This window comes from Glandiceps talaboti, chromosome 21 (assembly GCF_964340395.1).
Source record: "Glandiceps talaboti chromosome 21, keGlaTala1.1, whole genome shotgun sequence".
NCBI classification, from domain to species: Eukaryota; Metazoa; Hemichordata; class Enteropneusta; family Spengelidae; genus Glandiceps; species Glandiceps talaboti.
The window spans coordinates 7088476-7208322 of NC_135569.1; the positions used below are offsets into that span (position 1 = coordinate 7088476).

At 35.3% G+C, this 119847-nt stretch overlaps 7 protein-coding genes and 2 non-coding genes across 9 annotated transcripts in view; 3 read left to right on the forward strand and 6 right to left on the reverse strand.

The window, feature by feature from the left end:
- Positions 1-7216, reverse strand: part of LOC144451427 (uncharacterized) — a 19381-nt gene extending 12165 nt beyond the window's left edge. The window contains exons 1-5 of the mRNA XM_078142263.1: positions 6883-7216; positions 5558-5752; positions 3666-3853; positions 1088-1296; positions 427-523 (exon numbers count right to left, since the gene is read on the reverse strand). Coding sequence (XP_077998389.1) covers positions 427-523; positions 1088-1296; positions 3666-3853; positions 5558-5752; positions 6883-7121 — 928 coding nt within the window. The 5' untranslated portion in view covers positions 7122-7216. The remainder of the gene's footprint in view (positions 1-426; positions 524-1087; positions 1297-3665; positions 3854-5557; positions 5753-6882) is intronic.
- A 3171-nt stretch (positions 7217-10387) lies between these two features.
- Positions 10388-17074, reverse strand: LOC144451782 (uncharacterized). Its single transcript, XM_078142686.1, has 6 exons — positions 16306-17074; positions 14810-15008; positions 13812-13932; positions 13219-13382; positions 12322-12427; positions 10388-11763 (listed from the first exon to the last, which is right to left on the reverse strand). Exons 1-6 carry the CDS (start codon positions 17072-17074, stop codon positions 11434-11436), a joined length of 1689 nt encoding a protein of 562 aa, XP_077998812.1. The 3' UTR covers positions 10388-11433.
- Positions 17075-18869: 1795 nt separating this feature from the next.
- LOC144451559 (uncharacterized) lies at positions 18870-26382 on the forward strand. Its single transcript, XM_078142437.1, has 8 exons — positions 18870-19730; positions 20096-20291; positions 20931-21009; positions 21411-21497; positions 21741-21901; positions 23491-23596; positions 24337-24451; positions 25087-26382. Exons 1-8 carry the CDS (start codon positions 18935-18937, stop codon positions 25194-25196), a joined length of 1650 nt encoding a protein of 549 aa, XP_077998563.1. The 5' UTR covers positions 18870-18934; the 3' UTR covers positions 25197-26382.
- An 8421-nt stretch (positions 26383-34803) lies between these two features.
- On the reverse strand, positions 34804-34877 carry Trnan-guu (transfer RNA asparagine (anticodon GUU)). Its single transcript has one exon. It is a non-coding gene; the product is annotated as a tRNA-Asn (tRNA).
- A 660-nt stretch (positions 34878-35537) lies between these two features.
- On the reverse strand, positions 35538-35611 carry Trnan-guu (transfer RNA asparagine (anticodon GUU)). Its single transcript has one exon. It is a non-coding gene; the product is annotated as a tRNA-Asn (tRNA).
- A 2513-nt stretch (positions 35612-38124) lies between these two features.
- Positions 38125-39477, forward strand: LOC144451783 (uncharacterized). The gene is made up of 4 exons (XM_078142687.1): positions 38125-38149; positions 38330-38432; positions 38781-38873; positions 39342-39477. Exons 1-4 carry the CDS (start codon positions 38125-38127, stop codon positions 39439-39441), a joined length of 321 nt encoding a protein of 106 aa, XP_077998813.1. The 3' UTR covers positions 39442-39477.
- Positions 39478-40335: 858 nt separating this feature from the next.
- Positions 40336-45021, reverse strand: LOC144451784 (2-Hydroxyacid oxidase 2-like). Its single transcript, XM_078142688.1, has 9 exons — positions 44927-45021; positions 44468-44602; positions 43647-43792; positions 42952-43125; positions 41996-42144; positions 41472-41651; positions 40960-41118; positions 40717-40786; positions 40336-40406 (listed from the first exon to the last, which is right to left on the reverse strand). The coding sequence occupies exons 1-9, from the start codon at positions 45019-45021 to the stop codon at positions 40336-40338; spliced, it is 1179 nt and encodes a 392-aa protein (XP_077998814.1).
- A 16487-nt stretch (positions 45022-61508) lies between these two features.
- On the forward strand, positions 61509-78733 carry LOC144451416 (uncharacterized). Its single transcript, XM_078142248.1, has 10 exons — positions 61509-62010; positions 62547-62840; positions 63476-63764; positions 64474-64573; positions 65282-66405; positions 67099-67227; positions 72931-73164; positions 74215-74427; positions 74706-74867; positions 76353-78733. The coding sequence occupies exons 1-10, from the start codon at positions 61516-61518 to the stop codon at positions 76601-76603; spliced, it is 3291 nt and encodes a 1096-aa protein (XP_077998374.1). The 5' UTR covers positions 61509-61515; the 3' UTR covers positions 76604-78733.
- A 15675-nt stretch (positions 78734-94408) lies between these two features.
- LOC144451104 (6-phosphogluconate dehydrogenase, decarboxylating-like) lies at positions 94409-111706 on the reverse strand. Its single transcript, XM_078141877.1, has 15 exons — positions 111607-111706; positions 109232-109265; positions 108480-108521; positions 107221-107400; positions 106246-106311; positions 105706-105824; positions 105230-105296; positions 104102-104236; positions 103269-103394; positions 102435-102498; positions 101637-101767; positions 100779-100912; positions 100291-100390; positions 97081-97203; positions 94409-96687 (listed from the first exon to the last, which is right to left on the reverse strand). The coding sequence occupies exons 1-15, from the start codon at positions 111612-111614 to the stop codon at positions 96568-96570; spliced, it is 1449 nt and encodes a 482-aa protein (XP_077998003.1). The 5' UTR covers positions 111615-111706; the 3' UTR covers positions 94409-96567.
- Positions 111707-119847: the final 8141 nt, after the last annotated feature.

The window sequence follows — 119847 nt, forward strand, 5'->3', positions numbered from 1 at the left end:
CCAAAGACGAGCTTCTTGAGATAGTAACACCAAAGACATGCAAGTCTCTAAGATAGAGAGCTTCTTGAGATAGTAACACCAAAGACAAGTCTCTAGGTAGAGAGCTTCTTGAGATTGTAACATCAGACTGGGCTAAAACCATAGTCTAGACAGTAGAGGGGGAGAAGGACTGGCAAGTCGGCTGTTTCCTTTGAAGCCAAGTTAGCTGGAATACATTATCACATTTTAATCCAATTGCAGAAAAAAAGATTAACTTCGATATCTTAAACTTCCCGTCCAGCTGTTGGTAACGCATAATCTCGTGTTTAATACCTTCGAGTAATCGGTACTATGTAAATTAGCTCAAAATCTTGTACCCCCTCTACTGTCTATGCTAAAACAAAGTGAATGGCTTTAAGAAGTATAAATTAAAATCAATAAACTTACCGTATTTCATTGTATACTTTCTCAGTTCATCCAAGTCATTTTTATTGAATAAGTTATCAAGAACAACTATTCTTTTCCCTTCTAATGACTTGTATTCCTGAAAAAAAAAAATCAGATGAAAAACACTTAGAATGGAACGCCACTCAAGGAAATACATGAAATAAGGGTATTTCCATTAGCTTTAGGTTCTGGAAATATCTTGATTTCCTGGAGTGGGCAGTCCACTTTAAGCCATTTTAGAATCCAGTATGGCTGCCAATTACAGTAACTGCATTAATTAACTGTTTGGGAAAATAAAGAACAACACTGTGAACCCCAAAATTTCTCTTATTATTTCAAAAGCATCAGGAATAACTTTTCATATAGTAGAGTCTTGAGAAATATGAAGAACTTTCATTTTCATTCGGAAATAGGTCCCAGAGGCAGGTTCTACCTTAAACTTGACAGTAATTTTGATGTATGGTGATTTACAAGGGGATTAAAATTATCACCGGTACTGTGTAGCATCATTGGTCCTAGCAGACATGAATATGCATGAGATGAACAATGTATATTCATGACTATAATGAAGGTGGGGGGGGGGGCAATAGGGAAATTAAAAAAAAATAAAAATTGTAATAATTACATATCAAATGAAGTAAGAATGTCAATATCTACTTACTTTGATCAAGTGTTTCTTGACATCGACTTTATGTTCAATAGGTTTGTCTCTGTGATCAAATATTTTCTTTGTTGTATCTTCTATTTCTTTGTCCATTTCTATCCTCCTAGCCATACTGTCTTTAACTTTTGTACTATTGGTGGTGTAACGTATGTGTAGGAATCTTTGACCTTGAGAATAACTTATACTAGGTGGTCTGAACAAGTAATCTGGTCATTCACAAAGAGAATAGGGGGGAAAAAGTATGTAAGTTTTTATCTTGGAGTAAGGTATATATATTTCAATTTCTGATTATCGTTTATGCTCAGGTGTGGTACCAGTGGCCAGCTTGGGTAAAGGTTTGCAGCCAGTACTGCCAACCCCAGACCCCATTTTAAACCCAAAATCAGTACCCCATTTTAGACCAGACCCTATAGGCCATTCCAGACTGCAAACAGGAATTTGAGAATATAGCGCCCTCACTAAAATTGGGGGTATCATCACCTCATAGTATTGTTTCTTTAGAGCTTTACTTTGTCCCTTGGTATTCTGTAGAAGTGTAAATCAGGGATGTTTTTGTATTGTTCAGACATCAAAGAAAGCAGCAGTGCTCTATGATTAACTAACAAACCTATACCATGTATACCCCCAAGGTACATACAGACAGGAAGTAGAGCACCATGACAGCTTTTGGAAAGGTCTATTGACATGTTACAGACCTCATTTTGCATACAACGTCCACTATATCATACTCAAGTCAAGTTATTGTCTTTGAACAAAAAATATGAAATATATCCCTGGTCATTCTACATCACAACAACCCGTGCCTATGTCACTGGTTTTGCCGTGCTTGAAATATTGAAATATCAAATTGCCATGGATTATTTTTCCTGATTTTTCCTGAAATATGCTTGAGGAGGTATAATTATGTGTAATTTATTCCCCAATATTTGTCTTCATTCAGCTATGGATGTATTATACATCCATGATTCTGCTGAAAAATATTTGTGACTTAAGGGTTTGTCACTATGACTGAGTGTAGTGACTCGTAATGATAAGTCCCCCTTAAGTCACTCGCTATTTTCCTCAGCTGAATGAACTTAGAAAGACTAAGACACTAGGGAATAATTTTATTACTGGTCCCAGTGCTCCAATAAATCCTGCGTTACAAATAACAAATGAGCTGGAGACACTACAGGTCCCTGTGTTGTAACAATCATGACCCTTTTGTTACAGACCTCTCCTTCATTTGCTTACAACATTTCCATTTACCTATAATCTAACAATTACCAGTCGTCTCATTGTTAACATTCAGTTCTTCAGGCTTGCCTAGGAAACCAAACTCATTTCCACAAACACAAACACAAACACAAACACAAACAAAAACTTCATTCATGTCAGATTACAATGAACGTACGCCTTCTGAATATAATACAAAAACATTCTAAAAAATTCTTAACTATGGGTCTGTTTTTGGATTATACATTGGGTAGATGTTTTGAACTTGGCCTGCAAACCCTGCGTATATATATGCCTAGCTTATTCATGCATTTAGTTAGACAGTCAAGTCATTTTGGCTGCATATAGACAAAGGAACCATGAAACAATCACAAATCACACTCACAACAACCCAGTCTATTGTGGTCAGTGGAGTGCCTGATAATGTGATATGTAACCATAGACCCTCCACCGTTTATGATGTAACATACACATTCATGGTATACAAAACATGTTCATTTACATATAAAGATGGTAATACTTGATAGGTATTAACTGACCTAAATGAGCGTTGTACCCCATACTTAATCACGTAGTCTAGAAACAGTGCATGTGGGCTCGTTTTTTTAAGATCTCTCTCTCTCTCTCCACCATATAGTCAAATAGATTTCTCTAGCATGATATTCCATTCTTACCACTGACAACAATAATTTAATGCTATTGAAGCATTGATATGAACATGCTGATATTATTGTGTTCTCATGATTTATTTTCAAACTGGAGGCTGAGCTTGTAGTAAACTGAACGAAGTACCCTCGCCTAGTACAACTGCCTGTCCATGCTGTCATTGTGAGGTGGATTACTACTGACATACACTGGTCATGTACCCTTTCCCCAGCAGGAGATGTAGTTAGATATTTGGTACAATTTGTCCATTTGACTATACATGGAGAGAGAGATCATAGAAAATGAGCCCAGGAGTATAGTTTCTATACCCTCTAGTAGTAGATGAAAGTTGTGGCCCCGCCAAACCCGGAATAACAGTGCATAACATGAATTGTTCGCTAGCATACTGATTATCTCATGTGTATGACTGCTACTTTGTGCTAAGGTTGACAAAATCTCTTCGATTTCTCAAGGCATATCCATTAGGTTCCCCATCAAAATTATGGTAAAAGGTTTCAAAACAAATTCAAGATGTACAAGATCTTCATGTGAGGGTAATGAAACCAGATACATTTTGGCTGATGCTGTAAAGTGGCCTTTGGTTTACAACGTTGTTGAAAATACATCTGAAAAGTAATCTGACAATGTATTCTGTAAAAACAAATTTTGAAAAATAGTCTATGAAAATATTAGTTGAATGACGTTAATTTCTTACCGATGGAGCTATCCCAAACTACAATACGTCCAAATTTTGGTTTAACCACAGCCATAATCTCTTCATCTTCATCATAAAACATAGTTTCTCCGTAGTAATTTTTCTTCCAAATCTCATTTAAATAAATGACAGCAGAGAATTCATCATCTTCTTTACTAGAGTCATGATATAAACTAACTAAGTCACCCCTGAAACAAGTAGATAAGAAAGTGAATTAATACTTTAAAAATGTCTTTAAAATTACTCTGCAAATTATCACTGTTCAGTTTCAATGATGAAACTTGTCATAAGAGCCACACTCAACCAAGAACTAATCACGATAAGGCAAGACAATCATGATAAGGCAAAAAAAAATTGTTTGGTTCCAGTTACCCGACCCCACCTAGTTTTTCACTACTACTCTAATCTTTTTGGTATGTATTTGAGAAAAAAAATAATGAAATTGCACAAATTGTGAGGTCTCGCCGGAAATAGCGAATGCGGAAAGTGACATCAGTTTAAAGAACGAGCAACAAATTAGCATGTCCAGGCATGATTGTGTCATGTGTTGATTGTGCATGTCAAGACAGTTTTTATGTATTCATATCTGCATCTCTATTCATCTCAATAAGCATTTGGTTAGTAGGACTTTAAAAGTGTACACAATTTACGTATTAAAGGAATCTAAAAATATATCATAATTTATATCAACAATAAAACACGATACGTTAGGCAACTTGTGAAATTTTCATTAGATTCTCTGCAGGTGAACCAATTTTATGACACTTCATAATTAAAGTTAATTCACCGTTACGCCAAAAAAAAATTGTTTCTGGTCAGTGCACACATCACTTACATACTCCACAACAGGTTTTTGTGTGTGTTTTTCCAGCCCATGCAGTCTGCAAATTCGTGGGGAGACACAAAAATAACCCTCCCTACTTCAGTGAAGATAACTGTAGAGCCAATCATGAACAAGCAAATGATATCTACCCCACATACACACTTGCTCTAAAGTACTAAATAAAAAGAACAGTAACTGCCATAAATAGTAGATTGAGAGACATGTTTATTGAGAATTAAAAAAAGAAATTGCGTCAAACCAACTCTGTCCTGACCAGAAACAATCCTTTTTTTGTTTTGGCCTTATACATCTATAGGCCCACTTCAGATTAGGATTAAAAATATAATCCCATGTAATAAATAATAATTAAGATAACACTAATGTGATGACCTGGGATTGAAGTATGTCCCTTTAATTTATTGAGAAGGATGTCATTAATTTTCAGTGCAGCTGTGTGTTTATAAGAAGTCAAGAATTTAATATTGATTTAAAATTTATGAGCTAATTAAGATTTTCAAATATAATTCATTATTTCTGTATTTATCTATAAAGTAGTCATGACAAGTTTCCGTGTTTGTTTTTTCTGGTACATTGCATTATGCAGAAATATATATTTTCGCTACTACTTATTTTCGCGTTTTTGTTTTGTAGCGAAATTAGCGAAAATAAATCTTACGCGAACATTTCCAGGTTTACAGTATATATATATATATATATATATATATATATACATATATATATATATATATATATATATATATATATATATATATATATATATATATATATATATATATATATATATATATATATATATATATATATATATATGTATATGTATAATGTATATGTTTTGTAGTTGTGTACATGTGAATGTGGAATGTGTGCAAATGGAATTGTGTAAGAGTATACATCATGTGTTTTTCTTAGTTTGCAATTGTTTGTGTAAAGTAAACTTATGGGTGGGTGTGTGTGTGTGTGTGTGTGTGTGTGTGTGTGTGTGTGTGTGTGTGTGTGTGTGTGTGTGTGTGTGTGTGTGTGTGTGTGGTGTAAGATCATGAAGACCTACCTCCTCACAACATTGTCTGTGACAGCAAATGTCTGATACTCCTTTTCACCACCACTCATCTGCATGACAAGTTTTTGAATTGTTTTTCCTGTAGCACTATTACTAAATTTCTGCACATCTTGATGCGATTTCCACGGCACATTATTTGAATTGGTGGCATCGTTTTCACTGTATGGGTCATTTGTTGAACCATATCTACGGAAAAATTACAATAATTTAGAATAATTTACAACTATAGAATTTAATAGAAAGGAACAAAAAAATACAGTATGGTTGATGATTCATCTCCTGAAATTTAAACTAAATGTTCACTAAAAAAATTTAACATTAGAAAACATTAATTTTATTCAAAATTTCACACAAAAGACCAGATGTTTTAATATACCTGCATAGGATTAAAGCATTGAACACATTATGTTTGCAACCTCTATCCTACCAGGTCCCAATTACACAGCTGGGTTGACTGGGGCATAATTGTGGTTCAAATCTTGTCTCAGGACTTTAGTCATTCAGAAACAAATGGCAGTAGCAGGACTCGAACCTGCAAACTGCATTTGTCATCCCTTTTTAGCCCCAAAATAATAGTTTGGTTCTGGTTACCTGACCCCACCTAGCTTTTCACTGCCGACCCTCAGCTTGTACCCTTTAAACCACCTGATTCATCTTTCGTCATTTTATTATATAATATAACAGAAACAACAAAACTTACAACAATATAAAATATTTTACTTTTAAAGTGGCCATATGGTTGACAAATTGGTTTTTTATTTTGGATTTTTAATCTATAAAACATTTTTAAAAACTATATTTTTTAATCTCGAAATACAATGCAAAAGAACATACATAAACTCCAGGTTTGTAACTCAATAAATTGCAAAAAAGTAAAAAAAAATGTCTAAAAAGTTTGTTATTGTACATACAATAACAAAAAGCTTGCAGTGTTTCAATGTTTTGCAATTTATTGAGTTACAAACAAGGACTTGATACCGCATATGTTCCTTGACGTTGACGTTGAGTTGTTTTATCAATTAAAAATTCAGATAAATACATTTTAATCCATAATTAATCGCAAAAGACTAAACAATATTAATTAATATTAATTTTTATGGCCACGTTAATTACGATGAAGTATAGCTTTCAAAACAGTGTGTCATTCTTCAAAACGTAAGCACCAACATTTATGCATTGGCGACGAAACCCTTTTTTGTCACTATGTTGTGGCGTATCCGAGGCCTTGGATTGGCATCACTGTACTGGAAATGCTCAAGTGGATAATTATCACAAGCCCGCACAAAACATCTCAAATAACTGATACATTAGCTTACCTCCAATAATTAGTAAGGTACTGATATATGGTCAGAGCGAACACTGTTTTGTAGGGAACGGCGTTTTCAAAGACAGCTACACGTCGACCATTCGGTGTATCATACAGCCATTTTGGTTCGAGAAACTCATCGTCTGCAACACCAAACTTGTTGGGGTTTTCGAACGGCCAAGATTGTGGGTCTCCCTCGGCTAGACATGCCAGAGTCAAACAACAGAAAATTAAGCTCAACGTTGTCATCTCTTCTGTGACAACTTTCTGTGAGGTTTATGGATTGTTATGACCGCTTTCAAACTTCACGGATACAAGACACAGTTCACTGTAAACACATTCAGTTCCTGGTTTGTAACCTTTGACCTCACTAACTTCTCACCCCTGACGTCACTGGTTACAACAAAGTTAGGTTTGGAAAGACTAAACTTCGTATTTCTGATCTATCTGAGCCACGGAAGATGATACGAATAAACGAATGAATAGACCTTCGATCAAATCTGATCATTTAAAAATCTGATGGAGTGAAATACGGCTAGATTTCTTAATTTACCTCTGTTTCATTGTTTATTGTCGTTTTTTTTTCGATGTTGTTCCGGGAATGATCGCGGAACTTGAAGGCGGCGATCACTCCCGGAACAACAACATCGAAAACAAACGACAATAAACGAATGAAAGAAAAAACCGAGCCGTATTCACCACAACTGATTTTAATCAGTTTGCCTTCGATCAAGAATAGGCGACTAACTTTTTTTGTGAATGATATTTTTTTTGGTGTATAAGCTTAATGTTCCCATCATATTTTCGTGGGAGGGAATTTGCTCATTCCCGTCAAGGAATATTCAGAACTTATAATTCAGAAAAAAACGGGATGAGGGGCACTCACCCACTGTATATGCATATTTAATGATAAGGGAACAACATTTTTTTGTCAATGTCCAGTTTTTACTTCAGGATTATTTTGCAGCTTATAGTTAATTATACCATAGATGATAGTGCAAATACACAGTCATTTCGGTATGCATTGAATAGATGAAATAACAAATCTCTTAAATATTTTTTGAATATTCGTTTTTTTTTATATACACATAATTATAAGTGTGAGGTAGAAATTTGCCAACATTTAGATGTACTCTCACCCACTTCTTTTAACTTCAATTGTAGTTGGACTGAGCCTATTTCTTGAACCAACATAATTATATGGTTATATGTTACAGGGAAAAAAAGAACAAACACACTGCAACTACTGTCAAACTAAAATGATATAATACTATTTTAACACATATATCGTTCCCCATCGTAGTGAACCCTACAACTCGTGGACACTCGATCTTTCAAGTTGAAGAAACCAAAAACACCATCACTAGATATCCGCCGGTACTTTTCACTTACAGAGTCTTTCAACCTTGGAACAATTTGTCTGAAGATGTTGTGAATGCGTCGACCATTGACTGTTTCAAATCAAGACTAGATAATTACTGGAAATCAGCACCATTTTTGTATGATTTTACCATGACCCTTACTTCAGAAACTACCGCCGTGGAAACTTCGCACTGGATTGACACTTGCATTTCACCAATTGGAATTTTGAACAGGTCGCTGACCTTTATCAATAGTAAAAAATGATGATGATGATGATGATGATAGATTAATTGGATATTAACAGAAATAGTGTCTGTTTGTTTATTATGAAGCTGAAATGAACGTGAAAATAAGTCAAACATCATCATAGCACCATGGAAGTTTATACTTCCATGGTAGCACAGAGTAGACTAGCATGTCTATTAAATTCAGTATTCATTATTTCTTATCGAAATCTTATAAGCACGTTTCAAATGAAAGTATATTAATATGATAATCAGAAAACCCAATTGAATATAAAAGTAGATATTTATTGTTTAAATGTTTTCTTTCTGTGGCCATTTTAATTTTATCCGAATAACGCTAAACGATACATTGCTTTTTGCACATAGGTACAAATTGCCCCACCACCCACCACCACCACCACCACCACCACCACCATGCTGAGTTAGAAGTCTAAAGTTTTATTATATTTGCTTTGTGCAAATCCTAGGCATAAAATGGCTTTTCATTAAACTCATTGTTTTTGAGAACATGTACATACTAGTTAATGAATAAATGTAGAACTACAGGGGAGAGTTTTCAATGACTTTATAAGTAACGATGTCATGTTGACACATGTCTACTGGACAATAAACTGAAGGCTACCCAATTAATCATGTGAAACACACCGCAATGTTTTTTCTCAGCCACAGTGTTTCTATGCAGCCTCAAGGCCAGGCATGTTTCTTTTGCCGAGTGATTGTTTTCATAAGAAAATTATAGTAAAAATAGAAAATGACAAAAAAAACATGGCGACAGAGATCAAGGGCTATCTTATCAGTTAATGCATAGACCCTACACCAACCTGGTGTAGGGTCTATGGTTAATATTACTAAGAAACTGTGGTTTATGCTGGGAATAAACGTGGCTTGTTGCTTGAATATCAGTTTCATGCATACAAAGAAAAGCCACAAACCCCAATATACCACATATCCCAGCCTAGAATCCAGGCGAATGGGAATTCTGGATTTTGATTTCCCCAAAATATGATGGGAAATAACGAATTCAAAATCCCCATGATTTGAATGGACTCTAGACTACACATAACCCCTCTGGAAAAAAGAATCTGGCAAAGAAACTCAGGTAGAGAAAAGACCTAGCTGACTGGGGGGACGCCGCCAGAGCAAAATCCCCATGATTTGAATGGACTCTAGACTACACAAAAAGAATCTGGCAAAGAAACCCAGGTAGAGAAAAGACCTAGTTGACTGGGGTGAACCATCATGGGAATAAAATAAAGAATAGGGACTCCACCAGAGCAAAATCACCATGTGAATGGATTCTTTTATATACGGTACACATACACAAACATACTGTAAACCTAGATATTTTCACCACTAGAAAATTTTGCGATTTTAGTCTTCAGCTAGTTTCCATAGACCATTTTTACTACCGGTAATTACCAAACTGGTACATTGTGTTCATGTACAAGAAGGCATTTTAGTCACTACTAATTTTTACTAATTACCAGACTGGTACATTGTGTTTAAACGTACAAGAAGGCATTTTAGTCACTACTAATTTTTACTAATTACCAGACTGGTACATTGTGTTCATGCACAAGAAGGCATTTTAGTCACTACTAATTTTTACTAATTACAAGACTGGTACATTGTGTTCATGCACAAGAAGGCATTTTAGTCACTACTAATTTTTACTAATTACAAGACTGGTACATTGTGTTCATGCACAAGAAGGCATTTTAGTCACTACTAATTTTTACTAATTACCAGAGTGGTACATTGTGTTCATGTGCAAGAAGGCATTTTAGTCACTACTTATTTTTTAGCGTATTTGTTGTCCTGCGAAATTAGCGAAAATAAGTCTCTAGCAAAAATTTCCAGGTTTTAACAATAATAATAATCTTTATTTATACTGAATAGTTCTTTAAAGCATATAAACACTTGTCTCCCAAGAAGTCCAGTGAGGGCCATCCCTCATGGGTTCAGTGTTAACAGTATATTTCATGACACAAAATGAAATCAAAGGTCTGAAACAAACAATCATTTAGTCAAAAGTTTTTATTAACCTCAGAGTCCAAAACCTGTAAGGTTTTCTCTCATTTCATTGATTAACTATTAGTCATACTATATACCAAAGTACCATAAGATATAATACATCAAGTAACATCAATATATTATCCAATTTTACCAGAATTAAATTTAAGTTCAAAATCATAAGTTATTTACCTCGTTATTTTTTAGTTACAAACATGGACTTTGTCCATTTTGTTTAACATTGTTTTTTTTATTAGAAAAAAATAGTAAAGTTGATTCATGAATTCAAAGTCCATAATAAATACCTATTTCTTAACCATTTTTACCACTGTAAACCACTATACCAGTACTTCTTAGCAACGTGCTGACAATTTAGTGCAAAGTTGTTAAAATATACAAGGTATATTTTTAAAAATAGCTTAAAGGTAGATTAAGCAAAATACAGAAATTGTGAAATGTGAAATATGACTCATACAATATATAACTTTTTGAAATTCTCACAAACAAGAGCAATGTTTCTGCTGAGAGGGAAAGCGTAGGTTTTACACACATTTGCCGGAATGAGGCCAGGATATTTAATGATAATAACATTTAGTTACGCTTGTAGCTACCAGAATTCAACAGTATGAATTTACAGCTGATGATTTCATTCATTCAAATTTCCAAGACATATTGTCTTCTGGCATTGTTAAAACAGCTAATTGCAGTGTAGCGATTACTTGAACTTTTTTGATACATATAGTAAATTATTTCATCGGATTGTTTGTTAATTATATCTTGATACCATGTTTGAGTTCAGTTAATTGCAAGTGGTGGTCAAGTGTGCTTCAGTATGCACAATACTATGAGTACCTTATAAATATGCAGCATAAACTACGCTCAACCTGGTGTAAACTCAGCTTGTGCCCCTTTAACAACAATTACACACCCACATTGACATTTTACAGCTCATCTCTACCCATATCCTCATGAATATTGTCAAAACTTGATTCTAAAGTTTCAATCAGTAGGGTCTTCATTTTGTCATCTGTCTCTTCTGCGATTAGTTCATTCATTAACTCTTGTTGTTTCTGCTTCAATTCATACTGTACGTCATCACGAAAGAGAAGAAGTTGTTCTCTCTGAGGCAACACTGTCTCGTGAATCTCTGGGTCTTCGTCTTGTGGATCAACAACATCCCATAGCCGCCAATTTTCAGTAGCAGTTTCGAAACGCTCATCAAAGTCAGCCAGGGTGAAATGATCCTTGCCATCGCATAACTTGGTAAACAACTACAGACAAAATAAATGTATAGAGAGGTGGGTGGTGTGATAGTTGAAGATAGAGAGGATAAATCGGCTGACTGACCCATAGTTGCTATCATATAATACACAAACTAGTGTGTGTGTGTGTGTAGGGGGGGGGGGGGGTGTATGTGTATATGAATGTCTGTGTGGGTTTGTCTGGGCAAGTCTGAGAGTGTTTGTGGCACAAGTGTGTGTGTGTGTGTGTGTGTGTGCATGTGTGTGCATCTGATGACTTGACTATAGAGTCTTGTGTGTGTGAGGGTGTGTGTGTTGTGTGTGAGAGAAAAGAGAGAGTGTGTGTGTGTATATGTGTGTGTGTGTGTGTGTGTGTGTGTGTGTGTGTGTGAATGAATAAATGTATATGTGTGTATCTGTCAGTATGCACACCTAAAAACTTTTGCATGCAGTTTTCTTATCTCTGTAATCATGATACATCACAATTTATCTGAAAACAATACCTATACTTTATCTTCAAGGCCTATCATTTTCACAGAAAACAAATGATAAAAATGTGTTAGAAATAACATTTGTAGTATACCATACCTCAAGGGCTTTCTCCTCACTACCATAAAAGGTGTCCATGTAACTTTTGATAAACGTGTTTTTGGTTACTTTTTCCTTTTTTGATAATAACAATATAGTCAATTCTCTGTGAAAACATACAGACATAATTATTCATTACATGCACACATAGTCCATCCTCCTGGTAAAAATTAAGTACACAATTATTACTTTAGTCCAGTGAACACTGCATTGTGTATATTTCACTGGTTTCTGGGTCCCAGTGAACACTGCATTGTGTATATTTCACTGGTTTCTGGGTCCCAGTGAACACTGAATTGTGCATATTTCACTGGTTTCTGGGTCCCAGTGAACACTGCATTGTGTATATTTCACTGGTTTCTGGCTCCCAGTGAACACTGACTTGTGTGCATTTCACTATGGTTTCTGGCTCCCAGTGAACACTGACTTGTGTATATTTCACTATGGTTTCTGGATCCCAGTGAACACTGAATTGTGCATATTTCACTGGTTTCTGGGTCTCAGTGAACACTGACTTGTGTGCATTTCACTATGGTTTCAGGGTTCCGGTGAAAATTATATTGTGTACACATTTCACGATGGTTTCTGGCTCCCAGTGAAAATGATATTGTGTACATTTCACGATGGTTTCTGGGTCACAGTGAAAATTATATTGTGTACATTTCACGATGGTTTCTGGGTCCCAGTGAACATTATATTGTGTACATTTCACTGGATTCTGGGTCCCAGTGAACACTATATTGTGTACATTTCACAATGGTTTCTGAGTCGCAGTGAATCTTGCATTGTGTAAATTTCATTGTCATTTACTATAGTCCAGTAAACACTGTATTTAGCATATTTCATCATGAAACATAATTGTACTGTGTATATTTAATTGCAATAACTAGTACTTACTCGATGGCTTCAAGAGGGATGTGGTAGTACTCGAAGTATTCAGTGTTAGATGGTTCAACATCCTCAATAGTTAAAATAAACTTTCGTAAAGTTTCAACATCAAGCGCCTTTGTATCTTCCTCGGTTAGATAGCCCTTCTTATCTTTATCCAATACGGCAAAAGTCTGTAAACAACAGAGACAATTCTGAGAATCTGTATACTTGAGAAGACAAGCGTTTTGTGGTCAATATAGTTATTAATTACCATCTTGAATTGAAAACGTTGTCATCTAATAACGCTAGACTCTCTGACAGTCCTCGGAGCTTCGCATCGATAAAATGGTTGTTTTGTATGTAGCGATATGTACTGCATAATTGTACTTGAGTATCCTTTTACTGTGCACCCTCATCGACCACATAGGGCTAACCATTTTACGACGAGTTACTGCGATAACACAGAACGTCGCATTAAAACGTCAATGAATGGTTAGCCCTATGTGATCGATGAACTGATTGGATGAACAACTTTTTGTGCTGATTGAGGGACTTTGACTAGACATGGTTTAGTTAGAGACCACGTTGACATCCAGACTAGGCAACATATGATATCTCACCTCTTCTGTTAATTTTCTTATTTTATCGATAGATCCCTCTGGTTCATTTATGATAATCTCATCCATGATCTGTTGAGCTGTGACTTTCCCCAAAATTTGAGCCGTCTTCTGCAGATTGTCTCTAAAATTTTGTAAAGAAAGTAAAAAACGTAAATTATTTTCTCCAAACTTTTGGCTGTCTTTTGTAGATAATTATCGTGACTGTTTCTAAAGTTTTGTTGAGTACTCTTCTAGAGTTTTGTGCCAAAAACATAAATTGGCACCAGTCCCTTGGGAGAAATGTCTTTGAATTAATATCAATTCCTTGGGAGATTTTTTTTAAGTCTCAAATTCTTCATATATTTTGAATTTGTTATTCACTTTAGTTTTTCAAAAGTAAATGTTTTGTCTTATTTTTCTCAGTTACTAGTAGTCCCCCAGTCATTTTTAGAAGTTCAAGGCTTATGCATTCACCTGATTTTTTCAAAATCCCTCACTCAGGTTACCAACAGACCCTATACACAAAAGAATGCAGTTGTGTTTTAAAATAAGCTTAAAATAAAGAATGATGATGCGATGAGCAAGTCTAACGAAAACACAAAAGTAACATCAACATACACTCAAAACACAAAATATGAAAGTGAGGAAATCATAAAAACTATGAAACAAATATGGACCAAACCCGATTTTTTCAATTATTAAAATTTTCAGTTAATAATAACAATCTTTATTCATCCAAATAAATTCGGAAATTTGTTGAATGGTCGTCGCAAGAGCAGCGCCCTAGTGCCCTAGTGTTGAAGAAGCAGGAGGAAACTAGAGTACCCAGGGAAAACCTGTGTTGTTCGGCAGGGTCAAACTGAGCATCACCCTTCTTACATACAGACCTGGTTAAATTTTAAATCAAACCTAGCCGACACCAGGCGGGTTCGAACCCAGACTGCAGAGGTAAGAGGCGTATGAGCTAACTGCTCGGCCACCGACAACCCATGTTTGGGTGCAATGTTTGTATGCCTTACCTGACGCCTACATGATCCATATGTCCCATTGTCATGTTGCCATGCCCAGCCCAATTCCAAGTCACCAACATTTCACTGAGTGGTGTATACTTCAGATCAGCAGCATCACACCCTGTATCATTAAACTTGGTCATTCGTGAAAACAGCAACGCCACGGCGATATTTGGATCACCAAAGGATGTAACTTGATGATAATAACCTGTATGTTGTAACACAATGATAAATTTCAGCATTTCAAATTGGCCACATGGATGAGATTTAGGTATTAGTTTCGGCTTTTTAATTCATAAAACAACTTTACTATATGTTTTGCTGCTTGGAAAAACAATGTTAAATAATATATACGACACTGGTAATCCAGCCTTCAGTTTACTAAGATAGATGCATACTAAATCTATTGTTCTTCAGTGTGGTAGATTACACAAGTAGGGGACAGCGGTTCCTCTGTTGTGTGATTCTAATCACCCTGTGATTAAGATAGTGTAAACATTGGAAGTCCCAAAACAGCACTGTAAGTTCATGTAACTCTAAAAAATCTATTTCAGAGACACCTCTCTACTGAGTCTATAATTAAACCAACCTCCATTCAATAGCTCATCACTGTTGTATCAACATGTTATGACAATAGTTTTAGTTTATGTCTATCTTAGAAAACCGAAGGCTCGATTACCAGGGTAATACCAAATCCTTGTTTGTAACTCAATAATCACATCTCGGCAAGTAGAGATGTTTAAGGTTATTTGGGTACTAATGCACAGTATGGCAATTCTGCAAATAGAGACAGTTGTGGTTATTTGGACATGTTTTGGCAAATAGGGACAATTGTGGTTATTCAGGTACTAAAACACATTTAGACAGATAAGGACAATTGACTGTTATTTGGGTACATCACATCTGGGGACAATTGTGGTTATCTGGGTACTAACACACATTTGATTTATGCAAATAGGGACAATTGACTGTTATTTGGGTACATCACATCTGGGGACAATTGTGGTTATCTGGGTACTAACACACATTTGATTTATGCAAATAGGGACAATTGACTGTTATTTGGGTACATCACATCTGGGGACAATTGTGGTTATCTGGGTACTAACACATTTGATTTATGCAAATAGGGGCAATTGACTGTTATTTGGGTACATCACATCTAGGGACAATTGTGGTTATCTGAGTACTAACACACATTTGATTTATGCAAATAGGGACAATTGACTGTTATTTGGGTACATCACATCTGGGGACAATTGTGGTTATTTGGGTACTAACACACATTTGATTTATGCAAATAGGGACAATTGACTGTTATTTGGGTACATCACATCTACGGACAATTGTGGTTATCTGGGTACTAACACATTTGATTTATGCAAATAGGGACAATTTACTGTTATTTGGGTACATCACATCTATGGACAATTGTGGTTATCTGGGTACTAACACATTTGATTTATGCAAATAGGGACAATTTACTGTTATTTGGTTATACTCACTTCTTGGCAAATATAGACAATCTCCAGCATTAATTGTCAGATTAGACCATCTAACTTTCTGCACCATGGGATGTGACAACAGATCCACCTTAGTTGTATTTATTGTTGAGTATCCACCAATAGCCTTTTCAGGTTCCCAAGCTTTGTAGATCAGTCTCTCATACTTATTATCAACCATCTTCCAAATCTTCGTACCACTAAGGAGACAATTCCAAGTATTAAAAGCATCCTTATGAAGAATACTTTTACTATTCCCAGAACTCATCCACAGGTCAATTTCTACAAGACTTTCTTTAAAGCTTCCACACTGCATACTTGGCACCACCATCACATCTTTATACATGGGTTCTGGTAATTGCGATACAATGTATTTATTTGTTTCTTTGTACGTATCAATGAAGTTACTTATTGTGTCTCTTCCCAGTCCTTTTTCGCCAACTGGAATAGGTGATCCGAACCCCTTTTCCACTTTTCCCTCAAGTCGAACCTCCAGTTCTCCATAGTTTTCTTTTAAGTATTTTCCATTCCAAAGATGGAATGCAGGACTGTGTTTTAGGGCACCCCTAACAATTAATGGTTTGCCCTGACTGACATAGTCTGTCCAGAATGTTTTGGGGTCTGGCGCTAGTTCGGTTTCATCTATTGGTACATCAGGTGGTCGATGTCCACCTAAGGGTTCGTTATGACCAATAGGTGTGTCTATTTCTGATGTGGTGAGTATGAACATACCACACAGGAACAACCACGTGGCAAGATTAGCTGTGATCATCATTAATTCAACAAACTGGATTCAATTACTGTAACATGAAAAAAGAGAGTAAAGAACAGGTTAACGTTATTAAAGGGGAACACCACTCCAGAAAATAGAGACATGTTCATAAACTATGGGCTCTGGAGAGTCTTTTCTTGATTTCACATCCCCTACAATTATTTGCGATTTCAGAGAAACATCAAGTTGATCGTACATTTACAGGGTTCGCTATGGGCTATTGCATCATGGGAGATAGTAGAAATACAAGATTCATGAGTTCAAATCGCTATACATTTCATTGTGAAACAGCTGTCATGAATATTCAGTGTTCAACCATTGATTAATTGTAGGTGATGTAAAATAATGAAATGACTCTCCAGAACCCATAGTTTATGAAAATGTCTTTATTTTGTGGAGTGGTGTTCCCCTTTGATTATACTGACAAAAGTATAACTAGTACATTGTTCACACAAACCTGGAGTGAATAATAATAATACTGTTGTTTTTATATAGCACGTTGTGTTCAAAGCGCTTACAATCATTACACCTGGCACGGATCTGAAGCGACATGATTGCCCTTAATACTTCCTCAACTCCCTGGGAGCATTGTAGCCTCTATAAGCACATATGATTAAAGCATTCATATTGCAACTTCTATCCTACCAGGTCCCCAATTATAGAGCTGGGTTGACAGAGGCACAATCATGGTTCAAATCTTGTCCAAGGACTTTATACATTCAGAAATGAATTGGCAGCAATGGGGCTTGCAAGCTACAGATGCCAAACCAGACACTCTAACCATTCAAACATTATAACTCCACATGACAAAAGTAAACACTAATACTTTGTTCACACAAAACTGGATGAGGAACAATATATCATATGAAATATCATTACTTAAAGTAAACTAATAATACAAGTTTATTGTACCCATTTATAGAAAATATAATATTCTATACATTTATGAAGCAATAACTTGTTTTTTTAACCAAGTCATTAAAGGGGAACAACACTCCACCAAATAAAGGCATTTTCATAAACTATGAGTTCTGAATTGTCATTTCACAGACAGTTCGACAGGTGTGTTTGCGGTCGGTCCTACGCTGTTAGGGCTTACAAACAATACTAACAATCTATGGCAGCGCTTCATCGTTTACAATTTCACTATACTTAGCATGTATACACTTATACAGTATAGTACGAATATACACTACACACCCTGTGTGTGACACACTGGTACATGCAGAAGGGCATGGGTATTACTATTATTAGTACGCATATTAGTAGGACAGCAGTAATATCAATGCACCAAAACTGCAGTAAGTTCAAGTAAACAAACAAAGTTGGCAGCGGGCAATACGTACCTTAGTCGAGTTTGAACCCGGAACAATGATTGCCGTGTTGTATATTTTGGCGTCCCCAAGTTGGTGAATTTGATACTGGGTTCATTGAAAAAAACTTTGACTCCGCACCGCGCCATTCAAGTTCACAAAACGACTACTAGTATTCTACCCTCCGTTCCTAACAAGTTATGGATTTATGAAGATTGTACGCCTTTATGCTCAATGGACTTGGCAAAAGTTTAACTTGACACCTTTGTTCATATATTACCAAAACTGTCAATAGTTTGGAGGTCGATCGTGCAGAAAGTGGTATGACATTCTTACGATAAGATAAGGGGCCTTCCCAGAGTCCACCACTGAAACTTGAAAGGACAACTTCGGCAACAAACACGGAAGTTATTGATGTGTATCGCAAATCAGCACGTACGTATGTGTGTGTATGTGTCCGGGTTGTTCTGGGGTCATCTTTGGCAAACTGTGTTTGCATCATTACCTGTGCAGTGAGTGAACATTTAAAACTTTTCCGTGAATTGAAATGGCCAGGTATGATTTCAGGCAGGGTAGTTTTTGCGTCAGAACGTTAACTTCATTAGTTACACTGTTCTGTTGTCAATTAGCAGTGTACGGCGATGAAACCCTACAGTTTCCTCGGGGGCATCGAGAACCCCTTGGTAATCACCGCGACCCCGACGGACACATTGATATCATAGAAAATATGATCTCCCCACAGGAGTTTTGGGATAAATATGCCAGTCAGCGACGACCAGCCCTATTTAAGGGGGCAGCTAAAAATTTCCCTGCGTTTAATTTATGGACCGATGACTATTTAATGAAAAATTACGGTAACATGAAAGTTAAACTTGAGGGGAAAGTGGAAAAAGAAGAAGTTCCGGTCGGAGAGAAGGGCCTCGGTCAGGACACTATTAGCAGTTTCTTAAATACGTATATTGTGAAAGACTCGTATGTTGTCAGTCAGTTACCAGACCCGATGTCTCACGAAGTTCTAGTCTTGCCGTGTGTGTTATGTGGGACTTTCAAAGACCGCATCCTGGAAGCCAATTTTTGGCTCAGTTCTGGCGGCACAAAGAGTTTGTTGCACAGGGACGCTGATAATGCTTTCAATTGTCTTCTTAATGGCACCAAAGACTGGATACTCATCGACCCCAAACATGAAGACAATATTCCTATCGCGATAGAAGCCGCATCAGCCGGTGGAGGGTTTGCATTACTAGATCCAGACAGTGTGAACTTACTGAAATATCCTAAGTTCATTGATGTACCATGGCAATATGCTAATATCACACCAGGAGATTGTCTGTTTCTTCCATATGGTAAATATGAATTGTAATTGAATCTTGTTTCATAACATTTTACTGAACTCAAATTATTTTAAACTCAAAATTCAACTAACATGTACTTGATGATATAATTTAATATATGTATGTATGTATGTATGTATGTATGTATGTATGTATGTATGTATGTATGTATGTATGTATGTGTGTATGTATGTATGTATGTATGCCTGCCTGCCTGCGTGCGTGCGTGCGTGCGTGCGTGTGTGTGTGAATTTCACTTACCTATCAATTGACATCTCCATCATCTCTTTTTTGTAAAATTTATATTTTGTCCTAAACTTTTAACCCAAACTCTTTTTTCCTCCAACTTAAAAAAAAAAATATTCTGTGATTTAAAGGATACTGGCACAGAGTATTGTCATATGGATCCAAGAACATGGCTGTATCAGTGTTATTCTCTAGACTGAAAACCTTTGAACCATACGACTGTAACCAGAAACTAGATTATATGCCACTACGAGATGTCAACATGGTGTGGGGTTATGATGGTTTTGGGGATCAAACCATGGGCAACCCAGATCCTTATGATGCAGTGTAAGTCATGGGTAATTAACCAGGGTAACAGTGTGGGTTCCAACTAAGCTAGTTTTCTATTTTAACCAGGGTTCATGCCATTTACCCAGGGTTCCAATTTTACTGGCGTTCTATTTTAATCAGGTTTCTATTTTAATCATTGTTCTAGTTTAACCAGGATTCCAGTTTAAGCTGGGTTCCAATTTTACCATGGTTCCTATTTAACCCGAGTTCAATTTTACCAGGCTCAAGCTAAGCTACCTGTTTCTATTTTAACCAGGGGTCTATTTAAACCCGGGTTCTGTTTTAAGTAGGGTTCCTGTTCTTGGTAACCAGGGTGCCTGTTTATCCAGGGTTCAATTTTACCAGGTTCAAATTAAGCTTGGCTTCTATTTTAACCAGGGCTTGAGTTTAATCAGTGTAGTAATTTAGCAAGGGTTCCTGTTTAACCAGGGTTCTATTTTAGTCAGTTTTCCAGTTTATCCAGCATTCCAGTCTCATCAGGGATCCAATTATGCAAGGATTTGAGTTTAAAGAGGGTTCCATGTTACCATGGTTACAAATTATGCAAGGATTTAAGTTTATCCAACAGTCCCCAGCGTTCTTCTAGTTTAACTCTCTGTCATTACAATACATTTGATCATTTATCTTTCTTCACAGGGAGGCATTTTCAAATGAGTGTACAATAAACAAAGACTTCAAACAGGATGCTGAAACAGTGTTCAGAATCATTGGAGAGGTTAGTGGAACTTAAGTTAGCATCAGAATCAGAATTAGTTAAAGATGATGAAAATGACCTTAGAGACTGAATTTGATGTTAGCGTTAGATTCCTCATAAGAACCAAAACACTTTGGGTAACCTCTGACGGTAATCAGACAAGAGAGAAAAATAATAGTGCCAATTGTTCATCACTCGGGGAACATGCAATCCCTGCTGCCCACGTAAAACTAAAAGCTGTTCTCTGTCCTACCAAGTTGGTCCAGAAAAAGAGAAAGATCCTATGTAATTATATCTGTATAGTACCACTGATAAAATGATGTTTAGTACCTAGGACTGAATCCTTTGCCATTAAGCCTGTCTGTATAAACCATCAAATTTCTCCCATTCCTTTTAAAATGTGAATTTTATTTTTTGGTCAGATACAGAGACCAATAGACCAGGATGAGGAGACATTTGACCCGGAAGACTTAGAACAAGCAGATCTTTTGCATTTGATTGCAAGAAATGTAAGTACAGGCTATCAATGGAAAAGGAGCGCAACTTCAGGAAATAAAGTAATATCAGCTCTGGTTTGTGCGAATTCTTTCCTTCATACTGCTATTAATTGTGCTACATACTTAACTATCTAGTGGCAGTTAGTGATCAAACTTGGAGGTTCTAGATAAAATATCTCAACATTTCAATTCATAATTCACCGAAATTGGTTTAACTTTTTCTCAGTTTATTATTGTATTATTCTTTGTTTTTAGATTGTAAACATATTGGATCGGAATAATGATGGCATATTGGTATGCTCTGAACTCGTCAACCGTTCACTTGATGTCTGGAAAGATGTGGGTGATGTAATGGATGCTGATCCAGCTAACACAGAGCAACTGGAATATGCCTTGTACACTCCAGAAGATATTAGGTATAACTAATGACATTATTAGCCCCCCCCCCCCCACCACCACCACCACTGCCACCACCACCACCACCACCTTGTATTAGCATCCCCAGTCTTGTATTAACATCCCCAATCTTGTATTAACCCCACAGTATTGTACTATAGCCCCCACTGTCTTGTGTTAGCCACCCCAGTCTTGTATTAGCCCCACAGAATTGTATTAGCCCCCCACTGTCTTGTGTTAGCCTTCCCAGTCTTGTATTAGCCCCCACTATATATACAGTAACACACTTTGGACTCGCCTTTGAATGACATACCAATACCACTTTTGGACAATTTTGTGCCAGGGCGAATACAGAAAATTATTGCACGGGTTTGATGCATGGGCTTACCATTGAATGACATAGCCCTGTGGGCTCTCCATTGAATGACATACCACTTACCACATTTGGACAAAGTGTCCCAGGGCATATACCTTGACCTATTTTAAAACAGAGTATCGACCAATGACATGTACGTCACGGTTGATAACACTTGTCAGTTTATCTCAAGGATGCCGTCATGTTGTCCACCTACCTTCTTTGTTAAGAGGATAATGTCTTGTATTCAATTGTACAGGTGTCTTTTAAATTTGTTGTGCTGTTTGAAAGTTGTCAACCACAGTTGTATTGAGTTTATCTACAAGTACATGCAGTGTCTTATTTGACCTCGTACTGTCAGCCATTTTAAACTGTGCCTGCAAACACGCCCTAAATTGGCATTTTGGCAAATTTTTTCATATGCCAAAATGAATACAAGTTAGTAAATGCTTAACACTATCCATGGCATGTTGTACCGAATATTTTTGAATTTTATGCATCATATATTAATGAAAGTCTAACACTGTGGCTATATGTCTGCTGTCTATAATGAATTAACATACATTAAATATTGATACAAGTTTAACATAAAGTTCACCTCCGAAATAAATTCTTTAAACTTTTGCTGTTACTTTGTTCAAGAAAAGTCAAAGTTCACCTCCGAAATAAATTCTTTAAACTTTTGCTGTTACTTTGTTCAAGAAAAGTCCAACCAATTTTCAGTTAAAATCATTTTTTTTTAAATAATCTAGGGTCACTTGCAAATTTTTGTTATAGAGGTCAAAATGATATCAAAATTTAGTCAATTTAAAATCCAATATGGCCACCATCCAATATGGCCGCCGAATACTGTGTTAATGTAATGGGAAAATAAAAGGTTGACAATTTTCTTGAAAACAAGATGGTGAACCACCATATTTCTTTTATTATTTCAAAAGCAGGAACAAGCTTTCGTACGGCAAAGATTTTAGACATTTTCAGGGAATTTTGTTTCTGAGAGGTACATTCTACCTTTAAGGGTCATTGCTGCAAATTGTATCACCTACCGGTATGCTCTGCCATTTTCCTTTCTTAGGACTTGCAGTATGTAATTTTAATAAAACTCATAAAAAACTTAACAGAAACTTTCTTAAGTTTTCAATAGGTATTCTGTATTTTTTGTGTATATTTTTATACATTATATCTTTTGCTTTTTATTTTTTCCAATGTATGAAATGATGAAATTAAACAAATTCTGTGTCTTATTTCTTACAGAATTGTCGTTCAACAAGCCTTTGATGAACAAGATAAAGTCTTAAGATTTTCAGATTTTACTGAGGTGTACACAGGAAAAGGGGGATCTACGAAAATAGCAGAAGAGGTAACTTATAAATTATTGAAATTTTCAAAAGTATTCGAAAGTCTGTGTCTTGTAGAACATCAAAATGAGAGAAATACAGATTTGAAGATGATGTATGTCTGTAATGAAACAATTCTTTTCTTTAGTGATAGCCTGTTTGTAAATGTTTGTATTGCTAGATTACCAGAACATTTCATATCATCAATGGTTTTGGAAAATAATTGTCATCTAGTGATCTGAACGGTGTGCTCATATCTTAGACACTAATATGATTGATTGATTGATTGGTTGGTTGGTTGGTTGGTTGGTTGGTTGATTGATTGATTGATTGATTGGTAGGTAGGTTGTTGGTTGGTTGGTTGGTTGGTTGGTTGGTTGGTTGAATGATTGATTGATTGATTGATTGATTGATTGACAGTTGAATGGTTGGTTGGTTGGTTGGTTGGTTGGTTGGTTGGTTGGTTGATTGACTGATTGCGTGACTGATTGATGGATGGATGATTGATTGATTGATTGATTGATTGATCAATCGATCAATAAATTGATTGATTGAATGATCGATTGTTGCATGATTTGGTTTGTTAGTTAACATTTTAGTTGGTTGGTCAGTTGGTTGGATACTTGGTTGGTACGTTGGTTGGTACTGTGTTTGGTCATTTGATACCTCATGAAAACTATTTTAATGAAAATGCAGCTTCACTGCTTCACTTTTTTTCTTTCGTCCAAACGTGTATCTTATGATGCCTCTATATCCTTTACAGGCATTTGCAGAATTAGATCCCGGAAATAACGACTTTGTCACCGAAGAGCAACTAAACCAGAATCTTGACAGACTGCTATTATTATTCACCAAGCCTGACAAACATGACCCCTCAGGTAATTAAAAAATAATTATGATGACCCCTTTAAGATATTTGAAAATGTGTACCAGTGAGACCCTCTATCAAACCAAAGCTAAGTAAAAGATTGTTACTTCCAAGACAGAGAAGTACATAGTTGAAGATTTCTCAGATGTATTTTAAAGTGGCCATATGGATGAGAAATGGGTAGTTATTTTGGATTGTTAACCCCTTCAATACTGAAAACATTCCCGCCAAAATTGTTTGGACAAAATTCTTGTTTTATGTAAGTTTTTAGCATATATCAACTTCATTTTAGACTGGAATTAAAGAAATGTTACTTCCTAATAAAGTAATATTGTTGTAATTATGAAAATATTCATATAAATTGGGTCCCCATATTATTTAAAACTCGTCTCTAGTCATGAAAGGGTCAATTGATAAAAGAACTTACTATGCTTTTCTCATTAAAAAATCAAGTGAAATAACATGTAAAGAAATGTTTGTGACTGACTTCATTTAATTAAAAAAATTTGTAGTTTCTAAAAAAGAATGTCAAGGAAGAGATTTGTAAACAAAATAGGCAAAAATATAACTAACCACTTTCAATCACAAATAATCAAATTATTTGTCAAGAATTCTCTGACTATGGTATTATTTTTCAACCATTAGGAGCCGAGTTCAGAGATGCTTTGCTTCATGATAAAACAATGGATGACATTGAAGAGTTGAAAAAGATTCAAGGATCTGCTGCCAGTCAACCTAAACATGATGAATTCTAGAAGAACATGTATAAACATGCATATCACATGCACATCACATGTATAATACATGTGCAACACATGTACATTACTGGTACATGTACAGTACATGTGCAATACATGTACATCACATATACAATACATGCACATCACATGTACATCACATGTACAATAAATGCACATCACATCACATACGCATCACATATACATCACATACAATACATACACATCACATGTACAGCACATGCACATCACACATCACATCACATACAATAAATGCACATCACATGTACAGTACATGCACATCACATACACACATCACATACAATAAATGCACATCACATGTACAGTACATGCACATCACATGTACAGTACATACGATACGTGCACATCACATACACATCACATGTACAGTACATACAATACGTGCACATCACATGTACAGTACATGCACATCACATGCACATCACATATACATCACACACAATACGTGCACATCACATGTACAGTACATACACATCACATATACAGCACATTTACATTGCATGAATATCACATGCACCACATATAAACATCATGTGTACATCAGAAAAGTAACCGCATTACAGTAATTTCACTTGTGATGACTCTTTTCCTTCAAACTTTACTTTAAAGAATATAGAATTATATAATTGATAGCAATTTTAATTTTATAACTCTCCATAGGTTTTGTTTTATTTTATGCCTCAGCATACTTGTGCCATACCTTGCCATTGTCACGATTGTTTCAGATAGCAAAGTAATATCCAGGACAGTTACCGGCCAAGTGACACTTATATTGCAAATAGGTAGCAAACGTTAAAAAGTAATAGTTTGTCAAAACTGAACGATGTATAGTCTATGATCTAACTAGATGGATTTTACAATCTTGAATATATACTTTCTGTATAATGTAAAACTCTATGCTGCATGTGATAAAATTATATGCATGTTTCTGCCTTTGTTTTGAGGGTCATCGTACCCCATCTCAAGGCTAGTAGATTACAAAATTTCTGTTTCTCGTGCATGAATGTGTTGTGATATTTTGAGGCTGTGATAATTTTACTTTCTCATGTCAGACCTTTTATTAAATATATGGTGCAATTCTATGAGTAAAAAAAAATCATGCATTTTATTTGCATAAATGCATACTAATGAGCACTATGTTAATAAGTTGGTGTATTACAGTTACTGTGATTAATTAACAAATACATGTATAAAGAACACAAAATTGATCTTAAAATATTTTTTATGTGTCCGTTTTGTCACTGTATGTTTGGTATAAAGAATGGCCCGGGGTTCCAGATGTCTTTTGTTGTGTAAGCTGTTCAGTTACCATCTCAGTATGTTTGTATTTAAATATTGGTACATGTTAGTGCTAGTGTTGCCTACCTGGGTAATTTCACGAATAATTACAGTGGCCGAGACCAGCGTTCTCTTTGGCAGTTCTTTCTTAAGTATTGCGACTGACAATGCAGCAGAAAACACTGCAACTGTACAAATACCCTGAGTATACCTACATTGGAATTTGTGCATGATGGGGTTCTGTTATCATTGCCTATATATATTTGAAACATCAACATTCGTAAAAAAAACAAAAACAAACAAAAAAAACCTGTATATTCATGTTACATGAAATGATTGAGTGTTCATTTGCATAGTGCATTACCACTAAGTCTACACACACTACTAATGTAAGTAATCACTGGTACATTACATAATAATATATATATATATATATATATATATATATATATATATATATATATATATATATATATATATATATATATATATATATATATGTCAAGATCTCTTTGTCTAACTAATACAACTCTAGTTCTCTTACATTGTCTTGTACTGCTATTATAATAAACTTATTCTTTAGTTAAATATTCTGTACTTAAAAATTTTTCCTGAATAAATTTAACAGTAATGAGTCAACTCAACATGTACATACATGATATTTCATATATAGATATATTTATATAATTATGTATATATTCAGTGGCTTACAAAGGGAGATAAAATATCCATAAGTTTACTGACCTGTTTGTATAGATAATCAAATTTGTGAGCTTCTTTGTGTCAATGGTAAAGTCCTGGTACTGCTCTGTTGTGTTTTGTTATGTTCGTCATCATCATCACCATCATCATTATCATCGTCTTTTAACATTTGTTCTTGTTACATTAAAAACTAAAAACTTACATGCAAGGATAGCAGGGAAAAGCATAAGTGAAAGACATGCATAGGACACACACACACACACACACACACACACACACACATACATACATACATACATACATACATACATACATACATACACACACACATACATACATACATACATACATACATACATACATACATACATACATACACACACATGTATACATACATACATACATACATACATACATACATACATACATACACACACATGTATACATACATACATACATCATACATACATACACACACATGTATACATACATACATACATACACACATGTACACATACATACATACATATATATACATACATACATACACACATATGTATACATACATACATACATACATACATACATACATACATACATACATACAGACAGACACAGACATACATACATACATACATACATACATACATACATACATACATACATACATACATACATACATACATACATACAGAAAAAGTACATATATCCTGGCAGATCATTGTACACCCCTTCATTTTGTTTGTCGATGAGAGAGGGCGCACTGACCGAGCAGAATGTGGAAAAAGCATAGTCGTCAATAAGACAGCATGTACTCAAACATATACAATACGTATATACTTGTGTAAACAGTAGTGGTCGGAACAGGAAGACCAAGTGGTACAAGGTATTGACAACATATTGATGCGTGTGGTATGCTGTGGAATGGAAACAATGATAATATTTGCACGTAATTGTCAAGAAGTTCAAAAATGGTGAAAAAAAACCTGGTTACTCTTTTAAATGTTAATTACTTGTTGAACGATTTGCTGAGTAACTTTTTCGCGAAGGCAACAGACGAGAAAGCCGAGAGCCCTCCACATTGGTTAAAGCATGGAGGTATAAAAATAGATGGATAAAGGAAGTCGGCAAGTTTATTTTTAACTCAGACCACTATCTCGAAAGTGGTCTGAGTTTTTACTAAGGAAGTCGTGTCTATAGAGTACTGTTGTTACAGCATTAGATACCCTGGAATCAATGTGCGAACAAGTTTACTAATCGTCAAGTTTGGTTGTAACCGAGGACAAAATGCGAGGTAAGGTTTGTTTTTTATTTCAAAATTGTATAGATCGGCCGTAACGATGGAAACAGAATGGTTGTATTTCTACTGCTTTCTGTAGCACATATCTCAAAAAGTAGAAGCTAAGCTTCGCAAGACAAGAAATTTATACACAACTTCCACTATGATACGTTACAAGCGTAGATTACTTGGAAATATACGATCGTTTTGTCTACCTTCAGTGGGACGGGGGGGGGGGGATTGGCGAATTCGCTTTCAGAAATACATCCAAGTTTGCTCAGTGTATGTATGTATGTATGTATGTATGTATGTATGTATGTATGTACGCACGCACGCACGCATGTATGTGTGTATGTATGTATGTATGTATGTATGTATGTATATGTGTGTATGCATGCCCCCATATATATATATATATATATATATATATATATATATATATATATATATCATATACCTCTATGTGCATGTAAGTCTGAATGAATTATCAATATAAGTGTGTTGATTGATCGAGGAAAGATTATCACATGGCAGCTGAGTTGTTATATATCTTACAGTTTCTAATTACATTCAGAAGTTGTTCCAGGATACGCTGTACGTAACAGATAAGGATATTTTAAGGAAGTGGTGTGGGAAAACGAGAAAATTATATTTCCGTTTCATACGTGTGGTTACTGGGAGTTTATAGAGCCAAAAATACAAATCTCGGTGCTATTATCGTAATTAATCCTGAGCTCACACTCTGTCCATCATTTTATTGTCACTCTAGATAACTCGTTACTGGTTGGGTCTCACCTTCGGCCAAATCATGTACGCCTATACACAAACCCATAAGCAAACAAACAAACACACACACAGACACACACACACACACACACACACACACACACACACACACACACACGATTAAATTGCTAAATAAATAAACATTCAAACATAAATCATTCTGTCAGTCATTGGCTAAATATGTCACAGAATTCTAAATTCCAAACAAAAGATATTCATTGACCTATAAATGTGTACTTTTCGTTTGTTCCAGTTAAACTTCGTCCCAGTTCCTGCGTGCTTGTGTTCCTCGTCTTAGTAGTTCTGTGTCTTCAAGTTTTACTGCAGCAGGTGAGCTGATAATTATGAAGTACAGCTAATGAAGCTATTACAGCATAAATCATTTATATACATATTCTGTACTGAAAGCCCCACTAAAGTAGCACAAACTGAGTTTATAAACTCTGTTCTCAAGATCGTTCGCGAATGTAGTTTCCATACATATGTTGCCGATTTTCACATTTTTCAGAGACTTTTGACTCCTGTTTTCAAGGAGAATATGTGTATTTTATCATTGAGTTTGCTTCTGGTGGAAATGTAGACTTTTAAATTTGACCCCTAGTTTTTGAAGTTTTGTAGCGTTTGTACTTGTAATTTCAATATGCCAGGGTATGCACCTGTATCCATTATCCTGCCAAGTCCTCCCCCGTGGGAGGGGATCAAAGCTTATTAATTAGACAAGCGTCCTCATAAACAAAACAACAACAACAACAACAACAACAACAGCAACAACAGCAGCAGCAGCAGCAGCAACAGCAGCAACAGCAAGTGTCGTCATAGTAAGCAAGTCGCGCTCAGAGTATGTTTGTCTAATTAACTCGACTTTATTCTACAGCGACCCTCCATTGTGGTTAGTGTGGTTGACACAACCATGTATGGTGGAAGTCGTGATGACAGGGTACCTAGTTATCCGATGAGAAACCGGAGACCCTCCACGAATAGGAATGTTGTACACACCACAATATCAGTCAGCGATTCTACGTCTGTTGTTGTTGCGTCGTCGAGTGTTGAATTACGTGCCGCAAGACTCCAAGACTTAAACTCAACGAAAAACGAATTAAAATGGAATTTTAGCAGACAAGGTGTAAACAGAACAGTAGATGTGAGATTGAGTTTCTTTCAGGAAAAGATTACACCATTTACCAGTGTACGTGATGATGTCAACGTGAAAAGGAGTCATTTTCAAACAGTTTCAAATTTGTCGTTAGATAAAGGAAATACCACATATAAACAACCGTACACTAGTTTCTCAACTCCATCGGAACCAGACAATCGTCGAACGGGATACACTGACATGACATCACACACAAGAAGGAACCTCTCCATCAACAAACCTCCGACATCGACGAATTTGAACGTGAACGTGAACGGGAACGTGAACGTGAACGGGAACGTCGATGGATTACAACATGTGCCCTTGCATGTACTTGAAGACGTTGGAAATAAAAATGCTACCAAAGAAAAATTTCAAAACTTTTCAACAAGTACATCAAGCCATCAATATTTAGACTCAAATATACAACATTATCATTTAAGTCGTAATCAGTCGGGTGGAACTGTTTTTTATAACTCCAAGACAGATTCAACCAGGTCAAAACCCTTGCCTGATATGGAGTATGCCCAGGGAGCTTTTAGTTGCTATCCTGCATCCAGTCTAGCTGATTATAATATCGAACAAGTAAGAAAGTTTGGCTTAGTTTTTGATTTGTGGTGATTCTGCACAGGCCTCCTCTATGTACCACCACCACCACCACCATCACCACCACCACCACCACCACCACCACCACCACCACCATCATCATCATCATCATCATCATCATCATCATCATCATCATCATCATCATCATCATCACCATCATCATCATCATCATCATCACCATCATCATCATCATCATCATCATCATTGTAAAGTTTCTAGGAGAAGAGTTTTCATAAAAAAACTTTCATGTAACCGTGACCAAAATTACACATTGAAAATTTATAAAGCAGAATGAAAAATAGTCTATAGGCTATCCGTGGCTTTGAATCCTTCTTCACGTCTAGAGGAATGAGAAATCATGAACCAAAAGTTGTTCATGCAAATAATTAAACCCCTAACTAGTAGAATGACGTAATTGAAAAATATACCATGAATATTATGTCACTACCTACAATGAACACAAATTTATCATTGGGCAGAATTCTGTGATTAATTAACATAAGCATGAAGTTGTGGCTTTCTTGGAATTTGAAATTTCATCTCAGCACCTCATTCCTCTAGACGTCGACAAGGATTCAAAGCCACGGATAGTCTCTAGACTTACATATAAGTTAAGAAGAAAGAAGGAAGGTTAGAAAGAGGGAAAGGAAGTTAAAAAGACTGAAAGATGTTGACAAGTGAGACCAGTGTTTAGTTTCACTTCTTCTATTTTCCTTGTGACGTTTCGAATGAGGTCCATTACTCACATTACACCAGATATGTTTGGCATGTAGAAACCACTCAACACCGCGCTTCTGAAATTCTTTCACTGTGTAACACCAACACCGTGACTTCGGTGACTTTCACCATATTACACGGGTTTTTATCACTGTGTAATTAACATACCATGCAGTAAACAAGTGTCAGTGATCTCCATTTAAAGCATTCTCGCAAACCAGAGCTGTTGGGTCTTGGACGGTGCCGTAAAAGAGGCTGTGGTTTACGACGATGCATTTAAAGCTACACTAGCTGTGACCGGGGAATTATTTTTTCAAAAATAAACTATATATTCACTGAAAATTTACTAGTAATTAGACTTTGTATATAACAGACTTTATAATAATAAACTTATTATTTCTGATGAATTTTCTATCTGCAGACTTCTCTTCCTGGATTTACACTGGATATGTCGTTGTATATTGTTAATACAATGCTTAGCCTCAAGTAAGTGTTATACGTTGATGTTAGTTCAGATAATTTCTATTTTTGTGGGGAGTCAAAATTCAAACAAATTATATATCAGTTGAGACCATATGATATGTATGATATGGTACTTCTCTCTCTCTCTCTCTCTCTCTCTCTCTCTCTCTCTCTCTCTCTCTCTCTCTCTCTCTCTCTCTCGCTCGCTCTCTCTCTCCCTCTCTCTCATATCTCTTCCCACTTCATCCTCTCCGTAAGATTACAAAATTAACACCAATTTATCATTTCACACCAGAGACTCCAAGATGTTTATAATGACACTCGACAGAAAAGACATAAATGAAGATATCACGCTGCTTGACACACCTAGTAAGTTAGGTTTTTACATTGTAATCATTCGTAGACGCAATGATGCTGATCACGTGACACGCCATGTTCGAAAGTGTCGTTGAGATACTACAAAAGTTCGATTCTTCGATGATATGTATTTACAAACGACGAATATGTGAATTAATTGATAGATTACTTCGTTGTCATTCCAGTTGATACACATAGATTATCATGTTTATACCCAGACGGCAGAGAATGGAAGATGTCACAGACTACAGAAATAAACGGGTGAGTAAAATTAACGAATTTTAGTATTCCACTCGTTGCATTAAAAACCCATTCCTTGTTAAACCGCACTGTATGGGGAATGTCTATCTATCTATCTATCTATCTATCTATCTATCTATCTATCTATCTATCTATCTATCTATCTATCTATCTATCTATCTATCTATCTATCTATCTATCTATCTATCTGTCTGTCTATCTATCTATCTATCTATATATCTATCTATCTATCTATCTATCTATCGATCTATCTATCTATCTATCTATCTATCTATCTATCTCTGTGGGGGTGTATGCTTGAGCGAGCGCGCGTGCGTGCGTATGTATGTATGTCTGCCTGTGTGTCTGTTTTTTCTGGGGAGAACAGTGCTCAATGCAAAATTAGCAACATAGTATAATAGGTACATGTACACACATGCACACGCACGCACACACATATACACTCATCAGTATGTACATACACACAAAGAGACACGCCAACAACTTTACCTTCCATGCATCTACACAGAAACATAGTTGGTACCATTAAAGGTGATTCAAAATACATTCACTGTTATAAGGTAAGCTTTTATATATCAATAAATACAGACGAAATGTAGGTAAAAATAACAGTCTCCTCTCTCTTCCCTTGATTTCATTTAGAGCAGTAAGGATGCTGTCTTGTCATCTTCCTCGCTATATGCATGATTGTTTTCGATCAGAATACGGTAAGTTAAAACATGCATGCGTACAGTAAATATGGATATTTGCAGAGGATATTTGTTACTTCAATGAAGTGCGCCCTCTAACTAATAACGATTCGAAGTAGATTTTTCATTTCCTTCCTCAATCATGTGTCACTTCATCCTCGATTTCTCGTTGTTCTGGCTGCGAGAATAGAAATTTCAATATTCGACTTATATTGAATGATTAACCCTGTAAATTAAAAGTACACATGTTCACTGTCACTGCTTTGTTTACTCTCAGCGTACGTGAAACCATTTGCCCCTTCCGTAAACTGTACCTGTGTTTTCACCATTTAGGTAACGAATCATACATTTTTATTCTCATTGATTGGATTATGTTTCTCGATCCTAGAGACGTATTTTTGATTTTGGATATTAAATCAGTTTTTCCCAGATTACTTTCATTTTTTTTTAAATGTTTACATCGTGTACGGTTAATTTTGTTTTTCAGGAGGAAGTGATATGACTATTCCATTGTGTGTAAATTTCTGGTTGATAAAATATTCGGCGCTGACTACAAAGAGAAGGTAATTTGTTATATTGGTCTGTTTAGTTTAGAACTTAAAGCCAGTATCAAATACAAATTTCTGTTATAGTATAAATGTATAAGTACGCAGTATGACTCTAAAGAAAATCACGACATTCCGGCTTGTGTCCCTTTAATACAAGTGTTATTACTTCATTAGGGTGACTCCTATTGATTTCTAGGTTTTACATCGTTAAACCTTACAAAGGATGGGTCGGTCAGTCGATTAAAAAAAATTCGAATTTTTCGCACAGATATTTGTGGAGTCCGCGGCCATGTTACCATCAGTGATGTTGTGATCGTTTTTTCAAACCTGCCGTAGAGGTCGTCGATTTTTTTTCTTTATTCCGCTAGATTGAAGAAATTAAGCTTAGGGTCAGTCGGGTCAAGTGAAACAGAAATAAAAACGGGTTTTTATTAAAACTAGAGGTCTTGGCTTCGACAGCCACAACAGTTTAGTGTATTTTGCGACAGTGACAAATTAAAATGTTCAATCTTTCATACATTTATGAAAAATACTTTTTTGATTTCTCCACCATACTATTTGCAAATTAAATTCCCCCACCCCCGAACATTTTCGAATAAATTAAATTAGCAATTGATCTGAGTCAAGTCGATGCTGAAATAAAAATAATAAAAACTCTCCAAAATTGTTTATTTCTACATTAATTCATATAAATAGCTATCACGTGGCCGTGTTCACATACATATACAACAACCGTGATATTATGTAGCGAAGCAAAAGTATTGACCGTCCCTGGATGGGCTTGAACCATCAACCTTTCGGTTAACAGCCGAACGCGCTAACCGATTGCGCCACAGAGACAAGATGTATGCAGTCATTGCGTTAGTATCTAAAACGCCGACACAAAGGACCGACCTTTGGCCTTGAGGCATGCCGACGCGGATAGATACGAACGAAGATTTGATATATTTTCTGTACATATGTGTTGTTGACACTTCTGTATTTTGTGATAAGTGTACAAGTTATCAATTATTTGAAGAAAAAAAAATACTTTCAAAATTCATACCATATCGCGAACTTTGACGGGAGAAATGTTTGCGATTTGATCGGCAGAGTCGGGAAAAGTGACGATATTGATGACAAATGGGTATTAATTTTAGACTTTTAATTTATAAAACAACTTAGCCATGCTTTCACAACTTTAAAAAAAATTAAATGCAAATTTACTGTGTTTTTATTGCCGCGCAAAACAAGAAATTTCGGACACCCAATTTCAACAATCAAAATATTGGCAAATTGAGAACCTTTAAGCTTACTCATACATGAAAGAGAATTTCCGCGTACCCATTCAAATCGTCATCGAACTATTTAAAAAGACATGCCATGTAAACAAATAATCGAAAATCGACAATACATAATAAAATCCTGTCAAAAATACTTTAAATTCTTTCATAAAAATAGCTATAACGGAAACGTGGTCGACATGAACAAAATATTGTTAAGCAAAGCAAAAGAACTGATCGTCCCTGGATGGGCTTGAACCATCAACCTTTCGGTTAACAGCCGAACGCGCTAACCGATTGCGCCACAGAGACAAGCTGCATTAAGTTTGTGTGCCAGTATTTTTAAAACGCCAACACAAAGGACCTTTGACCTTGAAGCACAAACAACGGTAGATTGACACAATAGACAGAGACTAACGTTAACTATATTATTGAACAATGTGTATTGTTGGTAACACGTCTGTATTTTATATAGTTCGCATATAAAGTGTATTCGAAAAAATCCTCGGGTACCACATTTATACCATATGGCATATTGTGAACTAAACGCTAGTAATCCGGCGTGAAATGTTTGCGATTTACAAATGAAAAAAATGGTTTGCGATATTGTCGATCAGTAGTACCGTTGAAGTATCTCAATGAATGTGTTTATTTATTCATTAACGGCGACCTACTTTTGTACGTACGTAGGGATTTTAAAACTATCGCGTCGTTGAAGGCGTGCATTCCTGCTCGACAACGATACGACCAGCTGGCTGTATGTGCTCCACCAGTGAAACAACAGGTGCGTATTGACCATTGTCATCACTATAATGTTACCGTACTACACTGCGCTATATCAAAAATATCAGCTGAAGTGATAACTTGACATTTACACACACTACCCAAATCACCGGATAATGAGTATGGTCTGATCTGATTTAATCTCATCTATTATTGTCATTGTAATGCTCGTATTAAGAGTTTATAAACACGACATTGAATCATCGAGATAATACTGATTAATTGATCAAGTTAAAAATCTCTCTGTAGCTGTATGTATGTATGTATGTATGTATGTATGTATGTATGTATGTATGTATGTATGTATGTATGTATGTACGTACGTACGTATGTGCGTATGCCTGACTTTCTGCCTGCCACACAGATACACACACGTGTACACAGGCAGACAGACAGACAGACAGACAGACAGACAGACAGACAGACATATACATAAACACACGCACACTCTCTCTCCTCCCCTCTCTCTCTCGAGCTACCAATCTCCCACCCACCCCTCTCTCTCTCTCTCTCTTACAATATATATTCAAAACGGCAATTTGAATATTCTTATATATTTCTTGATAGGAGTGGTCAATATTACCTGAATGGATAGAGTACCATTTATTGATTGGTTTCAATCATTTCTATCTATACACCGTCAATGGAAGTAGAGATGAACTTTCCAAACTGTTGAAGTAAGTTTAAAAACAGATACGTTGTACGATTGCAAGCAGTTTTCCACGACGTGAGTCGTCCCTCAAATTTAAAGTTTACCATGAGATTTGTTTTTGTAAAATGAGATGATGTGTATAATGTTATATTATGTCGTATGTATACCTCTCCTTCCTCTAACGTCAAGTATCTCTCAGCCATTGGCGAACAATTGCTATTATGTTAAGTTGTAGTCTCGGTTACCCAGACTCCCTTACTTCAGCCCCTCAGCAGTTCTCCCTTGGCCGCCATGAAGTGAGCCATCAGCGGTGAGGCTGGGTAACATTAAGTTTGTGTCTGTCAGCGGTGCTATCAAGATTTCTACGTGTTCACCAACGTAACGATTTCTTCCAACCCTTTCTAGGAAATATATAGAACTAGGAGCAGTCAGTCTACGATCATGGATGTCTCAGCCGTGGATTAATGTTAGTGACAAAGTTCAAACAATAACGGCCAGAAATGATTGCCTCTACAGAAATAAGGTATGTTTTGAATAAAATATAATTATTGAAATTCAGAAGCTGAATTTACAACAAATTTACTGAAATGAAAATACGAAATCGGGGTCACACTAAATACGCAACAGGCTGGGCTTGATCTCCCTCCCAGCAATTACTGAACCCCGATGATTAAACTTAAGTATGTACGTAGTGCGTGTTGATCATTATCACACACGCTCGCAAATATATATTTATTTTCTTTTGATTTATTTTTTTGTTTTGCAGGACAACTCAAAATGGTTAGCCTTTCTAGATGTGAATGAGTACATATACCCAGGTCAATCGGATGATTTATTAGCAGTATTGGAAAGTTATAAGAATACCAGCAAAACAGATATCATAAAGATTAAGAAATTTTATTTCCACAGACCCGTAAAAGGTGTGTACAATGTAAAAATACTGTTTACTTCTCTGTTGACTTGCACTCATGGTTTGCATATGTTTATATACATATATACATAGTGCCATTTCTCATTTTCCAAAGTTTGCTGGTCGAGCACATGTGATATTATAACGTGCGTTGGCTCTGCCGTAAAGAGGTACGGTCTTGGTAGTTTACGACGATTGGACATTTTCATACGTACGTTATCTCCACATCAGTTCACGTGCCTTACTGCAAAGTATGTAAATATATATTTGTATGTTTGATATATTTTATCACAAGTAAGCGGTGTGATTTTATCGTATATTTTGACCTTGCTTGCTTTTCTTCAGTAATGTTTCATCGTTCACTGTTAGACAGCAAACTTCAAAGTCATAGACAGAACGTTTTTGGTTTTGGACAGGAGGGTAGACATCAAGGTATTGTTTTAAAGGGTGAGGATATTTTGTGAATGCACTGTGATTAATATGTTTCGTCCACTTTCACTTATCGGTAAGGAGTGGACGTCTCAACATAGCCGGAAGTGACATATTAGGCTCGAGATAACTGGCTGCAAAGGCAGGAAGTGACGTAGTATCCTATTAGAAGTGCTTGTACATGATCAATTCTGTTAGCAACTGTTGCGTTTCTCCTGTCATGCATCATTATTATACCCTCTCTCTTCTTAAACAGGTTCAAATGATAAAGACAAGCTTCTCATAGAAAGTTACAGAAGAGCACACTTTGACAGTTACAGTGGCAGGGAGAGATTTGTTGTCAACCCACAGAATATAAGGTATCATGGCAAATAAGTCATTCCCGAGAGAGAGAGAGAGAGAGAGAGAGAGAGAGAGAGAGAGAGAGAGAGAGAGAGAGAGCTATAAACTGATAAAGGTTGTTGACATATCTATTGTAATGATTCATTTGCATAATTAATAATTTTCAGTAGGCAGTATCTTAGGTATACGTATGCAAGCTTCGAAATTCACATAATTCATATGTTTTATTACAAGATCAATGTGCCAATTTAAAGGGTACATCATGTATCTCAGATTTTTTGCATTCCAACATTTAAGGTGTGTATGAACAATAATCCAAAGACTTGACGGAAGGCATTCAATTTACATTTGGTTTTACTCTGTAGTTTAATTTCCATGAAGTACGGTGACCTTGCTGTGGTGACAGATAATGACCACTTAATGGCCAACAGGTCTATTGTCAGGGTGAACCACTACAAGTAAGTATGTACATGCTATTTTTATCTTTCAAGCAGTTTTTAAGGGATGTGCATATAAAGTCACACCGGGTTGGGATAACTGCTTTTGCTATAAAGTTTTTTATGCTCTCGGTGTTATATCCACAACGCTGAGGGCGATGATGTCGATGATGATGATGATGATGACGATGACGATGATGATGATGATGATGATGATGATGATGATGATGATGATGATGATGATGATGATGATGATGATGATGATGATGATGATGATGATGATGATGATGATGACGACGACGACGACGACGACGACCTGTTTCAAGTTTTGGTAGTGGCCAAAACAGTCTTGACACTTCCCCAAACAGAGGCATGAAAAATTGTGATCTTCCTCAATCTTCAACCCCAGTTACATCTTATTAGATATATACTAGTAACACTCACGTGAAAATTCGTACCGTCATCATACATTTGACTTTTCAATTTCAGAACTGGATATTCGGCGGGAACTGAGCTTGATGCAGGAATGAGAAGATTTATACCACAAGTCAAGGCTTATCTTTGTCGTAGATTGGGACATTGCACGTGAATATTTGTCATTTTGATAATAATGTATTTTTTTGAAGACAGAGATATATTTTAAAGAAGAAGAAGATAACTTTGCACAAATCTGAGGAATGAAAAACTGCAAAAATGTGTGGTGTGTGTATGTGTGTGTGACACACTTGAGGTCACTTGGTAATTTGGAATTTGCTGGCTGTGTTGAGAGAGAATGCTTGCCATGTCGACCACATCCAGCCTGTAGCGGCTAAGTTTCCAGACTTCCACTTTCTAACATTGCAACCACACACAACAGCACATTGTCCAAACTGTACACATACATGCATTAGCTTGCTCGGATATCAATTGTATTAAAAACCACACATATACATTAAAACAACTCTGAAAACACTCCGCCCCAAAAGATCAAATGTGAATTTTCGTCACATTCAACTTATAGAATATATTGCTGTTTGTGACTTCCTGAGTTTTCAGATGGATACTAGTACTTTGTACAGTGCACCCAGTTAAATGTCTTGGTAATGAACTTTGGCACTTTATAAATGCATTTGATTCAAAAGCCATGATGTAATATACACTTATTGCCTGGCACTCTTAGACGTCCACATGAATATTACCCTAGGGAAAATAGAACACAACTAGTGCCCCTATATGCAAATTGAGGTCACTATGGGTCAATAGTCCATACCACATGATACGATATAAGCCAATCACCGAAGGCTTATATGAAAACGACAGTTATAATCTCAAATAAGAATGCAGCAATCCGATGTCATGTTTTGGCACAATTCTAGAGTTCTATGAATGACCAACAAGTCTAGATGGTCCATGGGGTTGGAAATCAAATATCATGACGTCACAAGTAGAAAAGAACTTGCAGCCTCGTTCCATGTTCGCTTTCATTTGTTCACAAAATTGAAAGTCAGTTGTCTTCGTCGAACGAGGCTGACCTGACCACACATGATGATCCGATATCATCAATAGACGTACAACCTAAATGCGAAAGAAATGATCGTATCAGAGTTAACACGCCCTCTAACATGCATAACGCGGTCTTTGTACTGGACGTATAATGACACTCTAGCTGTCTGTCTGTCTGTCTGTCTGTCTGTCTGTCTGTCTGTCTGTCAGCATGCTTTCAAAAGTAGGCTAGGTAGAACCAGTTATCATTGTTCGTCACAATTGTCGATTAGTTGATATTGAATAAATCACGTGACATGATATGAGGATTGTTACATAACATAATTAGGATAAACTAATAAAAGAAAAAAAAAAGATTTATATATAATTTTTTTTGACCTACCCGTACTCGTCATGCACTTGGCTAACTCATTTTTGAGCAGAGTAAATACTTGGATGACGCCCTCTTCTCCCTGAAATCAGGCCCAGGAGAGACAGATATTACCAAACTATAAAAATTAGGTGATATGATGATTTGTACTAGCTGCAATAATTGTAGAGTTTTGTTTGATTTTGAGTTGTGATGCTTTTTTCGTTCTGTCACGTGACCAACCACCCTAATTTATAAAAAATAAAAAATGTTTACCTGGTAACAAAGCCCATACAACACAGGACGACCAATAAAACACGCCTTGGCGCCAAGAGCTAAAGCCTTCATGACGTCACTTCCGGACCGTACACCGCCGCAAACGTATACTTCTAGTTTGTTCTCCACAGCCGATATGATTTCAGGTAGAATTTCAAGCTTTAAATCAACGAGAAAAATAAATGTTTTAGAAAGGTATAGATACGTTAATCTTTAAATATTTACGAGGATATCCGAAACGTCCAGATTGGCTCCCATTGGCGACAGTGTCGAATATGTAATTAATTCCATGATATTTTGAAGAAAAAAACCCCGCTATATGTATTTGTCGAAATCTCTATGGTTGACGAGATCCGCGATGTAGTTTATAACACCACAGCTATTCAAAATAGTTTATTTTTTAGTATACTTTTGACAAGCATTTCTTGTTGGTGACAAATTCGTTTTAAGTTTCACAGACAGACATGAAAAAGGGGTCATAATGTCATAGGAAAAGCACAGCACAGACTTACTGTTCCATGTAGCGAATCCACAGTTTTACCACCCTCGTTTGATACCATAATTCCCTGCGCGCCACTTTCAATTGCCATTTGTGCTCCTTCCGGTGTCACAATATCCATAAGAATTATGGGAAGGTTTGTGAGACTCTTCAATCGTTTGACGTCTTTCCAAACTGTTGGACGAATCTCGTGCTGTAAATATGAGGGTTTTTTGTTAAGAAGTTTATTTGAAGTGCTGTCTACGTACACACCAGCATTTTGAAAACAAGAGTATATATGTTAATTCATCACATTCATCTGCAAACCACAAATACTAGTAGTTCAAAATAAGTCATGCAATGGCGCAAGTGGCCTTGAAATTTTCTAATTTTGAAACGAACATCTGCAGAACAAAGTTAAAAAAATACCATGGAGGAACCTATCACTGTGGAAATAAATGTACTACTGTTGATTTAGTTGTTGTTATTTTCGTCACCAAAGATTTATGTTCTTCGTTGTTGCCAAAAGTTTTCTTCAAACAGAAAATTTGTCCATACCTGATGAAATGCAGTGGCAGGATTCATTTTATTAAAGTTTCCAAGTCTCAAAGCTGTCAATCTATCTACAATGCTAGAAATAGCTAGTTTCCAGTCAGATTCTTGAAAATCGTCATCATATCCGTATCCACCAGACGCTACGACTATTCCTGTAACCATGGTAATAGACAAATTGCATAACTGAAACTGGGAGAAGGGTACGACTGGAAATTTTGAAAAATAAACTTTCCATGGGTGTAGGAATGTTCTCCCTAAAATGTCCATGACTTTGGTATACTTTCATCCAACGATTCTCGTGGAGAAAAAGCCGTGCATAAAATTTCAAATCAATGATAGATACTCAACCCTTATTTGGTATCCAAACTGACAGATATTGAATAACAACGTCTCTCTTCACTTCACGCTGCGGTTCATGTTTTTATAAATTGCCAAAATATGAGAATTCTTCAATTGTGTCGTTATGTAATACAACGGAAATCATAAACCCTGAAACAAAACGTCGTCTGGTTCAACAAAAATCTCATTAACAAAACTACATTCTATTGGCTGGCTAGACAAAAATCTTACCAACAGCGTTTCGTCAATTGTCTGGCGTGACAAACATCTTTACCAATATTCTTACAATTTCTTTGCGTGAGCTACCGTTATCTTAAGAGATCAACGCCAAATTCATATGTCCCTGCCTGGTAAACCTAAGGTCTGGCGCGTTCTTTGATATTTTTGAGACAGTCAATTGACTAAAATGTATCAATTGTAGTTCAGTTCTCGTTGTACCAGACGATAGTAGATATTTGTCGAGCCAGATGAGAACATTTACAACATCGAAGAGATATTTGTCTGGCCAGACAAAAACTGTAGCAATGTTAGTGAGATTTTTGTCGAACCAGGCGACGTTTTGATTCAGCCTCGGGGTTTGTGATTTCCGGTGTACATGTATTGGGCACATTTAAGCCTACCTTGGTAACCCGCTGACTCTGCCCTCCTAACCAACGTTTCGTGGTATCCATCTTCGCAGATGAAAATTTGAAACCATTTTAAGACGTCTGAACTGGAATTAGCCTCAATAATCTGCTCCAATGAATGATCAGATAACATTGGAACAATCTCACAGATATTCAGAAAAGCCGCCGCTGAACAGAAACAAAACAATAGAACAAGGTGACGCTTTCCAAGCAAACCAGATATAAACTGAATGCCTTCCGTCAGGTTTGTTAGTCGTATATCCTGTATTTTGTTTGAGTAATTGTAACAAAAAAGTTGTGTGACATGTAAAATCATCATACCACCTAATTAAAACTCTGTAGTCTGGTATTTGGTAGTCATTTACGCACAGTGATAAAATCTTCCTTGGGGCTGTAGACAGTCAAAAGTGTAGTCTAGCTGCTAGACCTCGGGCTTTCTTCTGATAAATATGAGGGTGGAAGGTTATCGCCCTCACTAGCGACCTTCGGTCGCCTTCACAGTGAAAATAGCCCGCCGGGTTTAGCAGCAAAAGTTATACTTCGTCGTGTATATCCCTGAACAATGGTGATAGTCAGGTGGATCACAGGTGTGTGGTAAAGGTTGGGTGAAGGTTAATAAGTGAGATTTTCGTATAATGTTAAATTTCTGTATTCATAAAATGTGCACCAATCGTTCATCTGTCACTCACCCCGTGAAACACACAAGTCTCCGTCTCGCCATATCCACGATCGGTACGTAGATGGACCTATTCCTATCGGCAAGTCGACGTGATTGTCTTGTACTGTTACACTCAGATCAGGAAAATCATTAAAAAGTCTCTTTCTTAAACTGTACCTGTTTAGAACAAGAGTTTTTAGGCATTAGAGTTGATTATTATTAGGTGCGGATCCAAAAATCAATTTGCGTGAATATGGGGTACCATACGTATACTGCGACATTGTGTACTGCTACACAAATATATTAATCCACATGTGATTCAATACTGTTCAGTGTGTGCGATATTTCTAGCCAGCCATTATAGCTAACAAAACAGTTTTTAAAAAAAAAAATGTTCCAAGGTGTAAACATTCCAACACATCTCAACATCACTATATAGTTGTTTGTGAAATACAAGTCATTCCATAAACTGCAAAACTACATAGATATTTTAATCTAAACAACTATTGAATTCTCCTTTATGACGTCATCCTTTCAGTCCCGGAAAGTCATTAAATATGCCAATACTTCGAAGATCTCCATCGTAGCAAACCACGGCCTCTTTTACGGCACAGTCGAAACTTGCTGTAGATACAGGTTATTTCGAAGTGTAGCGGAAGAAATAACAGCTCTGGTTTGCGAGAATGAGATTCTCTGGAATTCGAATTTGATAATTTTTTATGTCTACAAAAATTATCTCGAAAAATTGACTTTTGTAGATAAAAGACTGCTTCCCCACGGGTCCTATTTATAAAAACAGAACCATGCATGAAATGTGCAGTAAATGTTACAGAACAAATGTACAGTGCATACCTTCTAAATGCAGCAATGTTTTCTTCTACAGTTGCTTTGTCACCAAAACCATGCGAAATCAAAGCATATGTAAATCTCGGCAACTTTTCTCTGGCGTGTTTTTCGAAATCTTCAATATTATTCATTCGTTTGCGTCTGATTAGAAAAGATGCAAATTGGAAAACGTGTTGATGAGATGTATATCTAATTTAAATCAAAATATTTTAGTCAACAACAACAACAACAACAACAACAACAACAACAACAACAACAACAAATACGATATGTAAAATAGCCATTGTATTTCGTATGGATTTACATAATAATTTTTTTTTATTATTATTATTCATTCCGTTATTGTGTAACTATTGGGTATGCAGTGGTAAGAATTTAAGTTGTTGGGTACTGGTGGTAGATGTATAATTTTATAATTATATTATAATATATATTTTTAAAGATAACAAACTTCGAGATACTCACTTCCTGAATATTTTTCTTCGCTTGTACACGTAAATAGAAATCATCACCATACCAACCCCAAACAAAAATAATTTGACTTTAGTTTTAGACTCCATGCTACCCCGAGCCGTGACATCTGAGGATGAGCTACTGATAGAAGAGAGAGAGAGAGAGAGAGAGAGAGAGAGAGAGAGAGAGAGAGAGAGAGAGAGAGAGAGAGAGAGAGAGAGAGAGAGAGAGAGAGAGAGAGAGAGAGAGAGAGAGAGAGAGAGGGGGAGAGAGAGTTAGCTTTTGAAAATCAACTGTGTAAAGTTTGAAATAAACAGTGCTGATGCCTGTAGAGAACAAATGAAGCTCCTAACATTAGTTATTTAATACATGTATGGTAATTCACCCCGTAGTACAGTCTCACCTCCACTATTAAAGCCAGAGTTCAACAATATATATCGCACAATGGGGGTTGGTGAAATTACTTTCTGGGTACTCTAGGCATAAAGAAACGCAGTTAAGACCTCACCCTTTCTCTCTTCAAGAACATTTTAATTTTAATTTTGAAAGTGTTTTTTGTACACTGAGTTTTAATAGCTGAAAAGGTCCTTGGATACAAACACCGCACTTTTACGACTAAATTGCTTTGATGACCTTTAACTCTTCGGCCGTTGGTGTCACGTCATTTTCTCATTGGAGCTTCCGCTAAAATAATACGTGCAACTCTTAGTAACTATCAGGTGTCTAGTGTAACCATGGAAACAAAATCACGCGGAGAATTGTAATTACCCAACATTGTTGGGTTTGTATATGTCTCCAGATACTGCAGCAATGTCAGAAACGTGTGATTGCTACATTGTGCGCTGGAGGCACTGTTGTTAACTTGAGTGAGTCAAACCCAACAAAGGGAAGTTTTGTATCACCATTGTATATGTGGAATATCAATAAAAAACATGATATGAAGTATTGGTCATCAAGGAAGTTTACGACCAAATGTTTTTATTCTCTTGTACTTTTGTGACATAATGGACTTTGTGTTTGTGAAACACATGCACACCAGCACACATGCGGACCTTGCCTAGCGACCGTACCATAAAGTTTGTAACCAACGGTACAACTATATTCATCTGACCACGTACCAAACAAGATTAGTGTACGTGGTCTGAGATATAACGATGACACATAGTGTGTGGAATTAATGAATATACTACCGAGTTCAGCATTGTAAATTTTAGATCTTGAAAATTAGTATCTCTGAAATTATACAATTAAAATCATAAACCCTGGGGGGAAAACGTTGTATGGCCGGAGAAAAAATCTTTTTCTAATGTAATGCTGATACATTTTATCGCCTGGCTCAACAAAATATCGTACAAACAGTGCTACACTGTATCGTCTGGAAAAATCTTACCAAAAGTGCGCGTTACATTTTATCGTCTGGCTCAATAAAAATATTAACCAACATAGATATTTGTCAAGCAATACGATAAAATATAGCAATGTTAGTAAGATTTTTGAGGCCAGACGATAAAATGTAGCAATGTTAGTAAGAATTTTGAGTCAGACGATAAAATGTAGCAATAATGTTAGTAAGAATTTTGAGCCAGACGATAAAATGTAGCAATGTTAGCAAGAATTTTGAGCCAGACGATAAATGTAGCAATGTTAGTAGGAATTTTGAGCCAGAAGATAAAATGTAGCAATGTTAGTAAGAATTTTGAGGCCAGACGATAAAATGTAGCAATGTTAGTAAGAATTTTGAGCCAGACGATAAAATGTAGCAATAATGTTAGTAAGAATTTTGAGGCCAGACGATAAAATGTGGCAGTGTTAATATGATTTTTGAGCCAGACGATAAATGTAGCAATGTTAGTGTAACTAAGAATTTTGAGGCCAGACGATAAAATGTGGCAATGTTAGTAGGAATTTTGAGCCAGACGATAAATGTAGCAATGTTAGTAAGAATTGTAAGCCAGACGATAAAATGTATCACTTTTCAGTGGTAAGATTTTTGTCATTTTGTAGAGCCAGGTTTCTGCAGGTCGCGTGATTTTAATTGTAATCTATATTTTATGATATACGCTTGACGTTAATACTGACACTGTCACAGTGACAATTCAGCAGTACTATAATATATTCTGACACGATGGTTTGGAGATTATATGATAGACGTTTAATATTACACTCACCTTGTTATGAACACTAAAAATATTCGTTTCGGATGACACGCCTCGTATAACACGGGCAAAAAATCATCCTGAAAAGGGGGTTCCCATTTCATCTCACAAGCGCGATTAAAGTTGTCCCAAAAACACCGGTCAACAGCGTAGCATTGAAATGAAGATACAAACTAACTTGCTTGTATGTTACCCTGCACGTAATCACGGTTAAATCCCTTTGTGGTTGAGTGAACAGACACAAAACACGCTATTGTTTTGTCATGAAAAACAGAGTCAACGCCTTGGTATTCTGTTCCCTATAGTACATGTACTGTTATGAAGACAGAAGGGAGCGACATATGTATACACGTACAGCGGTGAAGGTTTATCGTGAATCGCCAATAGTAGCTACCTATGCTTCTACAGACACGTAAAAAGGTCACAACCCCTGTTCAGACCTACCGATAAATTACTCCATAAATAAAGCTTAGTCAACTGATAATGAACAGGTCGACGTGCAAGTATGCATGTCGTTTGTTTATGTCCTGTACTGGTACAGGTAAAATTATAGTATTGTATTACCTTCACAAAAAGCTGTCTTCAACACCCATATCTTTTGAAACCCGGGTCATTATATCAAGTTGGTAATGGTGACTTCCATATTAAGGCCATCTATCTAATTCTTTACATCCATACCGTGCCTACCAATGTTGATCCAACAGGTGTTTGTCATGTTTACATAAGAGGAAAACGACTGGTGTACAGAAATAGTCCGTTGGGGGCGTCGTGGCTATGCGTCGTCTGCTATTAAATAGTCATGACTTCCGTCAGCCATGTTTTGGGTGATTGTGATTGACTACGTCCCCATCCCAGTTTCAACTCGCCCCGTTTTCAACTTGTCCAAATTTCAGCTCCTCCCAGTGTGAACTCGTCCCAGTGACACTTTCATGTAGTTTATAAGATACGACATTAGTGTGCAAGGGTTGAACAACACAACATATCTTACAGTCTGTATAACATTAAACAATCCTTTACAAATCTCAGAAGATATATGGAGGAGATTTCTTCATGATGTCGTTTGCTGGAAAGATTATCGTAACTTGTATACATACATACATACATACATACATACATACATACATACCTACCTACCTACCTACCTACCTACATACATACATACATACATACATACATACATACATACATACATACATACATACATACATACATACATACATACATACATACAGACAGACAGACAGACAGACAGGCAGGCAGGCAGGCAGGCAGGCAGGCAGACAGACAGACAGACAGACCGACCCATATACACTCAAATGCGATATGCAGTAAATAAGAAACATAAAAGTTGAGCATGTTAAATATCGATGGTTTGATTGTTATCATATTGTCGTGACTTACTTATTTTCAAGAGATAAACCTACACGCACACTGTCAGACACAATCGTTGAGGGCGCTACTTCAATCTCCCCTTTTTGAGAAGTGGTATGGTAATCGTTATGGCAACCTGACGCCATGAATTGGGCCGACACAGCTGTATCTTATGGCTGACGTCTGTATTCGAGTTTGGCATGTCATTCCGAGTGTCTGTTTTGTCTAAAATGTGTCCTTTGCATAACCTTATAACAAAATTGATAAAATATGTTGGGGCTATTAGCAGAAATCTGACTGTCGTTTTACATGGGGCGATTTTTCAAACATATGTGATTAGTCACGTGGCGTAAATGATCCAATGATATCATTATTTTGCTCTAAAAAATTACGTCATCAATATATTCTGATCTACTGCATACTGAAAGAAATGTAGGGTTTTTTTTATTGATGGTTGATTAAAACGTTGTAAGACAAACTCGTCATGTCCACTGAGTTGATTGTATTCGTTGCGTATATTTTCCCCGGCGTTTGCATGTGTGTAACGTGTGGATGGGATGAGTGTAGAGGTGATGCAATGTGACCGGATGTTCTGACGTCTAGGTTTTATTTTTAACGGGGGTTTAATTTCGCGACTTCTTCTTGTCCGCGTAATCCACTAAATTAAATACCCGCCCTTAATTAGTGCGTTTACAGTATAAGTAATTCACAGTTCAACATGTAGCTAATGAAGATCACACTTTATCAATCGAATAATCATATGTGTACATGTGACATTTTTACTAACACTCGAAACTAAATTTTATTTTAAATTAATGCAAATACGAAATTCTGAACTCTGTGTTCCTTTAATGACTGTTTCACTTACGTCATGTCGTTTCTGTTTTAAGAATCAAAACTCGTGAATTCGAAAATTGACATTTCAACAGAAATATCGAAACGACTCACTTTATCCTTTATTTAGTTCAACAACTCATTGACAATAATTTTATTTCGCGATTATGAGCCGAAAATATATATCAAACTCAAGAAAACTGAAATAGCCACGATTTTTCATCCGATAAATTTCACTTAAAACGTTTAAAAAACATAAACGGATTATAGATACTTGGTTTTAATGCGACGGAGTATTAACTTGAATAGTTGTCGTCATTAGACACTATTCGGCTTACCATTATTCCTTTTGCACTGTCAGGTTTTGACGATCGACACAATGAGAGATTACCTCGAGGATTTTATGCTATCGAGTTATTGCTGTATTTTGTACTTATTACGGACTTCATGGTTACGATGTGACAAAATCCGTTCTCGATTTATTTGATCCTTTGCAATTTACTACTACTATTAAATGGAGTATAAGAAACCCGTTGATCACGATATTGTATTGAGCCGATTTATGCGTCGCTAATATATACATGTACACTTCCTGGCGAAGAGTAGATGCTAGTCCTTTTCCTGCTGCTTTCTACGTGTAGTGTTCTAAGGTAAGATGGAATAGACACATCACTTCATGGCATTCAAGTCATAGCTGTTATCATAGCTGAGAGAGAGAGAGAGAGAGAGAGAGAGAGAGAGAGAGAGAGAGAGAGAGAGAGAGAGAGAGAGAGAGAGAGAGAGAGAGAGAGAGAGAGAGAGAGAGAGAGAGAGAGAGAGAGAGAGAGAGAGAGAGAGAGAGAGAAGAGAGAGAGACAGAGACAGAGAGAGACAGAGACAGAGAGCGAGGCAGACAGATAGACAGAGACATACACACAGAGAGACAGACAGAGAGGGGGAGAGAGACACAGACAGACAGACAGAAACAGAGACATGCAGGGGGGGGGGGGAGAGAGAGAAATGTGTGAGTATGTTTGAATGTATATAGTCACGATATATTTTCAGCCTTGCATGCAAGTGACAACAATTTTCTTCAACAAAAGCCACGACACCTACATTTTTTATGTTAAATTCGTCCTTGGGAGGGGAAATCTAACCTTAAGGAGGATTATATTCAAAATATTACTATGGTCAGCTATAAAACTCTTCTGTTTTGTATATTATACAGTATATTGTATACGTGAATTTTTTTTAAACAATCAAAGTGTAATTATATTGCATATATTGTGTCTGATTTTTCAATGATAAAGCCAATGGAAATGTCAAATTTTCAGAATATTTCTGTGATAGACAAATTGCTCCAAAAATCTACGGTATGATTACAAATGTAAAACAAATATAGTTCTCACAAGCACAGTTACAAATGCTACATTTTGTACATTGTCCTCTTTTTCGTTGGGTCAGCGGAAAAAAATCACCTACATTTCTTATGGTCCACCCTTTGTCTTTTAGTTTTTTTAGTAAATCTGATGTTGAAGTTACCAGTGCTATGCAAATATAGCTAAAAAATAAAGATAATTAGTTATACAATGAACTATGATTAATTTAGAAATTTCTTTCTACCTAGATATTGTAGCACAACAATCGAAAATAATGTATAATGTCTCAATATTGCGATTCCTGGAGTCTTTGTCCTCCCGATTTTGATAGTTCCAAAACGTGCAATTTTTGACATGTAAATGATGACGTCATCACCAAATTTTTCATACTGAAAAAAAAATTCACTAGCATTCTAAAGAATATTATGTAGTGAAGTACTGGTGTTAATGTCATAGTGTTTGGGAGATGCTATCTTACCTTTTAACCATATCATTTTTTTTATACACAATCACAGACCGTAATGTACCCGAGAAAGAGGCTGTCGTTTACGATGATGTGAAAGGTACTTAGAACGGAATGTGTTAAGTTCTTTCAATTTCCCGTCAAAAAAAATTGATCAAATTAAAGTTAATGTACTAGTATTTAATAACTGTTTACACCAGGCCATATTTTAGATAAAATGTGATGAAATAAGTCCTTTTTTGTGGTCGATGTCCCGAATTATAATGCTGATTTGAAACTGGACGAATATACACAATTTTTAAAAATCTTTTTCTTCAAGTTGTACTCTGATAGTACAGAATACGTGTAGAATACAAAACAGCGGTTATCTCTTATGTTGTGCTTGTGGGTATTGGAAGGTGTTGTAAATGGCTGTGGTTTACGACAATGCAAAGCGACAACAGTGAACACAATGCAATCGGACACCCCATTTTGTGAAACATTATGAATGCATATATATGTGAAAGGTAAAAAGTGAGTTTTCACTTGGTATATACATGTATATGGAAAAAGTCCTTTTACAAATTCAAATTTGTAACTACATGAAGAACTGGCTCCAGGAAAGGTGGATAAGTAAGTAACCTAGGTGGCCACATCACTTTTTCAATACAAAGTTAGCGGGCCTTCTTCCGGGAAAGTTGTTGCAGAGAGTTTGCGCTACACTGAACTGTGGTTGTCTCCAGCACACGGTACGGGAATCCACCGCGTATACCGTTGTCTCCGCAACACCGGCTGGTGTCATCACTTAAGGAGTTGTAAGTATCAATCAGTGCAAGTTTAAGTTTGAGTCTGAAGTGAATAATTTGTCTTACCAGTGTACATTCACGCTAAAATACACGAGGAAATACGAACCCGGACATAGAGTCGGGCATGGAGTGGGCCATATTATGTTCGTAAATACGGTCGAGATCTTGTCTTGCTGTGGCGGTCTGTTTGACGTAAAACGTTCATCGTTCACAGACGATGCATGCATGATCTGTCGACTACGATTTTATGGGTTCTACGATCTAGGACTTTTAATAGTATATGCAACATGTTGCACCGACATGACTTCACGATGTAGAACCCTCCCACCTTTTAAATCACAAGGTGCTGTCGCGCCGACCTTGGCCTGCAGCGTAGCCTGTCGTTGTCATATATATTTATCGTTCAAGTCAGACAGGCGAAACACTGCCTTTCATTGTTTCGAGCATTGCCTCACTATTCATAAAAATATTGATTAGATGAATTCTTTGAGTGTTATGTGTTATATAAAATGAGAAGAGAAACTGACTGTCATCACAAAATGAACAATTAGACAGGCTGGCACTTCGAGCAGGGAACACAATACCCCCGGTACGCTGCGACAATACACAATCGGTACATGGGTACAGTCGTCTTTGTTCGTGAGAGAAACAAGTCAATTTTTGCTCTGATGGTCGTGGACTATGCGCCAAGACTTATGAATGGGATGGCTTTGATAGTAAAACATGTTATCAATGGCTCGGGGGTCTAGTCTCGAATGTATAGTTACATAACTATAAAACATATGTAACTATCAAATCATAACGTTGCTTTGTTTTGTGTGACGGTGAGATGATTAATTGAAACCTTGTTAGTTTATAGGTTATGTTTTTTAATTTTTGTCTTTGTGTGCTCATTCTTGTTGTTTTTTCCATTTGTAGTGTAGGGTGTGGTAGGGTGGTGGTGATGAAAAAGTAATGAGAAACATAAAAAAAAAAAATAGTGTCACCCTAAGTTGAAATTAATTGTAATTTGACTGATCTAAGCACTCAGTAATTTATCAAATTACATTTACATACAGCACATATTCTCTACAAATTATGAAAATAAATTATTTCAAAATAAATGATTTATCTGTCCAATTATCTTGTGTTCAGCTTCTACATCCTCTGTTAGGTTAAGTGTGAATGATATATGCTTTTCAGAATAAATTAGATATTTTGCATATTGCCTGGGTACAACATTGTTGTAAACCATTAGTCTCTTTCTGGCAGTGCTTAACAGACTGTGCAAATTAAATTTTTGTTGAATCAGTAGAAAAATTTCTCTCTTGTGTGCAAGAATGGAGTACAAAAAGACGAAAATGTAAACTTGATGTACCCAGTACCCATGGTGTAAGTACCCCCCCCCCCCTCCATACATGCACACAAGTTTCAACTTGTAACCACAAGTCGAAACTTATGGTTACATAGGCAGAAACACTGTGAGAGATCTTTTAGTGTAAAATACGACACTGCTAATCGAGCCTTCGGTTTACTACGATAGACGCAAACTAAATCTAATGTTCTTCAATATGGTAGATTACACAAGTGGATGATATCGGTTCCTCTGTTGTGCGATTCTAATCACCCTGTGATCAAGATAGTGTAAACATTGGAAGTCCCAAAACAGTACATTGCAAGTTTATAGAACTTGAACTTCCTACTGAGACTATAATTAAACCAATGTCCATTCAGTAGCTTATCACTGTTGTATCAACATGTTGTGACAATAGTTTTAGTTTGTGTCTGTCTTAGTAAATCGACAGCTCAACTACCAGCTCTAGTAATATTAGGAGAGGTGTAATACATACCATATGCTAAGACTGGATATGACATGGTTATCACTTGTGGTTATCCTTACAATAACTTCCTTATTCATGTACAATGACAAACTGTAAACTGTGAATTATTTGATATATCACACTTTGAGTTACAACCATTTTGAAAATGTTTGCCTTGGTTTATGTTCTTTCATTGCTCAAAAGTAGTTCTATTAGGCCAAAAAAAAAAAATTTGGTTCTGGTCAGGGTAAATTTTCAAAAGTGGTGCGACGACGCGAATTTTTTTCCTAATTTTTTTTTTTTTTTTCAAATTAGTAAATACACATTTTTTTGACACTTTACATACTGTGTTCTATCATATTCATCTCTTGAAAAACTTCCTTTTTCTTCGAAGCAGTTTAGGCTTTGTATTTAAGCAGTCTTGGCATGTAGGGTAGATTTCAGCTGCTTGTTCTCCTGATATCAGGAATAAATAAGGAATGGGAAAGCAAAAATTATCGGAAAAAAAGGATCGACGCGAGGGTATTCAGGGCACGCGCGCTGACCAGAACCAGATATATATATATTTTTTTGGCCTTAAAGTAGCCATATGCACAAGGATTGGGTATTTATTTTGGATTTTTAATTTATAAAACAATTTTATTATGGCTTCCTACTTGAAAAAATCAACATATGCCATGTCCTTGTGTGTAACTCAATAAATGGCAAAAGATTGATAAATGTGTAAAATGTTTGTTATTGTACGTACAATAACAAACTTTTTAAAATATATTTTTAAAAAGATTTTTGCAATGCATTAAGTCACAAACACAACTTGGTCTATGTTATTTCACATTGATTCTTCAAGTAGGAAGCCATGATAAAAATTTTTATAAATTAAAAATCTAAAATAAATACCCAATCCTTGTGCACATGGCCATTTTAAATAAGTCAAAATAGATACCCCTTCATCATCCATGTTGTTACTTTAAATCTCAAGTCAATCTCTGTACCAATTAAGAATATAGCTTAAAGCTCAACTCATCCTTTCTCCTTCAATTGCACAATTCATCAATTAACCAGACTTCAATTCTCAAAAGGTTTTTGCCTAAAGCAAAGAGTTGGTTACATCAGTGATGTTCCCTTAGCCTTCTTAGAAAAACCATGTATAAGATTTCCTTTCCAAAATAATGTATTAATTTATCGTCAATTCTGTAAATTTTACCAAAATTATGATTTATTGTCACCTTTATAAATTTTACCAAAATTTTGCTTTGGTTTTATTATCAATTGTAATTCTAGTCCATTGACAGCTCTGCAATAATTTAATTGGACAATAATTTTTGTTTATCAATAGCTCTGTAGATTTTACTAACATTTATATTTATCACCAACTATGTGAATTTTACCAAAATCAAAATTAAAGGTTATCACCAACTGTATAGATTTTACCAAAATTCTAGTCCATCGACAGCTCTGTGAATTTTTACCAAAATTATGGTTTATCATTAACTCTTTCAATTTTATCAAACTGTTTGTTTATCAAGTGAGTAGATTTTACAGCTCTGAAAATTTTACCAAAATTGATCACCAACTATGTGAATTTTACCAAAATCAAAATAAAGGTTATCACCAACTGTGTAGATTTTACCAAAATTCTAGTCCATCGACAGCTCTGTGAATTTTTACCAAAATTGTGGTTTATCATTAACTCTTTCAATTTTATCAAAATGTTTGTTTATCAACAAGTGAGTAGATTTTACAGCTCTGAAAATTTTAACAAAAATTGATCACCAACTATGTGATTTTTACCCAAATCAAAATTATAGGTTATCGACAACTGTGTAGATTTTGCCAAATTTCCAGTCTATCGACAGCTCTGTGTTATTTAATTGTACAAAATTTTTTGCTGAAAATATATTCAACAGGTTTCTAAATTTTAACAGATTGTTCACGCCTTTCTCCAGGTCCTGTAAGTAAAACAGTGTAGTTTTATGCAACAAGCTAATAAAAATTTGGAAAAATCACACTTTCCACCTCATACAGTTGCTGTAGTTACATGAACATACATCATACATCAGAAGTATATCCTAGTTTCCATGGCAACATTTCGTATTATACATTTGTACGCTACATATGTCAAAGTAGAAATGATGTTTTCAATTTGAGAAGTTCTCTGGAAATACCACGTCAAAATCCCTTTGTTGCTAAAGCTCTGTCTACTGGAAAGAGGTTGTCATGACAATGTAGGAAGCATTGAAGGACATGTTATGCTTGAAGGCTTGTGCGTATTAATGGATTCTTAGCTTTTCAGTGAAAACGCAAAGTGAAAGCAACTGATGAAGCTTAAGGTGGAGAAAACAAGTATTATTGAGAAAACAAACAGATAATCATATACATATAGCTTCTCTAAATCCTAAAAGTGCCAGGGGGTGATCTGTTGAATTTGATTAGCGTAAAAATCTCCTGTGGTACAGGGTATTTCTAAACCTTCTACCGGTCACCACTGCTATGTCTCAATATTCGTGTAAAGGTCACCTGTGGTTTGAAGTATTTGTTCAACTTTACATGTCTCTCAGTAGTGTTACATTTTGGTATTTAATCTTTTTGATTTAGAAAGTGTAAAAATCTCCTGTGCGATGAAGTATTTGTTCAACTTCTACAGTTCTCCAGTACTACATATGTTTTTGATTTTCAATCTTTTGGATTTTGGGTAGTGTAAGAATTTTCTGTGGTATTTCTTCAACTTCTGTATGTCTTTAGTGCTACATCGTCTTGGCATTCAATATTTTGGATTTGTAAAAGTCATCTGTGTTATAACATATTTGTTAAACTTCCACACGTCTCCCGTGCTATGTCTTGGTATTCGATCTTTTGGATTTGAAAAGTGTAAAAGTCCCTATGTAGCACTTCTTTACACGTCCACAGTCTCCAGTACTATTGGATGCTTGCGTATTTCCTTCCAGGACTGGAGCACATTCTCTAGGTATATGCAACAAGTTATTTGACAACAAAATTATTTGACAAAGGTATAATTTTTTTTGTAAATTAACTAGCATAATGTTGCGTAGGAAATCTTCAAGTTAAAATTCATCTGTGATAGTAGGTATGAAAATAAACAGATTTGGGTTACTGAAAAATCTTTTCTTTATTAAGATAAAACTTCACTAAAATGCCTATTGTTAAGAATGTTAATTTATTTGGACAGTAGAATTTAGTCTGATCAAGGTCTGTAGTAGGCGGATTGAAATGTCGCATTCGTTTCCAATTTACCATTCCGAAGTAACTATATTGTACTGTCCTAGTGATTCTTGGAAGCATGAATGATGTGTTTTCCATTAATTCATTTGAAATTAAGCATTTTGTGCTTCTCCCTGCTTTTTGTATCTTGTATGTGATTGATTGACTGTGGTAGTCTGGCTGTTCCACACTATACCTTGGCAAGTACTTCAGGTGAAACTGGATGTCTCCAGTGAGGATAACCGGAGAAAAAAAGGTGTCAAAATAAATTTATGAATATTCATAAACTATTGATAAATGACAAGAGAGTCTCGATTTGAGCTTGATTGCATTTACAGGTCTGGGCATGTTGAACAGTATGGGCACAGATAGACGTGTTTGTAACATACCTTGTTGTATAACTTATGTATAGAGCACTTTCCAGCTACTAACATGCATTTGCCCACTGTGACTCCTGCTGCCAGGCTGACGTACGTTTGTACATCATAAGCTGAGAGATTAGTATTAGATAGACTTTGATAGAGGAAGCTATGTGAAGATCACTAAATGCCAAAAGCCATAATTAAAATTGAAAAGGCAAATGTCATTGTGATAACGCTGACAGGATCCTGCTCGGATTAGTTTGTCTTGTGCCCTGGAGTGTGACATTTGCCTGAAAAGGAAGCATGCGATTTTAAACTTAAAGGCAAATTTTGTATTTTCTAACTTCGTAACCTTACGGCAGATATCAGGCTGGAAAAAGAACAACATTGCAGATTTTTAAGAAATTTTGTTTCTCAGTGACACTTTTAATGACACCAGTATTACTAGAAATTGTGTTGAAATTCTATACAATTCTGAAGATATTGTGTAGAATTGGGTGTAAAAAACTCTCTTAAAGTCTATGAAATTCTATAGAATTACTCTATAGAATCCTACAGAAGTTTCAAAGGAATTTCTATAAAAAGTGCATACAAATCTCTATATAAGTGTGTCAATGTTTTTGTAAGAGCCGATTGATATGAAATATCACGAATATATAAATCAAGCTATTATTTTTCATAAAGTGTATAATTTTAAAAAATTTTTTGCTCTTGGCATACGCGTAATGTTAACTTTTATTCTTGTGCAGGTTTTCTAGGCTGTACATGCATTCTTTTGGGTAATGGCAGGCTAGAACTGAACAAGATTGTTTTTTTTTCAGCAAGATCCTTTAGATTAATAACACTTGGTACATCATGTTGGAAGAACTGAGACTGGTATTACATTGATGATAAGAACAGTTTTATGGCCTCTTTGCATGTACAGAGAGACTTCAAAATTTGCTTTTCAAAAGAACTGTGAACATTTATGTAAAGTGACCATACAACTATTTTTATCAAATGATCGAATAAGTCTCTCTGTATTTCCAACATGTTATGCCAAGAGTCATTAATTCAGTTCAGTTCAATTCAGTTGTTTACTTTCCCTGTTTGCAACAGGTTCCATTCACCCATGGTCTGATGTCAGCGAATGTACAACCAACATAATCTATCATCATATAAACTTAATTCTATTTCATACTGTGCCGCTGTATGGCATACTGTATATGTATCAAATTGCAATATTAATTGGTTTTGCATTTTAATTTATAATTTACTATCAAATAAGGGTACTTAATCATAGCAAATTTCCATTCAGTCATAGTAAATTTCCATACCTTAATTGGCTGTGGATTATTATTAATTGTAATTTAAAATGATACATACAAGCTTAGTTTTTTACTCACAAGTGAAAATTCTGACAAAAACCTTCAATTATTAAACTATCATAAATATAATCTTAATGTCGATGGATGCCTTTTTCTGACATTACACTTTGTGTTCTGGCATTGTTAGAACCGTTGGTTGCATAATAGGGAGTTCCTTTATATGTTGATACGTATAATAAATTACGCCATCGGATCATTTATAAGTTATATCCTAATACCAGGTTTGAGTTCAGTTAATAGGCCATTGCAGACTGCAAACAGGAAACTGAGAATAACTGCGCCCTCGCTCAAATTGGGGGTATCATCATCTCATAGTACTGTTTCTTAAGAGCTTTGTTCCTTGGTATTCTGTAGAAGTGTAAATCAGGGATGTGTTTTGTATTGTTCAGACATCAAGAAAAGCTCTAAGTAACCTATACCATGTATACCCCCAAGGTACACACAGACAGGAAGTAGAGCGCCACCATGGCAAATTTTGGAAAGGCCTATTACAAGTGATGGTTAAGTATACATCAGTGAAAATACTGTGAGTACCTTTTAATATGCAGAAAAAATTAACATCCCCAAAACATATAAACTCAGCTTGTGCCCCTTTGAGTTAGATAAAATTATAAATTACAGGGCTTAAAGTAATGACCTTTCATTTGTCTCTCGGACAAGTCATTGTGTTTGATTGACTTTGTGGACAAAGTATTCTGATTAGGACAATTTTTTACTTGAATAATGCTAATTGCAGATTTAGATAGCAGTTAACATTAAAGAGTCCATATGGATCAGAATTTAGTATTTATTTTGGATTTTGGATTTAAAAAACCCCCAAATTTTATCATGGCTTCCTACTTGAAAAATCAATGTGAAACAACATATGCCAAGTACTTGTTTGTAACTCAATAAATTGCAAACGAATAATAAATGTGTAAAATCTTATATATTGTACGTACAGTAACTTTTTACACATTTTTTTTTAGCTTTTTTGAGTCACAAACACAGACTTTATCTATGTTGTTTCACATTGATTCTTCCTGTACGTAGGAAACCAAAATAAAATTGTTTTATAAATTAAAAGTCCAAAATAACTACCGAATCCTCATATCATCCATATAACTCACATTAATATTTCTGTGTTCTGATGGCATAATTGAACCTGACATTTTGGGACATATGGAAATTAAAAAACAAGAAAAAACTTGTAGTGACAAGGCCCCTTAGGTAACTAGTATTTTCCCTGAAGAATATTGAAGAATAATATCCAATTATAGTGCCATGTTTTGACGTATTTATTTCCTTAATTTTCAGAGCAAAGGAAAAAGTTAATGATACAATTAGTAATAATTACATTTTTATGATCAATTTGCAGGAAATTATTTTTTCATTGTTATAATTTTTTCAGATTCATGACTACTAAATGACTCATTATCAATTTCATTTTTACCTCCCCTGTAAGGGTATGGGAGGTACATTTAAAGGGGGATGTCTGTCTTTGTGTCTGTCTGTCTGTCTGTCCGTCCGTCCATCTGTGTGTGTGTGTGTGTGCGTGTGTGTGTGTGTGTGTGTGTTAGTGTGTGTGTGTGTGTGTGTGTGTGTGTGTGTGTGTGTGTGTGTGTGCGTGTGCGTGTGCATGTGCATGTGTCTTTCTGTGTCACCATTTTCTTAAAAACGGCTAGCTCAATTGTAATGAAATTTGGTACATATAATGTTTGGGTTAATGGCTAGACCTGATTAGTTTTTGAGCAACATGTCTTATAAGATTTGTTGATATAGTTTAGTTTTAATGAAAAAAATTGCATAATTAATGATTTTAGATAACTAGGCTGTTTCTTTCATATAATATGATACATATATCAACCATAATAAATACGCACCTGTCCTATGACATTTGTTGATACAACTTTTACCTTTAATGAGTAATTTGAATAATGAACGATATTCAGTTTAAGCAGTATCATGCACTTTTCAAATTCCGTATAATTTGGCATGTACATTAACCTAAGAAAGCACACTTGTCCAAAAAAGCCTGTTACCATAGTTTTTTTTAGTTTTAAATTCAGTTTAAATCTGATTTATTTTGCATATTAAATGATCTAATACTTCATACAGGCTATGTGATATCTGCGTAGAGTTTTAACATGTTGTTTTCATACAGCCTTCAGTGATTGGCTGAGGTCATGTCACATGGTATGGACTACTGACCCATAGTGACCTCAATTTGCATAAAACCTTGTAGCCGTATGAGATTTTGCTATGGCAACAGTCATGTAGCACAGAAGTCTCTTCTGGGTGATTTGCTTCGACTATTGAAACATTGCGTACAACTCTGTGCATCGCTACGGTTACAAACTTGAGCTAGCCTTACTATTTCCTGATCCCTTATGGCATGTATATACAGTAAATTATGTATTCATTGTTATTATGGCTCTTTTTATCAAGATGGTGAATTAACGTTACAGGGCAGTCGGGAAAGTGTATAAATCACCTTTGTCGGGGAAAGTGTACGAATCACCTTTGTTAACTAGTTCAACTAAATTGATTGTACAGATAGATTTCATTCATAAAACATGACAGGATGTTTTGCAAACAGCAGGACACCACTTCCCGTTAAAAACCATTCCAAAGATACGGTGGGATGACGCAACCATTTCACTGAGGTAAAGAACTATATGTACCAACATTGAAAACCGTTACATTAAACCTGCTGACACATATAAAAAAAAACGAATTTGAATGTTTAGCAGTATGTTAGTATAAAAGTGTCATTTTCAGATAATGAAACACACCATATTGGCTTTAGAAAATCATAGGTGTTTTCTTACAAATGAAATGAAATGTATTTTTTCTGTCTTTCAGATCCCCATAAACTGACGTTTGCATCGCGTAGAAATAAACAACAATGATGGAAAAACTAGAAGAAAGAAAAACTGTATTTCTGTTATTAAACTTGTTAATTTTCCTCTGCCAACTTGTCGGTGTTGTAACAGAAGACTTTCCAAAGGGTCATTTACAGCCTTTTGGTGCCCATAAACCTCCTATAAAGGGTGTTATAGATGAGGTTGACAAGGCCCCTAGCAGCGCAGACTTCTACAAAAATTACATCAAAAAAAGTCGTCCACTTCTCATAAAGGGAGGGGGAAATCGATGGCCTGCAGTTGACCTCTGGCCAGATGAAGAATATCTTCTGGAAAATTTTGGCGAAGAGGTTTTCCGGGTTGATCTACGGAAAGTATGGGACGATAAGCACCCACCACGAATGAATATGTACATGAAAGATTTCTTAGACATTTACAAAAAGAAGGACATCTACCTGGACTCCCCTTTCCCACGAAGTGGAATGCTCCATGATGCATTTGTACCCACTGTACTTGAATGTGAAGAACTCTTTGCCAAGGTTTGTCAAATATTGTAGAGATTTGTTTTTTGGGCACTGTACTTGTATTTTAGCTGAACACAGAAAAAATCATTTTCTGCTGTAATAGGTCTCACTAACATACTTGGGAGTTGTCACTCTCTGATATTTGCTGAGTTTAAAACTAACACCACTACGTGTGTTTTGTAAAATGATTGCAAGAAATACATTGTATGTTGTTATTAATTAATAGGGAACTTCCAAACCAAGCATCTTGAATGGTGCATTATGGGAAATATGATAATTAAGATCGGTCAATCTGTGTAATGTAAACAGACTTGTCATAGTGTTTGTGGCTGAGATTTAGGCCTATTGCTGTGACACCACAGTGAGGCATTATGGGAAATACACAATATTAGGTGCTTCACATTTGAAACAATGCCCAGAAAAGGTTGAGACCAGCTGTGAAAAGAAAACAATAGAATCAGCCACATCATTTTCCTTTAGAGTAGAACACGTTAATTAAAGTGAGTTATTTTTTTTTACTCCCTCCCCTTCCTTTGACAACTCCTTTGTAGGTTGACTCTGCAAGCTTACTGTTTAGTTCTGGCAACACGAGTTATGTGTTCCACCAAGATGGGTATGAAAATATCATCACATTGATAGCTGGACAGAAGACATTCCTGATTGCACACCCAAAAGATGGCCATAAAGTGTACGCTAATCAGTTCACTACTATGCCGGGATTATCTCCAATTGAACCTGAGAAAGTTGACCTTGTTAAGTTCCCTAAAGTAGCTGACCTTGATTACTATGAAGTACATATGGAAGCAGGGGATCAATTGTATATTCCTATATATTGGTGGCATCAGGTGAGATCTCACTTTTCCTCAATAATGCAATTTTAATCTATGTATCTTATATTGGTAGCATCAGGTGAGATCCTTTTTTTGGTCACTAAATTAATGCAATTTCAATTTATAGTATATATCTGTATATTGGTGGCATCACTTGAGATCCCACTTTCCCTCGATAATGCAATTTTAATCTATGTACCTGTATATTGGTGGCATAAGGTGAGATCCCACTTTCCCTCAATAATGCAATTTCAATCTATGTACCTGTATATTGGTGGCATCAGGTTAGAGCCCACTTTTCCTCAATAATACAATTTCAATATATGTGCCTGTATATTGGTGGCATCAGGTTAGATCCCACTTTCCCTCAATAATGCAATTTCAATCTATAATGGAGGCATCAGTTGAGATCCCAGTTTTCCTCAATAGTGCAATTTCAATCTATGTACCTGTATATTGGTGGCCTCAGGTGAAATCCCACTTTTTTGCATCAATGCAGTTTTGTTCTTTGTTCAAATAGGACAATGTACTTAACTGCCTGATTTTTTTTTGTTTCACCGGGTTTTGGCTGTTGTGTTTATTTCCTAAATATGATAAAATCTTTACTAGGTTTTGTGTATGTTTTCTAACATGGTATTTATTTTTACCAGGTCCGATCTTACAAAGCACCAAACATCGCCATCAGTTTGTGGTTTTATTTCTTCAACCATGAAGATGAACTAGATGAAGCCGGCGTCGATCCAGATATCCAAGTTGAAGAAAGTGTTTCGATGTACATGGATTACATCAAGACTCAGCCTGAAAATCTAGAATGTAAGAAGAAAGTGAGAAATAAGAAGTTAGCTGTTGTCATGAAAGAAAACAACGCTGAAGATACTCAAAACGTTAATGTCATGGTACAAGAACCACCGGATAAACTTTTAGCAAGTGGATACACAAGTAAGTAATATTTGATCACAGTGTTGTTTGTTACTCTGGTAATCGAGGCTTCAACTTCGAAACAAACTAAAACTATTGTCTCACTCACAAAACGAGTGCGAATGGGGGGGGGATTCCTGGAGTAATGACTTGAAAAGTCGGGGACGATTACTCACACGGAGCCCGCAGGTGCTATGTTTGCCGGGCCTGGGTGATTCTGGCATAGCCTGTGGACTGACTGGGAAAGCCTTGACAGTTCCACAGCAACGTGATAAAGAGCGTTGAACATAGCCCTGTCACGTAGTCCCAAACCAGAATGGATCTCTGTAGCATTTGTGTGTGTGTTTGCGTGTATTTGTCTGCATAACAAAAAAATCGCTGGGAGCAATTAGCAGCATGAAAACTAGAAAAAAAAACTATTGTCATGCATCATGTTGATACAACAAAATAAGTTATTGAATGGACATTAATTTTTATTCATATTTTTAGCAGGTTGTAAATTTTGTACAAATGGGTGTAACCTGGTTTACATGATGTATAATTAGATGTTATTCCCCACTATTTTTCTGCGAATACGAGTGACCTAAGGGGTCTTGTCACACCACGAGTCACTAGACGAGTAAAAACTGGACAACAGTTCTTAGCCAGTAGTATGCAAATAAAATTGCTTACCAAACTTTTATTATTCAGGGATAATACTCCTCACCTGGAATTTCTAATTTGATTTCAGTTCCAGTGATTGGTTTTGGTACAGGACAGTTTGCCATACATGATGAATTCCAAGATAAAGTGTATGATGTTGTGAGATACGCCCTTACGGTTGGCTATAGGTATGTATGTTTACACACAATGAAAATGATACAAGAATGAAAATAACGAATAATAGAGATATTAACATAAATATAATCTAGAAAAGGAAAATGTTCTGTCATTGTTATATAATGTTAAATATATTTCAATTTTGGAAATTTAATAGGGGAAAGACAAAAACCAAAACCAAAAAAGTTTGAAGACTACATACGTACATGGACTTAAATGAAACAAGGAGAAGTGAACTCAAAATATGCATATTACCTCGTTCTCTCTCTGTTTGAATGCCTTGTAAACATACATAGTAACATTGCAAGTTGAAAGCTGCACTAGCTGTAACTGGAATGTTTTTTTGAAACTGTTTTGTTAGATTTAATGACTTACTCATAATATCATACACAGTATTGAATACTAGTAACCTGTGGGTAAATCATTCTTGCTAACCAGAGCTGTTATTTCTTCCGTGGCACTGCAAAATAACGACGTGCATTTTGGATAGTGTCGTAAAAGAGGCCATGGTTTGTGACGAAATGTGTAAACGTGTTTGTGTACCGTCACTAGTTGTACACATTATATGGTGCAATAAATCCAATCAAATTGATTTTTGGGTCCGCACCCAAAAATCAATGCCCAGAAATCATGATTTCAATTTGTGACATATCGGGATAAAACTAAGGACTCTAATCAACATGTGCAATGTTTTAATTATTAGTGTTTTGTTTTTCAAGGATGTTTGACACAGCACAAGGATATCCCCAATCAGAGGAAGGACTTGGCAGGGCTATCAAAGATTCAGGAATTCCACGCTCTGAAATCATCATTGTTGACAAAATCCACCCCAAATATGCAGGTTTTGATGCGACAATCAAATCAGTGGAGGAAAGTTTACACAAACTACAAACGAACTACATAGATGTTGTTCTGATCCATTCACCGGATTGCGATGACTTCATTCTAGTTTGTGATATGGATTCCTTGGAGGGCACCTGGAAGGACACCTGGAAGGGGCTGGAAAAACTGCAAAAGGATGGGAAAATACGCAGTATCGGAGTCAGTAACTTTGAAGTTGATCAGCTAGAGGAGTTGATGGAAATAGCCGAGGTCCCGATCTCTGTCGTCCAGAACTGGTTTGATATTTTGCATCTAGATAAAGATGTTCGTGAGTTTTGCGCTGATCACAACATACAATATATGGGGTTTTCTATACTAGGGACACAGTGGACAATGAACGATTTTACCAGTGTTAACCCAGTGTTAGAAAATCCTCTAGTTCAGCATATTGCAATTCGGCAACAACGTACAGAAGCTAACATTATTATTCGATGGGCAATGTATAAAAATGTCATTGTCCTCACATCATCCAAAAACGAACATAATATCGTGACGAATTTCCAGTCGCTAGAAGTGTTATTGAATGCTGACGATATCCGGGATATTGAGACAACCCCGGAAATAGATTTGGATAAGTTGTATGCAGCTATGGACAAATATGAAGCCAAAACTCCGGAGAAAGACCGGAAACCTTTGACGAACGATTTTCTGGAGTTTGTAAGAACGTACAGAATTGAGGACGATGAAGCAGTGGATGACGATGGAGATGTGAACGCAACGGACGGGTCATGTGAGGCAGGAGAAGACTGCAGTGAACGTGAACGGTCAAAATACTCTGCCGAGGAAAACGAAGATTTCGATGCAGAGGTTGAATGGGTGAAGCCTGAACATCCAGGAAGTGAAGTGACGCTTTTTGAAAAAGTTAATCTTGATGAGGAGACGATTTATTTCGGAGCAGAGGACAGTTATATGTATGCATTAGATGCAACAACTGGTCAAGTTCAATGGAAATTCCTAACAAGTAAGTTAACCGTGCAGAAGCCAAGTTATTATCTTTGAACAGAAAATATGGATTATATACATTGGTCATGACAACCTTTATCTATGTCATAGATTCTGAGGTGTTCGAAATATGCTACTTGTCTATCGACTCGTAATGATAAGGCCCCTTAGGGCACTTGTATTTTGCTTGGCTGAATGAAGAAAAATATTGGAGAATGGTTTCTAATTATACCATGTGCAAACCAAGTTGGATGTGTTCGAACAAAAAATATGGATTTATACCCCGTGTCATCCTATGTCATGACATTGCATATCAGAATTCTGCTGTGTTCAAAATATGAGATAAAACAATTATAATTGTCATTATTGTTAATAATTTTTCATATTAAGGTTGTGTCGGTATTATAGTTGTATTCAAACTAAAAATATAGATTGATACCCTGTTGATCTACATCATGACAATGCCCATCTGTGTTCTGTGGTAAAAACATTCAAAATGCAATTTTTTGTCTTGATGTTTCTTATGCTTCCGGACGAATGATTGTCATGCAGTCTCAAATGTGTTTCTGCATTCTGCTAAAAAATACTTAGTGACCTAAGGGTTTTCTAAATATTTGTCTTTTGACTTGTAGTGAGAAGGCCCCTTAGGTCACTCATATTTTCCTTGATATTGTGGAATGGTATCTTATACATAATTGTATATTAATTCTAGGTCACAGTGACTTGGGTTCCTCCCCAGCATTCAGTCGTGATAATAAAGTGATATACTTTGGAGGTGAAGATGGTTATTTTTATGCACTCAGTGCAGAAGATGGAAATGTGCAGTGGACTTTTGAAACAGGTAACGTAATTGTATGATCAAAGTATATACCGTAATATGATTGATATATTTGGTTTGAGTGTATGTGTTTGTTTGTTTGTTTGTTTGTTTGTTTGTTTGTACATGTATGTGTTGTGTGTGTTTGTGTGTGTGTATGTGTTGTGTGTGTGTTTGTGTGTGTGTGTATGTGTTGTGTTGTGTGTGTGTTGTGTGTATGTGTATGTGTTGTGTGTGTTGTGTGTTTGTGTATGTGTGTGTGTGTGTGTCTGTATATGTGTATGTATGTATGTATGTATGTATGTATGTACATGTATGTATGTGTGTTGTGTGTATGTGTTGTGTGTGTATGTGTGTGTTACATGCTTTCTCTCTTCTTTTGTAGGTTGGTTCGCAATACAGATTTTATCGTGTAATATTGTAAGAATTTTGAATTGATGAACAATAATCTGTTACCATGGTTTCAAAATGTGCAACATTATCTTGTCTTATTAAAAACAGAGATTTGAGGTGCTGAGAAACATAGAAAAAAAAGTGGTTGCCGTAGATAGGAAATACTAAGCCTGATGTGGTGTCAAAGGTCAAGCTGTGAGATGGCTAATAAGTAGCTAAATTAGCATGCCCCCTAGTAACCTTGTCATACAGTAATCTGTGTCCATTGGCTAATAAGTAGCCAAATTAGCATACCCCTTAGTAACCTTGTCATACAGTAATCTGTGTCGATTGGCTAATGAGTAACCAAATTACCATACCCCTAGTAACCTTGTCAAGTAGTAATCTTTGTTGATTGGCTAATAAGTAGCTGCATTAGCATACACCTTAGTAACCTTGTAACCTTGTCAGATAGTAATCTGTTTTGATTGGCTAATAAGTAGGTAAATTAGCATACTCTTAGTAACCTTGTCAGATCAGTCTAGTAATCTATGTGGAAGTGACTCTAGCAGCTACTCTTCATCGCTGAGAAGGAAATAATATTGTTAAAAACTGGATAGATAAAGGATAAACATATCAAAAAGAGATTGAAATAAGGAAATGAAAATGGGTAAAATTGATTGCCTTTCACAAAAATGACATGAATTCGTAGTTCATTCCGACATAGTTCCTCATCAACCAAGGCTGTGCCAAGACTATAAATACTAGAAGTGACAGATATAAGATTTTTTTCCCTATAGTGCTTAGGCCTAGAAGAAAAAAAAATTGTTTGATTCCAGTTAATACTTGATCCCACCTAGTTTTTCTTGCCAATACTCAACTTATTTTTACTTATTCAAGAAAAAAATAATAAAATTGCAAAAATTGTGAAGTCTTGCAAGAAATAGCGGATGTGGAAACTGACATCAACTTAAAAAGACAATATAAAACTGTTCCTCCAAACTGTAATGGCTGTACATCTGATGAGAAGAAACCAATAACACAGAGACCATTTGGAAAACAACAGAAAACATAACTACCTGAACTAGACACTCACATATGAAAAAAAGAAAGGAAAAGAAATCTGCCTCCCCACCTATTCTAATCATGTTGGTAAGGCCTCGGTAAAACCAAACTACGGATAACCCGAGTTCATCAATAGGCAAGTCGGGTTGTTGACAATCTCTAAATCTGTTTGCAATGTCAACTGTAATAGGATTATAAAAGTTGTAACAGCTGATAACATCCCTTGACTCAAATGATTCACTCCTTGAAAGTAACCTTGCACTCAGAACTTTTCTTGTTCCATAGTTAGTTAAATAATTTTTTGAAAAATTAAGCATAGAGATACTGAAATAGCAAATTCCCATATCTGATGTCCATATACCACATGTAACATCGTCAATGTATGGTGCACGATGTATCCTAATGTTATGATCGCGATCGGATTGTGGCCTTTCACCCAAGTCAAATACATGAGGGGAACATCGCCTTTACCAGCAAAGTGCAATTCTTGCACTTTCTTATCAATCCTTATCAGCTCATTATCATAACTAAGTGTTTGCTTTTTATAATTACATCTGATAAGCCTGAGTCGTCGCTGGTACAGGTGCTAGGTCAAGACTGAAATGCTGTCGACCGAATGTGTGCAAGTATGAGTGTGTTACTCCGCCGCGAGGCACAACTGGCCCAGGTGAAAGGTCACGATCCGATCGATGTTACATGTAGTATATGGACATCAGATATGGGTATTTGCTATTTAAGTATCTCTGTGCTTAATTTTTCAAAAAATTATTTAACTAACTACGGAACGAGAAAAACTGTAGTTCCGAGTGCAAGGTTACTTTCAAGGAGTGAATCGTTTGAGTCAAGGGACATTATCAGCTGTTACAACTTTTATAATCCTATTACAGTTGACATTGCAAACAGATTTAGAGATTGTCAACAACCCGACTTGCCTATTGATGAACTCGGGTTATCTGTAGATTGGTTTTACCGAGGTGATTCCGACATGAAAACTGTTCATCCAATCTGTAATGGCTGTACATCTGATGAGAAGAAACCAATAACACAGAGACCATATGAAAAACAACAGAAAGCATAACTACCCTGAACTAGACACTCACACATGAAGAAAAAAAGAAAAAAAGAAAATCTACCTACCCCACCTATTCTAATATTGAGCATAACAGGAACCAAACAGTTTTTTTTTATTAGGCCTAAATGTTGGTGATTAATAGTCATAATAATAATGATTTTATTCATATGCACTGTAGGACACCGGACCGATGTGCTATTTCAAAGTAACAAAAATGTATATTGCACTGAACACTCCCCCCCCCCCCCCCCATGATATTGGTACAGTGTGTTTACCCACAGGTGCTTCAGTACTGTTCAGGGCGTATAATATCATCTCATTTTGCAAGTTGAAAGCATGAAACAAGAATAACTGATATTGCAAATAGCATCATTCTATATTTTTGGATTGTAACAGTGTATAATTTTTTGAATATTTGGCAGTTCATAAAACACCTTTGGAATGTATCTCATTCGGAGTTCTATATACTAAAGACAAACTAACAAAAAGTGAAATTTATCGGTGAATAATAATATGTAATTCTAACTCAGCTGTGGGAAATATTTGCATAAAATAAATATTAAAGTTGTTCTTCATCGATCTGTATTTTATGACAGCAGATATTATAAAATTAACTTGAGGTCTTTAATTCTTGTCACCTGAAATAGAGTTTTACCACCATGGCATGTCATAAACAAAATGGTTTCATTGTCGATACCATGACATAAAACATAATGATTTCTTGGTTGACACCACAGCCCAGAGACTTGGTTATTAGACTTGAGGTATTGTCTTATCAGTTGTTAACACTATTGGCAGGCCAGATATCCAAGTCTCTTGGCTGTCGACAGTATGACTTCTGCCCATGTGCTGCGAAATACGGATGTATTACTGTACATGGCCGAATGTAACTAAAACAAAAAGTGTTCGCCAGAGACAATATGTTATAAATACATTGTACATTTTAATATTCAAAGCCAGTGTTTGCCAGAGACAATATGGAATATATATGCATTCGTCACCAAGGCCAGTGTTTGCCAGAGATGATATGTAATATATATACATTCATCATCAACAAAGCCAGTGTTCGCCAGAGATGTTATGTAATATATATACATTCATGCTCAAAGCCAGTGTTTGCCAGAGACAATATGGAATATATATGCATTCATCACCAAAGCCAGTGTTTGCCAGAGATGATATGTAATATATATACGTTCATGATCAAAGCCATTTATTGGCACGTTTAGGTTGATGTTTTACTTGATAGACAACAACACTTTTACTGGTGAACACAGCATGATTGTTGTTGTGGGGAGTCTGACAAAGATGAGTTATTGTAAACAAAATTCTGTCTTCAATCACAATCTTGTTGTGTTCAGGAGTAAGTGCTCTGACCTAGCATTGGTAAACACAATGTTGTACACCATAGGCCTCTTATCCGCCAAGAGGTTGCTTCAGTAGAAATACTTGCTCTGACTTGTGAGAATTGTAAAACATCTACCTAAACTTACCCAACGATCAACTTGGATATGTATTAATTATGTATATGTACATGTATAATGTATTTGTATATATGTATATGTATATGTATATGTATGTGTATGTGTATGTGTATGTGTATGTGTGTATGTGTATGTGTATGTGTATGTGTATGTATATATGTTACATGCAGTTGTCTGGCAGAAACATCCTGATTAATTGATATTGTGTCAACTTTCTTATTCTATTTTGACCCCCTAATGTGTGATAAAATGCCATTATTGCAGCAACTGGTTGTCTTGTGAACAGTTCACTTGAGTACTCTTTGCCAAACAACAAATTGTATCATTTCAAGTCTTTTATTAGGAAGCCCTTCAACCCTCTTGACATCTGACTTTGATTTATGATAAAAACTTGACAGAAGATATAATAGCATATTGAGCTCAAATTTATGAGTTGCTAAGCAACACTTAAGTACCCAGTTATTCACAGGAATAAGAATCGACATTGTGTTCCATCCTGTAAGTTGAGACTTAATTACCGAGAAATAATTATCAATTAATATTATTATATATAATCAGAAATATGAAAAATGACAGCGATATCATGACAGGGGTTAGAATATAATTAAGCCTATTATTGATGTATTAATGCCTCTGATGTAACATACAATTATTTTATCAAAAGCCATTAAAGCTACCCTAGCTGTAACTGGGGTATAATTTTTCGATCAGACATTCAACAATCTATTCACTGAAAATTATTAAAATACCAATAATTAGACATTGTACATGTTAATTAGAGGTCGATTTCATCCCTAATTTAAATTAGTAGAGTAACCGATTAAAATTATAATTGTGTTGGCACACTCATTTTAAGGTGTGGACCCAAATTAAATTTGGTATTCATATTTTAGTATTGACATAAGGCCTAAAAAAATATTTGTTTGGTGCAATTACCCAACCCCACCTAGCTTTTCACTGCCGACCCTAAACTTTTTTTTACATATTCCAGAAGAAAAAAATTGCAAAAATTGTGAAGTCTCACGAGAAATAGTGGAATCTGATGCGGAAATTGACATCAACTTAAAAAGACAAAATGAAACAGTTCTTCCAATCTGTAATGGCTGTACATCTGATAGGAAGAAATAAACAACACAGAGACCATTTGGAAAACAATAGAAAACTTGAACGAGACACTCATACAGAAAAAAATATATGATAAAATGAAATAAAAAAATCTACCTACCCCACCTGTTCTAAACATGACAGTCACAAACCATTAGCGGTCCAAGTGCAACAAACCCGCGGGCTTGCCTGGCGAAAACGGGTGTCATAAAAGTTGTTTGCATCTCTAAAGCTGTTTGTAGCATTACTTATAATAGCCTAATAAATTGATAACAACTGATATAAGACGGAGATAAGGTTTGCCTCAATTGCGCAGTCCATGCAGACGGCCGAATAGAGGTTTTACAGCTGTTTACTTGTGTTATGTAAGAGCCCATCATCACATGTGTAAATATTGGTACTCTTTGATAACAAGTCCACTTGCTTGGCTAATGGCTTGTCCCAGTAATGAATTGAACGTAATCGGAACCAAATATTTTTATTAAGCCTGAGTATGAAAGTATTGTATCGGATAAAAAAGAATATCTCAGTTATAGTAATACAGCTTTGATTTGGTTTGCCATGGAAAATTTTTTGTTCTAGACGACAAATTAATATTCTAGTATTTTGAAATGTTTGTTTTGTATTCAGATAATTCAATTATAAGTTCACCAGCTGTTGGTAAAGAAGGTACTATATATTTTGCAAGTTTGGATGGATTTATGTATGCACTGACGCCAGATGGAAAATTAAAATGGAAGAAAGACATGTATCTTGAAATGTGGTCGTCACCGACGGTACTGAGTTTTGAAGATGGTGAATTAGTATATATTCCACAGATGGGTGGTGAAGGGCACAACATACATGCCCTGGATGGCAAAGATGGTAAGTGTTATGGACTTGTAAATCTTGAATAATGAAGGCATTATGACCACGATAGCTATCTCTCTGTGTCATCTGCCTTGAAGCGCCCTCAAACACTTACAACCTGTTATTATCCTGCAGCAAAATGATCAATCACAGAGTTACTTTTATAGCATCAATGTTGGCTGCTTTTCCAATATAGCTGCCTTCACTGAATTTCTAAGTTACGATGTTGTTAAAAGATGTTTCAACATAAAGATGGTGGCACATCTTCAAAAGTATTGAAAGCATTCAAAATACTGTCAGTGAATGGACATGTTTGTGATAAGTGCTACCTCAACAGAACAATCCAGTAGACTGTCGACAGTCGTTCGTGCCTTTTTTTCCTACGTTTTATCTAAACTTAAGTTGATGCCGCGCTTTGATCCAGCGCAACACTACTATAATTGCACACTGACATCGAGGGCCGAAAATTGAACGTAAATGGAACCAAACAATGGATCGGAGTGCGCTGGATCGGAGTGCGTCGACGACTTAAGTTTAGATAAAATGTAGGAAAAAAGGCGCGAGCGACTGTTGACAGTCTACGCATCCAGTTGGGTGTTGAGTTGTCGATGGCAGCCATTCAGGTTAGCTGTTTGAGGGCAATCTAAGTTACAATTACTTTCCTTCAAGGCAGTTGATGGATAGATAGATAGATATCGTAGTCACAATGCCTTGATTATCCGAGATGAGACTTTAGTGATAAATGAGGTTTGAGGGTGGGAGGTTTGGGGGAAGGAGGAAGGTGGGAGATTGGGGGAGGGAGGTGGTTGGAAGGGTTAGGGGAGGAAGGTGGGTGGTTTTGAAGTTATAAACACAAAACACTTTAATATGCAAATTAAGCAAGCAGTTTTAATAATTTGGATGTCTTTGTAATGATCAGTTTGTTTAAATAAATCAGTGCATTCATTGTTCAAATTCAGGCCTTGACATTGGCCCTTTAAAAGAAAAAAAAGAAAAGCAACCAATTATATTGTACATTTAATTTAGGAAAATGAGAATTTATAAATTTCTACTATTGTTTTCCAGGAAGTGTAGTGTTTAAGTTTGCAGATGGTGAGGATGGATTTTTCGCTTCTCCAAGACTAAGTCTGGACAATACAACAGTATATTTCTGTGGTCTAAACGGCTATGTATACGCACGAAATGCGTACAGTGGAAAATTGATTAAAAAGACTTATATTGGGTCAGGATCAGAAATAAATACCACACCAGCTGTAGGAAAGAAAGGACTCATTATTGGTAAGTACAACACATCATTTTTGTACAGCCCTCAGTGATTGGCTTAGACTGTATCACATGGTATGGACTTGACCCATAGTGACCTTAATTTGCATACAACATGTACTATTTTACCTAGGGTACTATTCATTCAGCACAGGAGTCCTATCAGTGATTTGGAAAGACTATATGCCTAAGACTGTGATGTGTTATAAAACACGATTAAGGACATGTACTAGATTAGTTGATCATCAAGTTTTAAGTGACCTTGATTTTGAAATCTGTATTTTTTCTCCTAGGGACTTCAAAAGGTGAATTGGTTGGTCTTGACAGAGAAAAACTGGCAGTAATATGGAAGAAGAAATTTGGAGGAAGTTTTATGTCATCACCATTCCTTGGGCCAAATAGACAAATCTACATTGGGACTGGTGATGGTAGAATTGTAGCCGTCAATTACACAGGTAAATATTAGGACAGAACTTCATGGCATGTGAGTGTCAGCATGATGTTCACATGTTTGAATGAGTGCTTGTATTGTTCTCCATAGTGACCGTACTAATTAGTGAAAGTGTAACAGAACTGATAAGTACCCTGAGTCCTTGTCTGCAAGGTACGACATTCATGCCATGACGTACACTATCAAGTGTGCCCTCTAATGATAGACAAATTTTGTTGTTCTAAGTCAAAATGATAAAAACTGGCATTTCTTGTGAGTCACCACATAGTAAGAGTCAGGGAACACTAAATGTTGGTACATCACTAGCATCCCTATCAAGTGTAAAAGTTATCATGGAAATAGTAAATCCCCAACTGTTAGAATGATTTAAACCGTGTATAAATTTTTGTCCTAGCTTTTCACACAATCTACCATATATGAACCAGCCACCAATAAACACCTAACTTAACATTGGGTAGAAATCTGTGATTGATTAACAAAGACATGATGTTAATGATAGACACAGTATAACTGATCAACAGTATATTTTAATTGTGTGTATGTAATACATTATACATTTTGAGTCATGTGAGTACCTTGCTGGGAATTTCTAGATATTAATATATGAGGGGACAGGCCCAGACTAGCTGTTAAACTGTAACATATATACATCATGTTGTTCAGCCCTATCAGGCTTGTACTGGCTGCATGAATGTCTGTATCTTACAGACTAGCAAGCTGTAAGCTATTTCCTGACTCTCTATTTACTGACTGTTATAGTTTATGTTTACTTGGTTAAATAAACTGATTATACATGTATATGACTGTGTTACTATATACTGTATATACATGTATATGACTGTGTTACTGTATACTGTGTATTCATGTATATGACTGTGTTACTGTATAATGTATATACATGTATATAACTGTTACTGTATACTGTATATACATATATACTGTATATACACGTATATGACTGTTACTGTATAATGTATATACATGTATATAACTGTTACTGTATACTGTATATACATATATACTGTATATACACGTATATGACTTACTGTATAATGTATATACATGTATATAACTGTTACTGTATACTGTATATACATATATACACATGTACTGTATATACACGTATATGACTGTGTTACTGTATAATGTATATACATGTATATGACTTACTGTGATAATACTGTATATAAATATATATGACTGTATACTGTATACTGTATATAAATATATATGACTGTTACTGTTTACTGTATATACATATATATGACTGTTACTGTATACTGTATATACATATATACTGTATATACATGTATATGACTGTGTTACTGTATACAGTATAATGACTGTTGATGGCTTCGGTTGAATTTCAAATCTCATGTCAGCTCCTCATTGAGCTAGACATGAGATGAGATGTGAAGTCACGGATAGCCTCTAGACTAGTATCCCAGTCAAGATGTGCTGAGCTTGAATACTATTTATTTTGTTTCAGATGGCAGTATACTATGGGAGATGAAAACTGGTGACTCTGATGTGTGGTCATCACCTAGTCTTGACAAAGAAGGGCGACTTTTTATCGGTGTATTTGATGGCAATATGTACGCTTTGAACAGCACAACAGGGGAAATCTTATGGAAGACATTGATAGGTCAAGCTATTGTAAGCCGCCCTCTTATCACAACCAAGTATCGTGAACTGACTTTCTGGGAGAGGAATGCAATTAAATCGAAAGAAGAACCATAAAAAACAATACTGAGGTTTCAATATTTTTGGCAGGGGTGATCTGAATGGACAGCGCCATCACTGGCAGAAATGATCACTGATTTTACTCATTTTGTTTGCTATCTGAATTGCAGATGTCTTGCCACAGAATAACCAATCTTGATAGTTTTATTTTCTCTTCACTTTTTTGTTATATGATAAAGAAGAGATGATAGTCCTAAATAATTCACGCTACTCAAAACTTAACACTGCAATATATTTAAAGTTAAAATTTAATTTAGTGCTGTACAGATTAATGTTTATTGAAATTGTATTCCTTTTCTCTATGGTGTTCAACCCCAAGCTCCTGTGTGATTTTGCAGGAAAAAAAATGCTTGTCATTACGTCCACTAAAATATTTGAAGACTATGCTGTAATGAGAGCAGCCATATTGGATAGCAGCGTCCATGTTGGATAGCAGACGCCATATTGGATAGTAGCGGCCATATTGGATAGCTGCGGCCATATTGGATTTAGTGACGTACAATTTAAATTTAAATTATAAGAATGGCAGCTTTTTACTTTTTACATAATCGATACAATGCTGAATTTAATTATTAAGTAACTAATTTTCTCAAAATTTCTATAAGAGGATTGATATTGGGTAAAGTAATTATGAAAAGATGATTGGATGATACAACAGTATCTGTGAAAGTTTGGATACATCTGCTGTACGATAGTTGGATAGTTAATATAACTTAAAACTGATAAGTTTGTATACACACACTGCGCAAGCTATAGCATTGTATAGAAACATGATTTGTAATATTTTCAAACTTGAGTCAGTTTATATGTTGTACTTGTGATCTGTAATCATCAACAGTTATCTATCACACTATACCAATACACATCAAACAAGTCACTTGAACATGTGGGAAGTTCAAATATGGCCGCTGCTAATAGCAGTAATTCACAAGCTCCTACACTGTAGATTTTTTTCCGTAAAAAAAGTCACTCTTCACTATGTCTGGTCCAACTTTCCAAAGAAATACTGCATTCAGTAGAGGCCATATTGGATTTGTCGCAAGACTGTAGTCTGCAAATACGAATGGTAAGAATTGTATTTCAAGACAAATTTGTACATAAACGATACAAATTTGAATAATTATTTCTGTTTAGTGAAATATCTATATCATGATCGAGTACAAATTTTGGCAAGGTTTGTACAGGAATGCTGGTCAGATGGTTGACCTGCAATGACTACATTTGGCTATATATACACTGCACTAGCTTTAGGTGGAATTGTACATAATCGTAATTTAACGGAATCTATTTTAGAACTGAGCCAGTGTATGCTATTTGTAAATTAATTATTATCAACACCTAGAAACTTGTTTGTCGAAAATGCACTTTTAAAAAAGTGATGAATGTGTTATATAAACTCTGTGATAAGACAAAAAGTGGCCAACATTGAAAGCAGTGATGTATATATCATTGATACATAGGAGTTTGTGTGATATATCCATACGATATGTTAGACTATGTATAGGAAATTGTTCTTAATCGACCCTTTATTGTAGGTCATTCCATGTCACTTAAATGCAGAGTATGTATTTGAAATAGAAATCTCAAATTTTTGCTGTTATTTTGTTCAGTGGCAAAAAATGCCAACCTTTCCGGGTTAAAGCTGAACCAGGTGTAACCGGAATGTTATTTTTTTATCAGATAATCAAAAACATATTCATTGAAAATTGTTAAAATACCAATAATTGGACATTATGCATATCAATTAAGGAGGCGATGCCAATTACTAATCCAGATCCAGATCCAGATTCAGAAGCCATGATAAAATTGTTTTATGAATTAAAAATCTAAAATAAGTACCAAATCCTCATCAATATGGTCACTTTAACTATGAAAACCTAATACATACTTCAGTTTCTCAAACACAACATGGTGAACTGGAAAGTTTTCATTTGGCAAAGTTAAAAAACAAATATTTGGAGAGCTTGAACATTTCTCCTTACAATACATTCTATGTAATACATTTAGTGATATGAAATGTTTCTATTTTGTGGAATTTTTTTTTGAAATTCTCTCTTTTTCTTGTTTGTGACATTTTGAATTTGTACTTTCACTTTAGGGTATTTCGTTATAATTAGCTTTATGTAGTCAGAGGGTTTCTATGTTTTATGAAAATTATTTTTGACTCATTAAAGGGAAACACCACACCAGGAAATATCGGTATTTTCATAAACTTTGGTTTCTGGAGTCATTTAATGATTTACTAACACATAAACTTTGCTCGTTTATCAAGAAACACCAAAATTCAAACTCTTTCACCTCCATTGTTGTAGTCTAGATTTTTTGCTTGGATATTTTTGGCACCGAGGTGACAGCCTGAGAAAGGCGAAGATAAGTATAAGGTCAACTGTAGATGACAGTAGCCATCACCAAAGTCGATTTCTTCACAGAGGTCAAAAAGGTGAAATTGGGGCCATTTGGACTGCAAAAACGCATTATTTAAACAATAATGTACGCCCTCCCAACCCATAATGGACGAAAGCAAACTTTGAACGACATTATATTATACGTTGTTTTGCGTTTCTCGGTCTACAAATTCACTGGAATTGGCAAAACTATAAAATAATAACAATAATGTACGCCCTCCCAGTCCATAATGGACTCAAGCAAACTTTGCACTCCATAATGGGCTCGGCTGTCGCCTCGCCCATTATGTCGTTCAAAGTTTGCTTTCGTCCATTATGGGCTGGGAGGGTGTACATTATTGTTTAAATAGTTGAAAAAATGTAAATCTCTTTCTTTTTGCAATACAAACATGTACCCACGGCCCAAGTAAGCCATATTTTAGAAGTTTTTAATGGAGAAACATGAAATGTATAGGGGAATTTCCATATTTTAAGATAAATATGAAAAATTTAATATTTTGAAATAATAATGGAAAATTCGTTTCTTTTATTTCTATATTTCAAATTTCTTTCACATTCACACGTGTAGAGGATAACGTTGATATTTTGATTGGTGTTGAATACAACAAAAAATATATCATCTAAAATAATACAGAAGATATTTGGTTTAGCCTGGGCATTCTTGTTTTACACTACTTGATTGGAAATGAACGTAACGCCAGCCTGAGGAAGACGAAGGTAAGCATGAGGTCAACTATAGATGGCAGTATACAATGCCAAAAGTCGATTTCTTCACAAAGGTCAAAAAAGGCGAAATTGGGGCCGTTTGGACAGCAAAAACGCATTATTGCGTAATAGTTGAAAAATGCGACTTTTTTGTGTTTAACCGATAATAACGTGCCCGCGGCCAGACCTATTCATCTCTTTTACGTTTCATAATGTCAAACACGTAATTTAGAGTGTTTTTTGAAAAATTAAAATGAATATTTCTGAAAATATTAATAGAAAAATTAATAAAAAATGCCATCCTTCGTTATAAACTTAACTTCAAGATTTCTTACAACTCACAACACTTTAATTTATGCACGCAACATTTTAATTTATGCATTTATAATGATAGGTCAACTGTAGATGGCAGTATACAATGCCAAAAGTCGATTTTTTCACAAAGGTGAAAAAAGGCGAAATTGGGGTCGTTTGGACAGCAAAAACGCATTATTGCGTAATAGTTGAAAAATGCGACTTTTTTGTGTTTAACCGATAATAACGTGCCCGCGGCCAGACCTATTCATCTCTTTTACGTTGCATAATGTCAAACACGTAATTTAGAGTGTTTTTTGAAAAATTAAAATGAATATTTCTGAAAAAATTAATAGAAAAATTAATAAAAAATGCCATCCTTCGTTATAAACTTAACTTCAAGATTTCTTACAACTCACAACACTTTAATTTATGCACGCAACATTTTAATTTATGCATTTATAATGATAGGTCAACTGTAGATGGCAGTATACAATGCCAAAAGTCGATTTTTTCACAAAGGTGAAAAAAGGCGAAATTGGGGTCGTTTGGACAGCAAAAACGCATTATTGCGTAATAGTTGAAAAATGCGACTTTTTTGTGTTTAACCGATAATAACGTGCCCGCGGCCAGACCTATTCATCTCTTTTACGTTGCATAATGTCAAACACGTAATTTAGAGTGTTTTTTGAAAAATTAAAATGAATATTTCTGAAAAAATTAATAGAAAAATTAATAAAAAATGCCATCCTTCGTTATAAACTTAACTTCAAGATTTCTTACAACTCACAACACTTTAATTTATGCACGCAACATTTTAATTTATGCATTTATAATGATAGGTCAACTGTAGATGGCAGTATACAATGCCAAAAGTCGATTTTTTCACAAAGGTGAAAAAAGGCGAAATTGGGGTCGTTTGGACAGCAAAAACGCATTATTGCGTAATAGTTGAAAAATGCGACTTTTTTGTGTTTAACCGATAATAACGTGCCCGCGGCCAGACCTATTCATCTCTTTTACGTTTCATAATGTCAAACACGTAATTTAGAGTGTTTTTTGAAAAATTAAAATGAATATTTCTGAAAAAATTAATAGAAAAATTAATAAAAAATGCCATCCTTCGTTATAAACTTAACTTCAAGATTTCTTACAACTCACAACACTTTAATTTATGCACGCAACATTTTAATTTATGCATTTATAATGATAGGTCAACTGTAGATGGCAGTATACAATGCCAAAAGTCGATTTTTTCACAAAGGTGAAAAAAGGCGAAATTGGGGTCGTTTGGACAGCAAAAACGCATTATTGCGTAATAGTTGAAAAATGCGACTTTTTTGTGTTTAACCGATAATAACGTGCCCGCGGCCAGACCTATTCATCTCTTTTACGTTTCATAATGTCAAACACGTAATTTAGAGTGTTTTTTGAAAAATTAAAATGAATATTTCTGAAAATATTAATAGAAAAATTAATAAAAAATGCCATCCTTCGTTATAAACTTAACTTCAAGATTTCTTACAACTCACAACACTTTAATTTATGCACGCAACATTTTAATTTATGCATTTATAATGATAGGTCAACTGTAGATGGCAGTATACAATGCCAAAAGTCGATTTTTTCACAAAGGTGAAAAAAGGCGAAATTGGGGTCGTTTGGACAGCAAAAACGCATTATTGCGTAATAGTTGAAAAATGCGACTTTTTTGTGTTTAACCGATAATAACGTGCCCGCGGCCAGACCTATTCATCTCTTTTACGTTGCATAATGTCAAACACGTAATTTAGAGTGTTTTTTGAAAAATTAAAATGAATATTTCTGAAAATATTAATAGAAAAATTAATAAAAAATGCCATCCTTCGTTATAAACTTAACTTCAAGATTTCTTACAACTCACAACACTTTAATTTATGCACGCAACATTTTAATTTATGCATTTATAATGATAGGTCAACTGTAGATGGCAGTATACAATGCCAAAAGTCGATTTTTTCACAAAGGTGAAAAAAGGCGAAATTGGGGTCGTTTGGACAGCAAAAACGCATTATTGCGTAATAGTTGAAAAATGCGACTTTTTTGTGTTTAACCGATAATAACGTGCCCGCGGCCAGACCTATTCATCTCTTTTACGTTTCATAATGTCAAACACGTAATTTAGAGTGTTTTTTGAAAAATTAAAATGAATATTTCTGAAAATATTAATAGAAAAATTAATAAAAAATGCCATCCTTCGTTATAAACTTAACTTCAAGATTTCTTACAACTCACAACACTTTAATTTATGCACGCAACATTTTAATTTATGCATTTATAATGATAGGTCAACTGTAGATGGCAGTATACAATGCCAAAAGTCGATTTTTTCACAAAGGTGAAAAAAGGCGAAATTGGGGTCGTTTGGACAGCAAAAACGCATTATTGCGTAATAGTTGAAAAATGCGACTTTTTTGTGTTTAACCGATAATAACGTGCCCGCGGCCAGACCTATTCATCTCTTTTACGTTGCATAATGTCAAACACGTAATTTAGAGTGTTTTTTGAAAAATTAAAATGAATATTTCTGAAAAAATTAATAGAAAAATTAATAAAAAATGCCATCCTTCGTTATAAACTTAACTTCAAGATTTCTTACAACTCACAACACTTTAATTTATGCACGCAACATTTTAATTTATGCATTTATAATGATAGGTCAACTGTAGATGGCAGTATACAATGCCAAAAGTCGATTTTTTCACAAAGGTGAAAAAAGGCGAAATTGGGGTCGTTTGGACAGCAAAAACGCATTATTGCGTAATAGTTGAAAAATGCGACTTTTTTGTGTTTAACCGATAATAACGTGCCCGCGGCCAGACCTATTCATCTCTTTTACGTTTCATAATGTCAAACACGTAATTTAGAGTGTTTTTTGAAAAATTAAAATGCATATTTCTGAAAAAATTAATAGAAAAATTAATAAAAAATGCCATCCTTCGTTATAAACTTAACTTCAAGATTTCTTACAACTCACAACACTTTAATTTATGCACGCAACATTTTAATTTATGCATTTATAATGATAGGTCAACTGTAGATGGCAGTATACAATGCCAAAAGTCGATTTTTTCACAAAGGTGAAAAAAGGCGAAATTGGGGTCGTTTGGACAGCAAAAACGCATTATTGCGTAATAGTTGAAAAATGCGACTTTTTTGTGTTTAACCGATAATAACGTGCCCGCGGCCAGACCTATTCATCTCTTTTACGTTTCATAATGTCAAACACGTAATTTAGAGTGTTTTTTGAAAAATTAAAATGCATATTTCTGAAAAAATTAATAGAAAAATTAATAAAAAATGCCATCCTTCGTTATAAACTTAACTTCAAGATTTCTTACAACTCACAACACTTTAATTTATGCACGCAACATTTTAATTTATGCATTTATAATGATAGGTCAACTGTAGATGGCAGTATACAATGCCAAAAGTCGATTTTTTCACAAAGGTGAAAAAAGGCGAAATTGGGGTCGTTTGGACAGCAAAAACGCATTATTGCGTAATAGTTGAAAAATGCGACTTTTTTGTGTTTAACCGATAATAACGTGCCCGCGGCCAGACCTATTCATCTCTTTTACGTTTCATAATGTCAAACACGTAATTTAGAGTGTTTTTTGAAAAATTAAAATGAATATTTCTGAAAATATTAATAGAAAAATTAATAAAAAATGCCATCCTTCGTTATAAACTTAACTTCAAGATTTCTTACAACTCACAACACTTTAATTTATGCACGCAACATTTTAATTTATGCATTTATAATGATAGGTCAACTGTAGATGGCAGTATACAATGCCAAAAGTCGATTTTTTCACAAAGGTGAAAAAAGGCGAAATTGGGGTCGTTTGGACAGCAAAAACGCATTATTGCGTAATAGTTGAAAAATGCGACTTTTTTGTGTTTAACCGATAATAACGTGCCCGCGGCCAGACCTATTCATCTCTTTTACGTTGCATAATGTCAAACACGTAATTTAGAGTGTTTTTTGAAAAATTAAAATGAATATTTCTGAAAATATTAATAGAAAAATTAATAAAAAATGCCATCCTTCGTTATAAACTTAACTTCAAGATTTCTTACAACTCACAACACTTTAATTTATGCACGCAACATTTTAATTTATGCATTTATAATGATAGGTCAACTGTAGATGGCAGTATACAATGCCAAAAGTCGATTTTTTCACAAAGGTGAAAAAAGGCGAAATTGGGGCCGTTTGGACAGCAAAAACGCATTATTGCGTAATAGTTGAAAAATGCGACTTTTTTGTGTTTAACCGATAATAACGTGCCCGCGGCCAGACCTATTCATCTCTTTTACGTTGCATAATGTCAAACACGTAATTTAGAGTGTTTTTTGAAAAATTAAAATGAATATTTCTGAAAAAATTAATAGAAAAATTAATAAAAAATGCCATCCTTCGTTATAAACTTAACTTCAAGATTTCTTACAACTCACAACACTTTAATTTATGCACGCAACATTTTAATTTATGCATTTATAATGATAGGTCAACTGTAGATGGCAGTATACAATGCCAAAAGTCGATTTTTTCACAAAGGTGAAAAAAGGCGAAATTGGGGTCGTTTGGACAGCAAAAACGCATTATTGCGTAATAGTTGAAAAATGCGACTTTTTTGTGTTTAACCGATAATAACGTGCCCGCGGCCAGACCTATTCATCTCTTTTACGTTTCATAATGTCAAACACGTAATTTAGAGTGTTTTTTGAAAAATTAAAATGCATATTTCTGAAAAAATTAATAGAAAAATTAATAAAAAATGCCATCCTTCGTTATAAACTTAACTTCAAGATTTCTTACAACTCACAACACTTTAATTTATGCACGCAACATTTTAATTTATGCATTTATAATGATAGGTCAACTGTAGATGGCAGTATACAATGCCAAAAGTCGATTTTTTCACAAAGGTGAAAAAAGGCGAAATTGGGGTCGTTTGGACAGCAAAAACGCATTATTGCGTAATAGTTGAAAAATGCGACTTTTTTGTGTTTAACCGATAATAACGTGCCCGCGGCCAGACCTATTCATCTCTTTTACGTTTCATAATGTCAAACACGTAATTTAGAGTGTTTTTTGAAAAATTAAAATGCATATTTCTGAAAAAATTAATAGAAAAATTAATAAAAAATGCCATCCTTCGTTATAAACTTAACTTCAAGATTTCTTACAACTCACAACACTTTAATTTATGCACGCAACATTTTAATTTATGCATTTATAATGATAGGTCAACTGTAGATGGCAGTATACAATGCCAAAAGTCGATTTTTTCACAAAGGTGAAAAAAGGCGAAATTGGGGTCGTTTGGACAGCAAAAACGCATTATTGCGTAATAGTTGAAAAATGCGACTTTTTTGTGTTTAACCGATAATAACGTGCCCGCGGCCAGACCTATTCATCTCTTTTACGTTTCATAATGTCAAACACGTAATTTAGAGTGTTTTTTGAAAAATTAAAATGCATATTTCTGAAAAAATTAATAGAAAAATTAATAAAAAATGCCATCCTTCGTTATAAACTTAACTTCAAGATTTCTTACAACTCACAACACTTTAATTTATGCACGCAACATTTTAATTTATGCATTTATAATGATAGGTCAACTGTAGATGGCAGTATACAATGCCAAAAGTCGATTTTTTCACAAAGGTGAAAAAAGGCGAAATTGGGGTCGTTTGGACAGCAAAAACGCATTATTGCGTAATAGTTGAAAAATGCGACTTTTTTGTGTTTAACCGATAATAACGTGCCCGCGGCCAGACCTATTCATCTCTTTTACGTTGCATAATGTCAAACACGTAATTTAGAGTGTTTTTTGAAAAATTAAAATGAATATTTCTGAAAATATTAATAGAAAAATTAATAAAAAATGCCATCCTTCGTTATAAACTTAACTTCAAGATTTCTTACAACTCACAACACTTTAATTTATGCACGCAACATTTTAATTTATGCATTTATAATGATAGGTCAACTGTAGATGGCAGTATACAATGCCAAAAGTCGATTTTTTCACAAAGGTGAAAAAAGGCGAAATTGGGGCCGTTTGGACAGCAAAAACGCATTATTGCGTAATAGTTGAAAAATGCGACTTTTTTGTGTTTAACCGATAATAACGTGCCCGCGGCCAGACCTATTCATCTCTTTTACGTTGCATAATGTCAAACACGTAATTTAGAGTGTTTTTTGAAAAATTAAAATGAATATTTCTGAAAAAATTAATAGAAAAATTAATAAAAAATGCCATCCTTCGTTATAAACTTAACTTCAAGATTTCTTACAACTCACAACACTTTAATTTATGCACGCAACATTTTAATTTATGCATTTATAATGATAGGTCAACTGTAGATGGCAGTATACAATGCCAAAAGTCGATTTTTTCACAAAGGTGAAAAAAGGCGAAATTGGGGTCGTTTGGACAGCAAAAACGCATTATTGCGTAATAGTTGAAAAATGCGACTTTTTTGTGTTTAACCGATAATAACGTGCCCGCGGCCAGACCTATTCATCTCTTTTACGTTTCATAATGTCAAACACGTAATTTAGAGTGTTTTTTGAAAAATTAAAATGCATATTTCTGAAAAAATTAATAGAAAAATTAATAAAAAATGCCATCCTTCGTTATAAACTTAACTTCAAGATTTCTTACAACTCACAACACTTTAATTTATGCACGCAACATTTTAATTTATGCATTTATAATGATAGGTCAACTGTAGATGGCAGTATACAATGCCAAAAGTCGATTTTTTCGCAAAGGTGAAAAAAGGCGAAATTGGGGTCGTTTGGACAGCAAAAACGCATTATTGCGTAATAGTTGAAAAATGCTACTTTTTTGTGTTTAACCGATAATAACGTGCCCGCGGCCAGACCTATTCATCTCTTTTACGTTTCATAATGTCAAACACGTAATTTAGAGTGTTTTTTGAAAAATTAAAATGCATATTTCTGAAAAAATTAATAGAAAAATTAATAAAAAATGCCATCCTTCGTTATAAACTTAACTTCAAGATTTCTTACAACTCACAACACTTTAATTTATGCACGCAACATTTTAATTTATGCATTTATAATGATAGGTCAACTGTAGATGGCAGTATACAATGCCAAAAGTCGATTTTTTCACAAAGGTGAAAAAAGGCGAAATTGGGGTCGTTTGGACAGCAAAAACGCATTATTGCGTAATAGTTGAAAAATGCGACTTTTTTGTGTTTAACCGATAATAACGTGCCCGCGGCCAGACCTATTCATCTCTTTTACGTTTCATAATGTCAAACACGTAATTTAGAGTGTTTTTTGAAAAATTAAAATGCATATTTCTGAAAAAATTAATAGAAAAATTAATAAAAAATGCCATCCTTCGTTATAAACTTAACTTCAAGATTTCTTACAACTCACAACACTTTAATTTATGCACGCAACATTTTAATTTATGCATTTATAATGATAGGTCAACTGTAGATGGCAGTATACAATGCCAAAAGTCGATTTTTTCACAAAGGTGAAAAAAGGCGAAATTGGGGTCGTTTGGACAGCAAAAACGCATTATTGCGTAATAGTTGAAAAATGCGACTTTTTTGTGTTTAACCGATAATAACGTGCCCGCGGCCAGACCTATTCATCTCTTTTACGTTTCATAATGTCAAACACGTAATTTAGAGTGTTTTTTGAAAAATTAAAATGCATATTTCTGAAAAAATTAATAGAAAAATTAATAAAAAATGCCATCCTTCGTTATAAACTTAACTTCAAGATTTCTTACAACTCACAACACTTTAATTTATGCACGCAACATTTTAATTTATGCATTTATAATGATAGGTCAACTGTAGATGGCAGTATACAATGCCAAAAGTCGATTTTTTCACAAAGGTGAAAAAAGGCGAAATTGGGGCCGTTTGGACAGCAAAAACGCATTATTGCGTAATAGTTGAAAAATGCGACTTTTTTATGTTTAACCGATAATAACGTGCCCGCGGCCAGACCTATTCATCTCTTTTACGTTGCATAATGTCAAACACGTAAATTAGAGTGTTTTTTGAAAAATTAAAATGAATATTTCTGAAAAAATTAATAGAAAAATTAATAAAAAATGCCATCCTTCGTTATAAACTTAACTTCAAGATTTCTTACAACTCACAACACTTTAATTTATGCACGCAACATTTTAATTTATGCATTTATAATGATAGGTCAACTGTAGATGGCAGTATACAATGCCAAAAGTCGATTTTTTCACAAAGGTGAAAAAAGGCGAAATTGGGGTCGTTTGGACAGCAAAAACGCATTATTGCGTAATAGTTGAAAAATGCGACTTTTTTGTGTTTAACCGATAATAACGTGCCCGCGGCCAGACCTATTCATCTCTTTTACGTTTCATAATGTCAAACACGTAATTTAGAGTGTTTTTTGAAAAATTAAAATGCATATTTCTGAAAAAATTAATAGAAAAATTAATAAAAAATGCCATCCTTCGTTATAAACTTAACTTCAAGATTTCTTACAACTCACAACACTTTAATTTATGCACGCAACATTTTAATTTATGCATTTATAATGATAGGTCAACTGTAGATGGCAGTATACAATGCCAAAAGTCGATTTTTTCACAAAGGTGAAAAAAGGCGAAATTGGGGCCGTTTGGACAGCAAAAACTCATTATTGCGTAATAGTTGAAAAATGCGACTTTTTTGTGTTTAACCGATAATAACGTGCCCGCGGCCAGACCTATTCATCTCTTTTACGTTGCATAATGTCAAACACGTAATTTAGAGTGTTTTTTGAAAAATTAAAATGAATATTTCTGAAAAAATTAATAGAAAAATTAATAAAAAATGCCATCCTTCGTTATAAACTTAACTTCAAGATTTCTTACAACTCACAACACTTTAATTTATGCACGCAACATTTTAATTTATGCATTTATAATGATAGGTCAACTGTAGATGGCAGTATACAATGCCAAAAGTCGATTTTTTCACAAAGGTGAAAAAAGGCGAAATTGGGGTCGTTTGGACAGCAAAAACGCATTATTGCGTAATAGTTGAAAAATGCGACTTTTTTGTGTTTAACCGATAATAACGTGCCCGCGGCCAGACCTATTCATCTCTTTTACGTTTCATAATGTCAAACACGTAATTTAGAGTGTTTTTTGAAAAATTAAAATGCATATTTCTGAAAAAATTATTAGAAAAATTAATAAAAAATGCCATCCTTCGTTATAAACTTAACTTCAAGATTTCTTACAACTCACAACACTTTAATTTATGCACGCAACATTTTAATTTATGCATTTATAATGATAGGTCAACTGTAGATGGCAGTATACAATGCCAAAAGTCGATTTTTTCACAAAGGTGAAAAAAGGCGAAATTGGGGCCGTTTGGACAGCAAAAACGCATTATTGCGTAATAGTTGAAAAATGCGACTTTTTTGTGTTTAACCGATAATAACGTGCCCGCGGCCAGACCTATTCATCTCTTTTACGTTGCATAATGTCAAACACGTAATTTAGAGTGTTTTTTGAAAAATTAAAATGAATATTTCTGAAAAAATTAATAGAAAAATTAATAAAAAATGCCATCCTTCGTTATAAACTTAACTTCAAGATTTCTTACAACTCACAACACTTTAATTTATGCACGCAACATTTTAATTTATGCATTTATAATGATAGGTCAACTGTAGATGGCAGTATACAATGCCAAAAGTCGATTTTTTCACAAAGGTGAAAAAAGGCGAAATTGGGGTCGTTTGGACAGCAAAAACGCATTATTGCGTAATAGTTGAAAAATGCGACTTTTTTGTGTTTAACCGATAATAACGTGCCCGCGGCCAGACCTATTCATCTCTTTTACGTTTCATAATGTCAAACACGTAATTTAGAGTGTTTTTTGAAAAATTAAAATGCATATTTCTGAAAAAATTAATAGAAAAATTAATAAAAAATGCCATCCTTCGTTATAAACTTAACTTCAAGATTTCTTACAACTCACAACACTTTAATTTATGCACGCAACATTTTAATTTATGCATTTATAATGATAGGTCAACTGTAGATGGCAGTATACAATGCCAAAAGTCGATTTTTTCGCAAAGGTGAAAAAAGGCGAAATTGGGGTCGTTTGGACAGCAAAAACGCATTATTGCGTAATAGTTGAAAAATGCGACTTTTTTGTGTTTAACCGATAATAACGTGCCCGCGGCCAGACCTATTCATCTCTTTTACGTTTCATAATGTCAAACACGTAATTTAGAGTGTTTTTTGAAAAATTAAAATGCATATTTCTGAAAAAATTAATAGAAAAATTAATAAAAAATGCCATCCTTCGTTATAAATTTAACTTCAAGATTTCTTACAACTCACAACACTTTAATTTATGCACGCAACATTTTAATTTATGCATTTATAATGATAGGTCAACTGTAGATGGCAGTATACAATGCCAAAAGTCGATTTTTTCACAAAGGTGAAAAAAGGCGAAATTGGGGTCGTTTGGACAGCAAAAACGCATTATTGCGTAATAGTTGAAAAATGCGACTTTTTTGTGTTTAACCGATAATAACGTGCCCGCGGCCAGACCTATTCATCTCTTTTACGTTTCATAATGTCAAACACGTAATTTAGAGTGTTTTTTGAAAAATTAAAATGCATATTTCTGAAAAAATTAATAGAAAAATTAATAAAAAATGCCATCCTTCGTTATAAACTTAACTTCAAGATTTCTTACAACTCACAACACTTTAATTTATGCACGCAACATTTTAATTTATGCATTTATAATGATAGGTCAACTGTAGATGGCAGTATACAATGCCAAAAGTCGATTTTTTCACAAAGGTGAAAAAAGGCGAAATTGGGGTCGTTTGGACAGCAAAAACGCATTATTGCGTAATAGTTGAAAAATGCGACTTTTTTGTGTTTAACCGATAATAACGTGCCCGCGGCCAGACCTATTCATCTCTTTTACGTTTCATAATGTCAAACACGTAATTTAGAGTGTTTTTTGAAAAATTAAAATGCATATTTCTGAAAAAATTAATAGAAAAATTAATAAAAAATGCCATCCTTCGTTATAAACTTAACTTCAAGATTTCTTACAACTCACAACACTTTAATTTATGCACGCAACATTTTAATTTATGCATTTATAATGATAGGTCAACTGTAGATGGCAGTATACAATGCCAAAAGTCGATTTTTTCACAAAGGTGAAAAAAGGCGAAATTGGGGCCGTTTGGACAGCAAAAACGCATTATTGCGTAATAGTTGAAAAATGCGACTTTTTTATGTTTAACCGATAATAACGTGCCCGCGGCCAGACCTATTCATCTCTTTTACGTTGCATAATGTCAAACACGTAAATTAGAGTGTTTTTTGAAAAATTAAAATGAATATTTCTGAAAAAATTAATAGAAAAATTAATAAAAAATGCCATCCTTCGTTATAAACTTAACTTCAAGATTTCTTACAACTCACAACACTTTAATTTATGCACGCAACATTTTAATTTATGCATTTATAATGATAGGTCAACTGTAGATGGCAGTATACAATGCCAAAAGTCGATTTTTTCACAAAGGTGAAAAAAGGCGAAATTGGGGTCGTTTGGACAGCAAAAACGCATTATTGCGTAATAGTTGAAAAATGCGACTTTTTTGTGTTTAACCGATAATAACGTGCCCGCGGCCAGACCTATTCATCTCTTTTACGTTTCATAATGTCAAACACGTAATTTAGAGTGTTTTTTGAAAAATTAAAATGCATATTTCTGAAAAAATTAATAGAAAAATTAATAAAAAATGCCATCCTTCGTTATAAACTTAACTTCAAGATTTCTTACAACTCACAACACTTTAATTTATGCACGCAACATTTTAATTTATGCATTTATAATGATAGGTCAACTGTAGATGGCAGTATACAATGCCAAAAGTCGATTTTTTCACAAAGGTGAAAAAAGGCGAAATTGGGGTCGTTTGGACAGCAAAAACGCATTATTGCGTAATAGTTGAAAAATGCGACTTTTTTGTGTTTAAACGATAATAACGTGCCCGCGGCCAGACCTATTCATCTCTTTTACGTTGCATAATGTCAAACACGTAATTTAGAGTGTTTTTTGAAAAATTAAAATGCATATTTCTGAAAAAATTAATAGAAAAATTAATAAAAAATGCCATCCTTCGTTATAAACTTAACTTCAAGATTTCTTACAACTCACAACACTTTAATTTATGCACGCAACATTTTAATTTATGCATTTATAATGATAGGTCAACTGTAGATGGCAGTATACAATGCCAAAAGTCGATTTTTTCACAAAGGTGAAAAAAGGCGAAATTGGGGCCGTTTGGACAGCAAAAACGCATTATTGCGTAATAGTTGAAAAATGCGACTTTTTTGTGTTTAACCGATAATAACGTGCCCGCGGCCAGACCTATTCATCTCTTTTACGTTGCATAATGTCAAACACGTAATTTAGAGTGTTTTTTGAAAAATTAAAATGAATATTTCTGAAAAAATTAATAGAAAAATTAATAAAAAATGCCATCCTTCGTTATAAACTTAACTTCAAGATTTCTTACAACTCACAACACTTTAATTTATGCACGCAACATTTTAATTTATGCATTTATAATGATAGGTCAACTGTAGATGGCAGTATACAATGCCAAAAGTCGATTTTTTCACAAAGGTGAAAAAAGGCGAAATTGGGGCCGTTTGGACAGCAAAAACGCATTATTGCGTAATAGTTGAAAAATGCGACTTTTTTGTGTTTAACCGATAATAACGTGCCCGCGGCCAGACCTATTCATCTCTTTTACGTTGCATAATGTCAAACACGTAATTTAGAGTGTTTTTTGAAAAATTAAAATGAATATTTCTGAAAAAATTAATAGAAAAATTAATAAAAAATGCCATCCTTCGTTATAAACTTAACTTCAAGATTTCTTACAACTCACAACACTTTAATTTATGCACGCAACATTTTAATTTATGCATTTATAATGATAGGTCAACTGTAGATGGCAGTATACAATGCCAAAAGTCGATTTTTTCACGAAGGTGAAAAAAGGCGAAATTGGGACCGTTTGGACAGCAAAAACGCATTATTGCGTAATAGTTGAAAAATGCGACTTTTTTGTGTTTAACCGATAATAACGTGCCCGCGGCCAAACCTATTCATCTCTTTTACGTTTCATAATGTCAAACACGTAATTTAGAGTGTTTTTTGAAAAATTAAAATGAATATTTCTGAAAAAATTAATAGAAAAATTAATAAAAAATGCCATCTTTCGTTATAAACTTAACTTCAAGATTCCTTACAACTCGCAACATTTTAATTGATGCGCATTTACAATCATAGGTCAACTGTAGATGGCAGTTACGTTTCATAATGGGAAACGTGATTTTGGTTTGTTTTTTGATAACTGAAAATAAATAATCGAAAGAATTGACACAAAAATTAACGGAAAATCTTATATTTTGACTATAAACTTATAAATTATCAAACTCTCTAAATTTTGTTTCTGTATTAAAAACTTGAAAAATATTATTTACTTGGGCCAATTAGGGTACGTGTTGCTATTGGAGATCCAAAAATATTGACTCAAACTAATAATGCCTTTTGTATAATTACTCACCTTGCAACCAGCTGTTTCCACTCGAGGTAATGTTTGTAAACAAAGCCAGATGGAGTACATTCAGAAAGTATGTGGTGATCACCTGCCTCCTTCAGCCAAGTTGAGAATGTCGGTGTATTTTTCATTTATGTAATCTTTAATCTCGGCTCCTTTATTACGGGCAGAACAGGCATTCCAAGTTGTAAGACCTGATTGTACTTGTGAATGACAGAGGAACTGTAATTGCTTACTGGTGACAGTTTAATCATATTAATAAACACTTTTATACATACATACATACATACATACATACATACATACATACATGCATGCATACATACATACATACATACATACATACATACATACATACATACATTCATACATACATACATACATACATACATACATACATACATACATTCATACATACATACATACACACATACGTACGTACATACATACATACATACATACATACATACATACATTGTACATACATACATACATACATACATATAGACATACACATACACATACATACATACATACATACATATATACATACATCATCCATCCAATCTCCAACCACCCCCTTCCACACATACATATACAAGATATATACCAGTAATCTATAGTCATTTTGATACATCAGAGAGACTGTCTATAAAAGTTAAGAATGAAGTAAAAATCTAAGACCATATATATTAATATCCCAGTTTATTAATCGTGTGCATGTACAGATATAAAAGTTTTCACCATGTTAATAATTCCACATTTCATGCGAGAAAATACATCCAACTATAACAAATATGTCCAGTTCTACAGTCACTATACGGAGATTTACAATAATTTTCTTGAAAAAGTATAATGCAGAAAAAAAGGCAAATGGAAGTAATGTATACAAGTCATGATATTCTTCTAATCAGTTTCATTCAATGGAATGTTTTTTTTCATTTAAGAAATCTAAAATTATGAAATTTTGTTTACACCCTGGATGTTGGAATTAGTGAGGTACGTTTCATTCTTGTACCTAATTTCAGTGGTTAGTTGAAAAACATTGTAAAAAATACTAAAACACGAACTATGAAACTAATTCAGGTCTGAAACTAAGAGCTATATACAGCTTGTTTCATTTTAGTGTTCACTGGCTCTGTTTGATGCATCTACACAGAAACTGATAAGAAACTGCATATTCTATAGCATGATTGCAATTTCTTGCTACATTGTATCTAAATGAAATAAACCATTTGAATGTAACTGGATGCAGACATAGACACGCAGGCACCAATGTGTTGATGCAGCATTTGTTGTCTGCATGATGGCACGTTAGTTCATTTATGTATTCATTCAATCCAGCTATCTTTAATAAGTGTAGCGTTTCCGATTTCTTTTGTGGTTTCTGCATGATTGTATCAAACAGACAGAGTGAACACTAACATGAAATGGGCAGTAGCAAGTCAAAGGTACATGGTGAATTAAAATCTGTGCGAGTTATTGAAAAACTTGGCTCTGAACAAAAGAATAACCCCATCAAATCCTTGTGGCTCCAATGATAAGATAAAACTAATCTGAAAACCTGGGACTGAATTATGGGCCTTTAAAGTGATCAACTATGCTATTCATGTGACCATTTTCTCTTCAGGATCAAGAACACATTACACTATGCTTCCAAGATCAATCATTCAACTTTCATGATTTTACCATTTCTGTTTATCAGGGTAATTCTTCAACTCGTAAAAATACTGTTGAGGGTAAAATACTATGTACGTTGTTGCCATGGTATCTGGTGGTTCCATGGATTTTTACAGGACTCCATAATCTCATATAATTCATAAAAGTACAGTATATAGTATAGAAAACAATGTGACCTCTACTAGCAACCTCAAATAATCAAAACACATTTGTGTCAAGTGACAAAATATCTTACTCCAACCATTATCTAATGGATATCACATACACATTTAAAATACATTGCTACAATAAAGTACAAGATTACGTCAAAATTTCGATAAATTTGTATCACGTTTGAAGGACTATAAGGTCATTATTTGTGTTATTTACTTTGGTGACAGAGAAATAAAGAAGAAAGTATATAGTCCAGACATGTTTTCCATTCAAGCAGACCTCCAAATCAAAAGGCACCATGTTTTACTGACAGTGTAGCAATCGGCAAAAAAAAACGTACCAAAAATAAACAAAAAACAACAACACTAATCTCAAGGAATTGTCAAATTTACTTTTCTATTGAGCTGTTTCAATTGGTCCATGCAACAGAATCAGCCTACTTTTGAACTCACACTGTCCTGTTTAACAGTATATGCGAAGAAATGAAATACGAATGAAACTCAAAAAGACAACTTTGAACTCTGACCTTTGACCTCATGTCATGGTCTCCTGCTCGAAATTCTCGAATACTAAAACATGATTTATCTGTTTGTCTGGATTCAATGATTGATGTCCTCAAAATTACCAAAAATCAGTGATTTATTGTCGTTCACATTTTGATAATAAAAAAGATTATGTTTCAGCTCAGAAAAAGACCAGAAAATAACCATTTACTTGTGTCTTGCAAACTTGCATTAACTTTGCTGTGATAAACCCAGTGACATCTGAATTCAAATTTTCTACTCGAAATAATTCTACAAATTTTGTTTGCTTCAAAAATGATGACTTGCTTGACTAACAATTTACTACAACCGATTAAATAAAAATTTAATTCTACCCTGTCCTTCAGCCACTTTCTTTTTTAGTGCATTGGTTTTTTTTTTCAGAATTCAGCCATCTTGGCTTTTGCATCCTGGGTAACCTATTTGAGCTGTTAACACAAAGTCAGCCATGTTTACTGGATGATCGTAGGCATTTTAGGCCTGATAAGTTGTTGAAGAAACTTGCCCACCATGTCCTGTCCAGTTGGTGTGGACGAATTTACCAGGGTCGCTTAGCAACTCGTAGGTGTGAGCTCCGAAGTAATCTCTTTGTGCCTGTGAAGAAAAAAAGAACAGCACAAAACTCATTTTTTTGTTTCTAGCTTTACTTCAAATTTACATTTGAAATTCAAGTTTTATGAACATTTTGATTTCTTGCTGTGAACCTACATATATGTATTTCTGATATAAATTATTATATGTTAATAATGAATACTATAGCCCCCCCCCCTCCCCTTCACACTTTACTCATTGGGAGGGGAGGAGCTAATGTTATAAGGTAATAATAAATGCTATAGTCCCACTCCCCCTTCACACCATGCCCATTGGGAGGGGAGGAGTTAATGTTATAAGGTAATAATAAATGCTATAGCCCCCTCCCCTTTACACCATGCCCAATTTGGGCGGGGAGGAGCTAATGTCATATGGTAATAATGAATGTATACATACCTGAATGAGATTGGCTGGTAATCTAGCAGATCGGTAGCCATCATAGAAAGCTAAGGCTGTACTAAAGCATGGGGTAGGAACTCCAAGCTTGACTGCAGTGGCTACAACATGTCTCCAAGAGGCCTGTAATTCAATACAATAGGTTACCCATGATGCAAAAACCAAGATGGCTAACTGTTGAAAATTTGCATATCTAAATTAGCTGACATTATGTGTATAATCATGATACTGTAGAAATTATTTCCGTTTTGCTAAGTTGTAGCAGACAATTTATCTTGTTGGTTATCAGTTGGAAAGTAAACAATTAGCCCCATAAAACTCATTGAGACCATGTGTGGTCATTTTAGTGTCAGTTTACTCTCTTGTCTAGCTGCATGTGGATTCAAACTTCATTAATTACTAGTATCACATCACACATGCACACATACATACACAGTGTTTTACACAACAAAATTCTTCATAAAGAAACGGTACTATGTATGAGGTGATGATAGCCCCAATTTTGAGCGAGGGCATTGTATTCTCAATTTCCTGTTTGCAGTCTCAAATGGCCTATTGGGTAGTAATCTCCTAAGTCTTTATCAGTTACTGCTCAGTAACTACAGTAGTTTTCCTTAATTCATCGCTAGGTGTCGTCCTTCTATAGTACTATAAAAGCCTGAAAAGGCTACCTTACGTCATTACCTTTCTTCACACTGTAACAGTAACATCTCAGACAGTGTTACTGGTCATTCCTAGACAGTGTTACCGGTCGTTCCTTCATTAACTATGTCATTGTCAGGGAAAGGCAGGTCAAAAAAGGCAAGAAGTCCTGTAAGTCGTCCGTGCCTGTTACTCAGCTGAATGAAAGACGGGACTGAACACCAGTGGCTTTTGCTATGAACCCTGATGAAGACAATAACACCATTACAAACAGTATTGTCTCTGAGGTTTCAGAAACCGCAGAACAAGTTTTACCTGCAGCTATAGAAGATTTTCCTTCAACTATATATAGTTCTGCTCCAGATTCAATTCTACAAGTAGCATCACAAGTCACTCAACTTCTAGCCCAGGAGTGGTCGGATAGTGTACCAGGCAGACCACGTACACGTATTGACCAAGGCCATGATGACGGTAGTAGCACAACACATGCTGCTACGTGCGGCATCTTGTACTTGTACATCCACTCAGCAGGCATGCTTACCGAGTTTGAGTATTGGTAGAAAACACAAGCCTTAATTCTAGGGTAAGTGTACCAATTCCTACCAAGCAGAGGCGTATTGTAGAACCCGAGTATGATAATTCTGGTTCCGACGTGAGTGATTCTGACGAGTCTGGTAATTCTGAAGTTGCGTCTTCCCCTCCTATAACAGTTTAATCCTGGAACAAGCCTGTATTTGATGAATCTACGTCTGCATTTGCTTAGGTTCCTGACTATCATGCTGCCGTTCCTGGTTGGAACATGGACGCTTCCACAGCCGAATGGTTTTCTAGAAGAGCAGACCGTCCCTTATTATATTCTGTAGTTCAACAGTTACAACAGAAGTATATGGTACCAGACCAATTCGAGCCATATTTCAAGGCACAGGAATTGCCATCTTCTGTACGGAATCTAATCAAATCTAGCAAGTCAAGTTATCGTAACCATGACCGTTCATATTACAAGGTTCATCAGAACTTCAACTTATCTATTCGCCCAGTTCTTCAAGCCCTGGAAACCATTATTTCTCCAGAATTTGACCCGGTGCAGCATGTACCAACAATTAGAGAGGCACTTGGCGATGCTATCCATCTTATGACCACGGCCAGCTACGCGTTAGCAGAGGTTCATCAGGCAAGATTGAAGCCCTTCTTTCATAGTGAATACAAGGAGTTATTGCAAGACGCCAAGCCGACTTCACAGAGATTTTTTGGTGGAAATTTGGTGAAGGCTATAAACAACTCCAAGAAGTCAGTCAATGTTTTTCATGTTGTTTCCAGAAATGACAACAGGTCAGTTAAACAAATCGGAAACCAGTCTGGGTATTACAAGGGTGGAAAAAACAGTCAGCGAAACACCAACAACTACAACCAAGACAATAAAAAGAAGAAGTACCAAAAGGGTTCAGGCAGACCAAAAGGAAAAGGTAATTACACCTCTTCCAACCAGGATAAACAGCGAATTTGTAAAGTCATCAATACCAGTTGCAGGCAGACTCCAGTATTTTATAAACACTTAAAACAATTACACAAAACACTTGGATTTCAAAGGTCATTCAAGGTTACAAACTTCAGTTAACATCAACTCCAGTTCAGTCAATCCAGCCAATTACCAACCCAACATCCAGCAAGCAGTATCAAATCATTCAGATAGAAATAGAAAATTTACTTCACAAACAGGCCATAGTTCCAGTCAAACATCAACAAGATCAGTTCGTTTCCAGAATCTTCACTGTTCCAAAGCCATCAGGGGACTACAGGGTAATTAATTATAGATCTCAAAGAACTGAACAAGTACATCAAAAAGATTTTTTTTCAAAATGGAGAGTCATCCTGTCATAGAACAATTGCTAAGCCAGTATTATTTCATGATGTCAATAGATCTAACAGATGTATACTTCATGATTCCATTCATGCAGACCATCAAAAATATCTCTGTTTCAAATTCCAGTGGATAAACCAACGCTACAATACCAATACACTTGCCTACCATTTGGGCTCACTTCAGCACTCGGGCTATTCACAAATGTTATGAAGATTCCACTTGCTCACGCTCGTTCACGGTGAATTCTTTGCAGCATATATGGATATGGAACCTCTACAAGCTGCTCAGAAAGGTAATGACGTTAGGTAGCCTTTTCAGGCTTTTAAAGTACTATGGAAGGATCACACCTAACAATGAATTAGGGAACGCTACTGTAGTTACTGCTATGTTCCCTCAATGACTTCCAATTCGACGTCCTTAAGGTAGGCAAACTTTCCAATTCACATCACAAATCTCTGCGATTACGTCATAGGTTCACACAGAAGATCCACTTAGATTTCGCAGAGCTGCTGATGGTAATTTCAACTTCAAAACAGCTTTCTGTGCTTATAAGTGCACAAGGCTTGGTTTGGTGTGGAGAGCTGTTTGAGCAGCAACACTAAGACAAGTCTCTGGACTAAGGTCAGGACGACACTGCAATATTCTTTCTTCAGACTTGACCAGAAATGTTGTACATATAAATAAAACAATAAATAAACTTTACTTACTTGACACTCGTCAATGGCCTTATGGAAGAAATCATCCAGAATCAGGTTTGTGATGGCAGGGTTCTTATCAAAAGCTGCCTTGATCTTTCCTAGGAAAACACTGCCAAAAGATACGAAGAGAAAATTCTATGTGACAGTGACACAGGAACTAGTAAACCCACAACTTGTTCACTTCGCTCAAATAACAAAAATCTATTTCATGTACCCCGTAGTAATACAAAGTCGTGTGATTAGTGTGTTTTCTCATGAGCAGTGCCAGTCTAATGGAACAGTATATGACTTCAACTTTGTTCTTTACCAACTGTTGATAAATTCAAGAAGGACATCAAGACACATCTGTATGCAAGAGCTTTTTCTAACTTTTTACAATGATGTACAGTACTATTGTTCCTGTTCAGTGCCACAGAACACTACTGATTGATTGAATGATTGATATTATGTAATATTATGACGGGTAACACAAGAAATCCAAAATAGTTTTTGTTTACCTTCTAATAATGCAACCACCTCTCCACATCAGAGCAATACCTCCATAGTTCAGATGCCAATTGAATTGCTTGGCTGCTTCACGTAACAACATAAAACCTTGTGCATATGACACAATCTTGGATGCATACAATGCCTAGAAGAAAAACAAATTATAAAGTAAATGTACTTTTGTAAAGCACTTCATTCAGGTGGGGTTCATCACTTTATCATCATTTGGCACAAAAATCTAGCCAACAGTGCTACATTTTATTGTCTGGTTCAACAAAAATCTTAGTAATATTACTACATTTTTTTGTCTTGCTTGACAAATATCTCTGTTTGGAGAATTTTTGTTGAGCCAGACGATGAAATGTAGCAGTGTTGGTAAGAATTTTGTTGAACCAGACGATAAAATGTAGCAGTGTTGGTAAGAATTTTGTTGAGCCACACATGATAAGATGGAGCACATCGTCATACATCACCGCCCTCTACGTCAAGTCTTATCAGCCAATATTTTTCGTTGCGTCAGCTGGGAAAAAATGCTCTAGCTTGTGAGATTGGATGAAGCACTGTTAGTAAGAAATTTGTTGAACAAGATCAAATGTAGCACTGTTGGTTAGATTTTTGTTGAGCCAGATGATAAAATGTAGCACTGTTGGTTGGATTTTTGTTGAGCCAGATGATAAAATGTAGCACTGTTGGTAAAACTTTTGTTGAGCCAGACGATAAAATTTTTGTTTTAGGATTTGTGAGTTTAATGGTAAGACATAAAATAGTATCTGAAGTAAAAGTTTAAACAGATATTTCAAGAAAGTGTAAGTGTCAAAGTTTATTTATGGTGGCAGCACTTGAAAAACAACAGCTAATTACTAACATACCTGACGAATTTGTTCAATGAATTCTGTCTTATCTCCAGTATATTTTGTCTCGGCAGGTCCTTTCAAGTGTTTGCTTGCTTCTACTCTCTCTTGTTGCAGAGCTGACAAACAACGTGCAAAGACAGCTTCTCCTACAGGTCAAATATAATCTGGTATTAGCAGAGCTCTATGCTATATGAGTGATTTTTGTTTCAGATTTCACCCCCTGATTTTGATTCAGTAAAAAAACCTATTCAAATATTTTATGTCTCAGTAAGGCCTAATAAAAAAATTGTGTGGTTCCAATCATCCTCAATTTTAAAATAGGTGGGGTAAGTAGATTTTTATTTTTATTTGATTAATATATTTTTTCATGTGTGAATGTCTAGTTCACGTTTTCCATTGTTTTCCAAATGGTCTCTCCGTTATTTATTTCTTCCTATCAGATGTACAGCCATTACAGATTGGAAGAACAGTTTTATATTGTCTTTTTAAGTTGATATCAGTTTCTGCATCCACTATTTCCCGTGAGACGTCACAATTTTTGCCATTTTATAATTTTTTTCTCAAATACGTAAACAACGTTCAGGGTCAGCAGTGAAAAACTAGGTGGGTCGGGAAACTGAAAGAATTATTTTTTTAGGCCTATCTATGTCACAACCCATCAAGTCATATAAAATACTATAACCATACTATAACCTGACGAATTTGTTCAATCTCTCATATACCATATTGAAAGGTTCAAAACATTTTTCTTTGTACATCTACAAATTTTCTAAAATTATAAAAAAGATTGCAAAAACGACGCTTCAGACTTACCGATCAGAGTAACAGGTACTCCATAGTCCAAGGCTGATATGGCGGTCCATTTACCGGTGCCTTTCTAAGTAGTGTAAAGATAACATCAAATTAATTACCTTCAAAGTTTTGGCTCACAAACCTGAATTGCAAACCAGATACTACTACAGAAAGGTAACTGTAGGCAAGCTATGATAGACATACACTAAAAGTACTTTCGAAAACTTACTATAGACTAGTCTAGATAGACACAAGGTAAAACTACTGTGACAGAAGTCCATTTCACGTGAGTGCTGCCAGACTTTCATAAGCATAGCATGCGAAAGTGCAGCATAAAACATTACAAGTACAGTGTAAATTTTCCCTGAGTACCAACCAGTGTGTTGTCTAATGATAGCCAAATATTTGGTCAAAATGATAAAAACTGGGATTTCTTGTAAGTCACAATATAGTAAGAGATAAGGGAACATCAAATTTTGGTGCGTCACTACAAATTTTGTGTGTCTGTGGCACGTCAAATTACCTTAGCAGGTACACTGGTGCCAACACTGCCACTAACAGGGTATAGTGCTCTGTTATTATTACATAATACTAGCTAGTACATGTTTGTCTGATACAGCAAATTCTTGTAAAAATCATACTACATGATCATGTGATTTCTTTACAACCCCATGCCTTCATTTGCATAATATCATTTGCATGTATAGGTATGCATTAATGTTTTCAGTACTGCACTGCAGTGCAAATACCACTAGTATGTGTATACACTGGTACAAGTAGTAACCACTGCTACGTATGTAATAATATGCAAAGCTTATTATTGCACACAACCTTATTCTGGTTGAAATAACTCACCTGTCCTGCGGCATCCCTGATCTTTTCAACTAGTGGTGTTCCATCTGTGTCTTTGAAGGCCAGGATGTCGGTTGTGATTTCAACCAGGAATGAATCTAGTTCACCTTTGTTCCAATCTGCAAACACCTACAAACCGTATACAAACAACACAGAATAATTTTGAATTTATGGTAAGTTTATATTCCTGAGATCATTTTTTATGTTGCGTATCATTGCTATCAATCACATGATATGATCTTTGCTGTCAATCCTATGATAGTTTTCTCATGGTCACATAGGTGACACTGCATACTCACATCACAACCACATGACACAATCTTACTCAGTCACATGACAACCACATGACACCTACATCACTCAAGGTTCAACATGTGTTACTGTGTGTCTGACTGATCACACAGCTACTGAAAGTCACAAATAAAAGTTACTACATCAAACTACCTAACATCTACAATCGGTTGATTATACTGCCACCTAGTGGTCAGCTGCAGCTATGGAATTTGTCATTCTGATGAGGATTGTCGACCAAGAAAGCTAAATGTTAACAAACTTCAAACTGCTTGTGTGTTATAACCTTTGTAAATCATTGAATCTACCAAGCTGGTGAACATTTTTGGTCAAAAAGTTACTACAGGTAGTGATTTGGCTAATCTTCTGATCAGACACCCACAGAAAATAACATGGCAACAGTGCAGAAAACCCCATAACAACCACTGATAAATCACAAAAGAACAGCTAACAGTCACATGGCATCTGCTGAGTCACATGATAACAGCAATCACATGACAACTACTGGCAATCACATGACAACTACTGATAATCACATGACTTACTTTACTCATTTCATCAGGGGTCATACCCAGTGTATCCTTCATGAGATGGTAGGCTTCACATGTGAGTTGCATATCACCATACTCAATACCATTGTGAACCATCTTCACATAATGACCAGCTCCATCTTCTCCAACCTATTAAAATAACAAACAGTAACTATGGTAACAGTGTGATAATCACAGTCAACAGATAAAAACATAGATAGGGTTATTGATTGTTTTTTGTTGTTGAAACTCAGGATCATGGATTTATCAAAGAGTATATAATATAGAACGAATATATACTAGCCTGGTGCCTACAAAAAAATTTCAAAATTACGTTTACTTTCAAAACGTTTTTGATATATATTACAAACCCTGAATGACTTTTTTAATTTGTAAACTTTCTTGATATCAGAACAAGTCAGTGTGCCCTCTAATGATAGTCAAATTTTGTTGTTATAAGTCAAAATGAGAAAAACTGGCATTTCTTGTGAGTCACCATATAGTAAGAGATAAGGGAACACTAAATGTTGGTGCATCACTAGAAATTGTGTGTGTCAGTGGCACAGCAAATTGGCTTAGAGGGCACACTGACAACAGTGTACAATACTGTCCCCTCCCTCGTTGCAGAATTTGTCAATAAGTGGGTCCACAGTTTATTTGTTGTCATTTGACATGACATGACAACCAATCCAATCCAACCCAAAGGCGTAACATTTGATCTTTTCAATCACCTTGCCTGGCCAAAATATGATCATCATTGAATTGTTTTCCCTTCACAATCTTGACAATTAGTTTTTGCCTGGGAGCAACATTGCCTAAACAAGATACACCCCATCTCCAACCTGTGCAAATGAAATGGTTGCTTTTCGACCCTGAAGGTCAAAGTCAGAGTCAAATCTAATGATATGAGGAGGAAAATCACAATTGACAGTATAGGGGTACACATATGAATTCATTCTGTTTTTACTATTTCAGAGCTATCATACAAATGGTGATTTTCAGAACAAACAAGGCCACAATTTGTTTTGTTTTTTGTTTTTTTTGGTTTTTTTTTTGGGGGGGGACTTTTTTTGGTATCTGGTAAGTGCAAAATATGAGGGACAAAATGAAAGTTTGAGTGTTATTAACACCCTTATAACTTACCCAGTCACAGCATGGTTCTCCATCAGCCTTTGCACAAATACTTTGAAATATATCTTTAATATGAGGCCTATAAAATTAGACAAAATGATCATAACTAATTATACTCTATTCGTGTCTGTGTATAATCCTCAATAATCTTGTTCATCACTCTCTCTCTCTCTCTCTCTCTCTCTCTCTCTCTCTCTCTCTCTCTCTCTCTCTCTCTCTCTCTCTCTCACACACACACACTCACTCTCTCCCACGTCTATATCTCTGTTAATCTGTCTGTCTGTCTGAGTCTGTCTCTCTCCCCATCTATCTGTCTGTCTGTCTCTCTCTCTCTCTCTCTGAGTCTGTCTGTCTGTCTGTCTGTCTGTTTGTCTTTCTCTCTTTCTCTTTCTCTCTCTCTCTATCTCTCTCTGAGGCTGTCTGTCTGTCTATCAATCAATCAAATGATCCGTCAATCAATCAATCAATCTGGTACATACACAACTTACCAAGCTTCAGGAGCACCACCGGGCATAAGAGAGGGTCCATATCTGGCACCATCTTCACCACCACTGACACCGCTACCACAATACAGTATTCCCTTCTCTTTCAAAGCTTTGCAACGCCTCTATCAAACCAATGGACAAACATGGTTTAGTGAATGACTGTGTAAAATGTAAGGTACATGTACCTATGAGTTAGTAACATCTTATGTGTGATTGTGTGTATATGTCTGCAGAAAATCACTGGGAGCAATTCCTGGCACAAAAAAATAAAATAAATAAATTTAAAAAAAATTACATATTTAAAAAAAATCTTTGTTGAACTAGACGACAAAATTGCACAACTTTTGTTTAGCCAGGCAATAAAATAGCAGTGTTAATAGTAAAAATTTTGTTGAGGTCAGGTGACATGTTGTTCGAAGTTTCCTGTTTTTAACTGCACTAGGCTATAAGGGGTGAGACACTTTTGTTGAAGAACTCCAAACAACAGAAATGGGTTCTAAGCAAATAAACAGGATGAAAATTTAGACAAAACTGACAACTTACTATTGTGTCCGTGTACTCTGAATTGCCACCATCAATAATGATATCTCCTGCTTCCATCAGTGGTACCTGAAATTGTCAGACATACAGAAGAGGGAAAAATAATGAAATCAAATCAAATGAAGTTCTATTTCATTGTTGCAAACCACAGCCTCTTTTATGGCACCGTCCATAGTGCGCCATTCGTTATTTCACAGTATGGCGAGAGAAATAACAGCTATGGTTTGCAAGAATGTGTTATTTGTGAAGTGTGTGGTAGGGATAAATCTACCTGATGTTAAGACTTTACTGGGGTAGTACAGTTTGATCCAGTTTGTTCATGTATTTTTTACTATGGTATAAGGTATGGGAATATATACATGTATTCATGGAAGCTGGAGAAGGGGGGGGGGGACACCAGAGGAGGGGGAGGGGGTATAGGTGTGCCCTGGTAGATTTAAATTACAAGCACAAACACAAGTCTACATTCTACCAGAATATAACTTTATAAGGAATAAGGAGTCAAGAGTCTTGGAAAAGTGTGAAATTCTGCAAAACTCTACATAATGTTAAAAAATCATGAGTCAAAAGTCTACACGAGTTGAAAAAGGGATATCAAGCTACAGTACATACGGACATATATATCCCCTTTTAATATACACATGTCAATGAGAACCTCTCCTCAGCCTAAGAGACACAAGAAAATGTCAATAGGCCATTCCAGACTGCAAACAGGAAGTTGAGAATACAGCACCCTCACTCAAATTGGGGGGTATCATCACCTCATAGTACCGTTTCTTAAGAGCTTTGTCCCTTGGTATTCTGTAGAAGTGTAAATAAGGGATGTTTTTTGTATTGTTCAGATATCGAGGAAAGCAGCAGTGCTCTATGATTAATCAAGTAACCTATACTATGTATACCCCCAAAGTACACACAGACAGGAAGTAGAGCACAATCCATGGCAAAATTTTGGAAATGTCTATTCACACAATAACCTACCAGTTTGTCCACAAAGGCATCAACAGCTGCTCCAGCTTTGACCAGCATCATAACACGGCGTGGTTTCTTCAGTTTGGACACCATTTCTTCCAAAGAATGTGCTCCAATTACCTTAGTACCTTTGGCTTCATTTGCCAAGAAGCGGTCAACTTTCTCCACTGTACGGTTAAAGGCACAGACCTACATGTAGAGAGACAAAGAGGACTTGAAAATGGAACTTACGATAATTTTGAAATATTTCAACTGTCAATATGCTCAATTTGGGTATGTCACCTTACGTCTATTCACAGGGAAAAAGGACATGTATGAAATATGAAAAAACAGTGAGAGGAAACAATATTTTAAACTTGATTTGAAATAAAGGGAAAAAAGTATAAGAAATCCGAAAAAATAACGAGAACAAAATTGATTATTGTCCTTTTCCCTGTGGTCTATTTTATTTCTTGGCTGGTTGCAGCCAAGATCTAGTGAATAAATGATTGCAATCTGTAAGGTATGATAAGCTAGGACGTCCTCACATATCGGTCAACACATTCCAAGCATTGGAAAGACAAAAGACTCAACAATTTTTGCCACTTGGGACATTATTCCACAGCTAACTGTAGTGTAATTTGTACAATGCCCTTTCCCAGGGTTTCACGACAATAGACCTGTTGCCGGTTCCGGGATCCATTACGTGTCTCTCCATACAACGCCATGCATTGTGCACTCTTTCCCAGGGTTTCACGACAATAGTCCTGTTGCCAGTTCCAAGATGCATTGCGTGTCTCTCCATACACGCTGAGGGGTTGCATGTGCTACTCAGGGGGATGGTTGTCACCTGATCGACTGTACCCTGGGTTCACTCGTAAAATCACTCTCTATCATTGATGGCGTTTAATCTTTGTTCTTTAAAATCACTCGTAATCAAAGAGGTCAACATGTCTATCCATCATTTCCTGATAAAAATGTTATTTCAAACTTAATAAAGACAAAACAAGACTAACTATAACAACGTTACATAAAAGCCGCCCTCGTGCAATGCTTCTTGGAACCGGAAATGTTGACTATTGTTCGTTTTCAGCAAAAAGATATAATGTATTTAGTATTTAAATATTGGTAACTTAAATATATTCACAGATTTATTGCCAATTGATTTGATATCAATTAGTAGTCAGAATATGTTTACATAATATACTCAGAATGATGTCACACTCCGAGTTATTTAGAGAATAGTTGAAATTAAATGCTGGTAGAAATATATCACAGCTGTATCTTACCACAAAGCCATGGTCATTCATATTCAAAATCAGGTTCTGGCCCTGTAACATGAATTGAAAGGAAAAGGCTGTTAGAATCAGACAATGTGTATAGATGTCCGTGGGGTGCAACTCCTCAATGAGTCCTAGACATAAGAAGAGATTAGAAGCCACAGATAACGTTTAGACTAGTGGACATGGTTAGGTATGATCAAATTGATATAAAGCACAATTCAAGAATTGCATTCTCGGTGAATATCACTGCGCTGAAGAGCCACTTAGCTGACTTAGCTAACTAAGTTAATTCTAGTGTTTGAGGGATGCTAAATCCTAGTTTTCAGTGCCCCGGGGCACTAACTTGGGGGAGGGGGGAACACTTTTTCCCTAGCTACCACAAACCAGGTACATACATGAGGTAATATAGTGAGCACACAAATATTAATACCATACGAGTCGATAATCAATCACAGAATTCTGCCCAATTGGAGGCAGTTACAATGTCCAAATATGGTATATTTGTCATATCAGGACGTTATTGATACATTATTTACATCATTCTAACAGTTTGGGGTTTACTCATTTCCATGAATAACTTTAGATTCATGATTTCTTATTGGACTAGATGGGGTGAAAATCTTAAGATTGGAAGCCACAGATAGGCGCTAGACGACCTGTAACACTAAACACTGCAGCAAAATCTATCCTACAACAAAGTCTACCTCATTATAATATTTAATTAATATATTCATGGAAATTATGACTTGATTACTTACCATGACGGCCAAACCAATCAAACCAATATCTGCACTGTAGCAAAAAACAAACAACAATAGCAACGGTCATTATTTGGAAAGAGGGAAAATGTAGAGTAGCAAATATCATGCAATGAATCTTCTAGATTCGAGGATAGCCCCAACTTTACATCTTAGTTAGTTTTGGCCTTGAGAGGTGACTCAACACTATTTGGGGTTGGGGTTGGGGTTGGGGGGGGGGGAGGGTGAGGGAGGGGGTGTTACTCCTTTGAAAAGTTATATAGACATAAAATTGGTCTATATGTTTTGGCACATCCCATTCTAAAATAGGGTGTGCTTTTTTGGCTTGGGGTTGGGGTTGGGAACCATATTAGTTTTCATCCTACAAAAATGATTTTGCTTTTAATAGAATCTGTTTTGTAACCCTAAATACATTTATTTCTTTATAAAAATGGCATCAAAACAAGAAATGGAAGAAACAGTAAATACATGGCACTAAAATATATTAAAGTGTCAACAGCCTTTTTTTCACTGAATACTGGATTTGTATTCATCTACATAGTACTACATATTGATTTGACACTGATTTGTGGTTTTCAAAACAATTTTCAAATTTGGCCAATTAGGTTGGGGGTGGGGTGGGGGGTTCTGAAGCCTAACTAAAGGAATTTGGTTATTTATCCTATGTTGAACTATTGATCTTGCCATAATACATCCACATACATTCTGAGTCTCAGTATCAGACACTTCCTTGTACAACAGGATGTGTACTATAAATTCCAATAAAAAATTGGTATAGGGAAGTTCTCTACCATTTCACTTTCATATGCACGCCTGAATATTTTACATTTCCATGGCAACATTACTTGATTTCCATGGCAACATCATCAGATTTTCATAGATTGAATGAATAGCAATATCCTTTATTACAATCACAGCTGACAATGCATACTAAGTATTGGCAGATATGACCTTTGACCTTTCCATTCAAGCTTGTTTACATACCGCGACAATAATGATTTTAACTTAATATTATAGTGCAACTCCTGTAAATGACAACGGCTCATTATTGTTATCTAGAAAGATGACTACATGAAAATTGCAATACATTTTACAGCATACATACTGCAAGTCATGACTTCATGTATTGTCATCATTAAAAAAATAATTTATATTATACAATATTCTAAAAACCCTCGTACTGGATTTCACAAATCATCAGATAATTTCTTTGATGTTAAAATGTTATTAAAAAAATATCAGAGTCTTATAAATAAAAATAATGTATTCTGTGTCTATACATTTCTGGTTGAATGGCTTTGTGCTGAGTAACATCGTACCGGGGGGTGCCCACCCTAACGCCTTGCGCATGAATGTTGTTACCACTTTGCATACATGTACATGTACATACATGCAGTATACCAGGATTTCAAGGCCATTTTGGATTATGCTTGAAAATTTGCTTGAGAAGAAAAAAGTTGAGTGACAGAATTTATAACCCTGAACAGTTAAGGCTATATAGGATAATAAATTATCTGCACATACAGATACATTTAGCTAGCACCTTGGTTCACTTGCCTGCAATGTATTGAGTGGTCTGTGGGAAGCCTGTTTCTTATCTATCTAAATTGTTCTTAGGGAACATAAAATGTGCATGATACGCAGTCGTTTGACGATCCCTCACTGTTTTGCCTGTAACTGTGTCATGTTTGTTGACTCCATGGGACTATGTGTACCTGTCAGTCTGGATTTGATATCCAGTGAACCAAAGTCCCTGTATTGCAGGACCCTGACTGAACAGTGCAGTGAATGAGGGAACCAACCCCACATTTCTTTGCAATTATGCATGGCAGCATAATTAAATATCATGAAATTGCTCTCCAGAATCGAAAGCTTGCAGAAATATCTATATTTTGTGCAGTGGCATTCCCACCGAGCACTAGCAAATGACTGAATCACCACACTAGATTGAATATGTTGTTTTGTTTTAACCTATAGTCTACACCCTTCTGTATAGGGGAGTATACCCCTGTAAATGCATACCGTTATGCAGTGCGAGTCATCGTAAGCAATGTCTCGGGAGTAACCAATCGCTATGCATATCGGAGCGACGACCTCTCTTTCTACGACCACGACGAACCTATCTATATAAATGTCCGAGAAAGAACTCCGTGTACATCATGGCAATAAACGTTTATAACGTGTGTACATGATGATGTACACCTCTTGCATGATTGTCAACGACCGTGAGCCGTGCATTTGCCACACTCACGGAAGTCTTTCTAAATTCTAGCATGCACAAGTTTACAACATGTCTAATAAAGTCAGCAATAACATAAATTGTTTCTCCCTGATGAAATACTTAAGTTATAAGTTAGAAAGGTTGCAACACTTACACAGCCATTTTTGTGTTGTAGCTCAGTGTCCGGGGTGGTGTGCTTGAGGTGAGAGACTGGTCGGTCGGACGTCGTGTTCGAGTACCCTACGTAAATGATAATAGATATGTTAATTACGATCACCTGACTTTCAGCGAGTGGTGCTCAACGAGGTCATGTCACTGACCGAATGACGTCACATTAGTCGCAGGCTGTTAGATAGTTCATGGATGTGTATTCGAATCAGAATATATTCCGTGTCTCTCTGAAATATTTAGGCGAAGTGGTTACTTTGAGGATAGCTGCGATGATATATCAGCTATGCAAATGTGTCCCGTATTCATGAAAAATGTAGACTTTGTGTTGGAAACGTAATTGTTGAGTTAGTTTTGATTTTCAGGCATTTTTTTTTGGAGAAAAAAGCTAAAAAAAAATTCAATTTACCCAAACCACACAATGAAACACACTTGCATGAAGCAATGGGTATGTAAATATGTCTTTAAAGTTGTCATATGAAATATGATATATTTGTGAAATAGCTATGTTATTTTTCAAGTCAATAAAACAAAGGTTACCTTTGCTGTGTTTTTTTCTACATAATAAAATTTGTATGTGAAGCATTAAAGCCTGTATGTCCATGTTTGTAACTCTGATTGCGAAAAACTAAATGATTAGATTAAATTAGATAACTTTAGTACAACTCAATAGAAAATTGACAATTCTATTTGGGTACACAAGTGTAATAAAGATATTTAAGAACACTACAATGAAATAGGCTAATGTTATAAAGTATATAAGTAAACAATTTTCTTGATGAAATATTTTTACATGAGTTTAGATACATACGTACAGAGAGCAATTATAATATGTAAAAACGTTGTCATTGTACGTACAGGAAGTGTTTTGTAAAAAAGAAACTGAGTAAACGCAAGTAATCAAACTATTTACAAACATTATTATTGTTTAAATTATATGGTGAGATCTAAATTTTTAGTTGGGGGGGGGGTGTTTGAAACTTTTTAGTTCTCATCTTATAAAAACTATGTTTAATGGAATCTGTTTTGTGAGTTGAAATACAAATATTTCTAAAATATATTATCAAATTGAGAAATGGAAGAATTTTTGCTATAGTAAATACATGGTACCAAAATACATTAAAGTGTCGATAAAAGTTAATTTTCCTCATTCATAACTCTAAATACTACTACATAATGATTCAAAAATTGGTTGTGTTGCCAGAAACAGTTGTCAATTTTGGCCAATTTAGTTGGGGGTGAGGGGGTGAGGGGGTGGGGGTGCTAAGGCCTATTTATCCTACATAACATAGGTGTATAGACACTCACCTGAGGTAGCTATTTATGAAGCTTCAGAGTTACAGATTTTATGACAAATCTGGCTGCTATTCATTCAGTCATTATCGCAAAGATTGGGAATCAAAATAAGATACGTACATGACATTTGTGTCAGGTTTGATTGAAATCAGATCATTCATTTCAGAGATATACACATGTAACAATATTATGCCTATTTGACTTTGAAGCAGGTCAAGGTTTCATTAGAATGATTGCCATTGATAACATAGGTGTAGACACTTGAATAAAGTCTAACTTTACAGCTTCCCATGTTAATAGGTAAAATGTGAATTTTTACCACAAAAGTGGCTGCCATTTTGCTGGTATCAAGAAGGTCATGGGGAGGGGGCAGACAACATACGACTGAGATCCAACTTAGTAGCCACTCTGGGCTACCTGTTAGGGGTTTATAAATATATCAGCGCTCACTACACAATTGTTCTTTTGATAAAGCTCACATACAAATGACACAAGACCACATAAATCTGAAACAAAAATGTTTTATTTCTACTCTGCAAGGAAGTGAAGCAAATTAGGTTCAGCATTATATAGATATCCGGCTATCTACAAATGTTCATAGTGTATACCTGTAACACTCATCATGACGTACAATGAAACAATTGCATGTATGCCATCAAATGAATGCTGGTGTGGCTTATAATACAATCTCATCTTTTCTTTTTATCTAGTATAATATTTCTATTGACTTGTTTCTTGCGTCACAAATTACATCATTGAAGTATGTGTACACTATTTCTAATGATGTAACTGTTTCTTGTGTCACAAATGACATCATTGAAGTATGTGTACACTATTTCTAATGATGTAACTGTTTCTTGTCACAAATGACATCATTGAAGTATGTGTACACTATTTCTAATGACTTAAACTGTTTCTTGTGTAACAAATGACATCATTCAAGTATGTGTACACTATTTTTAATGACATAACTGTTTCTTGTGTCACAAATGACATCACTCAAGTATGTGTCTTTGTCATGATGTAACACTATGTCACATATTACATAAATGAACAATGTGTACAATATTTCTAATTACTGAAAGGTGATTCTAAATACCCCTATTTTGACAGAACAATATGCAGAATTACTGCCTGCTTGGGTTGCCCATCATTTGCCTGTTTTGACTCTTTTACGCGTTTATTATCATACACATTTGAATACTATAAACCCCGATATTTTCACTACTAGAAAATTTTACGATTCTTCAGTTTTCAGCTAGTTATCAAAGACTAACTTTCACTAATTACCAGACAAGTACATTGTGTACAAGAAGGCATTTTAGTCACCTTTTATTTTTGCATTTAGTTTTCCCGCAAAATAAGCGAAAATAAATCTGTTCCAGGTTTACAGTAATTATCTTATAATTGCATTTATTGGTCAAGAGACACACAAACGATAATTTTTAAGTCTGTGGCACACGATGCATTTAGAATCACCTTTAAGATGTGTTGTTTTTGGTCTTGCAGATTACATTATTAAATATCCGCACACATTTTCTTGTGACGTAATACTTTTTTGTTTCAGAAAAAAAATAACTTTGGAAAATGTTACATATTGTCAATGTGTGTGTCTGAATATATACATCTACAAGTAATTCAAGGTCTTTGGAATTTAATTCCATTTAAAGCTTGTGGTCTTGTGCTGCGCATCCTCAGTGTACATGACTTTTTGGGGTGTTTACCCGAGTTTCACACTGAGTTGATACTTGATACTCATGGTTTTTTCAAGTATTATTTGTGTGGGTAACCCCCGAAGTGCACAAGTCATGTGACTTGGCTGACTGTTGCGCTTTACTGAGCAATGATCAATCAGAGGGACAGAAAGAGAAACTAATTGATGTAAGAACACAGATGAAATCAAGATATATATACCTTGGGGACTACACATGAAGCTTGAAAATTCATAAAACTTGAATTTTAGTTTCAAACTCTTGTTGGTAAACATCCCAAAGCAGCACTGATGAATCGCAGCACACAACCTCTGAGCCTTAAGTGTTAACGAAGAGTGCATTCCTAATAAAGTGTATTATCAACAGTGTGAGTATGCCCTCTAAGCCAATTTGACATGCCACTGATGCACGCAATGTCTAGTGAGGCACCAAAATTTGGTGTTCCCCTATCTCTTACTATGTGGTGAGTGTGCCCTCTAAGCCATTTTGATGTGCCGCTGATGCAAACAATTTCTAGTGATGCACCAAAATTTGGTGTTCCCCTATCTCTTACCATGTGGTGACTTACAAGAAATGACAGTTTTTCTTCATTTTGACTCACAACAACAAAATTTGGCTACCACTAGAGGGCACACTACATACTACTCTCATGAAAACAATTGTAGGAAAACTGGGATAAAAGGACAGGAGTATAAAGCAGGTAAAGTTTGGCTGTATACAACCATCCTTATAGCCTGTAAGGTACTCCGTGATGGGGCGCCCTCACACATCAGTCAACCCCTGTGACACCAGTGTGACACGATATATCTTACATTCAACCATCCATATATAATGATACAGGGAACTCGTGTACGGTGTAGGTTCCATCTCCTTACCACCCCAACAAAAACACTAAATGCCTTCAAACTTCTCAAAAATAATCGTAAAGCATGGGAAAAAAATGACACAATATAAATCAACTTCAGTTTACAAATGACTATTAAGCTCCAATCAAAGAATTTATAAAACTTAAAAACATAACCCCTAATTTTCAAATAATAAACATGCTGAAATGAAATAATTTCGCTGCAATAAAATAAAATAAAATATAATTAAATTCATCTTACATATTATTTCTTTCATTTTGCACTAAACAATTGACATACTGAAATGAGAGAATTTAGCTGCCTTAAAATAAAATATAAATAAATTCATCTTACATATCATTTCTTTCATTTTGCACAAACAATGAACATGCTGAAATGAGAGAATTTAGCTGCAATGGCACAAGGTGAATAATTTTTTTTTTAAAAACCAACCCAAACTACTCAATACATAAAACCTTAAGTAAAGCATTCCCATATACTATTAAACATCTATGCATCCTCTTGATAGCATCAAAATAATCTTCTGAGTAAATTATATATTACCACATTTCATTGCGTAAGGGCGACTGTACTTTATATAATAATTCTATGTTTATCATGACTCAACCGACTACATTTATTCAGTCTTTTGAAATGATGAAAAAAAATTGACACCATCAATTCCAGGATTAGCAAAAACACCAGTGTCACTGATTGTACAAACCCCCAATAAAATTATTATGTATTATCCCTTTACCAACAGTCGATTTTCCGGTTCCAAGATGCATTGCACGAGAGGACGTCGCTTATGTTGTTAGATTTAGTCTTGTTTTGTCTTTGTTACATTTGAAATAACATTTTTATTACATTTGAAATAACATTTTCATCAGGAAATGATGGCAAGACATGTTGGCCTCTTTAATTATGGGTGATTTTAGAGAACAAAGACTGAACGCCATCGATAACAGAGTGGGATTTTCCGGGTAAACCCAAGGTATCGTCATGTGACAACCATCCCCCTGAGTAACACGTGCAAATCCCTCAGCGTGTACAGAATACATGGCATTGTATGGAGAGACACGCAATGCATCTTGGAACCGGCAACAGGTCTATAGGGAACTTGCAATCCAGAGCATGCTCAGCTGCAAAGGACTACCGTATGGGATTATAAACAGTTATCATAATACATAATCTATAGCTATTGATAGAATAAACCTACAATGGTCAGGGTAATCATGACTAGATTATTTGTGGTTACAAACAATGTAATATGGCTGACTACAGTACTGATTGATTCATGTTTATCATTACATATCCCATGATGCAACATTCAGGATATTCAAGATGGCGGGTTTGCAAGTTCCCCATTGAGTGATGCTTAAGTGCATTTCACAGTACAAATGTAAACTAACTTTAACCTTACAAGTAAGCTTATCCTAAAACATGCATAAATCAAACTTACACTTCTAAGCATTCTCCAACAAATACAGTAACACAATGAAACTAGTCTTAACTTTAAATTAAGTATAAATTTCAAATATGAACTTCTACTAGATATTTAGGTAAGTAAACTTGTTTTTATAAATCTAATAGATTTAAATGACATGTGGTGTACAACCAGGATAGCTGTCATTTAGAAGAAATATGAACTTCCTAGACATATGTTTAGACAACTTTCAGCTGTTTTATTTAGAAGTAGCATAATTTCTTGACATGTGTGTTCGACAACTTTCAGTTCTCATTTAGAAGTAGTATTAATTTCTTGATGGACATTTAGACAAACTTTAAGTTGTCTTATTTAGAAATAGTATTAATTTCTTGATGCACGTTTAGACAAACTTTCAGTTCTCATTTAGAAGTAGTATTAATTTCTTGATGCACTTCTAGACAAACTTTAAGTTGTCTTATTTAGAAGTAGTATTAATTTCTTGACGCACTTCTAGACAAACTTTAAGTCATCTCATTTAGAAGTAGATTTAATTTCTTGACGCACTTCTAGACAAACTTTAAGTCATCTCATTTAGAAGTAGATTTAATTTCTTGACGCACTTCTAGACAAACTTTAAGTTGTCTCATTTAGAAGTAGTATTAATTTCTTGACGCATTTTTAGACAAACTTTAAGTCATCTCATTTAGAAGTAGTATTATTTTCTTGACGCACTTTTAGACAAACTTTAAGTTGTCTTGTTTAGAAGTAGTACTAATTTCTTGACGCAATTTTAGACAAACTTTAAGTCATCTCATTTAGAAGTAGTATTATTTTCTTGACGCACTTTTAGACAAACTTTAAGTTGTCTTATTTAGAAGTAGTACTTATTTCTTGACGCTCGTCGTTTAGACAAACTTTAGGTTCTCATATAGAAGTAGTACTAATTTCTTGACACATGTTTGGACAAACTTTAAGTTGTCTTATTTAGAATTAGTACTAATTTCTTGACAGTCGTCGTTTAGACAAACTTTAAGTACTCATATATAGAAGTAATACTAATTTCTTGACACACTTCTAGACAAACTTTAAGTTGTCTTATTTAGCTGAAGTAGTATTAACTTCTCGATGGCTATTTAGATAAATTTTCAGTTTTCTAAAGTACAAACTTCTTGACACATGTAAAGATAGAAGTTCTTACAAGTCTTACAGACTTTCCAGTAAACCGTAGAAAAAAGGCAGGACAGCTGTCTAAAACTAATAAATATGTGAGAATAATTAACACAAAATGTTTGTTTTAAAGTCACATTTAGCCAGAGTATGTAACTGAATATTCAAACAATAAGATATTAATGCCATACAGAGGACTGTAAATTGTGACAACGCAACTGGGCATGCTCCATGACCCCTAGAAGATTATGACCTTTTGACTTGATACAATTAGTATTTTAAACACCATTGTGCATCAAGTCTAGTAATATGCACACTTTAAGTCATATTCCTTATATGTCGATAACCGCAAAATTCAAACGACATCCTCCAAAACATTTCATAGAAATGTTTTTTTAAAAAAACAAAAACAAAATATTTTTATATGGTGTTTAGCCTTTTTGTGGCCAAGCACCTATTATTTTTCTGGAATATTATAAATTACACCAGAGAAATTATCGCATGCATACTGTTCAACTGCTCGTAGGTAATATGTTGAACATATACTTTGAAAATACTACTTTTTGCTTCAAAAGCACCTATCAACTCGTGTTTTCATGTGCTGTCGGCACAAGAATTTACGAGCAAGAGTTACAATAGAATATGCTGAGCATATGGATTCACACCCACACCAATACCATATATTGGCCTACCACTACCAGTCATAACAGATATTGGTATTAATCTTTTAAAGCGTGAATAGCTATAAACTGCAGCTTGTATGTTGTACAACTGCCGTCATCAGACCTTGCACAAATGGAACCTGTTACAAATAGGCAAAGTAAACAACTGAACTGCATTATATAACACTTGGCACAGCATGTTGGAAGAACAGAGACTTGTATTACATTCCATGGTTTGATAAGAACTGTTTTATGGCCTCTTTACATAATAATTCATATTCACAAACAAATTAGAAGTTCCTCTGGTATTACATGCACACATAAAGAGGCCATAAAACTGTTCTTATCAAATTATAAAATGTAATACAAGTCTCTGTACTTCCAACATGCTATGCCAAGTGCTATTAATCCAGTTTATTTGTTTACTTTCCTTGTTTGTAACAGGTTCCGTTCATCCACGGTCTGATGGCAGCAGTTGTAGATATCAGCTTGTACTTCACAGATATTATTTTGTATCAACTTCTGAAAATAGATAGTCAACTATCTAATGTTTGGATTTCAGAAATTATATTTTTTTAACCTGTGAAGTATTTATAAGCTTGTTCTAATGACTGCAGTCACAGCTTTGGACTACTGACATAGTGGTCACGAAAAAAAAATACCCAAATATTTTATTTTAGTTAAATCTGCACATGCTGCAACTGGTTACAATGTTTTAAAATATTTTTGTTACATCACAGAGGTTGAAGAGTCTCGCCAACATCTACGGTTAGATATAACAACTACTTCTAATATTTTTTACGTTTTGATGAATTGAAATTCTCTGTGGGTAAACACATTTGTGTAGCAGTACACATGGTGTAATATACCCAATCAAATTGATTTTTTGGGTCTGCACTGAAAAATCAGCACCCAACTAAAATCATGAATTTAACTTATGACTATACTACTAATTATGGTGTATAATGTCTAATTATTGGTACTGTAAGAATTTCAGCAAATATCTTATATATTGTTGGTTGTCTGATTGGAAAAATAATAAACCCAGTTACAGCTAAGTGCAAGTTTAAGAACACAACAAACAACAAGCACCACATAACCATTGATGTAAGTGCA

What these genes read in the sequence shown, in the direction of transcription:
- LOC144451104 (XM_078141877.1), bottom strand. An exon ending in TCATTGAACAAATTCGTCAG is followed by an intron (nt 100,913 to 101,636) that starts GTATGTTAGTAA and finishes TTTTTCTTCTAG; the next exon opens with GCATTGTATGCATCCAAGAT. An exon ending in TACCAGCCAATCTCATTCAG is followed by an intron (nt 96,688 to 97,080) that starts GTATGTATACAT and finishes TTTTCTTCACAG; the next exon opens with GCACAAAGAGATTACTTCGG.
- LOC144451416 (XM_078142248.1), top strand. Translation starts at nt 61,516, where the DNA reads ATGATGGAAAAACTAGAAGAAAGAAAAACTGTATTTCTGTTATTAAAC. An exon ending in TTTAGCAAGTGGATACACAA is followed by an intron (nt 63,765 to 64,473) that starts GTAAGTAATATT and finishes ATTTGATTTCAG; the next exon opens with TTCCAGTGATTGGTTTTGGT. An exon ending in GCCCTTACGGTTGGCTATAG is followed by an intron (nt 64,574 to 65,281) that starts GTATGTATGTTT and finishes TTGTTTTTCAAG; the next exon opens with GATGTTTGACACAGCACAAG.
- LOC144451783 (XM_078142687.1), top strand. Translation starts at nt 38,125, where the DNA reads ATGTTTCGTCCACTTTCACTTATCG. An exon ending in TCGTCCACTTTCACTTATCG is followed by an intron (nt 38,150 to 38,329) that starts GTAAGGAGTGGA and finishes CTTCTTAAACAG; the next exon opens with GTTCAAATGATAAAGACAAG. An exon ending in GTCAACCCACAGAATATAAG is followed by an intron (nt 38,433 to 38,780) that starts GTATCATGGCAA and finishes TTTACTCTGTAG; the next exon opens with TTTAATTTCCATGAAGTACG.
- LOC144451782 (XM_078142686.1), bottom strand. Translation starts at nt 17,074, where the DNA reads ATGATCACAGCTAATCTTGCCACGTGGTTGTTCCTGTGTGGTATGTTC. An exon ending in ATCCCTCTTGAAGCCATCGA is followed by an intron (nt 12,428 to 13,218) that starts GTAAGTACTAGT and finishes ATGTTTTCACAG; the next exon opens with AGAATTGACTATATTGTTAT. An exon ending in GTGAGGAGAAAGCCCTTGAG is followed by an intron (nt 11,764 to 12,321) that starts GTATGGTATACT and finishes TTTTGTCTGTAG; the next exon opens with TTGTTTACCAAGTTATGCGA.
- LOC144451784 (XM_078142688.1), bottom strand. Translation starts at nt 45,021, where the DNA reads ATGGAGTCTAAAACTAAAGTCAAATTATTTTTGTTTGGGGTTGGTATG. An exon ending in AACATTGCTGCATTTAGAAG is followed by an intron (nt 43,793 to 44,467) that starts GTATGCACTGTA and finishes TGTTCTAAACAG; the next exon opens with GTACAGTTTAAGAAAGAGAC. An exon ending in AGACTTGTGTGTTTCACGGG is followed by an intron (nt 43,126 to 43,646) that starts GTGAGTGACAGA and finishes GTTTCTGTTCAG; the next exon opens with CGGCGGCTTTTCTGAATATC.
- LOC144451559 (XM_078142437.1), top strand. Translation starts at nt 18,935, where the DNA reads ATGGCCAGGTATGATTTCAGGCAGGGTAGTTTTTGCGTCAGAACGTTA. An exon ending in TTGTCTGTTTCTTCCATATG is followed by an intron (nt 19,731 to 20,095) that starts GTAAATATGAAT and finishes TGTGATTTAAAG; the next exon opens with GATACTGGCACAGAGTATTG. An exon ending in CTACGAAAATAGCAGAAGAG is followed by an intron (nt 23,597 to 24,336) that starts GTAACTTATAAA and finishes TATCCTTTACAG; the next exon opens with GCATTTGCAGAATTAGATCC.